Source organism: Elephas maximus, chromosome 26 (assembly GCF_024166365.1).
Source record: "Elephas maximus indicus isolate mEleMax1 chromosome 26, mEleMax1 primary haplotype, whole genome shotgun sequence".
In the NCBI taxonomy this organism is placed as follows: Eukaryota; Metazoa; Chordata; class Mammalia; order Proboscidea; family Elephantidae; genus Elephas; species Elephas maximus.
In genome coordinates, this window is record NC_064844.1 from 15,394,549 (window position 1) to 15,538,727 (window position 144,179).

Genomic DNA, 144,179 nt, shown 5'->3' on the forward strand with positions numbered 1-144,179 from the left:
GCTGACATTTTGGTTAGCTGCCCAGTGCTTTAACCACTGCACCACCAGCACTCCTTAGAAAAAACATAGCTGCTAAAAATATGTTCAAATATCCTGGCCTGGATTCCTTTTTTCCAGAGAAATAAGAGTCTCCAAATAGGATCTTTGATGGTTATGAGTCATCACCAAAGAACTGAGGAGAATGGAAGGCATGCTAGAAGAGCAGACAGAGGTGATTCCTATCTTTAAAAAAGGAGAGGCAGGTGGTTCTACAAACTGCAGATCAAATGAACTGGACACAATCCCAGACAACATTCTGGGATGGATTACTGAAGGTATGGCTTGTGAGAACTGAGAACATGGTAAACTTCAGGAGCTAGCGTGGGCACCAAGAACAATTCATGTCAAATTAACCACACTTTTTTCATAGAACAAGACCACTAAAAAATGAGATTAGGAAAATACTCAGATTTCAGAAAGACATGCAATAGGTTTTGATATCGTGAGTAAAATGGAGAAATAAATCAAGTGCGTTAGTAATTCATTTAAAAAATCTTAAGTGCCTACTCTGTTAGTCCCTGTGCTGAATAACAAGGATAAAATGGCAAACAAGAGTCACATGGTCTCTGTTGTCAGTTTTTCAAGAGGGAGGGTCAAAACCTCAAAATATTTGCATGTATTTGTAATAAAATCAAGAAATCTAACAAAGGGTAAACCAAAACAAAAAAACTCAAAACGCCATCAAGTCAATTCCAATAAAGAGAGACCCTATAGAACAGGGTAAAACTACCCCATAGGGTTTCCAAGGTGGATTTGAACTGCCGACCTTTTGATTAGCAGCCACTCTCTTAGTCACTATGCCACCAGGACTCCAACAAAGAGTGGAAGTAGAGAATAAAATGGGAGAATCTTTAAATTGCATGATCAGGTCTCTATGAAGAGGTGACATTTAAGCTTAGATCTAAAGAATGAAAAGGATCCACCTTGCTACATGCAAGAGTGGGAAGAATTTGGGTGAGAGAGAAAGCAGCATGGGCAAAGGCCCTGAAGTGGGAAAGATCGTCACGGACTGTTGGAGGACCTGAAAGTAGGCCCACGTGAAAGAATAGCAAGCTGAGGGAGAGTATGTTAGATAAGCCCAAGCCAAGCCCATTGCCGTTGAATCAATTCTGACTCACAGCAACCCTATAGGACAGAATAGAACTGCTCCATAGGGTTTCCAAGGTATGCCTGGTGGATTCGAACTGCCGACCTTTTGGTTAACAGCCAAATCTAAACCACTATGTCAACAGGGTTAGATGAAGTTGGAGAAATATGCAGGGGCACTCACGAAATAATAAACAGGATAATATAAATTAAGAAGATTCTAGAGGACTCTTCTTTCAAATTTTAAATAACGGTTTAGAATCTATTTTAATGAATGGTTTAGAATCTATTGCATCTTTAGTGACAATAAAGGAGGACAAAGAGTTGGAATATTAATTTGGCAGACAAAACTGAAAATCCAAACAAGTATAGCGGATGGGAACTCAGGCTCTGGCCTCCAACCCATGTTTGAAATCTAGCTTGGAGTCACTCTGTGACCTTGGACAAGTTACTTAACCCCTCTAAGCCAGGTAGCAAAGACAAGGATTAGACACAGGCCAACTCAGGTAAATCTGACATCTTTCATAATAATCTGCCTGCTGCATCAGGATGTATATGGTTTGTTTGCTGGGCCAGGAAGCTATTCTGGTGACTCTCTCTTCAGGATTATTTTCGGGTCATCACCTAGCCTTGGAAAGAATGGTTTATTTATAGGCCAAACGTAGGCCCTTACATTCTTTTGTTCACATCACCATTAAAGTATATTGCTCCTTTGATTAGGTGACTGTCTTAAGGATGAGACATCTTACACAGCACAGACCTTTTGAGTTCTAGTTCCACTGCCATCATTAGAAAAGAACTTGCTAAAAGTGAAGACATTATTTTAAAGCTAAAATTTACAGATTCATATCAGTCACAGTGTTGGAACTACTATCCCCAAATACTTCTCTATGCCTGTTAATGTCATTACTATTCACCCTGTTTCAATTAAACCCTCAGTGCACCTACAAAGTATTTATAAAATGAGGTGACAGAGCTTTACTTTATTCCAGTTCAATTCTTTAAAATTTCTTAAAGGGTTTAAGCACTATAAATTTAAAACAGTTCATTCTCCTAAAAATAGAAGTAGCGAGTTAAATTGGATTGGATGCATAATTGTATGTACTTTAAGACAGATTTATGTTATGTTTTAAAAGTTACCCTAAAATCTTGGGTTTCTAGTTAGAAAGACATGGTTTAGTAAATACCTACAGAAAGCAAGGTAGTAATATTATGAAGTATTGACTTCTAAACAATGGAAATTCAATAGTTTCACACTAAAATTCAGAGATGAGAAACACAACACCAATCATAATAGTGTTTTTGAGGTTAAATTCAATAGCTCCCCTTTCAATCTTGTTTTGCCAACTTCTTGGCCTTTTTTGTTTTCCATGTAAAATTGTTTTGCGAGCATCGTGATTTGCCCTGACTTTCCTATTTTCTCTAAGTATGGCCAGGAATGGTGAAGAGATCTTAGCCCTTATTCAATGAAATATTTTTTTTTTTTGCAATAAAAACATGCCTTTTAAAAAATATACTACCATTTTTAGCTTTATTTAAAAAACTGGATACATACTCATATTAAAAGGAGATACTAGGTTTGCTTTCTTAGGATTTGCTTACAGCTGGAAGACACCTAGTATGACATATTTAACTAGAAATCTCTAGACAAGCAAATTTCCTCACCCAGAGCTGTTAGTTTTTTTTGTAACTTCTCCCAGATATCTCCTCAGTTTAGTTCGTCTTATCAACCTGATCTAGGAGCTCATGCCGTTTTCTCCGGTTTTCCTGACTCCATGCCCTCCCGGTTATAGTCCCTCATACTGCTGCTGAAACGATTGCTAATTTTTCCTTCAGTCTAGCATACTCAAGCACTACAATTAAGGGGTTCCTCCACCTCAATCCTCTCCCTCTTCAGTTGCTACTTGCCACTTCCACCTGGCCTTCCCACCTTCCCACCGTCTTATGCCAAATCACATTCTTAGACACTTCTGTAGTGAAACAAATCCAGGACACCTTCCCAAGTCACCCCGACTCCACCTGGGTCACTTTTGTTTTCCCTTATCACTCACTGAGTTGCCACGAGGCTGGTGGATTCTAACTGCCGACCTTTTGGTTAGCAGCTCTTAACCACTGTGCCACCAGGGCTCCTGTCACTCATGCAACCAGTTTTTATTTTGATTACTTTTTACTTGCTCTACATTCACATATTATCATCATAAACTTACATATTTGCCTGTTTCCTCACATTAGTTAAGTTCCATGAGGTGAGGGTCCTCACCTCCGACAATTCCATCTCATGAAGCCCTCAGTGACTGAGCCTTTTTATTCTCACTCTAACCATTGATCAATCTGCCTCAAAGGATTGATGTGGTAAGAAACCTGGGTCCATGCTGACTCAGGTGAAGAGTGTAACTTGGGGCATATTTGAGTATAAACCCTCTAAAAGTGATTTGAGACCTACAACTCTATACTTCATAAGCTTTGATCTTTAAATTGTTAAAAATGCACAGAATGGAAGGAAATATAACCAACGTTAGCCACAGTTGTCGCTGGAAGATTGCAGTATGGGTGTTGGGAAGGGCTGGGTGAGGCTGGTGACGGCGGAGAAATTGGTACTGACTCTAATCTTGGGTACTTCCTAAACACTCTAGAATAAACTTGTATTATTTTCATATAAAATACTAAAAAAAGATACACAAGCAAAACTGACATGGAAACTCAGTGATGAAAGTTTTAAAAAATTCAGTGGAAGGTTTATAATTCCATTATGTTAAAATTTTTTGAAAGGCAAGTCCACTCTACTGGAAAAAAAAAAAATCTATTGACACACAATCTTGATGATTACATGTCTCCTTTACTTCCCTCAATACTTAATCCTATGTAAAGTCCTTAGGTGTTGCCAGCCAGTCCTGCGGTTTTAAATACAATGCATATAGTGACTCCCAGGCTTATTCTTTTCCCCTGGTGGTTCAATGGTTACCCAGTTGCTAACTGAAAGGTTGGCAGTTCGAATCCCCCCAGCAGCTCCGCGGGTCAAAGACCTGGTGATCTGCTCCTGCAAAAATGGGGCAGTTCTACTCTGTCACGGGAGTCGCTGTAAGTCAAAATTGACTTGACAGCATCCGACAGCAACACCCTTGAACTCTAATCTATACGCATCTTCCAATTTTATCCTTTACTAGTGTTTCGAAATCTCAGTTAACAGCATCATTATTCTCGCTCAGGCCAAAAACTGGAGCCACCTTTGATTTCTTTCTTCTTCACATTTAATCCATCACTCAGTCCTGTCAGCTTTACCTTGAAGATTGCATTCTGAATTTTGACTTCTCCCTACAACCACCACCTGAGCCAGGTCCCCACAGTCTTTCACCTGGATGACTACAACAGCCTCCTTTATTTTGCCCCACTAATGGTTAAGAACTCAGCTGCTAACCAAAAGGTTGGCAGTTCGAATCTGCCAGCTCCTCCTTGGAAACCCTGTGAGGCAGTTCTACTCTGTCCTATAGGGTGCTGAGTTGGAACCGACTAATGCAATGAGTTTTTTGTCTACTATGTAAAGCAGACCTTGTCACTGTCTTGCTTAGAATCCTCCAATGGTTTTCCACTGGACTCAGTAAAATCTAAACTCTTCACTGTGTTTATAGCCCTAAATAGTCAGGCCTTTGCCACTCTCTACAACCTCATCACTGACCATTCCCACTACTCACTGGACCTCGGTTCTGACTGACATTCTTCCTCAGCATCTATGCTCATCTCTGCTTTGGAGACTCTACTCTCATTAAGAGCATCTAGAAAGCTCTTTTCTTTGATGTTGGGGTTATTTCCTTATCATTCAAGGTCACTGTTCCCCAGTGACTCTATAAAATAATGCCTCCATTATTCTGTCATCATATACTATCTTATTCTTTCTTTTGTTCGTATTTCATTGCTGTCTCACCTACAAGAATGTAATAAACTCTAGAAGGCAGTGACTGTCTTGTATCCCAATGTATATCCATCACTTAAGACGCTGACTGGCACAAAGGTCTTCAGTTAGTATTTGTTGAGTGGCTGGAGTCTATCCAATCAAGTTTCCCTGACATAAACAGTTCCTCCAACTCATCTATACTTTGAAATAGCAACTTATCCCCCCCCCCAAAAAAAAAAACAAAAAACAAAACTCACCGTCTCCCACAAAAACTTCTACCCCAAATCCCTCAGAACATATTACTAGAAGTCTATGTTCTGTATCAGCTATTATAAAAATATGAAACAGAACCCGAACCTCATACATGTATAGTTTTATGTATCAAACAGTATGTCTCCCTTTGAAGACTTTCCTTATCTACTGTCAGCCCTGTTCATTTCACCAAGGTAAAATTGTATGTGTTGGAGTACAGGATAAGTGAACGAACTGGTGTGACTTGCCCTGTATTGACACACTCCCAGAGATGGATGTAGGCCCTGTATCTTCCTTTGGATCCTGACTCCTCATAGCCTCTTTGCCTCTGCCAAAAAAAAAAATTTATAGCTTTTTTGTGCTACAAAAAAATTAGAGATCTAAGACCAATCTCAATAAAACTTACAATATTAGTGTTTAGTGCCAGGGAGCAAAGGAAGCTTCAGGATGAAAATTAAAAGCAACCAGATAAAAATGTCAAATACAAACGCTGTTCACGATGAGTTTTGTCAAACGAAGCTTAGGATTCATGTGCCAGTTTTTGTTTTTACGGTTCCAGCTGTTATAAACCTTCTTAGAGACCAGAAGAACACGGAGAGTTTGAGGACCATCATTATTTGGGTTCAATTTTTGCTACAAAATGTAAATGTAAATACGATTCTTAATAATTGTTTTAAATCTAGCCATTTCTTCTTCAAAAGTTTTGTACTGTTTAGCATGGAGGAAAAAACCTGATGGATGCTTTCTCTGTAAGGTGACTGTATTACAAACAAGACTCTAATAGCAAGACTAAAATTTAGTGCAGACCATCAAATGTGAATGGTACAGGATTCTCCTCAGGTGGACCTCAGAAGAAGGCCTCTAATTTTTCTGATTTTAAATCAGAAGCGATGCTAACGGTATCACTTTAAGGAGTACTAACACTTTATCACTGAGAGAGGGAGAATTACGAATGAAATAATGAGAATGGATACGAATCAGAGGGAACTTTCCTTGGGTTAATTACTTCACTATAAAAATATATCAAAACTTCAAAAGAATTTCCTGATTTATATTAAAATACACTTCAAAAAGACCAAAGAAACACAAATTTAGTTGACAGGCTACAAAGGGATTGAGAAAAAGACGCAGTGAATATAGACTTAGGTGCAATTTCATGCTGGTGATTTTTCTTCCGTAAAATGTAAGCCACTGATATTTTAAGAAATTTTTTAGCCAAAAGTTGCATATTAATATTACACACAAACTAAAACATAAGTGACTTTTAGCAGTGTATACGTGCTTAAATAAACCCAAATATTTACATTTAAAACAATTTCCACTTGATGTACAAAAGTTTTGAAAACATAAATGCATTAATACTTTCTACAAAACTACAGTTAGAACATCAATTTGTTACAAGCATATAAAATATCAAGTGCTTTCTTGGAGTTTCAAGTTACCTCTTTATAATACAATCTTCTTGCATACAGAGCCCTTCTCCAATAATCATTATGGACTGTTTTGTTTTTTCAAGAGGTTTATTTTCCAGGTACATTAGAAGCTCAAGAAAATGAACCCAACAATTATGCAATATAATTTTATGTGGTAACAACTTAATTGCACATAATGCTTTAAAGCAGGTTTGGATGAAGTTCTCAAACACTTTGGTATATGCTCCTCAGGGACTCCTATCAGATTTAACAGGAATCCTAAGTCCCTTCAATCCCCATTCTGCTGTAAAATGGACAAGTCTTTGGTTCAAGTTCTACATTTTGGGCATTTATTAACAATTAAAATGGTCCCCAAACCAACAAACGGTGCTGATGTATTGTTAGTTCGCAAATGTCACTTTACCTGTCTCTGATGCAGTGGGCGGCTACGCACATTCGTCTACTACAACACATCATTGCTAGTTTCAATCTCACTTATAAGCAGAGAAGTCAATAGGTTTAGTCACTGTAACTGTTAATTTTCTCTGTTAAGATCTAAACTGTACAGTAATTTGCAGTAAGTATAGATACTGTTCCACAGTCTATGTGATTAGGATTGGAAAGATGGAGAGGCGTTAAATTTAGAGTTAGCTTTCTCTGGTAAGTCAGTATTAGACTGCATGAACTCTAAGAGGTTATCTGGTGAGCTTATTCAAAAACCCCAAACCATTCCATTTACAGGAGAAATTGTTGCAAATGGATAAAACAGCAGATCTACAAGGAGAACACCAAACATACTTTATTAGCACAGCAAAGCAGCCATAACAAGGCCCAGCAAGCAGAAACATACACCAGCAGTCAAGGGGTTAGTGTTGCATACAAATATAGCTTCTCTTTTTGTAGCCTTGGCGATAGCCACAGGGATGTAAAATAACATTCTGTAGCAGCAGGTAAGGAAACTAGGGAGCACTCACCAGTGGTATGGAGCACTCACCAGTGGTACGGAGCACATCAACAAAAGGACACAGGAACGGGGTCCACCACTTTAGTGCAAAATGTCTAGGACAGAACTGTAAATTCAGTTCAATACTAAGAAGCAAACACTAGAACTTCAACTTGGTATTACTTCCAAAAGAGCTCACTCAAGTAGTATTGCCTACTATTCTAAGTGACAAAAAGGTGCTAAGTAGAGTTATTTACAGATATGATGGTTGTACAGTACCTTTTACATCTGCAATTTAGTTTTCAGATTTTCCATTAAAAATTAACTGCACTGAAATTCTATAAATTATATTTAAGCAGTTCAACTATGAGCGTTTACAACAAAGGGATAAATACTGCCATCCGAATAACTAATTACAGTTTAACGAGAATCTCAACATCACAAACCACTGCAGTTATTATCATCTGACTCATCTGGGCATCTTCCAGTCTCATTTTCCTCCCGGTTCGCAAACACATCAGGGGCATAGGGAAAGATCTACCTTTAAGGAATCAACGACTCAACTGCACATGTCACCTTAAAAACACACACAGGACCAGGTTGCAGCAGCTATTCGAAACGCCTGTTGAAGTCAAAGCACTCACAAAAATCATTAATGCTTCCGATCTTTAAATAAAATTCTACCACTAACTTTTTAAGTCTGAAATGTTAAGAACTACCCTTTAGAAAACCTGGCTTACTGAACAGTACCTTTTGCAGAAGAGAAAAGGAGACTGACTACAAACTCTATCAACACTTAAGTGAACTGCACTATGCCCTTGTGGCCAGAAAATTGCATTTTTTTTTCTTTCTTTTTTTCTCTAAAAGGAAGGCAGTCTTTATTCTTTTGGACTTCTGAAGCTTGATATACAATAACTACAAATATCACTACTTTTGGAAGGTTATAGAAAAATTCTTAGAAAAAATAATTTCAAACATTAGTCACACTGTTGAAATACCATCCAATATTAATAATTTGTTCTTCAGTAAGAAATAGAATTCTTCATAGCAAATGCCCCAGAGTTGCTTCGCTCAATTACGCTGGCCATTAAAAAACAAACCCTTAAGCTAATAGGTAAAACATCTGTGTAGGCCTTACTGAATCCCAGTAGCTCTATCTCGGTTGTTTCAATAGGCACCACGTTTCTCTGAGGCACAGCAGATGGCACCTGACAGACACTAACACTAAGCTTACTACTGTACTAAACCCTAACACTGACACGTGTGCTTGCTCCAGGTGTGCTGCTGGAGGCACCCAGAAGCAGGTCTACTTAACGCCCTCTGGGGACAGGAGAGTTTACTTCGCCTTGACTGGCTCTCGTTCTAACCAGCGAACCCTAACTTTTTGTTTATAATGATACTCTTTTAAAAAATCCTGTAACATGGATGGTAAAGGGAGCCCATCGATTCCATCATACGTAGTGCACCTGCAGATGACGGCACGACAGATATACTGCAGGCTAAAAGGGAAAGTCCTATTCAGTGAGATAGTAAGCAAGGGTTCAAAAAACATGCAAGAACTGGGGTCTTTGTAATGTTCCAGGAGTCCTGTGACAGTGGAGGAGTGAAACACACACGGGTCGTGGGCATCAAAACTAAAGTTGTGATTCCACTGCTCAATTCGGGCGTGCAGGGATCGGTTGTAGCGCCGGAAGCTCACAGAGAAGAGGTAGTCCTCTTGCGCGGAGTCCCTGAGCAAAAATGTGCCTTCGGGTTTCCCTTCGAGAAGGGCTTCTGCTTCGTAGCGGTCCATCACTCCCCAGTAACAGGGATTCCCTGTAATTTGAAGCAAATCGGGCACGAGGCAGTGTATGTAATCAATCTGCGTGTGCACCTTCCAAGCTCCCTGCCTGCTAATGTGGGTGTGGCTGTCACCAGACACCTGCCGTTGCTTTTGCCTACGGGACTGCAAACAGAGCGTGGTTGTGTCCTCTTCAGAGTCACAATTAGCTTGTGGAACTGAAGAACTGTCCCCACTTATTTCAGTCATTCCAGGAGCTAACTTTGGTCCCAGTTTATATAATGGATTAACCTGTGCAGTAGCTTCAAATGTGTGTATTTGTGCATTGGGAGGGGGGTCAACCCCTTCTTCAATACTAAGCCGTCTTCTCTCTCTAAGTCTATCTTCTTCATCTTCTGTAGAAACCAAAGATGGGTCAAATGTATCAAAAAATGTTGAATGCGGGCTTACAGGAGCCGTATGCTGTTTAATTAAATGCCATTTTTGGGCTAAATCTGAGCCAGCGGGAAAAGGGCATTTCTCAAGCATTAATTCAGAAAGATGTATTTTTCTTTTATTTGAAAAGGGTTTTGACTGCTTGTTGTAAGTTCTCATGGGAAAACACAACCCAACAGTATCCTGCAGCCTTTGTCTCAGAGAGCGACTTCCCCCCGTTCTGCTGGCAACGCTGTCCATGTCATGGACAGAGCTTACGCCATATCGCCTCTCTCTCCTTTGAAGTCCACTTCGAGTTCTACCAAACTTTTTATCAGAATCCAAGGAACTCTGGGTCTTTGTAGAACAGGAATGTTTTTTCTTCCCGCCCCACGGAGCATGCCGAGAGTAGGAGTCTCGTCGTGCGAGTCTTGTGCCCGGGGTGGTGACACACGGGTCATTCTCCTTTTCGATGCTTATTTCAACAATCTGAGGGATTTCAGCAGCACAGTTTTGGCTTCTCCTTGAAGGATTCTTTGAAGGGCTTACTGCCAGGTGTAAGGCAACGTTTTCTCTTAAGGGACTGCTCTGCTGCTGAGGAGCTGAGTCTTCTCCACTGGTGTTTTTCTCTTTGACAGACGAACATCTGTTGGAGTTCACGGCCATATTTTCACTACGGCTTCCTCCCTCATGACTGAAGAGATTCTGGCACCTGTATTTGAAGTTATTCCACATTTTCCCCACTTTATCCATTGATTACAAGATCTAAAGACAAAGTGAAAAAAGGAGAAAAAGAAATTAATCAAAGTGGTATATGAAAATAGGACAGTACCCATCCTCTTCTCATGGGGAATCTCAGTGACATTGGTCAAGAGCTCATTTTACGTTGTCCTGCTAAAGTGACGAGGCAAACGTTCTGTCTGGTAACAGGAAAGAGTGGCCCTGCACCATCACTCCAGCTGGTCCTCGCTCTCCACTTCCTTTCAGACAGCATACTCAGAACTCAGGTGAAAGAAACAAACCCTCTCAATTAAATTCTACACTCTTTTCCTCATGCATCAACCTAATTTCATTATCACAGTGATTTCCGTCTTCCTACTTCAGGTAGCTGCAGTATTGCTTCAAGAAGTATAAAGGGAAAATACGATCTGTATTACTGAAATGATCTGTTTCAACTTTTCAAGTTATAATCAGAAAACCACATTCGTGTAACCCATTAAAATTAGTTAAAAAATAATTAAGTTGTAATTTCTCCAATTTCACTTATCTATCCCTCCACCCCCAAATCTAGTAATCTAAAGTTTACAGGTCACTTGTGAAAACTCTGTACCTTCCCTCCCCACCCTACAATGTATCAAATTTCATCTATGGTTTTGAAAAGGCAGAGTAGAAAGGAAGAAGGAGGGAAAAAAAATAATAATAATAAGCTATTTAGGTTTAAGCGGAAAGGTGTCTTTAACCTTCCAAATTCTTAATCCTGGTAGAGTTTAGAAATAATAAAGTACTAGAATAAAAAACCATGATAAAGTAGTAATTGACAAAATACATGCAATCTGGCATCTCTCCTTACTCCTTTTTTAAAATATTAAAGCAGCTTGTGGCACTTTACAAGTAAATTATTGTAAGACTACGTCAACAGGCACACTGTCTCATCTAAGTAACCTGAGAGTCGACATAAAAAGAAACGGAAAAAACTGAAATTTAAAATTCAAACCAGTTTTTTTCACACTATGACAGCAGAAAACTATTATTTAAAGGGTCTCTTTTCTCCATTTTGCTATTTAATAAATATGGCACTTTAAATTTTTTTCACGTTTATTACGGTGGCACAGTGGTTAAGAGCCTGGCTGCTAACCAAAATGTCAGCAGTTAGAATCCACCAGCCAGTCCTTGGAAACCCTACGGGGCAGTTCTACTCTGTTAATATTCAGTGTTTGTATATTGCATGAAATTCACATATGACCATGTGAATATTGTACAGAGCTGATCATTTTTTTCTTTCTTGTATAATCATTTTTTAAAATTGTGCTTTAGATGAAAATTTACAGAGCAAATTAGTTCCTCATTCAAAAATTCATCCACAAATTGTTTTTGTGACATTGGTTGCCATCCCTGCAATGTGTCAGCACTTGCCCTCCTTCCACCCCGGGTTTCCTGTTTCCATTCCATTCCATTCCTTGCCTTCCCGTCTTTGCTTTTGGGCAGGTGTTACCCATTTGGTCTCCTATACTTGACTGATCTAAGCAGCACGTTCCTCACGTGTGCGCTGTTTTACAGGCCTGTCTAAACTGTGGCTGAAAGGTGGACTTAGGAGTGGCTTCCGTTCTGAGTTAGAAGGGTGTCTGGGATCAGTCTCGGGGTTCCTCCAGACTCTGTCAGCCCAGCAACCATTTGTTTTTCCTGAAATAACTGCCTCTTTTTTTGTTTGGTTTTCTCTGTATCCATTGCATTCCTCTCAAATTCTTTAACATAACTGTAGAAGAACTCTCAGTAAGGTCGAACACCGCCTATGCAGTGTTGCCCCACAGCTTCCCTTCACCATTATTCTGGCAATTCTCTTCACCTCTCCTGAAAATGTTCTGTTTTTATCCTCATGTTTTTGATTCTTTGAGAGTAAAGTTCTAGACTGAAAATAATTCACCCTCAGCATTTTGAGGGCATTACTCCAACTGTTTTCTACTTTTCAGGGTGGCTGTTGAGAAGGTCAATACCATTCTAATCCTGAGTTTTCTGTACGTGACCTGCTTTTATTTTATGAAAAGAATCGCAGCAGCTTCTCTTTATCCTTAGTGTGGGCCTCTGTCAATCGCTGAGTTGAGCCCTTCTTCCCTCCTGACAGTCCTTTTCATTAGACATGACGCCTCTTAGATTGAGCTTTTGACTATCTTATCATTTTCTTTCCTAGTTTGCATTTCTTTTCCTTTTCCACTTTCTGGTTGTCTTCTTCAGCTTCACTTTCTATCTTTCTACCGCAGTTACAATTTCTCCTGTCACCATTTTAATTTCTAAGAGTGTTTCCTTGTTCTCTAAATGTTCCTTTTAATAGCATCTTACTCCAGTTTCTTGGATGTAATATCTCATTTCTTCAAGGATACAAATCGTTAAAATGTTTAAAAAGTTGTTTTATCTGCTAATATAAATATTTTTGTCTGATGATCCCTGGCTGTCCATTAGCACTAAAATGCCGATGAGAAGTTCTGTCTGTGTGGGTGAGGCGTGTTAACTGCTTGTGCTGACCCCATGTTACGCCATGTGACAGAACTGCCCCATAGTGTTTCTTAGGCTGAAATCTCTACAGGAGCAGATCACCAGGTCTTTTGTCCCACAGAGAGACTGGTGGGTTAGAACTGCTGACCTTTCAGCCAGCAACCAAGTGCTTTAACCATTGAGCCACCAGGGCTCCTTTTAGCTTTACTAGAACGGCAGAAACTTTGTTTAGCATCATGGCAACATGCAAGTCTCAATGAACAGATGGCTGGTGGCTACAGTTCAGGTGCACTTGGCAGGAGTGTTACGGGGTCTCCCACATGGAAGGTGAGAATCCTACCTCTGAACCATCGCTGTTCTGAGAATAGGGGAAGGGAAATGGTGGGGTCTTAACCTCAACATCCTGATTTTCACGTAGTCCTAGTTTTTTAAAAAGATGTTCCTGTTTCCAAAAGATATCCCAGCTTCAGCTATGACTCGACCTATTAAATTTCTCCAAGCTCTGATCTGTAGTTTTATCCAAATAAAGGCACGACTCTCTTGGTTGACGGAGAGAACATGGGAGTCTGATATCAAAGAGACTTTCAACCAGTACTGTTTTCAGTTCCATACTTTCCCCTTACCTTCTGAGGCAACTGGCTCCTCCAATTTCTGAGCCAGCAGTACTAATTAATTAGCCTGCTTCCTTTCAACATCCCCCTTTGCAGGTACTCTGATCGGCTCTCCCAGTTCTGTTCATTTCTCTATCTGCTTCTACCAAAAAACTGTTAGTCAGTCTGGCCTGCTTCTGTCTCCTATTTGCTTTCTACTTGTGGGTTTGTGTCTTATGCCTTTTTTACTCCTTTTCTTTCAATTTAGTGGGGTTTCAGGAGGGAACAGAGGTAAAACGCTTTTATGTTCAATCTGAAACCTTGAACTGGAAAGTACCGTTTTCATTGTTAAAGAGGGTGTAATAACGGGAAGGAAAAAATGCCAATGGTGATTCACAGAGGAGCCCATGAAAAAACCAGGAAGGCATTTTAACTATCTTCCTACTTACCATGTCAAAGTTTGTGGTTCTTCTGTTCTAAAGTTTATTAGAAATTTGTTCAGGCTAGAGCTGAAATCCTCTGAGATCTAAATTACAACTATTATTTTATGGTTTTATGTAAAGTTACACAGGGCTAAAAAAAATGTTTTTTTTTTCAATTGCATTGATTTTAGAATGAAAGCTCATTATCCATTATAATCTTTCACATTTCTATACATGCATAATTAATTATCCTTAAAACTATCCAAAGCTAACTTCTAAAAAGTCATTCTTTCCCCCAAGGACAATCACAATTTCAAACTGGTTTTATAATGCTATTGTAAGTGAAGTGACTTTTTGTTGAAAAATGATATTTAACAGGATAGGCTATAAATCAGAATTATGGAAAATTAGAGGTCAAATTCCATTACTATGAAAATTTACATACATAAAGAATTAATATAGTCAATGGCCCTCTCAATGCCAAGCAGTATTGATTACAAATTCTTACCAAACAAAATAATTGGAATAGTTCCCAGGAGTTCATTTTAATGGGATTTAACCCATACTTTATTAGAAATAAGTTAAATTCAACAAGTTTTAAGACTATATTGCATGCCATACCAAAAAACCAAACTCACTGCTGTTGAGTCGATTCCGACTCATAGCAACGCCATAGGACAAAGCAGAGCTGCCCCATAAGGTTTCCAAGGAACGGCTGGTGGATTTGAACTGCTGACCTTTTGGTTGGCAGCTGGAGCTCGCTGCAGCTCTTAATCACTGTGCCACCAGGGGGGTTGCCACGGTGCGTAAAAACAGGACAAATTTGACCCAACTCAAATCCCTCCTCTACTGTTCAGGCTATCTTATTTAGCCAGGAGAATACCTTTCCAACACAAAGTCATTCTGCGACAGTAACAAATGCTGGGATACATGCACTGATTAAAGTTTCTGTAACAAACTCAAGCACAGGCAATTTAGGAGATCCAAGTTTTGACGGATATTTTCGTGGCATTTCAGTAATTTTTTGAAAAAGATAATAGAGTGTTTAAGAGTGTTTAATAGTAAGACTGAGCCACAAATCTAGGAACGTATGGTTATCACAGCTATAGCTCTTAAAAGAGTCAACCATTTGGGTTTTTTTTAGATTCTTTTAAAATTATTTATATACTTTACTATGACATAGTCTCTATTATCCAGTGGATGGCTATTTAGCCTTCATACTTTTATTTAATGTTAAGTTGAACCATATAAAACTGTTTTATGGGTAAAAAAAATGGTCGATATTGACTTCATATAATTCAGCCCCAGAATTACACTATGAAAACATAATTAGTGCAGTAATCGATGTACCTGTGCACGCAAAGAAATGTAGAGCCCACTTATCTAACACTCAGATTCTTCTGTTCCTACAGGCTGAGTTATATTTTACTGAGTCACAGTTACGTTTGTTTCCAAATCTGTGTGTGCCATTTTTATTTGTTACTGTATTTATGTGATTTAATTAAATGTTACTTAACCTAATGAAATGCGGGGCAGTGGGGAAGACTAAGGTGAATGAAATATTCAATAAACGTACGATATCTGACAAGAAAATGGTTCAAAACTTTGGAAAAAGCATTGGAAGCATCTACAGGGATTCAGAATACATCAAAAGAGTCTAAATTCTTATTGTACTTAAAAAACTCACTGGAAATCTCAGGTGATACATTATAGGAATGGTTTCTCTAAGACACACAATATGGAACTGCAACCAGTAGACCCATCTCATAGAAAAGGTTTTGGTTCCTTGCAAAAATGGTGCAGTGGGGGAGTCTGATCTCCTCTAACTTCACAAGGGGGCAGGAGAATCAAGATCAACAGCCCTAGGTTGATTCCTATGAGGCAGAGGTCAGACATACTGTCTCTCTCCAATCTTTTTACCATTTCTGACAACAGCCGTCTGTCTCTCCCACGGCACTCTCTACTTCTCTGCTGGGTTCCATAAGTTGTTGCAATGGCCACACAGAACTCACAGACCATAAGCACAGTTATGTTTATTAGGGAAGTAACAGGTTACAATTCAGGATCAGGGACAACTCAGGACACAGTTCTTTAGCCAGGACAGCTTCTTGTGAGTGCCCACAGACAGGCCTCTCCCTGGCCCACGGCCTCTCGGTCCCTTGGGCTTCTTGGGCTGGCCCTGCCTCTGCCCTCTTGGGAAAGTGTTACAAAGCTCTTTAGCTCCGCCAGTAAGTGCCCAGAGGCACCCCACTTCACCAATAAGCCTCAACCTGAAGGCACTCAGCTCTCTCATTCTGTGGGCCAGAAGGCCCAACACACTGTCTTCTGTTAGTCTCCTGCTTCTGCTGCTACCTGTTCTATGCCATGCTTGCCGCTGCTTCTCACTGTCTCGCACCATCTCCGGTGTTACAACTCTCTGTCTCTAGGGTCTAGGAGGTTCTCAGCACAGGGACTCGGGCTCCAGATGACACACTTCACTACCATCTCTTCTTCTTGGTAGTAGTGAGGTCCCCTCTTTTGGCCTCTGGGATGGCTCATTTTAAGGCTAGCAGGATTGAAAACTGATCAATCCCCTAGTTACGGTTCCATACCCCTTATTTGCATAGTTTCACCTCCCACAAGGATGTCACGCACCTTATCTGCATTATTAGCAAGCTGTTCAATCCCCTTGGTGGGCCAGGAGCACCTTATTTGCATAGTCCCACCCAATCATTTGGTAGGAATTACGAGACTGCAGCAAGAAAGGCCATATAAAAGTGATCTACTGTACTGCACTCCATCAAAAGATTGACAAATGAACACAGTTATATGCTTAAAGTTAGGGTAAAATATTTAAGGTATAAAAAAAACTTTTTTTTTTTAATCTCTTGTTACGGCTTCTTGCTTTATTCAACTTTATAAACTACTGCTCCTGACTCAATCAAATGAAAAGCATCTATCGATAACTATTTAATTACAGTTTGTAGTAGTGCCGGGGGGAAACTGCACATAGTCCTAATGATAACAGGAAGACGTGAGATAGTTTGGGAGCTGGTGATCAAAGAAGTCTTCTCTAAAAAGGTGATATTTTTTGGAAAAACTGCCCTGAAGGATGAGTAGGAATGAATCAGAATACTGTTCTACAGGCAGAGGGAAGAGACCTGCACAGGTCCTGAAGCAGGAACGAACATGGCATGAACGGTGGCTGCAGTTAACATAGCGTAAGTGAGTAAGTGAAGAGTGGCCAAGATCAAACTGGAGAGGCAGGGCTCGTAAACCAGGTAAGAGAACAAGAACGGATTTTGGTACTACACTGAAGACTACTGCATGACTCCAACAGCTCAGCTAGGGTAGTGATAGTGGAGATGGATATGAGGTGTTTAAAAGTCAACATCTACAGGGCTGATGACTGATTGGAAACAGGGAATGAGGAAGAGGGAGGTGTAAAAAACGTCTGGCTTGGACTTATGGTGGATGAAGACGCTATTTCAGAGATAGGAAATACAAGAGAAAGAGCACTTCTGGCAAGTGGAGAGTTGAAGAGAGTTAATAAATTTAGAAGATGCTGTGGTTGTATCTGTCATTAAGATAACTAAGGGAAGGTTCATCAGTCTACTAGTGTATGTTCATATAATGGAATGCTATAAATGAACTATAGCTATTTGCATCAATACACATAAATCTCAAAAAATTTAATGCTTAGAGAAAAAATGATACAGATGAATACATAGATTATGAATCAATTTATCTTTGAAAAAGGCAAACCTAAAAATATATTGTTTAGGTACACACACATATATAATTTAAAAAACCAAGGAAAGTCAGGATAATGGTTACCTTAGGGAAGGGGTGGGACGATAATGAATCAAGGAGAGACACTCAGAAGGCTTCTAAAACACTGGTAATTTGCTATTTCTTAGCCTGGGTAAAGGGAATGTGACTATTTGTTCATTAACTATTCTTTAGACTGTACTGAAATTCTATACACATTTTCCTGTACATGATACATTGGATAATAAAAATTTTAAAATTATACAGGCCACATTTTCATCTCAAAAGGAATTAATAACCGAAGACTCAACAAACAAAAAAAATACTAAAAAATAGAAAACTCTTTTAACTGTTAGGTGAAAGACGATTTCAAAACTGCAAGTTATAGATTACTTAGGAAATAATTTATCAGTAATATTTTGCGGATATTTTTCTGCATGGTAATTTGGCAGTAATTTATCAAAATGTTCTTATTCTCTATCTGGGAAGTTACATATTCAAGTCCAGGCATTTAACCTAAAGCAGGCAATGTCTAAACAAAACAAAACAAAACCCCAAAGTTCCATGCCCAAATGAATTTGGAAAAACCTGAACTAAACAGGTTTTTTTAATGTAGTGCAAGAGTTAGCAAACTTTTTCTATAAACAGCGAGGTACTACATAAATATTTCAGGCTTTGTGGGCCACATTGTCTCCGTCACAACTACTCAGTTATGCCACTAGAGCCTGACAGGAACCAGAGACAATACGTAAATGGATGAGAGTGGTTGGGTGTCAATAAAACTTCACTACAGCCAGTTAAATTTAAATTTCATATAATTTTCATGTGTCACCAAATAGTCTTCTTCTGACTTTTTTCAACCATTTAAATATGTAAATACCATTCTTAGCTTGGCGGCTGTACAAGAGATAGTAGGCCAGATCTGGGCTGTAGTTTGCCAACCCCTGCTAGAGTACATCACTAAGCCTTTAATATTCACCAACGGTGCAGGCAACACTATTCTAAGAAGATAATCTCAAGGACGTAAAGATAAAGGCATATGGATGGTAGCTGGACTATTACTTTATAAAAGTGAAAAAAGTAGATGCTTTTTTGGTAAAAATGAAACATATACATATTATAGAATTAAAACACTACATAAACATACACAGACAAATCTAAACCTGACTTGAAACCCGTCACTCAGAGATATACACTGTTGATATTCTGATGGAAGTGACATGACGGCAACTAACAACATGCTGATAAACACCTTTCCATACTTTTTCTTTTATGCAATAAGGTGTACACAATCTTCTCTTATAATTAAAAGAAAAAATCGCCTTTGTGTCCGTGGCTTTATTTCTCGCTTCTTGTAAAGTGTATTTTTCTCTTTTTTTTAGTTAGCTGTGTCAGAGACAGGATCAGACTACTAAAAGAGAACCACCTCTGGCAGCCATATTTTAAAAAATTGATAATAAAACAGACAAAGCTCTGGAAAGCTTAATCATGAAAAAAGAGACTACCTACTACTGACGGGGTGGTGGCTGTGATGAGTTTCTGTTAGTGAGAGCTAGCCACATGCCAGACACCCACAGGTAGGTATCCTTCTTCCCCAGCAATCCTCTGAGTAATAATTATCTCCATTCTATTGATGTAGAAACTAATATGACCGAGAGATTAACGACCTGGCCTGAAGTTTCTTCTATTGTTACTAACCTTCTCAGACTGTCACCCTTGAACCCATTTGGGATGTGTTTATTAGCCACTCTTAAGTTTGAGGAGTTTCATTAACAAGTTCTTTAAAACCTAAAAGAGTGCACCATTTTTTTCTTTTTTCAACTACTGCAGATCAGGTGAAGGACAAAACACTTCTCAAATTATTGTGTAAAGCCAGCATAACTCTGATGGTAAAAGTGGACAAAGGCAGCACAAACACTCAAAACTACTGGCCTGTTCGATTTGAATTGTAACTGAACAGAACTCTGACCAAAAGAATGCAGAGTTAGGGAACAATCACAGGCCTACTGTGAAAGTTTTGGTGTCTCTACTCCATGTCTATCGACTATGAAAGTCCTAAGGGTGTTATGGTACTGTGGTAAATAATGGATCTATGTGACTAAGTTCTGCTTTTCTAGAGAACTACTTTTAACCATACGGTCAGTCACGAATGTGTTTGTAACCATATGCATAATCAAAGAGTGAAGTTCAGGAAGTTCTTATATTCCTCTCTACAGATTGAGAAAAACATAGTAGCTCTTTAAAAAAAGGAAGAAAGAGGACATAAAATCAAACTGAAAAGTCCCAGTATGATATAATACACTACTCCCCAACACTTCAATGAATGGTCTGTTTAAGAGCAATTTCTTCTTCTAATAAAGAACAAGTATCTCAATTTTGCATCTCCCTTTCTTAAAATTCACCCACACAATTCTAACTCACAGTACCACATAGCAGGGCTCCAGGACCAGTCAAAATCCCGCCCTCAGGCTCAAACCCCAAGGAGAGACACCATACGTGCTTTGCTTAGGGCAGAATGAAAAGGGCAAAGCAGATGGTCAAAGGCTCTAGGGTTTGAATTCCAGCTTTACCACTGGCGACTGTCACTACCTTATGTATAGAATCTGCTGAATCACAAACTTCTATGCTATTTCCTAGGAAACACTGTGGGAATTTCAGTGTCCCTAAGCACTGGGAGCTACACAGCTCATCTACGGCACAAACTAAGCATAGCTAATCCGTGCAGTACTGGCCAAGGCCCAAGAACTTAGCCCTTATTTTTTTCTTCTTCAAAATTCCTTCTTCATCTGTCGAACACTGCCTCAATTTAGAATTTACCCTACAGATACTACATACTAGGAAAGCATAAAATCCTAATAAGTTCTGCTTCATTTTCTACGAAGAAAGTGTCTTATGTAACGTACTAACAAACACACCATTCACTGAGACGTTTCTCATCCGGCCAGCGTTCCTGGCTGATGGTAGCGTATCACAGAGGACAGACGCTTGAGATTCAAAGGAACCTAAAGCCAAATTCAAGCACTGTCACTCACTAGCGGTGTGAAATCTAAGTCTCCGGTCTTTCCCTCTAAAAATAGGAACAACTCTTTCTCTTTTGCAAGTGTTTTTCAGAGGAATACAGGACACGAGGTAAGTACAGCGGAGCATGTGACAACCAGGTGCTGCTGAGTCAACCCGTACCTGGTGACCCCATGTGTGACAGCAGAAGTGCACTCCACAGGGTTTTCAATCGCTGATTTTTCAGATTTAGACTGCCAGGCCTTTCTTCTGCGGCATCTCTGGGTGGGCCTGAACGTCGAACCTTTTGGTTAGCAGTCAAGCGCGTTAACTGCACCACCCAGCGAGCCTGAGCACATAATAAAAAAAAACAAACCCATTGCCGTCGAGCTGATTACAACTCATAACTACCCTACAGGGCAGAGCAGAACTGCTCCACAGGATTTCCAGAGAGTGGCCGGTGGATTTGAACTGCCAACCTCTGGTGAGCAGCTGCAGATCTTAACCACTGTGCCACCAGGGCTCCTGAGAATATAACAGGGGCTCAAAAACAGTGGTTTCTATTATACAACCAACCCAAGACAAGAAAAGATACATGTTGGTGACAGAGCAAGAACCAAGGTTATTTTACGTGTAGGAAGGGATTATCGGTGAGCCGTTGTTAGTTGCCACCGAGTCAGCTCCAACTCATGGCGGTCCCACGTACAATATAACAAAACATTGCCTGGTCTGTGCCATCTCCATGATTGCTGGTATGCTCAAGCCTGCTGTCGTAGCCATGGTGTATTTTGAGTGCCTTCTAATCTAGGGAGTGCATTCATCTTCCAGCACTACACTGGACAACAGTCTGTTGTGATCTGTAGGGTTTTCATTGGCTAGCCTGTCTTAGTCTGGAAGCTCCACTGAAACCCATCCATCACAAGGGACCCTACTGGTATTTGAAATACCGGTGGCATGCCTTCCAGCATCACAGCAACACGCAAGCCACTACAGTACAACAGATTGATAGATGGGTGGTGGACTGCTGAGTTTGTCTTGCCTCTATCTCCCACCTCCAGGAAGGTTACTTCAGTTAGGCAAACCAAACAATCTTACTAAGCAGAGTGGAAACCCTGGTGGCATAGTGGTTAAGTGCTATGGCTGCTAACCAGAGGGTCAGCAGTTCGAATCTGCCAGGGGCCCCTTGGAAACTCTATGGGGCAGTTCTACTGTCCTATAGGGTCGCTATGAGTCGGGATCGACTTGAGGGAACTGGGATTTTTTTTTTTTTGCGGGGGGGGGGGGACTAGTATTGCTGGGACAAAGCCTTTTGGGTCAATTCAGCACTGCCCCCTACAGATCATGCTTCCTAGAGCACAGGGCATCAAAATCACCCACAAATTTCCCTTTATACCAAAAGGCAGTTAAAAAATAAAAGAGTGAATGAACAACAACAAAAAAAAAACAACCAAGCAAAAGAGCTCTGGGTTGAGGAACCTGGTGGATCAGTCACTACATTGCCCAGCCTTAACCCAGAAAGAGAGTCTCTGATGTGGGCAAGTGCTTCACAGTGAGCTGACCATGATCCTGCTAGTAATTTACAAAGAATACTCTGTTACCAACGGTAAGGAGACACTTGTGATCTGGACCATTTCCTTCTCTAGGAAGGACACCATTTATAACCCCAGCAGATTAAACACCATTTATAACCCCAGCAGATTAAACAAAGTATCATAAGAAATACAAAGACTCTAAGGACTAAAACTGTAGAATTTTTTTATAACAACGCTTTCCTTTCGCTCTTCCTGTAAGAGTAACGCTTAGAATACATTTATCATCCTTTTACACACTTACTGATACCACTCTTCTATGCCAAATTTTAGGCCTGAAGAAAACTAACGGGCTTCAAATAATTTTGATAGCTCATAATGAAACCAACCAAAACTAAAAAAAAAAAAAATCAAACCCCATCGCAGTTGGGTTGATTCCAATTCATAACTCATTGCTGTAGAGTCGGTTCCAACTCACAGCGACCCTACAGGACAGAGAAGAAGAACTGCCCTACCATAGGGCTCCCAAGGAGCAGCTGGTGCTAACCTTTTGGTTAGCAGCTAAACTCTTCAACTACTGTGCCACCAGGGCTCCTCCGACTCATAGCGACCCTACAGGACAGAGAACTGCCCCGTAGCATTTCCAAGGCTGTAAATCTTTACAGAAGCAGACTGCCACTTCTTTCTCCCACAGAGCAGCTGGTGGGTTTGAACCATCAACCTTTTATATAGCAGCTGAGTGCTTAGTCACTGCACCACTGGGGCTCCTTTAAAGAAACCAAGAAATAAAGAAATCAGGACAAATAGTTTCCCTTTTTTGGATCCAGCCTCTCCATCACTGTAACAAAAAAAGAAAATGTACCCATCTCAAAATTATTCTTTAGAAAGGTATCTGGGAAGGGCACTGGGAGAGGTAAACAGCGAGGAAGAACACACTTTCACCATTTAAGAAAAGCAATGTCAAGGGAGGCATGCTGCCCCAAATTGTAGACTAAGAATTCTGAGTAACACACCCTGGGATTGTGTGTTACATATTATCATATAATACATAATTTTATTTTAAAAATAGGACAATCATGTAAACATCTTTAGCTTAAGAGACCTGCAATAAAATCTCACCTACCAAAAGCTGGGAAACCAGTACACTGAACAATAAAAATACGTTCATTTTAATATTGAGCACCCACGTGTGGAAGGCATTACGACAAAGTCCAAGCTTTCAGAAGAGAATGCTTTAAGTCCTTGCGCTACTCCTATTTACTCTAAGTTGACCCACAATTTGAGCCAACTTTATTCTCTGGACACCAAGTGCACAGCTGCCTGCTGTGGCTGTGTGCCATCAGGTCCGTTCCGACGCACAGCAACCTGACAGGGCAGAGCAGAACGGCCCCAAAGGGTTTTCTAGGCTGTAGTCTTCATGGGAGTAGATCATCAGGTCTTTTCTCCCATGGAGTGGCTAGTGGGTTTGAACCACCAACCTTTCAGTGAGCAGCCAAGCTCTTAACCATGGCAGCACCAGGGCTCCTTGCACAGCAGCTCAGATACTGCAAATCAGAAAGCGGGTGGGGCTGAGGAGAGAAGAGCAGTCCTGTGTTCAAGTCCACTGACCAGAGCAAGAGAGAAGACCAAAAAAAGCCCTAAAGATCATAATTTCTGGGGTCATAAATTACATGGATATATATTTTAAGACAGAAAAAAAGGCAAACAAATAGAGATAAAAACAGATTTAAAGGATAAGAGACCATTATGAACAACTTCAAGCCAACAAACTAAAACAACTTAGAAGAAACGGCTTCAATTTTTAGAAAAATATAAATTACCAAAACTGACTCAAGAAGAGATTAAAAAATCAATAGCTTGTAATCTTTAAAGACTTTGCATCAGTAATTACACAAACTTTGCACAAGGAAAACAGCAATCTAAGCATGTGTCCTAGGCAGGAGGAGCTATTCTAACAACTTTGATGTCCAATCACTCGTGGCCAGAGCAAGAAGTTAGGGTCAAAAGAGAAGCGACCACCAGTAAAATAAGTCAAGAAAAAGAAATAAAGGCATATGAATTGGAAAGGAAGAAATAAAACCGCTCATTTGCAGCTTATATGACTGTCCACATAGAGATCCTAAGGAATCTGCAAAAAAACCCAACTCCTAGAATTAATAAGCAAGTTTAGCCAAGTCACAGGATACAAGACCAGCACAAAAAGCAATCCCATGTCCAGATACTAACAGCAAATGTGTGGAAACCACAATTACAGAAGATAAAACACAGACCATGACTTTAAAAGGCAAGGAAACAGCTGTCGGGGTATTTCTTTCAAACTATTCCTTTAGCCAGAGTCCTAAGTTCTTCTACCCGCTCCAGAAGGATGAAGCTCGGAGGTGACTTCCAACAGCCTAGAGTTACAACAGCCTTCGTCCTGGCCCGAGGGCCTGGTGAGGTGCAGCGCGTGAGCAGCCCACAGACCACTTCCGCAGCCTGCCAGGTCCGTCCCCGCCTCTCCATCCCCACGGCCCCTCCCCCAGGCTCGGTGTTCAGCACCTTTTGCCCAGATTAATTGTGACAGCAGCCGAACAGTCTGCCGTCCTCCACGCACTGTCCTCTCTGTAAGACCTGTAATATCGATTCCAGGGTTTCGAGCTTCAAAGAAAAAGTCAAGGAGCTCTGTATGCCAGGGCCAGAGGTCCCCACTTCAAGGACTGCACACAAAGGCAGCAACCAAAACAACAATTACAGTGAGGAATATAAAAAAACAAGTTATAAGTAAGGTATATAAAGACAATATAGCTGAAATTGTATCATCTGAAGATGATGGTGACCAACTGGTTGTTTTTATGTGTACAAAGAATCTTTCTCTAAAAAGAAGAATTCAGACTGGTCAGGTCACTCTTTAATCCTTCTTAAGACTAAAACAAAGAAACTCTCAGGAAAAAAAAATTAAGTGGTTAAAAACGTAAATAAACAACCAAAAGAGATTTGTGAGGAATCTTTCAGGGGAGATGTTAAGGAGGGTAAGCAACCTTCTGTCTCTAGCCAGGCCAGGTACTCCGTCCTCTGCAAGAAGTGAATTAGCTAACCTCAAAGACCTGCCATTTCTTTATATTAGAATTTAAAACACAAGCCTAGCGCTCCACAGACAGACTCAAGTTATTTAAGGTCTAGCAGCAGCACAGAAGCTACAACTCTGTTTCCGATCGTACTTCTCTCCAACTACCTGAACAGCCTCGTGTTTTCTAAATAGTCATGTTTCTGATCCGGTGCAACTTTAATGCTGAATTCAAACACGACAGGTTTAGTGCCTGCTGCAGAAATACTTAATATAAGCAACGTTGTTCTGTCAACTTAAGCTTTCTGCTCCCTGCCCTCCCCTCAGAAACTTCCTACCCAGTTTTAAGGTATAGTTATCTCCCACAAACACAGCTTAAAACCGACTTCCCTTACAGGGAAGACAAGGAAGTTCAAATAATTCTCAATATACTGTGATAATGAAGGAGGTGGTGCTTCATAAAAACCAAAAAATTCTTAGACATTCTGCCAGATCTGACATGAGGTTAAACCCAAAACCCAGTGCCGTCGGGTCGATTTCGACTCACAGCGACCCTACAGACAGAGCAGAACTGCCCCATAGAGTTTCCGAGGAGCGTCTGGGTTAAGATTTATTATTTACTAAAATGGCTTATGTTACAACTGTTTGAAGTGTAGCAAGTAAAAAGGGTTTGTCACTGCTTGCAGGTAACCCACTTACATGGAGTAATTCTCCATCTTGTCAAAAAACAAATACGACTTTAATTTTCACAATAAAAATACCAAATTTTCAGTTAAACACTTGGACTCAATAATTGCCATTTTTCAGGTACTAACTAGAAACCACAAATACACATAAATCAAAATCCAGTAAAAAAAACCTTAATTATTGTCTTGAAAGGGCTGAAGTTTAAGGAACATCTAACTACCCACCAAGACTCTCTACGTCTACCCTTTACCAAATCAGTTCATCAGAAAGATACAAAGTTGGTCTGTATTGTTTTGAATCCCTATGGAAATACTTTATCAGAATGACAACTTAATATTATGCCATCAACTTTTATTAAGAGTTCGTTAAAAAAACGGTCTTGGGTTATTCCACGTTCTATAAAAATGCTATGAATGATCTCATCCCTCACATAAAGATTTACACAGAAAATTCATCTTTGACTTTCCTGCCAACTCCTCTCTTAAAAAACTGATGGCATTCCTTTAAGCAGGCAATGAGAAAAACAACCCATTGTGTTCCTTCTCTCTCTGCCATTGCTAACAGGAACCCAAATGGGAAGGCCTTAATTTAAATTTCTGATATACTCTGAGATGCGTCCCCCCGCTCCCAGTTTTACAGCTCTTGATCAATTGTCATTAAGCTGAATGTCCCAGTATAGGTTTATTGTCAATCATCACAATGTTTTTTTCTTTTTGGAAGTAGACAGAAATAAAAATAAAGTTAAGGTCAACTTTTCCGAAACTAGAAAACTCCACACTTCCACGTCTAAAATTCAGTGATCTCAAATGGTCCTCTAAGAGGAAAATAGGTAAGAATTTCAGTGGAGTATAAAATCAGATAAAACTACCACAAAAGGTTGGCGGTTTGAATGCACCCAGAGGGGCCTTGAAAGTAAGGCCCGGTGATCTGCTTCCCAAAGGTGACAGCCTTGAAAATCCTATCGAGCAGTTTCTACTCCGCACACATGGAGTTGCCGAGAGCAGGAATCGGCTCGACGGCAACTAACACCGACATGACTTCTCAAAGAAAAGGTGGGCAGGTCTATTTAAGCAAATCATAGAGGGGAAAAAACACACACACAAAAGGAAATGTTCAAAAGACTTAATGACATAAAACTGGGAACTTCTGAAGGTCCACAAATATAAACAAAGGGCCAGTGACAAGTGGGGTAAAACGTATCAACACACGACTAAGTGTGAATATACTGAACAACTCTAACAGAAAATGGGCAAAGGAGATGTCCAGGAAAAATAAAAATCAGACGTATACTTGGCCAATAAAGAGATGAAAAATGGTCATTCTTGGAATTCATCAAAAACATACTAATTAAAATGTGATAAAATTTTCACTTATCAACTTGGCAAAGCTTGCTTTTCTTTCTTTTACACTTTAATGGTACTATCTAGCATGGATATTGAGAAATTAGTATTTTCACAGACCATAAATCAGCATGCCATCTCAAGAAGAAAATTTTACAACATGTATGAAAGCTTTAAAAATATGCATACCTGTTGACCCAGGGTTTCACAACTAGAAATTTACTCCAAGAAAACAATCTGATAACAACACAAGATTTATATACAAAAGATATTCATCATAGCATTAGTTACATTCGTGAAAAACTGGCAACAACCACGTTGTTGAGTTATGTCATAGACAACTGGTAAACTGTGGTATGTTCATGTCATGAAATACTAGAAGGATATTAACAACACGTTTCTGGCTAAAAATGTTCATGATACTAAATGAAAAATGGTTATAAAATCGTTGCCCAAGTGTGCCTCAAGGAAATTGGACCTGGGAGCCTGGTTTGACTCCAAGGCTGCCCCAGGGAACAGAGCAGCAGGAACCTGTGGGCCCTCATCCTACCGCTCCACCGTTAATGCCACGCAGCAACTCCCTGAGTATCGGCTCTCGGGGACGGCCTCCAGCCACCAGCTGGTCTCTCTGCCCCAGGGAACAGAGCAGCAGGAACCTGTGGGCCCTCATCCTGCCGCTCCACCATTAATGCCACGCAGCAACTCCCTGAGTTTCAGCTTATGGGGATGGCCTCCAGCCACCAGCTGGTCTCTCTGCTCCAGTACTCTGTAGCCTTTTTCTGCATCATAGCTTCGACTTTCTCACACCTTCAGCTAACCCCTGATGTGTATCACAGGTACCGCTTACCTCTTTCTCTCGGCCTTTCAAATTCTGCTTCCACTGCTTAACCGTCACATTTCTGTCTTTATGAGTTTTCTCCCTCATCATGCGTATCTTTATAGTAACCACCATGCCGTCATACTTGTCTATCCTAGTTGCTGATTCAGACCCACGGTGACCACATGTATGTCAGGGTAGATGTGTGCTCCCAAGAGTTTTCAAAGGATGATTTTTTGGAAGTTAGACTGCCAGGCCTTTCTTCCAAGGCATCTCTGGGTGGACTTGAGCATCCAGACGTAAAATGAAAAGCAAGAATACTAGCCAATTAAGTCTTGGGACAACCTGATTTAACTCGATCCCACCTGGACAGAATTTCTTGTTGGAGGGGGCTGGCCAGTAGCTGGGCGAGGACTAGTTTCTTTGATTTGGGTACCCATTCCAGTTCACTCACCTATGGTCAAGATACGATCACCCATAATACAGAGCACAGCTGCCATAGTTCACTCCTTTGACAAATGTTTCCCTCAGGCATGGAAATAACAGGAGCTCAAACTGGTGTGACAATATATAATAAAGAGATTTAAATACTTTAAATCTCTTATTGCTGGAATAAGACTAAAGAGATATTATTAAATCCTTTAGTCTTATTACAGCATTTTATAAATTGTGTTCCCCGGAATTCTAGTACGCTACAAGATATTAAGAGGTATTCTACAAATAGTGATTTCATGTTGAAATAAGTTAATGCTTTACATAAGATTTTTATGAGTGCTGGGTATTGTCAAAAATAAAATTTCCACAAGATTAAATTCGTGTACAAACTCATAAGCTTTATTCGCAATTTATGAATTGGCGGGGCATCTGGTCTGGAAGTCAGACAAGAGCTCCAAAGGACATGTGAAGAGGCCACAGTTATACAGGCAAAGTGGTGTGAGAATGAGGAAGTTAACAACAGTCAAAAAGTGATTGGTTAGTTCAAAGTTCCTTTCCTTATACAGCACACCAGGAACTTTCTTAGCCAGGTCCTATCACAGCAGAGCTAAGGCGGCAAGCGAGGACTGGTTGACTTAGGTTTTGGCTCCTGGGAAGGTCAGGCATTAATGGGAAACGGTAACTAGCTGGGTTTTGGTTTGCTGATGTGGGGTTTAGCACAAGTGACCCTATCTTGGGCCTAGAATAGTCAGATTAACAGTATATTAATGAGCACTGTGAGTCTCTGAGAGAGGATATCCTCCTGGGCAGTTATTTTCCAAACTTATTTGATCCTGGCAACCTTGTTAAGACTCACAGGACATGAATGCTCTGTGGATCAGTTTGGAAAATGCTGTCAGATAGTGTTGCAACTTTCCCCACATCCAGAATCCACCATGATATTAGTTTCTAGAAGCAGAGACTTGTTCTGTGCCATGTTTGGTATATATTAGATGCTGAGAATATGAATATTTGAGGAACTAAGTCATTAACATGGAGCCTGAGGGAAAAACAGGAAACAGACAACTGAGTGGGAAAAATAAAACCAAGAGGTATACCATTTCTGGTAATAAGAGATTAGGATTTCCAGACAAACCCTCCTGCTGAAAACAACTATTCCCAATTTAAACAACAAAAACAAAAAACACCCTGAAGATAAATGCCTGACAAGTGGCTAGACAACTGCTAAAGGAAATTTTAGGGGCAAGTGGGAACCCAGAGAGGTAATGGCAACCCCCCAAAGACACACTGGGCCTGGTAGCAGTTGCAGATAGATCTCAGCCAATTAGGTCTTAGGTTTCACAGTGGCCTCAGAGCATGAGGGGGACAAATGCCAGGGCACAGGCCCCTCAAAAGGTGGAGAGTCCAAGGGAACTCCTTCCCCACATTAAAGTGGGACCCCAAAGGGCTACAACTTCAAGGTAATGAAACCTAAACCCCAATCCACCCCCCCAGGAAACTGTAGGAGAGGTTGTTTTAGCTCATGGGGGAAAACGGCAGGGAGTGCTTCCAGGAAATGTGTCCCTAAGAGGCCTGACTAGCCTGTGTAGAGATCTGCAGTGTTGGTTTGCACGGATTTGATAAGCCAGGGAACGTGAAACAGCAAAATTCTTTCAAAATATTCCTGGGCTAGTGATACCTGAAGACAACAAGCAGAAGAAAACCTAAACCTTCTCTGAAAGAAGACCCCTTCATTCTAGGCCTCGAAGAATATGCACAAGTAATTTTAAGGACAATAAGCAGTATACACAGTCACATATCGCGTTGTGTAAATCTGCTGCAAAGAGCCTTCTTAAAACATTGAGAAGCAAAGACTTGGCGCACCTGACCCAAGCTATGGTATTTTCAATGGTATCATATGCATGTGAAAGCTGGACAATGAATCAGGAAGACCGAAGAAGAACTGACGCCTTTGAATTGTGGTTTTGGCGAAGAATATTGAATACTCCATGGACTGCCAAAAGAACAAATCTGTCTTGGAAAAAGTACGGCCAGAATGCTCCTTAGAAGCAAGGATGGTGAGACTGTGCCTTACATACTTTGGGCATGTTGTCAGGAGGGATCAGTCCCTGGAGAAGGACATCATGCTTGGCAGAGTACAGGGTCAGCAGAAAAGAGGGAGACCCTCAACGAGGTGGAGAGACACAGTGGTTGCAACAATGAGCTCAAGCATAACAGCAATTGTAAGGACGGCGCAGGACCGGGCAATGTTGTTCTGTTGTACACAGGGTCGCTTAGAGTTGGAACTGACTCGACGGCACCTAACAACAACAGTCATACATAGCTAAGCACACAGGAGATAAGTCATCATGAGTGAAAACAAGAGTCCACATGAACACTTCCACAAGGTTCCTGATACTGGAATTACTAGACGCAGATCGTAACACATGGAAGCAGCAGTCAAGAAATCAAACGAGTATCACATTGGGCAAACCTGCTGCAAAAGATCTCTTTAAAGTGTTGAAAAACAATGATATCACTTTGAGGATTAAGGTGTGCCCGGCCTAAGCCATATTTTCAATCACGTCACATGTGTGCAAAAGCCAGACAATGAACAAGTTAGACTGAAGAATTGATGCCTCTGAATTATGGTGCTGGGAAGGAACACTGGATGTACCACAGACTGCCCGAAGAACAGACAAGTCTGTTTCGGAAGAAGTACAGCCGGAGTGCTCCCTGGAAGCAAGGATGGTCAGACTTTGTCTCATGTACTTTGGACATGTTATCAGGAAGGACCAGTCCCTGGAGAAGGGCATCATGCTTGGCAAGGCAGAGGGTCAGCGAAAACGAGGCAGACCCTCGATGAGATGGGCTGACACGGCGGCTGCAATAATGGGCTCAAATATAGCAACGATTGTGAGAATGGTGCAGGACTGGGTGGTATTTCGTTTTGTTATACACAGGGTCGCTATGAGTCGGAACCAATCGGGGGCACCTAACAACAACATGTTTTCTATGTGTATTTAAAGAAATGAAAGTAAAACTTGACCATGTTTGCAAGGAACAGGGATCTATAAAAAGTGATGCTGACAATTTGCAAAAGAACCAAATGGAAGTATCAGAGGTCACATTCTTTCCAAAATGAAAACCCTAGGCCTAGATGGCTTCATTGCTGAATTCCATCATTAGCAAAGGGCAGAAAATTCTCGTCTCACACAAGCCCTTTCAGATCAGATGAGAAACATTCTGCAACTTGTTTTATTAGACTAACACAACCTTGATAGGAAAACCTACCAAGGACACTACGAAAAAGAAAAAACACAATCTCAGTCATGAATGCAGATACAAGTATTTTTTTAAGTGAATTCAACAATATATGAAAAGGACAATATGTTATAATCAAGTTAGATATAGCCTTAGGTATGTAAAGCTGGATTAGCATTAGAAAAATCAATGTAATTTATCACACTGATAGTTAGAGAACAAAAAAAATACGAGTCTCATTAGATGTAAAAAAAAAAAAGCCTTCAGTAAAATTCAATATCCATTCATGACGAAAGCTTCTAACAAACTAGGGTTGAAAAATAAACCTTACTTAACCTGATAAAGAGTATTTACAAAAGAGAAAAGAAAAAAAAGCAAATATTACCCTTGATGAAACACTGAGATCGGGACTAAGACAAGGGTGTCCGTTATCCTCAGTCTATTTCACACTGTAAAAGAGGCCCGATCCAGCAGAATGAGGCAAATTAAGAAACAAAAGACACTGATTAACTTTATACAGGAAAGAAGAAACAAAACTATCATTATTCCCAGATGACATAATTGTTTATTCTGAAAATCCAAAATGACCTACAAATAAATTAAAAAATTGGAAAGACTGGTAGATATAAATCAATATATAAAACATCTATGTACTGCTGTACGTCAGCAACAGAAAACGAGATGTGGAAAACACACACCATTTACAGTAGCATCGATGACATAAAGTACCCAGGATAAAACTAAGAAAAGATCTTCAAATTTCTATTGGGGGGCAGGGGGCGTACCATGATCTTTAAGGGAAAAGAATGATAAACTATGCTTATGTGTTTAATGTAAATAATGGTTACATTAAAATTAAGAACTTCTCCTCATCAAAAAACACTGGAGACAACAATATTTCCAACACATAAAAATCAATAAAAGACTAGTGTCTGGCAAATACAAAATACTCCTAAAAATCAGTAAGAAGAGACAGATAACCGAATAGAAAAATGAGCAAAAGACTTTAATAGGCACAAGACAAAACAAAAAAAAACAAAAACAAACCCAGTGCCATCAAGTCGATTCTGACTCATAGCGACCCTATAGGACAGAGTAGAACTGTCCCAAAGAGCTTCCAAGGAGCGCCTGGCGGATGTGAACTGCTGACCCTTTGGTTAGCGGCCACAGCACTTAACCACTACACCACCAGGGTTTCCCATAGGTACAAGAGAAAATCAAATATGAAAATGTGCTCCTATGCTTTAATAAAATCATAACGAGATATCTTCCCATTGCTCAAAATATTTAAGTTTGTCAATATGAAGTATCAGTGTGAATATGTAACAACAGGAATGCTCATATCCTGCTGGAATGAGTAAAAATTGATGGAGCCACTATGGAAAGCAGCTTGGTATTATCAGTGAATCTTAAGATATGAACTTCCTATGACCCAGCAATTACATTCCTAAGTATAAACTCTTGACATACTGGTGCCCAAGAAAAATATACAAGAATGTTGATAGCAGATTTTTTCATTATTATGAAATAGGGCAGAATAAATACATTGTATATGTGCAACAGGAGCCCTGGTGGCCCAGTGGTTAAGAGTTCAGCTGCTAAGCAAAAGGTCAGCAGTTCGAATCCACAAGCCACTCCTTGGAAACTCTATGGGATAGTTCTACTCTGTCCTATACTGTTCGCTATGAGCTGGAATCTAGGACTAGACATCAATGGGTTTGATTTTTTGGTTTGTTTATACAGGCAATGGAAATGAACACATACAACAACATAGTAGATGGACTGCACAAAAGTAAATCAGACACGAAGAATACATAGTGACGTATGTTGTTGTCGTTGTTGGGTGCTGTCGAGTGGATTCTGACTCACGTGACAGAGCAGAACTGCCCCACAGGGTTTTCTTGGCTGTAACCTTTACAAAAGCAGATTTCCAGGTCTTTCTCCTGAGTGCTTAACCTTTGCACCACCAGGGCTCCCTGTGTGTGTGTATATACATTATAAAAAAGGTAAAACTATACATTACTAAGGTGGCAAAACTTTAAAGAGACGGGAAAAAATGATTATACCCAATAATACGGTTACTTCAGGGGGCGGGCAGGGACAGGTGGGGTTTGACTGAGAAGGGGAACGTGGCAGGCTTCTGGTATACTGGTAACGTTCTAGGTCTTAATCTGGGTAGTGAATATGCTCTATAATTAGCCTTTATAATGTATACCCGGTAATGTACACTGAAGCAGCCTTGGTGGCACAATGGTTAAGTGCTGGGCTGCTAACTGAAAAGTAAGCGGTTTGAACCCACCCAGTGGCTTGCAGGAGAAAGACCTGGCACTCTGCTTCAGAAGGTTACAACCTAGAAAATTTCATCACATGGGGTTGACTCAGTGGTACCCAACAATGTATATTTATATGTTATTCACTATTCTGTATACACTGAAACCTATGGGACTACCTTGTTTTTCTGGGTCTCACAAGCTTTCCACCTTTGACAGGGTGCAGTCTTACCACTTTTCTATCTTTCCTTTTAGTGGAAAATATTTGAGTTTTCCTTCTCTGACAAGTTTCCACCTTACACAGGGTCTGGCTTTCGCAGAGTTTACTGTGTATGTTACTTCACCATAAGAAGAAAAAATGAAAAGAGCAAAAGAGAAGCGTACACAAGAGAGAACAGAGAAAGCTGAAAGCAGTATTTGCTGTAGGCACTGGCACAGGGCTACCCACAACCACCTCAGGCAAAACCCAAATGCTGCAACAGCTCATCCCTAGACTAGACTATTATTTGTTTTCACTAATCATTTTCCCTTAATCTTTACTGGAAGATCTTATACCTTAAGACAATTTTCTAATCCAATTATAATGGAAATACTCCTTTGCCAAGCTTTTTTCTACTTGATTATGTATTTTTACCATCTACCAAAAGAGTCATTTCAAGAAAAAAAGCCACAAAGATTTGGCACAGCAGAATTAACTAAAAATCCTACTAAAGGAAGACATGAAACAATTACATACAGGTAGATTACTTTAAATGTCATGAAATTAAACTGCACGTTAAACAGTTAATTCAGTAACTCAACATTCAATATTTAAGGATATAATTTTTCTTGATATGACATGATTCTGCCAGTTATCTATTCCACGATGCTGCTATTTATTAAAGACTCTGAGCTCTTGCCCCTGTTCTACATCTTACTAGTCAGGAGGGCAATTTAAATTTCCAACTTGTTACCTAACTGTGAGAACTTCAGTTTCCTGGATGTGATTCATGAATTTCATCTATTTAACTAATTGTGTTCCTTCAGGTACAAAGAACTCCACTTAGCCTTTTGTCTCTAGGTTCTGAAAATGGCCCTTGGGATTCCTCAACAAGCCAAGGTGTCTTTGTTTTTCTAAATAGCCAGGCAACACTTAATGTGTACAAATGAGGTGGGATTCCAAGTACCACACCTGGCAACTCACTTCGGGAATGGCAGAGGTGGTGGGGATGATGAAAGACAGTCATGGGCACATTCACTGATTCAACCAACCACTGACTATGCAATAAGGCCCTGGGCATGCACATACAATGAGGCCCCCATAACTATTATAAAGGATCCGGGACCTTGGAGCTACCTTTTGAGTTTCCCATTGCTGTGGAAGAACTGGCCGTGCCTCTGGGGTCATGAAGCTCCATGCTGAAAACTCTGCCCTGACCTCGTCTGTGCATTTCTTCGTGTATATTCTTCGTGATTGCATTAAAAAGGTTACAGTGAGTATACTCCTTTCCATGAATTCTGAGAGTCATTCTAGCAAATGATCAAACCAACTGGGGGCTGTGAGGGCCAGCAGGGCCTGGCATCTCCCTATTTGGCAGTTGATTAGAAGAAGGGCAGAGCCCTAACTTGTGAAGACAACAAGCTGAGGATGAAGAGAGCTAGACAAGCAGTTTTATAAAGACCTAACTCTAGATGATGTTATCCCTGGCCAGAAAGATTAGAAAACTAGCATATATCTTGAAAGCAAGAATGCGACGGACTGAATTCCATTAGCTACATGAAGGTTAAGTTTAAGCTTCCTTTCTGTCTCTGCAATCTCTTTAGCAGACTGCCTGTGATGCATCACATTCCGGTTTACTGCTTATTCAATAATAAAACTTTTCTTTCTCTTCTATTTTTGTGGAGAGGTTTTCTGGGTTGAGAATACATTTTGTTTTAGTAACTTCCCCAACAGTGGTTAGGGTCAGAGAGAGAGAAAATGCCACATAGGTGGCTGGTATCAAAGACAGAGAAGTGGGAAAGCAGGAACGAATTACCTTCACATTTTGGGGATCAGTCTTTTGCGGATTATTATTAATGCAAAAAGCTAACGGGGAAAAAATTAAATTTTTTTTTTAAGGGTCTTCACATGTACATTGAAACGCTGGTGGTGTCGTGGTTAAGTGCTACAGCTGCTGACCAAAGGGTCACCAGTTCAAATCCACCAGGCGCTCCTTGGAAACTCTATGCGGCAGTTCCACCCTGACCTATAAGCTCACTATGAGTTGGAACTGACCCGACAGCAACGGGTTTTGGTCCACGTATACAGAGATGCTATGGGAATCTACCTGTTGTCTTCACAGTAATAAACAGGTATTTTCTAGGACTAATTCTTGTCTCCTGAGCAGATGGATGTGTACGGGAAGAACACTTCTCGTCTACAGATTCCTCCCCCTAACAGCACGGAAGTCAGTTTCGATTTGGTTATTCTCCGTTGTACCTCAAATTCACCGTATCTAAAATTAACTTAGTGTTTCTCCCCAAACTAGGATGTATCACTTTTCTACTCAATTTCCTAAATAAAAAAATCTAGAGGATTTTACTCTTCCTTCTACTTAACATTTATTAACTTAGTTCAATAGTTCTCTTCTTTGTGATCTCAAGTTTTCCCTTTCCATTTTCACTACCAGTAACCTTGTCCAAATTTCTACTCTTATATTCTAGATTTCTACAACACCGAAGTCTCTCCTGTCTTCCCAGTGTAACACTGCCAGACCCGTTTTCCTTCAGAAATCTTCACTGTCACACCCAGCATCTTGTGTCTGACTTCCATTCAAGACTATCCATAATTAGGCCCCACTTCATCCATACCTACTTCTCACTCTGAAGAACCTCTGCCATTTCCCGTCCACCACTCTCAGTTCTATTCTCAACGTCTACATCAAGTTCTAATCTCTCCACGCTGACTTCTCTGAAAGGCTTTACAGGTACCACCATTTCAGGTATGTCAGTTTTATCTTTATCAGTGTGCTGTGATCCCGGCCGCCATTCAATGCGATTTTTAATGTCTGCATCAAGTTCTAATTTCTCCACGTTGATTTCTCTGAAAGGGTTTACAGTTAACACCACATTTGTTCTTTTTTTCTTCTCAGATCGTTTCAGGGACGTCAATTTTATCTCTACAAATGTGCTCTAAGCTTCAAGAGACAGCGGTGTTATGCTACTTCTTATAACCCAAAGCACCTAGGAGAGAGGTGGAAATTTACATCCAGAGTTTTTGGGTTTTTTGTTTTTGTTTTTAAGAAAAACACAAAAGGAATCAAAGCCAAGTAGCTCTATTCTATTCTGGTGCCCCAGCCTTGGCTCAGGTAACTGAGTAAATCAGCAGCTGGTGTCTGAGTTGGTTAGTGAAGCCTGACTCACCACTTTGCCAAACTGACCCAACAATCAACTTCAGCGGAAAAGCTTCAACGAGATTCTGTTTGAACCACTGAACAGGTATTCCACTTACACAGATAATACTTGACGATCTGACCAGAGAGTTTTAATAAAAGAATTTGATTGCTAAATTGGACTATATGTCTACTGGGATAGAAGCCAAAACCCAGAAATTTCTAGACATCGGGCACACTATTAGCATTCAAATATCCAAACATAATTATTGCCAGCAAACTAACTTCCATCTGACAACAAAGGGGATTAAGGGGTAGGAAGAAATTTGTCTTACTCCACCCACTGAAAATCCACTCTCTCCACTGCTAGAGATGTTCTGTAAAAGCAAACCCACCAAGCGACAGCTGTAATATTTTCCGCTATTTCAAAAGAACAGGAATTCACAGGCCGTATTTGCCTAATCTTTCAGCAATAATCAAGAGACTATGAATTAAAACAAAATCTAGTCTTTTCTTGTGAAAAGTCACTACCTTTCCCTCTAATTCAAATCTTCTACCTACTTTCCAAATTTGACACGAGAGCCATGTTCTTCATAATTTATTTATCATTACTATTTTTTAAAAGTAAGTTTAGGCTGCAAAAACTGACTGGAAGAGGGGTAGGTTATTGCCTAGAAAAAGAAGTACCTAATATGGGTGACTGCACTTACCTTCTTTGCACGTTTCTTAAGTGTCCTTTTAGAAAGATATATAGGTGTGTGGTTTGTGTCCGAAGTCTCTCCTGTTTTCCCAGTGTAACACTGCCAGACCCATTTTCCTTCAGAAATCTTCACTGTCACACCCAGCATCTTGTGTCTGACTTCCATTCAAGACTATCCATAGTAACCAAACTCACTGCGGTCAAGTTGATTAGTGACCCTGTAGGACAGAGTGGAACTGCCCCATAGGGTTTCAAGGTGGTATGGAAATCTCTCCAGAAGCAGACTGCCATATCTTTCTCCTGCGGAGCAGGTGGTGGGTTCAAACTGCAGACCTCTCAATTAGCGGCCAAGCGCTTAACCACTGTGCCACCAGGGCTCCGGTGTGTTTGGGTAGTAGCGGTGAAATCAGGAGTCTTGGGTGGCGCAAACAGTTAAGTGCCTGACTGCTAACAGAAACAGCCCAGGGCGAACCCACCCAGAGGTGCCTCAGAAGCCCTAGTGATCGGCTTCTGACAGGTCACAGCTTTGAAAACTGTATGAAGTGCAGTTCTACTCTGTACATATGGGGTCACCATGAGTCGGGATCAACCTGCCGGCAAATGGTTTTGTTTCGTTTTTTTAATCTGGTTTGGTTGTGAAATCACAATAGAATGAGACATTACCTGTGCTAAGAATACTTGTGGAAAACTAAAGCCTTAAAAAACCGTGTAACACAGAAGAATTCTATGACATTTTAAATAACCTCGTTTGTGTTCTATCAATGTGGTCAATCAATTCCAAGGCATTACAGAGGAAGGGGAACCCATGCCTTTCCTAATGCCACTTCTCTCCATGTAGCAGAAAGAAAAAATAGAAAAAAAAATTAATATAAAAAACAGAAATCAATGTCTACACAGGAAATAGCCCTAGTTCATATGGATATTTATTACTGCCTTCAGCTTAAGACTGATATTTTGCTATCATCTTCCTAATGTCTTTATTCGTTCATTCAAAGATTTATGAGCACGTGCTATGTGTTAAACTTTATGTAAGGTGTTGGAGATAAAGAGATAAAAAACCTAGTCTCTGAGAATTCCGTAACCCAGTAGAGAAGGCGAACAAAGTACAACCTAAGTGCTTAGTTAGAGCGCTATGAGGACACAAAGCAGCTACCCCTAGCTAGGGAGTGGACAGACTACTGGTTTTACTGAGACCTGTTCTCTTGTTTTCCATAAAAGAATTAGCAGGTACAGACCCACCCAGAATAAAAACTACATTTCTCAGCCTTCCTGTGGCCATGGAATAAATTCTAGCCACTAAGATGCTGGCAAAAATGTAGTGTGGTAGGTTTGGGAAACTTCTTAAGAGACGGCTGGCAAATGCCCTTTGCACTTTTTTGTCCTTTCCTTCCTATTCAAACTTCATTTTAATTCTGAAGAGCTCAAAAGATAGTACATGTTTAAACACACACACACAAATGCATCAGCTGGTAATAATTTCAATTTTTTAGTTCCAAGTAGAATTTAAAATTCGAAACACATAAATTGTCTTCTTAATAGCTATATCACCCTGTACCATATGCATACTGCTGTAGATGCCATGGGGTAACAGACTTAAAATTTAATACAAACAATGACGACTATAAAGCATAATATTTCTACAATGGTTAGTTAATACCTGCTTCCTCCAACTCCTTCCCACCATTAGTAACAGCATAGCTGGGATCCGAACACAAGTGTTTCTAACCCGCAAAACTTACCACAGTGGGAAAACCCCGCTCCATAACTAACCTACTTATCCACAGATCACTAATAATCTAACCTACTAACCTACACATACCTTAAAGTACATGGAATTTAAAAAACAAAACATAACGAAGTCAGGGTCTGGAGATGTGATTGATTTTTGTCCTGACTGGTAAATTTATATAAAACATCATACAATGTACACAAATTAAATCACATTTAGTTATACGTTAAACCTTTTGTGAAAAAGCTAAAATTACACAAGATAGGGCCCATCTTTCAGGCCATTTTATCCAATCCAATTTTAACCTAAGCCAATCTCTCAAGTTACTCTGACATCTAGGCCAAATAACATTAATATCCTAAAATTTAAAATACAAGGCATTAAGTAACATCGTAAGGAGCCTGGTGGTGCACTGGTTAAGTGCTCATCTGTTAACCAAAAGATTGGAGGTTTGAACCCATCAGCCACTCTGAGGGAAAAAGATGTGGCAATCTGCTTCCATAAAAATTACAGTCTTGGAAACCCTATAAAGCAGTTCTACTCTGTCCTACAGGGTTGCTATGAGTCTAAATCAACTCAACGGCAACGAGTTTTTTTAAGTAACATCGTCATTAGGAGAGGTTAAGTGATTCATTAGCAGAAAACTATATTTCAGTTTGATTTTTACATACACGCACTTAGATTAAAAATTTTAAGTCATGAAATACTACATAAGTGTATAGCTTTACTGACATCTTGAGTAATGCAGACAAGTATGATGTTAAAGATTTATGCTAAGTGACTTCAGTAAAAAAAATTAGTTCTTGTTCAGCATACCAGCATATGTTACTTTAGCTTCTTATATGTTGGGAAGGGGAGAGGGAGAGGTTAACGGTGATGCCAAAATCACACCGATTAATGGTAGGGCTGCACAGCCGATTATTACGGATGGATATATTTATGACCACGAACAAAAAAAAAAAAAAGGGAAGCTGCCGAGGCTGCTTAAGTACAACCAAAAACCTCATGGGATTTGGTTCCTTGGTTGGAGGTTTAGGGTCACGGTTTCATGAGACATCCCAGTGAACTGGCCTAATAACACGTTTAGTGCTTCTGTTCTACCTCCTAGTTCGTTGTGCAACGCCTGAGGTCTTAAAAGCTTGCAAGAGGCCATCCAAAGCACAACTAGTCTCTATTTACCTGGAGCAACAGGAAGGAGGAGAGTCAGCAATAGGAGGAGGAAATGGAAGGTGTGGCTAATTGCCAACATGAAAAACTGCCTCCTGTGTGCCATGACACCGGAAGAACTGGATGGTGCCTGACTACCATTACTGAACATTTTGACCAAAGATTCCATAGAAGAATCTTTGATCAAAATAGGGAAAATGTAAAACAGAATTTCAAAGTCACATAAACTCCAGACTTTCTGGAGCCACGGAGAATGCATGAACCCCTGAAGCTATTGCCCTGATAGAATTTTTAAACTTTAAACAAAAAATATTCTCTGACGACATGTTAAAACTGAACAATAGTTTAGCTTAACTAGTACAGCGTGCCTGCCTTGAACGTGTGCTTTCTTTAAGAACTACCTACAGGCAATCAAATTGACAACAGCAACTCAAAAGATTAGATAGGAATCTTAGAGGGCAGTGAAGATCTACAGAAATGTTTAAAATTAAGGTAAATATTAAAGACACTTTTCTCACTTTCCATTGCTCTAGAAGATAACTGCCTGGCAAAAGCAAAAGGAACAACAGTGTATTTCGAGTTTAGAGCCCCAGCTAAAAACAAAATGACAACAGAAACACCAAAGACAGGAAGGAGGACCTGGAGTGCACTATCTTAAGATTCAAAGGAGACCTGGTGGTGCAGTGGTTAAATACTCAGTTGTGAACAGAAATATCAGCTGTTTGAACCCACGAGCCGCTCCATGGGAGAAAGATGTGGCAGTCTGCTTCTGTAAGGATTACTGCCTTGGAAACCCTAAGGGGCAGTTCTACTCTGCCCTGTACGGTTGGTATGAGTCAGAATTGACTTGACGGTAATGGGTTAATTAGAAGACTCCTGCATTACACACGAAGTGGCAGAGTATTATTTGATGGCAGACTGTGATTAATTAGTTTATAATTAGGGCCACCACCAAAAAAAAACTTAAAGAAAGGCATAAATAATAAGGCAGTAGAATAAAGAAAATATAATTATAAAAAATAATCATGCCAAAAGCAGACAGAAAAACAGGGAACAAAGACCAGATGGAACAAATAGAAAACAAACAGTAAGATGGTCCATTTTAATCCAACCATATCAAAAATTACATTAAGTATAAGTGGTCTAAACCAGGGATTGGCAACCTTCTTCTGTGAAGAGCCAGAAAATACTTTAGACTTTGAGAACCATATGGTCTCTGGCACAACCACTCAACCCTGCCACAGCAGTGCAAAAACAGCCACCAAGTAATACGTAAATGAATGGGTATTGCTGTATTGGAATACAACTTTATTTATGAAAACAAGGAGCAGGGCAGATTTGGTGTATGGGCCACAGTCTGCCAAACCGTGGTCTAAATACGCCAATTAAAAGTTATAAATTGTCAGACTGAAGAAAAAAGCAAGACCCAACAGCATGCTGTCTACAAGAAATACACTTTAAATATAAATATATTGATATAAATAGGTTTGAGTAAAAGAATGGTAAAACACATACTGTGCAAATACTAAGCAAAATGAAATTTTAGTATCAGACACAGAGGCTCCAGAAAAAAAGAAATTACCAAGGATAAAAAGGGAGATTTCATGATGACAGAGTGGTCAACTCATCAACCCGCTGAACCAAACCAAACCTGCTGCCGTCAAGTCGATTCCCACTCATAGTGACCCTACAGGACAAAGTAGAACTGTCCCATAGGGTTTCCAAAGAGCAGCTGGTGGATTCAAACTGCCAACTTTTTAGTTAGCAGCTGAATTCTTAACCACTATGCCACCAGGGCTTAACAATCCTAAACATGCTACAGCATTGCTTCAAAAGCACTGTTATACAAAGCAAAATCTGATAGAATTGAAAGGAAAAACAGAGAAATTCAAAATTATGGTTAGAGACTTCAACTCTCCTCCCTCAGTAACCTATCCAAAAAACAAAAAAACATCGCAAAGGAGGAATTCCACAACACTTACTTGTGATCATGCAGAATCTGTACAGAGACCCAAAGGCAATCATTCGACCAGAACAAGGGGAAACTGTGCAGTTTAAAATGCGGCAAGCTGTGTGTCAGGGTTGTATTCTTTCACCACACTTATTCAATCTGTATGCGGGGCAAACAACCCGATAAACTGGACTAATGAAGACAAATGCAGCATTAGGATTGGAGGAAGACTCATTAACAACCTGTGATATGCAGATGATACAATTTTGTGCTTGCTGAAACAGAGAAGGACTTGAAGCACTTACTGATGAAGATCAAAGACTACAGCCTTTGGTATGGATTACGCCTCAACATAAAGAAAACAAAAGTGCTCACAACTGGATCAATAAGCAACATCATGATAAATGGAGAGAAGACTTAAGTTGTCAAGAGTTTCATTTTACTTGAATCCACTATCAACGCCCATGGAAGCAGCAGTCAAGAAATCAAACAACTCATTGCATTGAGCAAATCTGCTGCAGAGGACCTCTTTACAGTGTTAAAAGGCAAAGATATCACCTTGAGGACTAAAATGCGCCTGACCCCAATCATAGTATTTTCAGCCACCTCATACCCATGTGAAAGCTGGACAATGAATAAGGGAGACCAAAGGAGAACTGACACCTTTGAATTATGGTACTGGCAAAGAATATTAAATATACTATGGACTGCCAGAAGAAGGAACAAATCTGTCTTGGAAGAAGTACAGTCAGAATGCTTCTTCGAAGCAAGGATGGCGAGACTTCATCTTACGAACTTTGGACATGTTATCAGGGGGGACCAGTCCCTGGAGAAGGACATAATGCTTGGTAAAGCCGAGGGTCAGTGAAAAAAGAGGAAGACCTTCAACGAGATGAACTGACACAGTAGCTGCAATGATGGGCTCCAACACAGCAACAACTATGAGGATGGCACAGGACCAGGTAATGTTTCGTCCTGTTGTACACAGGGTCACTATGAGTTGGAACTGACTTAATGACACCTAACAGTAACAGCAACCATAAAATCATTTCAGTAAATGCAGAAAAAGCACTTGACAAAGTTAAACACCCATTTATGAAAAATACTCTAAGCAAACTTGAAATAGAAGAGAATTCGCTCAATGATAAAGGGCATCTACAAAAAATCTACAGCTAAAATATTTGAAAGTGAAAGGCTGCATGCCTTCTCCCTAAGATCAGGATCAAGGTGAGGATGTCCACTCTCACCACTCTTATTTAATATTGTCCTAGAGGTCATGGTCAGTGCAACAAGGCAAGAAAAAAAGGTCACTAAGATTCTAAAAAGAGAAGTAAAACAATATTCAGAGACTATATAATCATGTCTGTAGAAACTTCTTTGGTAGAAAAACTACTGACGACAAACTAAAACAAACCTTCTAGAATTCACAAATTAGCAAGATTGCAGGATATAAGATCAATACACAAAAACTAACTATTTCTACATAATAGCAATACACCACTGAAAAACAAAATTTTAAAAATACCATGTACATTAAAAATAAAAAACAAGGGATTAAGTTTAACAAATACGTGTAAAACCTTTACAATGAAAAGTACAAAATACTACAGAGAAAAACTGAAGAAGCTCTAAATAAAGTTAGACCATCTTCATGGATTCAAAGATTCTACTGTTACAATGTCAATTCTCTCCAATTCATCCATAGATTCGACACAACCTAACAAAAATTCCCGCAGGCTTTCTTGTAGAAATTGAGAAGCTAATTCTAAAACTTATACAGAAATGCAGAATACCTAGAAAAGCCAAAACAATCTTGAAATTTAAAAAAAGGAATCAAATTGGAGGACTTACACTACTTAATTCAAGATTTAATAAAGCTATGGTAATCAAGGAAACTCTGGTGGCATAGTGGTTAAGAGCTTCGGCTGCTAACCAAAAGGTCAGCAGTTCGAATCCACCAGATGCTCCTTGGAAACCCTATGTATGGGGCAGTTCTACTCTGTCCTATAGGGTCACTACGAGTTGGAACCAAGTCGACGGCAACGTGTACTGTAATCAAAAAAGCGTAACATTAGCAAAAAAGATAGGCAAACAGATCAACAAAATACAAACGGACCCACATTTATTCAAGTAAACTGTTCTTTGAACAAAGTCCAAGAGCAATTACACCTACTCCTCACGTATCAACTACCCACCCGCTTATCCGATATTTCGCATTTACAACAAGAGTAAAAAATCTACTATCTATTCTGTGCATTGCTGATGTATGTCCGGCAGTAACAAAACCAAGGCACAACACGAGAGTAACGCTGGCTGTGATGGTTAAGGTTATATGTCAGCTTGGCTGGGACATGATTCGCAGTGGCTTGGAAGTTATGTAACGACATAATTTGGCAGTTATGTAATGATACCATCATCCTCCATCTTGTGTTCTGATGTGGTCATCTTCCATTTTTGCATAATGTCAATTTTCACATAACGACTTGGTCTTTGGAACCTGACCATGTCAATAAGTCCAGGGTGGATATATGGGGAAAGGGAAATCTTTTTAACAAATTGTGCTAGAACAACTGACTACCTACATGGGAAAAAATTAACCTGAATCCATGTTATTGTTGCTGCTGTGTGCCATCGATTTCAACTCATAGCGACCCTAAATGACAGAGTAGAACTGTCCCATAGGGTTTCCTAAGCTGTTATCTTTACAAGAGCAGATCACCAGGTCTTTTCTCCCCTAGAGTGGCTGTTGGGCTCAAACGGCCAACTTTTTGGTTAGCAGCCAAGAGCTTAACCATACTTCACCTCAATACACAGATCTAGACATAAAAGCTGTAACTATGAAGGTTTTAGACAGAAACATAAAAGAATACCTTCACATTCATGCGGTGGCGAAGATTTCTTAGGACATAGAAAACATCAGCAATAAAAGAAAAAACTGGTAAGTCAGGCTTTATCCAGTTAAAACTTGTGCTTATTGAAAGACACCATTAAAACAGTCAAGCTACAGACTGGGAGAAAATGTACGTAATACATATATTTGACAAAGAACTCGTATCCAAATGCAACAACAAAAAAAGACAAATACCCAGTAAAAAATGGCTAACCATCTTGAACAGGCATTTCACAAAGGAAGATGTAAGAATGACCTAAAACGTACGCACATGATAAAATGCTCAGTATCAATGCTCATCAGGAAAACGCAAACTCAGACCACAACGAGATGCCGCGGCAACCCCAGTAGAATGACTAAACGAAATATTGGTGAAGATGTGAAGCAACTCTCATGCATTGCTGGTGGGTGTGCAAAAGGGTAAAACCACCTTGGCAATTGTTCTGGCACTTTCTTATAATATTAAACATACACCTATCCTTTAACTCAGCAATCTGACTTCTAGTTATTCACCTAAAATGAAAGAAAATATTCCCCCCTCCCAAAATAAAATAACACTTGTACAGCAATGTTCATAGCAGCTTTACTTATGACAGCCAAAAACTGCAAACACCCCAAATCCACAGACGGTTAAGGGCTCCACCACTAGCTGAAAGGTTGGCAGTTTGAACCCACCCAGAGGTGCCTCGGAAGACAAGCCTTACAATCTGCTTCTGAAAGGTCACGGCCTTGAAACCCTACGGAACAGTTCTACTCTGCACACATGGAATCATCATGGGTGTGAATGGCTGGACAGGAACTAGTAAGGCCAACATGCCCATACAATGGAATACTAGTCAGCAACTGAAAGTAACAACATGGATGAACCTCAAAACACTATGCCGAACAAAAGATGGCAGAAACAAAAGGTACACACTGATTCCATTTACCCAAAGTTTTAGGACAGACAAAACTGATAGTGACAGAAATCAGACCAGTAGTTGTAGGGGGAGAGGGCTTGTAAGGATTGCATGGTAAGCGGCGAAAGGGATCTTTCTGGGGTGATGGAAATTTTGATAGCGGTGTGAGTTACAAGAATGTATTAAATGTCAAACAATATATTAATATCATATACTTACTATATGTGCATTTCTCCCTGTCTATACACATTTTTTTTTTATACACATTATACATAACAACAAAAACATTACAACAAAAAGAAGTTCTACCTTCTTACTTTCTCCTCACCCTCTGAAACAGTATTTCCCAAAGTATGGTCTGTGGGCCACTTCTGTCAGAATTACTTGAAGTCCTTATTAAAATGGTAATTCCTGGGTCCTATTCCTAACCTACTAAGCCAGAATTCTTGGGGGAGGGAGGAGGGTTGGAAACCTGTATTTTAAACCAATTGTTCTTGCTCTTGTTGTTAGGAGCTGTCAAGTCGGTTCCAACTCATAGCGACCCTATGTACAACTGAACGAAACACTGCCCAGTCCTGCACCATCCTCACAGTTCTTGCTATGCTTGAGCCCACTGTTACAGCCCCGGTGTCAGTTCATCTCATCAAGGGTCTTCCTCTCTTTGGCTGACCATCTACTTTACAAAGCATTATGTCCTTCTCCAGGAACTGGTCCCTCCTGATAACACGTCAAAAGTGTGTGAGACAAAGACTTGCCGTCCTCACTTCGAAGGAGCATTCTGGCTGTACTTCTTCCCAGATTTGTTCATTCCTCTGGCAGTCTGCGGTATATTCAACCTTCTTCACCAGCACCATAAATCCAAGAGATCAATTCTTCTGTCTTCCTTATTCATTGTCCAGCTTTCACATGCACTTGAGGTGACTGAAAATACCACGGCTTGGGTCACGCACACCTTAGCCCTCACCTTTGCTTTTCAATATTTTATAAAGTTCTTTCGCAGCAGACTTGCCCAAGGCAATATGTCAGTTTGATTTCTTGACTGCTACTTCCATGGGTGTTGACTGTGGATCCAAGGATAATGACAACTTTAATCTTTTCTCCATTTATCATGGCGTTGCTTGCTAGTCCAGTTGTGAGCATTTTTGTTTTATGTTGAGGTGTAATCCACGCTGAAGGCTGTAGTCTTTGATCCTAATCAGTAAGTGCTTCGAGTTCTCTTCTCTTTCAGCAAGCACAAAGTTGTGTCATGTGCATATCACAGGCTGCTAATGAGCCTTCTTCCAATCCTGATGCCCCACCCTTCTTCATATAGTCCATCTTCTTGGATTACTTGCTCAGTATACAGATGGAGTAAGTAAAAGGTAAAAGGATATGACTCTGACACATGCCTCTCCTGACTTTAAACCACGCAGTATCCCCTTGTTCTGTCCAAACGACTGCCTCTTGGTCTATGTACATACAGGCTCCTCACAAGCACAATTAAGGGTTCTGGAATTCCCATTCTTCCCAACGTTACTCATGATTTGTTTTGATCCACACATTCAAATGCCTTTGCACAGTCAATAAAACACAGGTACACATCTTTCTAGTATTCTCTTCTTTCAACCAAGATCCATCTGACACCAGCAATTGTATCCCTTGTTCCACATCCTCTTCGGAATCGGGCTTGCATTTCTGGCAGTTCCCTGTTGATGTACTGCTGCCACCACTTTTGAATTATCTTCAGGATTTGAGTTATTTTTACTTGCATGCAGTATCAGTGATATTGTTTGATAATTTCCGCATTCTGTTGGATCTCCTTTCTTTGGAATGGGCATGTACATGGATTTCTCCCGGTCAGTTGGCCAGGTAGCTGTCTTCCAAATATCTTGGCACAGACAAGTGAGCGTTTCCAGTGTTAGATCCATTCCCTGAAACATCTCATTTGGTATTCCATCAATTCCTTGAGCCTTGTTTTTCGCCAATGCCTTCAGTGCAGCTCGGACTTCCTCCTTCAATACCACCAGATCTTGATCACATGCTGCCTCCTAAAATGGCTGAACATTCACCAATTCCTTTTGGTACAGTAACTCTGTGTATTCCACCTTCTTTTGATGCTTCCTGCATCATCTAATTTCTTGCTCATAAAAGCCTTCAACATTGTAACTCGAGGCTTGAATTTTTTCTTTAGTTTTTTCAGCTTGACAAATGCTGAACACGTTCTTCCCTTTTAGTTTTCTAACTCTACGTCTTTGCACATTTTTTTAAATTTTTATTGTGCTTTAAGTGAAAGTTTACAAATCAAGTCAGTCTCTCATATAAAAATTTACCTTGCTATATACTCCTAATTGCTCTCCTCCCTAATGAGACAGCCCACTCCTTCCCTCCACTCTCTCTTTTCATGTCCATTCCACCAGCTTCTAAGCCCCTCTTCCCTCTCCTCTCCCCTCCAGGTAGGAGATGCCAACATAGTCTCAAGTGTCTACTTGATCTAAGAAGCTCATTCTTCACCAGCATCTTTTTCTATCCCATTATCCAGTCCAATCCCTGTCTGAAGAGCTGGCTTTGGGAATGGTTCCTTGTCCTAGTTTAACACAAGGTCTGGGGGCCATGACCACCGGGATCCTTCCAGTCTCAGTCAGACCATTAAGTCTGGTCCTTTTATGAGAATTTGGGGTCTGCATTCCACTGCTATCCTGCTCCCTCAGGGGTTCTCTGCTGTGTTCCCTGTCAGGGCCTTCATCGGTTGTAGCCGGGCACCATCTAGTTCCTCTGGTCTCAGGCCGATGCAGTCTCTGGTTTATGTGGCCCTTTCTGTCTCTTGGGCTCGTAATTACCTTGTGTCCTTGCTGTTCTTTCTCCTTTGCTCCAGGGGGGTTGAGAGCAATTGATGCATCTTAGGTGGCCACTTGCTTAGCATTTAAGACCCCAGACGCCACTCTTCAAAGTGAGATGCAGAATATTTTCTTAATAGATGTCATTATGCCAACTGACTTAGATGTTGCCTGAAACCATGGCCCCCAAACCCCTGCCCCTGATACACTGGCCTTCGAAGCATTCAGTTTATTCAGGAAACTTCTTTGCTTTTGGTTTAGTCCAGTTGTGCTGACCTAGCCTGTATTGTGTGTTGTCTTTCCATTCACCTAAAGTAGTTCTTATCTACTATCTAATTAGTGAAAACCCCCTCCCCTTCCTCCCCCCCCATAACCATCAAAGAATATTTTCTTCTCTGTTTAAACTATTTCTCCAGTTCTTATAATAGTGGTCTTATACAATATTTGTCCTTTTGCAACTGACTCATTTCACTCAGCATAATGCCTTCTAGATTCCTCCACGTTATGAAATGTTTCACAGATTCATCACTGTTCTTTATCGATGTGTAGTATTCCATTGTGTGAACATACCATGATTTATCTATTCATCTATTGATGGGCACCTTGGTTGCTTCCATCTTTTTGCTATTGTGAACAGTGCTGCAATGAACATGGGTGTGCATATCTCTGTTCATGTAAAGGCTCTTATTTCTCTAGGATATATTCCAAGGAGTGGGATTGCTGGATCCTATAGTGGTTCTATTTCTAGCTCTTTAAGGAAGCGCCAAATCGATTTCCAAAGTGGTTGTACCATTTGACATTCCCACCAGCAGTGTGTAAGTGTTCCAGTCTCTCCACAAATTCTCCAACATTTATTATTTTGTGTTTTTTGGATTAATGCCAGCCTTGCTGGAGTGAGATGGAACCTCATTGTAGTTTTGATTTGCATTTCTCTAATGGCTAATGATTGTGAGCATTTCCTTATGTATCTGTTAGCTGTCTGAATGTCTTTTTTAGTGAAGTGTCTGTTCATATCTTCTGCCCATTTTTTAGTTGGGTTATTTGTCTTTTTGTAGTTGAGTTTTTGCAGTATCATGTAGATTTCAGAGATCAGGTGCTGTTCAGAAACGTCATAGCTAAAAACTTTTTCCCAGTCTGCAGGTAATCTTTTCACTCTTTTGGTGAAGTCTTTGGATGAGCATAGGTGTTTGATTTTTAGGAGCTCCCAGTTATCTAGGTTTTCTTCTGCATTGTTAGTAATGTCTCATATACTGTTTATACCATGTATTAGAGCTCCAAACATTATCCCTATTTTTTCTTCCACGATCTTTATCATTTTAGATTTTATATTTAGGTCTTTGATTCATTTTGAGTTCATTTTCGTGCATGGTGTGAGGTATGAGTCTTGTTTCAGTTTTTTGCAGATGCATATCCAGTTATGCCAGCACCATTTGTTAAAAAGACTCTTTTCCCCATTTAACTGATTTGGGGCCTCTGTCATATATCAGCTGCTCATATGTGGATGGATTTATGTCTGGATTCTCAAATCTGTTCCATTGATCTATGTATCTGTTGTTGTACCAGTACCAGGTTGTTTTGACTACTGTGGTGGTATAATAGGTTCTAAAATCAGGTAGAGTGAGGCCTCTGACTTTGTTCTTCTCTTTCAATAATGTTTTATTTATCCAGGGCCTCTTTCCCTTCCATATGAAGTTGGTGGTTTGTTTTTCCATCTCATTAAAAAATGTCGTTGACACGGGAGAATGTGTTGGCAACACTTGACTGGAGGGGGGATGGGAAGATAAAGAGAGAGGGAAGATGGCAAAATTGGCACGAAACGAGAGACTGTAAGGGCTGACTCAATAGGGGGAGAGCAAGTGGGAGAAGGGAGTAAGATGTATGTAAACCTACATGTGACAGACTGGAATGGTAAATGTTCACTTGAAGCTTAATAAAAATTAAAAAAAAAAAAATGTCGTTGGAATTTGGATTGGAATTGCATTAAATTTATAGATCACTTTTGGTAGAACACACATTTACAATGTTCAGTCTTCCTATCCATGAGCAAGGTATGTTTTTCCACTTATGTAGGTCTCTTTTGGTTTCTTGCAGAAGTGTTTTGTAGTTTTCTTTGTATAAGTCTTTTGCATCTCTGGTAAGATTTAATTCCTAAGTATTTTATCTTCTTGGGGGCTACTGTAAATGGTATTGTTTTGGTGATTTCCTCTTCGATGTTCTTTTTGTTATAGAGGAATCCAACTGATTTTTTATGTTTATCTTGTATCCCTATACTCTGCTGAGCTCTTCTGTTAGTTTCAGTAGTTTTCTTGAGGATTCCTTAGGGTTTTCTGTGTATAAAATCATGTCATCTGCAAAGAGAAATACTTCTTCCTTGCCAATCTGGATGCCGTTTACATGCACATTTCTTATAACATTTTACTTTGTCTTCTTGATCCACCCTTTGAAATCTGTTGTTCAGCTTTCACTTCATCATTTCTTCCATTCGTTTTAGCTACTCTACAGAATCTCTTCTAACATCCATTTTGGTCTTTTCTTTCTTTTTTTTTTTTTTTAATGATGTCTTACTTTCTTCATGTATTAAGTCCTTGATGTCATCCCGTAAGTCATCTGGTCATTAGTGTTGAGTATGTCAAATCTGTTCTTGAAATGGTCTTTAAGTTCAGGTGGGATATACTCAAGGTGTTGTACTTTGGCACTCATGGACTTGTTTTAATTTTCTTCAGCTTCACCTTGAATCTGCACATGAGCAATTGATGGTCTCTTCCGCAGTCAGCCCCTGGTCTTATTCTGACTGATGATATTGAGCTTCTCCATCTGATGCCTGTGTATTCCATCTGGTGAGGTCCATGTATATAGTCACTGTTTATGTTGTAGAAATAAGTATTTGCAATGAATAAGTCATTGGTCTTGCAAAATTCTATCATGTGATATCCAGCACTATTTCTATCACTAAGCACATATTTTCCCACTACTCATCCTTCTTTGTTTCCATCTCTTGCATTCCAATCACCAGTAATTATCAATGCATCTTGACTGCAAGTTTAATCAGTTTCAGACTGCAGAAGTTGGTAAAAATCTTCAATTTCTTCACCTTTGACTTTAATGGTTGACATGTAAATTTGAATAATAGTCATATTAACTGGTGTTCCTGTAGGCATATGGATATTAGCCTATCACTGACAGCACTGTACTTGAGGATATATCTTGAAATGTTCTTTCTGAAAATGACTGCAACGCCATTCCTCTTCAGTTTGTCATTCCCGCCATAGTAGATCACATGACTGTCTGATTCAAAATGGCCAATACCAGTCTACTGCAACTTACTAATGCTTAGGATATCAATGTATATGTGTTCCATTTCATTTTTGACAACTTCCAATTTTCCTAGATTCATGCTTTGTACATTCCACATTCTGATTATTAACGGTTGTTTGCAGCTGTTTCTTCTCATTTTGAGTCAGGCCATATCAGCAAATGAAGGTCCTGAAAGCTTTCCTTCATTCATGGCATAAAAGTCGACTGCACTTTTAGTTGGCAGCTCTTCCCCAGTCATACCATGAGTGCCTTCCAACCTGGGGGGCTCATCTTCCGGCACTGTATCAGACAATGTTCCGCTGCTATTCTTAAAGTTTTCACTGGCCAATTTTAGACCACCAGGTCCTTCTTCTTAGTCTGGAAGCTCTGCTGAAACATGCCCACCATGGATGACCCTGCTAGTATTTGAAATATCAGTGGCATAGTTTCCAGCAACAGAGCAACGTGCAAGCCACCACAGTACGACCAAGTGACAGCCGAGGGGGCTAAGTCCAATATAATTCTTATGCCCAGGAAAGTTTGAGAACCACTGCTACAGAAGTACATATAAAGAAAATTAAAAAAGAGACTTAGATAGTATATAAACTGAGTAATCAGTGCTATACACCTCATTAACTGTAAGAGTTGTCATCTATAGTAAATGCTACTTAAGTCAGTCACAATACTCGGTTAAAGTTCAATTTTCTCCTTATGTGCTTCCAGGTGTTCCAATTTCAAATCTTAGTCTTCTATCATCTAACTACCCTAATTTCTCATTAATCCCAACTCAAACTATGCATTTTAGATAAGGAATCCTGTTTGCCAGTTCCTTTGCTTTTTCTTCTTTAAATTTCTACTTCCTTGGTACTGTTTCCCTCACCTCTTAAAAGTGTTATTACCATGGTTCTCTGCACAGCCTTGTCTTTCTACCTCCTTTAAAACCAAACCCAAAACTCATCTTTTCCACTAAGTGCTAAACCACCTAACAGTTTCTTCCCAAATCCCCCTCAGAACTTGAAGATCTTGCTCTTAATAGACATATTTATTTTACTGAATTAGGGCATCTCATCTCAATGACTCACCAACTCCATCCCCCGGCTTATAGAACTTCTTGGGTAGAAATGAAAATATTACAGTCCTCTTCATGGTTCTTTCTCTTGAGGTTTTCTCACTTCGCCCTCTTAGAGTGCACTCTGTTTGGCAGGTCTTAGGCTCTACAGAAGGAGCCCTGGTGACACAGTGGTTAAAGCACTCAGCTGCTAACTGAAAAGTCAGCGGTTCGAACCCACCAGCGGCTCTGCGGGAGAAAGATGTACAGTCTGCTTTTGTAAAGATTACAGCCTTGGAAATGTTATGGGGCAGCTCTACTCTGTCCTACAGGGTTGCTATGAGTTGGAATCACCTCAACAGCAGTGGGTGTGGTTTCTGATAAATCCTACAGAGCTGGAGGAGTCGGAGGGGAAGAGACACAAAGATCTGGTTGTTTAGGGCTGCTCCAGACATGATTTAAAGTCTTGAGACTTCTGCATCTGTTCAGACTACCTTACTGGCCTAAGAAAGGAAATGGGCATTCCAAAAAGGAACTCTAGGTGAAGAATAAGGAAGTGCATTTACCTAAGAATTCTCCGTGTTGTCTGGATGGCTGAATAGACAGGACGCAGACTCAGTTACGAAGGCAGATACCAATTGGCACAACGTTTCAAGGACACTAATATATTTCTGGCAGCAATTATTTTAATGTATTCTTTGCAGGGCTATGTACTGGGGGGGGGCTGGGTACAGGAGGACAACAGGTGAATATTAAAAAACGACCACACTCCTGAACTAAGTGTCAATACTGGCAGTCACTTTTTGTTCTGCATGCATTATTATTTAGAAATTATGGTCACTGCTCATCTAACTATATGTCTTCCAAATCTGTATCTATAACCCTGACCACTCTCCTGATCTAGACGCCTATTTCCAACTACACCTTGGTTATATGCGTCATTACTTATCTGAAAATCCTAACTACTTACCTAAAAGCAAACTCAGTATTTCCCCTCTCCCAAACTTGCACATATTACAGCAAAACGTGTGAAAGCCAGAACCTGCATAAGGCGGAAACCTGTCAGAGAAGGAAAACACAAGTATTTTCCACTAAAACGAGTGCTAAAAAAGTGGTAAGACTGTACCCCTGTCGAAGGTGGAAAACTGGCAAGACCCAGAAAACCTGGCAGTCCCATCAAGTTCCGGCTCTCACAGGTTTCACGGTATTCTACTGCCATCAGAAACCTTAGACTTGCTCTCAACATCTCTCTTTCCCTCACCTCCAAACACTAACCCAAGTCTGGATAACTTAACTCCTAAATATCTCTGACATCAGTACTCTTTTTTCCATCCCCACTGTAACTTCCTTAATTCAGACATTCATAGCCTCCTCCCCGAACTATGGCAGAGCCTTAACTGTGATTATTAGAGAGGCCAAAGAGAATGCCTCATTCCCTCATCCTGCCATACCTATTACTTGCTCGATAATTATTTGGTGAACACAGTAAACGTCTCCAATCACTATTCTTCAAGATTATTCTCTTTATTACTGCTGTGATTAGTTTTCTAAAACACAAAATCTGTTTGTGTCACCCACCCACCGATAAAACAAAATAAAAATCCATTCTACCTCGGTCGCCATCTGATTTCTTACCACTCTTTCGCAGTCACTTAGATCAGACTTCACCCTTCTCCTTGAACACACTATGCCCTTTCATTTGTAATAATCTAGAATAAACAGTAACCAGGCTAGCTTATTTTATTTTTTATGAGCACCCTTATACTATTTAAAGCCATTAACTATACATGTACAGAGGTAATGAGTGAAAAAACAATCAGACGATAGAGCCCACTCTCAATTAGCCCATTTTCAGAGCCTTATTAACATGACCAAGCGTAGGCTAAATGGAAAAGGGAATAAAATGTTTTGACTACCTGCTGAGCTTCTTCCTTACAGTAAATTAATGTTTAAATGTTTCAGTTACAGGACTATTTTGATGGCAGGTACACAGAGAACTTTAATTCAATTTTCTTCATATCTGTCCATTTCCTCATCCGACGCTTCCGCCCTTCTTCATTTCTGCCATCTCTCCTCTCCCACCTTCTCTTCCCCTCCTGTCACGTGGGTCTTCACTGCATCCCCTGCCGTCCTGCCCAAGAACAGCCTAGCCCTCTATTGCTCTTAGATGCACACCACTTAAAAACGTACAAAGCATTTTCACATGTACTTACTCACTTGGTCCTCAAGACCTAATTTTTTAGATTTGAAAATCAACTATCACATACTGAACAGTTTATATATAGCAGATGCTGCCCTTGATACTTCTTCATATTTCATCTCATTTTTAAGGAAAGCCCCGTTCAAAGAGGCTCAATGACGCATTTAATACACGGCTCTTCCCTCTGCTATTCCACGGCCCTTCTTCCCTGGCTTATCTCTCAAGCAATGTCCAAGTCTTCCTCTACTCCCAGACCAAGAATGTCATACCCATTTCAATGCTGTCCCAATGTTTTTCACACCACTATTTCACACATGGAGCCCTAGTGGCACAGTGGTTAAGCATTTGGTTGCTAACCAAAAGGTTGGCAGTTCAAGTCCACCAGCTGCTCCCAGGAAACCCTAGCAGGCAGTGGTATACTGTTCTACAGGGTCGCTATGAGTCGGAATCAACTCAAAGGCAACGAGTTTGCTTTTGGTTTATTTCATACATGCCACTAGATGAAACTAGGTCTCTGGACTCCTACTCTAGCATCTTTTCTATCAAATATTATCATCTTCATCAATGACGATTAACAATCCAGCACTTTATAAAGGAAACATAAGAATTTTATGGGTGGCCAGAGCTGATTTACTGATCTGAAAGGGTAAACTGCACACCAAAACATCCCTAGAGCTCCTTAAAAATCAAGAATTTAAGAATTCCTTAAATCCTCTCAAAGTACCTAGACACCATCTCTTGTGGCAATGATATCCAAAGCAGATCACAGCAAGAAAAAGAGCATTTCATAAACCCTGAATTAAATTAAACTATTGCAAGTTTCAAGAAATGTGTCCTCATATCCTGGGAAACTTTCAGGATTAGCTATGAAAAGACCAGGGCCAAGACCAGGGCCTAAGTCCCAGCTCTGCAACATCTTTGCTGATTGGGAAAGTCACTGGATCTCTCTCAGTTAGATTTCCTCTTTGTAGAACTGGTTACCACCACTTACCTTTCACAATTGTTAAGAGGATTAAGTAAAAAATAACAATAACAAAAAAAGATTGTAAATCACTTACTCTGGTAACCCCTTATAAAATTATTTTTACGTACAATATCTTTTTTGTTTTCAGAACCCTTCCCAACAACCCCCAACCTTCTTGGACTTTCTGGCCCAGCAGCCACTGCAGTAATGCCTTCAGGGAAGTCACCGGCATGACTACTGGATCCCCTTTCTAGGTCACAACTCAGGTCCTATAAATATAACTTAGAATTTCTCCTCCTCAATGCATTATCTTGTACTGTCACACAGAAACGCATCAAAGCTTCTCCTTGTTGGACTGGCTTTTAACTAACTGGAACAGCACATAGTCAGCTACAAATCTGGCGATTTTCACTGCCAGTTTGTGTTTTAAATCAGTTATAAAAATGTTAAATAAAACTGGCCCCAGCTCTCATCATCTGAAAGGCAATGAGACTGGACTGCTCTCTCATCTTAATAGCCAGTCGAAGACTAAATAATTAAGATGTACTAAATCCCCTTTGGCTACACGCATATTTTAACCCTTAAGCAAGTTTCTGGATGTCTCTCAACAGATTGCATTTACATGTTGAGTGAGCATATCCTTTAGATTTAGAATATATTTGCAGTTGTGCTAATACAAAAGTGAAACGTGCCAACATGCAGGACCTGGAGTCAGAACTGACTACAGGGCAAGGGTTTTTGGGATCTAAGCTGGGGCTAACCTCCTAGAATTCTGGTTTTCTCAACATTTTTCTCTATCCAAGTTCCAATCCTATTCTTCTCCAACTACCTACCACATACGCAGATCCAGAGTTAAGGAGCCCTGGTGGCGCAGTGGCTAAAGCACTCAGCTGCCAAGTGAAAGGTCTGCAGTTTGAATCCACCAGCCGCTCTACTGGAGCAAGATGGGGCGGTCTGCTTCTGTAAAAATTTACAGCCTTGGAAACCCTATGGGGCAGTTCCAGTCTATCGCATAGGCTTGCTATGAGTTGGAATCAACATAATACCAATGGGTTTTGGTTGTGGGAGTTCAGTTATTGTGTCATTTCCCATTCCACCAATCTGTTTCTCACTGTCCCGTTTTATCTGTTATTTAAATAAGCTTCTATCATCTCAAACTCAAGAATCTGCTAACTCAAGAGTTCTGTTCAGAATAAGACTGGACGTTATTCCTGTTATAGTACAGTCTTCAAATAAAACAAGGAAGTCATAATTTGAAGACAATTCCGAGAGCAGATAAGTCCATTTCAAAACACAAATTTTTAAAAAACATTACCTTCATTAGTTTCCTCTTTTAGCTGACATCTCATTAAAGATAAGTTTAATACTAGTGTTAGCATACAAGTGCCTATGGGCTATTAGAGAACCTGTGTAAATATATTCTTGCTATACTGAATTTAGGAAACCCTGGTGGCGTAGTGGTTAAGTGCTACGGCTGCTAACCAAAGGGTCGGCAGTTTGAATCCGCCAGGCGCTCCTTGGAAACTCCGTGGGGCAGTTCTACTCTGTCCTGTAGGGTCGCTATGAGTCGGAATCGACTCGACGGCAGTGGTTTTATACTGAATTTGGGAAACTCTGGTGGCATAGTGGTTAAGTGCTACAGCTGTTAACCAAAGGGTCGGCAGTTCGAATCCACCAGGTGCTCCTTGGAAACTCTGTGGGGCAGTTCTATACTGTCCTGTAGGGTCGCTATGAGTCGGAATCAACTCGACGGCAGTGGTTTTATACTGAATTTGGGAAACTCTGGTGGCATAGTGGTTAAGTGCTACAGCTGTTAACCAAAGGGTCGGCAGTTCGAATCCACCAGGTGCTCCTTGGAAACTCTGTGGGGCAGTTCTATACTGTCCTGTAGGGTCGCTATGAGTCGGAATCGACTCGACGGCAGTGGTTTTATACTGAATTTGGGAAACTCTGGTGGCATAGTGGTTAAGTGCTACAGCTGTTAACCAAAGGGTCGGCAGTTCGAATCCACCAGGTGCTCCTTGGAAACTATGGGGCAGTTCTACTCTGTCCTATAGGGTCGCTATGAGTCGGAATCGACTCAACAGCACTGGGTTTATACTGAATTTGGTAACAGTGCCATGATGGTCTCTCTCAAATCATTCCTTAGAGATTTTACACCTGGAGGCAGGATAAAACCAGGCAATTACTTTTCAGTTAAAGTAATCAGATGTAAATTTACCCAAAATTAACAAGAGTCAACAGTGCAGCCTAACTACCCTTCGAGATTACAGTCCTGCATCACTCATCATCCGTGACGCATTCTCTGAAATAGGGCGTTACGTGATTTGGGTGTTGTGCAAACATCATGTCACATATTTGGCAGAGCTATATGGGATATATGGGATACCTTTTTGTTTCATTTCCAAATCAATACTCCTTTGCCTTTTGCTACTGCTCTCACTAGCACTGGTTTTGTGGCATTTGGGAACTACGATGCACTGCACAGTAATGTTTTCAAAAGAAAATTAAACAGAGATACCACTACAACACTCAACAGACACGCAATACACGTGACTGGATGCTGCTACCCAAGAGTCAACGCATGCGCTGTTACACAGTAAACTTTCTATTTGTATGTCAGGAAAATTCATATTAAATAATAATAGAAAGCACAGTACCTACATAAGCCAGTAACACAGGCATTTCCTGTTGACTACCAAAACATATCTATCATACGTCATACATGTACCACACCATCAGCATCCGGTAGTGCACTTTGTACACAAGAGACACGAGGTGAACACGTGTGCGGGAAGCTGGTGCATTCGCTGTGTCTGGTTGTGTCTGCTACGTCCTGCTCACCAGCTGGGACTTCTGAACTCTGTTATAACCTCACGGGACCACTGACCTATGTGTGGTTGGACACTGCCTGAATAGATGTTATGCTGCACAAGACTGTACTTCCGCTCTAAGCGGATTTGGAAGCTCTTTCCCCCCTTAAAAGGCAGACAGTTGTCTAAATTAGATAAAGAATTCATCAAGTGGGGCAAGGCAGGTAATTCATATTTCCTCTCTGTCGTTCTCTAACATCTACTAGATAGCCTACATCTACCTAGTCAGTCCACGTTCCCATGAATTTTAAATACGAGTAACAGGCAATCCACAATGCCATAATCATTTTTAAATACATGAAAAAAGCTATGGCTCAAAAAAAAAAGCAGTGGCTAGTTGTACTTTAACATGGCATTTCTGATGTCTTCTGAAACCATATTTAACTAAATATTTTCAGTCACGGAGATTATATAATAGTCCTGAGGAAAGAGTCTGCATGTCTGGATTCCACAAAATTCCTAGAGTCTTCACATAAATACAAAAAATGTCCAATACACTGTGATAATTTTATAATCCTTATCATAACTGTTAATCAAAAGGAGATTGAGTTGATCACTTTCAAATATTAAAATTCTGTATTACCTTGAAAATATCCTGCTTAGTGCAATAAGTCAGTCACAAAAGGGCAAATATTTTATGACTCCATGTATATAAATGCTCCAGAAGGAGACCGCCAGGTCCTTCTTCCTAGTCTGTTTTAGTCTGGAAGCTTCACTGAACTCTACCACGGGTGACCCCGCTGGCACCTGAAACACCAGTGGCCCAGCTCCCAGCATCACGCAAGCCACTACTGCGCGACAAACTGACAGACCTGGAGGGACCAGCTCCTGGAGAAGGATATCACACTTGGTAAAGCGGAGGGTCAGTGAAGAAGAGGAAGACCTCCCATGAGATGGTCTGACACGACACGGCGGCTGCAACAATGGGCTGCAGCGTAACAACGATTGTGAGGATGGCGCAGAACCAGGCAGTGTTTTGTTGTTATACACAGGGTTGCTGTGAGTCAGAACTGACTAGATGGCACCTAACAACAACTTATATAAAGTATCTAGAAATATCTAGAATAGACAATTGGTTATCAGGGTGGGCAGGAGGGAGGGGGAAATGGAGACTCACTGCTTAGGTGACACTGAGCTCTGACAAGCGTGACAGAAAAATCTGGAAACGGATAATGGTGATGGTTGCACACGATAGGAGCCCTGGCATGGCAGTTGACAGCTACGGCTGCTAACCAAAAGGATGGTAGTTCAAATCCACCAGCCACTCCTTGGAAACCCTACGGGGCAGTTCTACTCTGTCCTATAGGGTCGCTATGGGTCAGAATTTACTCGATGGCAACGAGTTTGTTTGTTTGTTTGTTTGTTTTTGCACAACATGATAAACACAACATCAATGAATTGTACGTGTGAAGAATGTTGAAATGGCTTTTTTTTTTTTTTTGCTACATATACATGATTAACGGTAAAAACACCACAAAAAAATTTCTATATAAGCGAAAGAAAAACACAACCCCGGAAATTTCTAATGGATCCACGTAACTCTCTCAGCCCTGGTAGCATCAATTTGGAGTAAGGAGTTGATCCATGCATTTCTCATTTGAAGTACCACCGAATGAATGTCTACCAGAGATCTAAAACAGAAAAGCAAGAACCTACTCCTGACATAATAAGGATGCTTTTATGCTATAATTTGCTTCTGATTTGAATCCCTCATCTATAAAATGGGCTCACTTTAACGAAGACAAGGGCAATTAAAACATATTAAGTGTAATATATTTTTAACATAATTAAAATTAATGTTAGTAAAAAAGTAGCAACAGACACAGCAAACGCTTACCGTGTACTCCAGGATACAATCAGAGCAAGAAATAAAAGTAACAGATGATGAGTAGTTACACGTTGTTGCAGGGGGTAGCAATGCCAGAAAGAAGGATCACAAAGGTCCATGAGAATCAAACTTAAGAGGGCTATAACCGGGAAGAAAAAGCTATAAAAGCAGTAGATGTGCCTGAGGAAGCAGAAGCAAATACCAAGAGAAGAAATCCACAATCCCTTAGGGGATACATCATTAACAAAGACTCTGAGATAGCTAATGACTCAAACTGTCACCATCGAGAACATTTACTAGACCACATGTTCATGACACTAATTGGACCTGGGTTAACAGTGAACTGAAGAGAACTATCCGCCAGGCGCTCCTTGGAAACTCTATGGGGCAGTTCTACTCTGTCCTATAGGGTCGCGGCACTGGGCTGGGATACGTAACAATATAGAATTGCTGTGAGCTGGAATCCACTTGATGGCAGGGTGTGGGATATGTAACAAAATTGGAGCTGTGTAAACTTTATCACTTACTAAAACCTAACAGTTTAATGAACAAAGACATCAAAATATTCACTCAATAGAAAACAAGGTTCAGTAATTTCCTCATGGTTCCATTAGCAGGAAAGGGTTGCAGTTAATTAAAAAAAAATGTTGCTACAGCGGTGATTCTGACTCATAGCAACCCTGCAGGATACAGGAGAACTATCCTACAGGGCTTCCAAGGCTGTAAATCTTCATGGAAGGAGACTGCCACATCTTTCTCCCAAGGAGCAGCTGGTGGGTTTGAACCACCAATCTTTTGGCTAGCGGCCGAGCGCTTTAATCACTGTGACACAAGCGTTCCTGTCTTAAAGAAGCCAAAAAAAAAAAACTGTTGCCGTCGAGTTGATTCTGACTCACAGTGACCCTACAGGACAGAGTTTAACTGCCCCATAGGGTTTCCAAGGAGCGGGGGGTAGATTTGAACTGCCGATCTTTTTTTGTTTAGCAGCTGTGCTCTCAGACCTTATAAATTCCTGATTTCCTCACCTAAGCTTAGTCCACAGGCCTCTAGAACTTGCTGCATTTCACCAGAATACCCACACAACCAATTAACAGCCATGTGATTCTAGCACAGTGAAGCTACAATATGGATCTCGAAACGACATCCAGAAAAACTGACACAATCACTCTAACTTGACATGCAGACCTAATTTAAAGTACAATGTAAGAAGAGAAAGGAGGGAAAAAAAATCCTGAAAGCTTCATTTGTATAACGTGTCCTTTACACAGACTATTATTTGATCATCATCATCTAGGAATTTTTTGTAGCCTAAAAGTGACTGCTCTCAGTCCTGAGTGCCTACGTACACTTAAGGGATCACAGAGAATAATGTCAAATATTTATTGCACCCATACTGTGTGCTAGATGTGTTTAATCCTCACCCCTACCTTATAAGGGAAGCCCCTGGTGGTGCAAACGGTTAAGCGCTCCACTACTAGCTGAAAGGCTGACAGTTCGAACCCACTCAGAGGCACCTCAGACGACAGGCCTGGCAATCTGCTTCTGAAAAGTCAGTCTTGAAAACCCTTTGAAGCAGTGCTACTCTGCACATATGGGGTCACCGTGAGTCAGAGTCAACTCAACTGCAACTAACAACCACCCTATAATGTAGGTACTTTACAGATGAGGAAACCTAGGTACACCGTGGTTAAATCATAACATTATTAAGTGGCTGAGACACAAATCCAGTCTTTTTTTTATTACAACTATGACAGGAATTATTTTCATAATTACCATATAATTCTATTACTGCTTTTTTAAACCTACTAAAATCCATTTTATCAATATAAAACCCTCAAATTTTCTAAAAATAATATTTTTCATGAAATTTACTTCAAAAACATGAGCCTCTTTAAATTCTGAATCTTTTAAGCAATTAACTAAAAAGTAATAAAACAGAATTCGTATTTTAATCTAGATGATAGTTTGTCTCTTTATTCCAATGAGAAGGAAATAGCAGCACTTCCACTAACAATGCCGCATACTGTTTTAAACCTTCCAATAAAAGCTCACCCAGCTTTGCATCATTTCATGTAAAACAGTAACTCAACTCAAACTCCCCCATCTTTGGAGGGGAACAATATCACTAGTAATCCAAAACCCATTTATAGTTGGCACCAAAATGCATTAGAAATAAACAGTGTGTATGTGATAAAGTGGAAAAAACTCTGGACTAAAGTCCAGAGACCTGCACATCAATCCTGGCTCTGCCACTAACTAGTAATTTAGTCCCTTCAACTGCTCTTGGCCTTCGTTTCCTGATCTTAAAAAGAATCATCTCATTCTCTACCCTTTCAGCTTTAAAAGAAAAGTGACTCATACATATACATCTTTTTTCCTAGCTTCCCATTCTAATTCTGTTTAGTTATTACCAAGGCTACGAACTGGTTCAGTCATGGCTGAGGAAGCAAAACCGGAACAGAACCAAATTTTTACAATTTGGGTGATACAGAATGGGAAAAGCCCTGGAATGGAAGACTCATAAGAGGTGCAATGAGCCCCTTCTGGAGCCTGATGCACGAGATTGGGTTACTGGTAGGACTGTGGAGAGCGACACACATTCAAAGTGGCACAGCTGGTCGCCATCTTTGAGCGGGGCACTGCTGTTTCTAACTCTGCTCAAAATTTAATCAGATGGGCAAGAGATCTGGTTGCTATGCTACCCTGCCCTTGTTTTCTAAGGAGATTAGGTTTCTAGCAGGGCTGTGAGCTGTAATTTTTCCCATTCTGGTCATCGTTCTGGTTCACCCAAATTCTAAAAATTCAGGTCTGTTCTGGTTTTGCTTCCTTGGCCATGACTAAACCAGGAGGAACCCGCTGGAAGCCCTGGTTCTCACCACTACTACACAGCCATTAAGTGTATATTTCCTTAGTTCTGCCAAAGGAGAAAACAGCCCAAAGCTAAACAAAGGTGATGGAGGGAAGACTTCCTGATCACCAGTTTGCTATAGATGGTTCTCAAGGTGAATAATGCAAAGGCTATCATAATGTTAAAAGGTGTTAGGTTTCAATATTTTAGGCTGCTGTTTTGTGTGCCAGTACGTTTTCCCTAAGGACGAATAGTAAAATTCAAGGACAACAGGGAGAAAAGATATAATTATCCATTAGTTATTCAAGAACTAAAAAGGTGCCAACTGAAAATATTAACTCCTTTTTGCAGAAATGTTTTCTGATTGCTGAATTACAGAGAAAAATAAGATACACAAATTTTTCTAAGACACATTCCCTAATAAAACAAGCTTTCATTTTGTAAACCGTGAAGACTTATAAAGAATTAGTAAGATACCACGTACGTGATTAAAAAATATTAAGAGGACTAAAGGCTAGCTGTGCAATTCTTAGCTTACTCTTATGAGTGAAATGAAGAACCTCTGTGGACTGCCAGTAATCCTGGTGTGCTTTCTCTAGGTTCCCAATCCATTCTCAAAAGAGTATTATGTAAATGCTAGATTATTAAAACGAAGTGTCTGACATTAAGATTCTCAACTGTCAGGCAATTCAATCTGATTTTAGTACTGCTTTCAAGAGCTGCTGGCTTACGAATACCTCCTTCCGAGTTCAAAACTTGAACCTGAAAAATATTTTAAAATTTCCATGGGATTTACACTTCAATTCTGCATGACCTTGTAAAGACACAAGGGAAAGAAAGCATGTGAATTACTTATTAATCTCCTAGAATGAAAACTGAACAGTCCAGTCCAGTCTAAACGTTAAATTGGGAAGTAAGCCACCACTACAGATGGAGAGGCTGCTACAAGGATTTCAAGGTATAGTAATGAGAATTTCCAGCAAAACTAATCATTGGTAAAATACCATCAAACACACACACACATTTAGAAAGAGTAACTGAAAGGGTCCAGCAGCGAGCCACCTCTCTGTCGGAACTGCAAAAGGAAATGTCAAAAATCACCTCATGACTCCGATCCCCAGCCCTTTTTAAAAGTTCAGTACAAGACGTGTACTTAAACTGCTTTTTAGCATCCCTTTTTAAATGCAACTCCCTCTCCAGAAAGCCACTTCCCTTCAGCTACTTAGGACCCCAAATACTTGCAGGGGGGTCTTCCCTGCGCCCGCCTCCGCATCCTTTTTGGCTTCAGGTTAAACCCTCGTAGGTGCTCCAGGCGCCTCCCCCATTCATGCTCCCCAGTTCCCTCCCTCATTCCCCAGCGTTCTTCTCCTCGACCTTGAGGACCCCCAGATGGAGCCCCGAAGAACTTGCGCGGCGTCCCCTTCCCTGCAGCTCTCGTTACTGCCCACGAGGACTCCGGCCGTTTCCCCTCGACCCACCGCGACCCCGATCACTACCGCCCTCCCACTACCCCGGGGCGACCCCTTTCCCCTTAGGTGTCCCCCGTCCCTCCAGCCAGAAAGCCGCTCGACAGGAAGACACCGAGAACCTACTAAGCGCAGGGTCCCACTAGGCGCGGCGCGGTGGGCGCGGTGGGCGCGGGGCTCGCGGCCCGGGCTCGCCGCCCCCGGCCCGCCGTCCTCTGCCCGACCGGCCCATCCCGGCCCGGGAGCCGGCGCTGCCTCCCCCGGGGTGTGGAGGCGCCGGCCGGAGGCGGACCGCGCCGGGCGTGGACTCCCGGGGGCCAGAAAGTCGGCCGCTCCGGGCGGCGCGGGGCCGCGAAGGGGGCGCCGGAGCAGGCGCGAGCGGCAGGGACACTCACCGTCGGCGCGCGCGGGGCGGCCTCACCCAGGGCACCTGCGGCCAGGCAGGATGGGCCCGGACGGCGCAGTCACCGAGAGGGCGAGCCCGCCCGCCGCCCGCCGACCCCGTCCCGGCCCCTCCGGCTGCCGAGCCAGCGCACTCTCGCCTCCTCCGCACGGAGCCCGGGGACCCCAGCGCCGCCGGATGCCCCCGCCAGGCCCCCGCCCCTCGCGCCGCCGCCTCCCCCTCTTCACCCTTCTCCCCTCCCCCCTCCCCCCAACCCCCACCGGAATGGAAAACACCTCCCGGGGCGGGGGGCGGGAGGGAGCACGCCTCTCTGAAGGGCAGCCTACCGTGGCCAATAGCAGGCGGGGCTCTGGAGGGGCGGGATTCCTAGCGGCCAATCCGGAGGCGTGTAGGTGAGGGCCGGAGGAGGGGGGTGGGGAGCGAGAGGGGGGCGGCCCGGGAGTCAGGGAGGTCCGGCCGCTCGGGTGCTCGCCGAACGCGGCTGCCATTTTGGAGTCGGGCAGTTGCGCCGGGAGCCGGGTCCGGCCGGGGGGAAAGGGAGGAGCCAGTCAGGTGGGAGAGAGGCGGTCACGTGGGGCGGGGAGGCGGAGAGGAAAGCGGGCTGCGGAGCCGAGGGGAGGGGTCAGCGGCGGGAGTCACGCGGGCCGAGGAGGGTCACGTGGCCGGGGAAGGGGGCCCTCGGTGGGCTTGCGGGTGGGAGGTCAACCTGAGGTGGGAGAGGAGAGAAAGCGTTGTCCTTGCTTTCAACCCTGTCATGGAAAAGGAGGGGAAAACGTTAAATAGCGGGCGAGAATGCCGAGTAGGAAAATGTGAATGAGTCTCCCCAGCTCCCCCAGCAGGGAGCCACCCAGTTACCAAATTCCAAGATCCACCAGGAGCTCAGCACCACATTGAAGTCAAGCATTCCCATCCCCACGCACAGCTGTCACAAGAGTAACTAACCCATCGGATGGGTAGGGTGCCCTGTATCCCTCTTTTTGCCCGCACCCTACGTGGAAGAGCCCTCGCCCTAGAAGTGGCTGAAAGGGTAGAAAAGAGAAGCGTGGTGGAGGGATTGTGACCCCTGCGGGACTCTTCCCGTCAGGCCCTTTAGAAAGATTGTCGTCATTCACAAACTTAAGGGCCACTTTCTATGTGTTAGACATACCCATGATCGTGTTTGAACGCCTCTAAACATACAACGACAACAACAAAAGCTTGCCTGAGACCCTGTCTAAACCCAAACCAAACCTATTACCGCAGAGCCGATTCCGACTCTTAAGAGACCCTGTCTAGTTCTCCTTACTTCAATTGATACTTCAAGTACCGGCTAAATAGTTCTCCCCATAGTCCACTGAAAGTGTGGCCCTTAAGGCTACCAGTGACCTCCCTTTGGCCAAGTTCATGGGTCACATTTGAGTCCTATTCCTTGATCTTAACTGCAATCAATTCTGAGCATGATGGCCTTCTCCAAGGGTTGTCTCCTCCCTTACCCCTCCACCACCGTGATTTCCCTGACACCATGAACTCTCTGATCATCTTTCTCTTCAGTTAACTTTCCTGAACCTACTTTCTGTTGACCCGTATTGAGGTTTCCCAGGGTCTGATCCTCAGTCCTCTTCTCAGTAAACATATAGTTATTCTTCACACTAGGGGATGTACCCCATTTTGATAGCTTTAACTTAGGTGTACATTTAACAAGGTCCATCCCTGCGTATGTAACTGCCTGTTGGACCAGTGGCATCACTAGGGGTGAGTGTGAGGGAGGGGTATGGACCACACCGGGTGATGCTGTCAGAGGAGGAGACACCAAAATGACTGTCTATAAAATTTTGGTGCAGTGTTTCAACAGACATTTATTATTTTTAGTAAAAATATCCCTGTAGTTGGGGTCTGGGGACCATGGATTCAGGGGACATCTAAGTCAATTGGCATAATAAAATCTATTAAGAAAACATTCTGCATCCCACTTTGAAGAGTGGCACCTGGGGTCTTAAACGCTAGCAAGCAGCCATCCAAGATGCATCAATTGGTCTCAACCCACCTGGATCAAAGGAGAATGAAGAACACCAAGGACACAAGGTGATTACGAGCCCAAGAGAAAGGGCCACGTGAACCAGCAACTACATCATCCTGAGACCAGAAGAACTAGATGGTGCCCGGCTACAACCGATAACTGCCCTTACAGGGAACACAACAGAGAACCCCTGAGGGAGCAGGAGAGCAGTGGGATGCAGACCCCAAATTCTCAGAAGACCAGACTTAATGGTCTGACTGAGACTAGAAAAACCCTGGTGGTCATGGCCCCCAGACCTTGTGTTGCCCCAGGACAGGAATCATTCCTGAAGCCAACTCTTCAGACATGGATTGGACTGGACAGTGGGTTGGAGAGGGATGCTGGTGAGGAGCGAGCTTCTTGGATCAGGTGGACACTTGAGACTATGTTGGCATCTCCTGCCTGGAGGGGAGATGAGAGGGAGGAGGGGGTTAGAAGCTGGCAAAATGGACAAGAAAAGACAGAGTGGAGGGAAAGAGCAGGCTGTCTCATTAGGGGGAGAGTAATTGGGGGCATGTAGCAAGGCGTATATGGGTTTTTGTGTGAGAGACTGACTTGATTTGTAAACTTTCACTTAAAGCACAAAATTATTTTTAAAAAAATCTCTGTAGTTATAATACAAAAGAAAAAATTTTTTTTTCGTTAAGCCCAGCTTGAATATATCAATATACCTACAAGGCTAAAACTCTATGCTAGGCTACTTTTTGAACCTTCTAATGTCCTCCTGTCAGAGCTGTCATTATTACCCAATTAAGATGATGTTTCAAATCACGTGGCTTCATCTGCACAGGCTACAGGCACTGACTTTCGTTTTTGTTGCTGCTGGTGTTCTTATAGTAGCTGATTTTGTCAGTTTTCTGGTGTTTTAGCTACAGTATTGTGGTAACTAGAATGGGGGGGAGTGACACCATGAGTTACCACACTGGGTGACACCAACCCTAGTGACGCCACTGTGTTGGACATCTCTCCTGAACCTCAATATGACAGATCCAAATCAGAATTCGTTTATCCTCAAAACCAAAAAACTCATTGCTCTGTCATACCGCTTTTGACTCATAGTGGCCCTACGGGACAGAGTAGAACTGCTCCGTAGGCTTTCCAAGGCAGTTAATCTTTATGGAAGCAGACTGCCACATTTTTCTCCCAAAGAGCTGCTGGTGAGTCCAAGCTGCCGACCTTTTGGTTAGCAGCCGAGCGCTTAACCACTGTGCCACCAGGGCTCCTTCCATATACTCTCAGAGGTCCACAGAGCCTCCTCCTTCTCCTATGTCCTTTATCGCCTTTGGTAACACCAACATCCACTCACATACCCAAGCCAGAAACTTAGAACCTAGGATTAACCCACCATGCCGCTCCCCCACTGCTGTAACACACCTCTACCCCCCTAACTGAATCTTGCATATTAATTATATTTACTAAATACCCTTTCCTCGCCATCTCCACTGCTGCCGCCTCACCCCAGTCATTTATTCATTCGACTAGTGTTTGCTGAATACTTATTATGTGCCAGGCATTATTTGAGATGCTGAGGATATAGGAGTGAACAAAATGGACGAGGTTACTGAATGAAGTGAAACAAACAGTAAATAAACAAGACAATTCAGGGGGTGCTATGAACACAACAAAATAGGGAAGCCTATAAGAACCTCTCGAAGTTGCCCAGCTCTTCACATCAGTCTCTTCCTTCACATCTTTTCTTCTTGTTCTTGAAGAGGAGACGGTCCTGATCCTCTCACCTGGAATCTTGATTTCATTCCCTTTCATCTTCCAGGATCTTTCTCTCTCTTCATATAAAGGAACCTTGATAGTGCATTGGTTACAGCACTTGGCTGCTGATCAAAAGGTTGGAGGTTCAAACCCACCAGGCGCTCCATGGAAGAAACATGTGGCAATCTGCTTCATATAACAGCTGCCTAAATACAAACCCCCCAACTAGACTATAAGCTACTTTGAGGGCAGGGGTCATATCTTATACACACAGTGCCTTGAATCAGAGAGTAAGTGCTCAGAAAATGATTGTCAGATGAACCGGTAAATCCTCTGACATCTGAAACAGGCAACCACAACAACATCTCTAGCCCAGGTCAGAATGGGAAAGTCACTGAACTCCCCCATTTGAGTTAGTGGCCGCGATGCCTCAAGGCAGGAGTCAGAGTTACGAAGGAGATCACCCATTTTGGTCCCTTGCAGGCCTGGGACACCATGCTCCTCTGCCCCTCGTGTGGCTGTAGTTGCTTCGTAAATACTACTTTACTTGACAGTGCCAGGTACATGTGGGCAATGTAAAAGTACACTTTGTTTCTGATGGTGAGCTTCAAACCCAGAGAACTCAGAGGAGTTGCCAGGACCGGCCCCGCAGAAGGTTGCAGTTGCCACTTCATTTTTGTATTTCCAGGCCCTCGAGTATCGCACCCCAACAGGGAGGAAGATGTTGCCAGTTCCGTCATAGTCATTGTAATTAAATCCAAGTTCTGGCAAAGGACAGTACGTAATTATGAAGTATTATTATGGTTTTTATCATTATTAGGCACCCAGCTGCCCAGCCCAGGAAACCACAGTGGTAAAACACTGAGAAGCCAAGCTCCTCTCCCAGCTGGCGTGAATCAATACCAGGTGTATTGGCACATCATTTTCACCACCCTGCTCTCAGCAGGAGACCTTATGTCCCTTCTTTTTGACAAGATAAATTTTTAAATGTGTGGAAAGAGGAAGTGTAAAGAAAGGCCTTTACCACCACCCCTTCTTTCCCGTTTTCCCAGAATGTTCTTTTCTCATCTATGTACTTACTGCATAAATCTTTCTCAAATCTATCCTCGACCTGCCAGCTTCCTGCACATTATTTCACAGTGTCTTCTAAGGATGGATGGCCTTATATTAGTTAGAGTGGGAGTACGGAGCACACAAAAAAAATAATTTTTCTGTCAAGAAACTTCCAGTATAGACTACATAACTCAGCATAGTCAGAGTTGACAAGAATTCTGCCATTTCTTGAGCCATACTTGGCATTTTCACATTGCTATTTGACTTTTTTTTTTTTTTTTCTGACTTAATCCTCATGGCCCTGCAAGGTGAGTCTTATTATCTCCATTTTCTTCAAGGTCATACTTAATGAATGACAGAAATGAGATTCCAGCATAAACATACAAATTCAGTTATTGTATGCTAATGGGGAATATGTCCACCCTGGTGGCAGAACACAGGTATCAGACTTCATTCACCTCTTCCTAGCAAATTAGAAATGGATTCTTGTACCAAGTAAATTTTAAGCTGAGCACTGAAAGGACAATTCAGAACTGATGCTGAGGGAATGGTGCCAAACGGAAGTCCAAATTGGCCATAAGCCTAAGATCAATCAATAAGGAAAGATTTCTTGTCCAGCAATGAGTCATATCATATTCTTCAAGTACCTTTATTGTCTGAGCTAACTCCAAATGGGGGATTCAACCCATGTGATACAACGGCAGGTTGGAAAGGGAGGTGGGTAGGTTGGGGAGTGAGTAAGTCTTTGAATGGCGGACAACTCTTAAATAACTAACATACTGGCACGTCTAACGTTGGCTTCTGAAACAAGCTGAAACCACGGCACCTTTTCCCACTGCCAATCACTTGTTTTTAACTGATGTGTGCCAAACAATTTCCATTCTCTAAAAAAAAAAAGTTCATTAACAATTTTTAAACAATTTATTTACCACTTTCTATGTCGTGGAGCCCTGGTGGCACAGTGGTTAAGAGCTTGGCTGCTAACCAAAAGGCTGGCAGTTCGAATCCACCAGCTGCTCCTTGGAAACCCTATAAGGCAGTTATACTCTGTCCTATAAGGTTGCTATGAGTCGGAATCAGCTTGATGACAATGGGTTTGGTTTTTGGGTTTTCTGTGTTGTACAAAGGAGCCCTGGTAGTACAGTGGTTAAAGTGCTCACCTGACAACCAAATGGGTCAGTGATTTGAACCTACCAGCCTGCTCCATGGGAGAAAGATGTGGCAGTCTGCTTCTGTAAAGATTTACAGCCTTGGAAATCCTGTGGAGCAGTTCGACTCTGTCCTATAGGGTCGCTGTGAGTTGGAATCAACAGCAATGGGTTAGTTGGTTGGTATATTGGACAAGGCAGTTCACTTCTAGTAATTTTAGTAGGTTTTCAAAGGTATTTTTAAAAATTTAAGTCAACTTTATTGAGGTATAACTAAAAGGATACAATAAAATGCATCCATTTGAAGTGTACTATTTAATCTGTTTTGAGGTATGTATTTCCTTATAACCACTACTATTATCATGAAATAGATCACGCCCATCATCCCGAAAAGTTCCCTTGTGCCCCTTTGCAATGGGAATTTAATATTAACTTGTATTCTGATGATCACCAGCTTCAACCTATCTCTTGAAGTCGAGACCCATGCCTGATTGATGTGTCTACCTGAACGTCACAGACAGACACTTCAAACCACACATGACCAAAGGGAAATGCTTCATTTTACCTCTGAGAAAACCCTCATCTCCAACCTCCCACTCTTTTCCCAAACTACTTTTTCTGTATTCTCCAATTTGGTTGTGGTAGTCATCCCATGGAGCCCTGTTGGCACAGTGGTTAAAAGCTACAGTTGCTAACCAAAAGGTCAGCAGTTCGAATCCACCAGCCGTTCCTTGGAAACCCTATGAGGCAGTTCTGCTCTGTTATTATGAGTCAGAATTGACTCCACGGCAACAGGTTTGAGCTGTTCTGTTTGTAATCATCAGCTACCAAGTCATATATGACCGTATTAAAAAAACAAAAAAAAACACTTTACTCCTTCCCTCTCTTCTACCTTCCAAAGTCAGCAGGTGATTCTACCTCACAAACAATTGTTAATTGGGTCTTTCCATTTCCACTATCCTCATTTAGACACTTGCCTCGCTGGCATGATTGCAATAAGCTCCTACTTTCTTTCTCCATGCTTCGAACCATCTGCCACACTAATTTTCTTTTGAGAATTCAGACCTGACCATTTCAGCCCCCTGCTTTCAGGAGCTGCCCACCTGCATACAAAATGGCTCTAAAAATCTTACACAGTATGGATTAACCTACCCTTCCAGGCTCCAGGCTCCTCTGCTTCCGGCAAGCAGAGCATGCTATGGATTTTCACGTTTCCGCGCCTTTCATCCATGTCCTAGCACTGTCGAAAGTGTGTCTTCCCCCCACACCTGAAAATCCCTACGCATCTTTCACAGTCTGGTCTATAGGACATTTCCTAGGTAAAATCTTCTGGAGTTCTCCAGATGAAAAAAGACTTTCTCTCTGTGACACCTAACCTCCAATAGCACGTTGCACATATATTTATCCTGCTAAAAAGACATGGCAATAATGGAGAACAGGAGAGCTGAAACAGAAAATCTGAATTTAAGTTAAAATGCTCATCCCTTACTTGCTGTGCCATCCAAGGCAAATCACATAGCCTCCCTGAGCCTCAGTTATTTAATCTATACAAAAAAACAAAAGCAAAAACAAACCCATTGCTGTCAGTTTCCAGTCATAGGGATTCTGTAGGACAGAGTAGAACTGCTCCGTAGGGTTTCCAAGCATTGGCTGGTATATTCAAACTGCCGACCATTTGGTTAGCAGCTGAGCTCTTAACCACTGTGCCACTAATGATAACAATTACAGTAATACCCTATCTCATGGGACTGTTGTGGTGATCGAATAAAGTAACTATAAATGTCAACGTAAAAAAACAAACCCATTGCCATAGAGTCAATTCTGACTCACAACCACCCTATAGGACAGGGTAGAACTGCCCTATAGGGTTTCAAGGCTGTAAACCTTCCTGGAAGCAGACTGCCACATCTTTCTCGTGCAGAGCGGGCTGGTGGATTCCAACTGCTGATCTTTCGGTTAGCAGCCAAGTGCTTAACCACTGTGACACCAGGGCTCCTCTTGCACTGTACAGATATGAGATATTATTATGATTGTGTAGCTGTATCTCCTGGTAGATTTTGAACTCCTGGAGTGCAAAATCAATGTCTGGTCATCTTTACCTCCCTCCCACCTAACAGTGCCTGGGCCTGCCTATTGGCTAGATAGGCTTATGACACAAATTACCTTTTTCTTTTTTTGTAGAATTATATTCTCTCAACTCTCTTAGCTTACTTTCTGCAATGTTTCTTCAAGGCCAGTCACAATATCCTCATTTCTTTTTGTAATTGTTTATTGCCTTCATAACTAGTTACATAACAAGTCTCTAAGAAGTGGAAAAAAATATTCTATCCCATGATTAATTTTAAATGCCTAAGATAAATGAGTTCACCCCCACGATTCATTCTTTCCTCTTACTCAACAAATATTTTTTCAACCCACTGTGTTCCCAGCCCTGTTCTAGGCACTGGGCATGCTGAGATGAATAAGAACCCTCACAGAATTTACATTACATAGGACTTACATTATAAGCACAAACCAACAAGTAAAGATTTTAATCTGTATAGTCAAAAGTACTGCAAATGACATAGAACAATGTTGAGGGCCAAACCCATTGCTGTCAAGTCGATTCCAAGTCATAGCGACCGTATAGGACGGAGTAGAACTACCCCATAGAGTTTCCAAGGAGCACCTGGTGGATTCGAACTGCCAACCTCTTGATAGCAGCTGTAGCAGTTAACCGCTACGCCACCAGGGTCAGCAGTGTCGAGGGCAGGGCTAAGTAACTGAGGAAAGCGGCATTTGAGCATCTATAATGAGAAGGAAGCGAAGAGATAATGAGAAGGGGGAAGAGCTCCAGGCAAAGAGAAGAGCACAGACAGAGGCCTTGAGACAGTATCAGTTAAAGTGGATGTAAGGAATTGAAAGCAGGTTTTCGTGGAGGGGAGGAAGTGAGCAACAGTGGTAGGAGTTGAGGCTAAAGAAGCAGAGGGGTAAGGCTTTGAAGGTCAAGGGAAAGAGTTTAAATTTTATTCTGTTACAGGAAACTATTGAAAGGTTTTAAGCAGGAGTGTGATGGAATCCGATTTGTTTCTTTTAAAAGATTGTCCTAATGAAGAAAGCATTCTGGGAACAGCAGGAGAGAAACTAGAAGCAGGCCAACCAAGTCGGTCCAGATGAGAGATGTTGGCGATCTGGATTAGGGTGATAGGGCTGAAAACGGCAGAGTCGTAGGTTTAGGAATATGTTTTGCAGGTAGAACTAAATGGTCTTACTGATGGATTTAATGGGATGAGTGAGGGAAAGTCATTAAGCGTGGCTCCTAAGATTTTGACCTAAGCAATTGGGTAGATGAAGGTTCAGTTTATTGACAGCCAATTTTATGGCAGGCACTGTGCTACTAAAAAGTGCTAGGCTCTGAGAATTCAAAGCTCAGTGAGTAAGACACAGTCCTTACTCTCAAAGAAAAAAATAAAAGCACTCAGTCTACTGGGGTAATACTGCCTCGTGCCCAGGTTACCACGACAGCGTCAAGGAGGAGCCCGTAGCTCCATCAAGCTGATTGAACCAGGAGTCCCAACCTCTCAGGAAGATCACCAGGGAACTTTCTTGCTATTCATGACATACGTGCAGTAACCCACATTCTAAGTAAAGCTTTAACCTAACTCTTTATGAATAAAGGATAATAGTTGCCAGCAGCATCTTCCAGAATCTCTGGTTTGTTATTTCTTTTTAAGAAAAGAGGAAAAAAAATAGAACAACCAAAATGAAAATAACGAGAATGTTCACACATTGTGAAGAATGTAACCAAGGTCACCGAACAACTTGTGTAGAAATTGTTGAATGGGAGCCTAAACTGTTGTGTAAACACTCACCAAATACACAATAAGTATTATTAAAAATAAATAAATAAAAAGTATAGTAATAAAAAAAAAGAGAGAGAGAGAATGGCAAGAAGGATATGGGAAATATCCAGGGCACTAATGATATTGGAAAGAGGCAAGTTGCTCAGCTAACGAGAATGGAAGTCCGTGTGGTCCAGGCTTCTACTGCAATCCCTATGCAAGCCCTCCCAATAGTAGGCTTGTGGTTAAGAATGGGTCCAGTTTTTTCATTTTAGTCACAACTAAAACTTTTACGAAATCTCTATATGGCTCTAGAAGGCCTTCTCTCAATCTTTTCTTTCTTTCTGGTGTTTATTTGTTTACATTTGACCAGATGATACATTTACATGTTTCAAAAATCAAAACAAAATAAAAAGGTACTTAATGAAAAGTCTCTCTCCCACCCTGCCCCATCCACCCAATTTTCCACCCCACCTCCAGGTAAAGATAATGATTTGTATTGGTTTCTATGTGTATTCTTTCAGTATTTCTTCATGCAAATACAAGCAATTCTTACATTATTTATCTTTCCCCCTTCTTACCCAAGAGTTGGCATGTTGTATCCCTGATCTGCATCTTGCTTTTGCCTTTAATAACATATCTCAGAACTCTTTCATACCAGCAATAAGAGAGCTTCCTCATTCTTTTTAACAGCTGCCTAGCGCTACACTGTAGAATCTGCCATAGTTTATTTAACCGTTCCCTTTTGAGTGAACATTTAGGTTGTTTCTAATCCTTGCTGTTTATTATAAGAAATGCTGTATTGAATAACCTAGTACATATGTATTCAGGTATATCCTTAGAATAAATTCCCAGAAGTCTCCCAAACACTTTAATAAAAGCTTCCAAGCAAATGTTCTAAAATGGCATAACTAGATTTCTGAATGAGAGCCTCAGCTTTTCAAGGATTGACGTCCACATTTCATTAAGAATAGCTCCTCATTCTTTGGCCTGTAAATTCTATTTTTGCTTTTCTTTTCCAATAAGGAAAATCTTCTATATTTAATCTGCTTCTCTTGCTACCAGTGTTGGGTTGGTGCTTAAAAGAAGAAGAGAAGAAAAAAGAAAAAACAGAGGAAATACAGTTCAGTTTGAGTATGTCCCAGTTAATTGCAAGCTCTACTTAGTTTAACATACAGAAGCATCTCTGGAATGAAGCCTCAGATGGGAATAATAAGATTAGAGTTGAGAACTTGTAAGGTGCACCTTGCCGCAAACAGCTCTAGCCCCAGGGTTCTTTCCAACACCAAAAACCCATGTTGTGGAGTTGATTCCAACTCATAGAAGCCCTGTAGGACAGAGTAGAAATGTCACATGGGTTTCCAAGGCTGTAAATCATTACAGAAGCAGACTGCCACATCTTTCTCCTGAGGAGCAGCTTGTGGGTTCAAACCGCCAACCTAGGTTGGCAGCCAAGGGGTTTAACCACTGTGCCACCAGGGCTCCACCAGGGGCTCTTAACCATTATTTATTAGCATTCCTCCTTTTTGTTTCCCTTAATAATTCTTCATTTTTCCATCGTTGCTTTTGAAAAATAGGTTTAGGGCTTGGTGATATAGGTAGACTTTCGCAAATGTGCCTTATAACTGGGCCGACAGCATAAGTTTTCTATCTTTACACTAGTTCCCCCTTCCCTGTAAGACCTTTTTTCATTTATTAGATTCCAGGTATACGAGACCAGGATGGAAGAATCTTGGGGCACTTTATTTACATGAGGTTTGGGAGGACATATACAGAGGTGGACTTATGGACGGGTGATGATGCAATGAGGGGCACCGTTTTTAAAATATGCACATCTTATTTTTTTTTAAGAAGCTAGTCCAGTAATATTATTATCAATGTAGAAAATAAAATTATCCTTCCACATAGCACTTCTCTTTGGTTCTGTTCCATGTTTGCAGAAGATTTGTTGTTGATTTGTTCAGTTATAGCATGAAAGAAAGCATCTAAAAGGAAAACACAAGGTTAACAATTACAGCAAATAGCCACCCAGAATGCCTTTCTATGCTCCCAAACTCTCTTCCTCAGGGATCATAAAATCTGAAAATTACAGAACGGTCAAAAATCTCTGAAGAATATCTATTCTACTCTCCTAGCTTTGATTGAAATGATCTTCCATTTTTAAAATGTCTCACGTAAAGATTTCAATCTCCCTTTTGGCCATCACCTTTTTAAAAATTTTTTTCCCTATAGCTGGTAAGACTTAGACTCTATGCTCAGGGTATATCCAGAATTCCTTTTTAAGTGAGAAATAATACTCAATGACATTATTTGTGCATTTGGTCCCTGAGTATCTGTAGATGACACAGGCCCAGTGAGCACAGTCTCATTTTCTTCTGGGAACTATGGTTCTCCCTCATTCTGAGTCCATGGGCTTAAGGTGAGGAGTGATATCCCCCACCCCCTGCCTCAGAGGTGAAGCATGTGACATTGGTCTAGGCCAATGAGTATATCATATCCCCCTGGCTACAGTGATCAGTTCTGAATCTACTAGAAAAGTCCACTCTGGATTTGAACCTAGATACGAATATTCCCAGGAGCTGCTTGCATCCGTATTGGGCACATGAAGAAAGAGTTTGCCTAAGAATGGAGCCAATACTGAAGATGTTGAATTGAGAAATGGGGAGAGAGAAATTAGGTCCTGAGTCACACTGTTTGAGCCCTGGATCAAGCCTTACCTAAACCAGATACTCTAAATTATTCAGTTACTTGAGTCAATAAATTCATCATTTTTTGTTTATTGTGAAAGTTTACAGGTCAAGTTAATTTCTCATACAAAATTTATACACGTATTGCTATGCGACATTAGTTGCAATCCCTATAATGTGACAACACACTCCCCCTTTCTACTCCAGGTTTCTTGTGTCCATTCAACCAGTTCCTGACCCTTCCTGCCTTCTCATCCTGCCTCTGGACAGGAGCCACCCATTTGACCTCGTGTATCTGATTGAACTAAGAAGAATGCTCCTCACAATTTCTTATTTTTTGTTTTATAGTCCTGGCTAATCTTTGTCTAAAGAGTGGGCTTCGAGAGTGGTTTTAGTTCTGGGTTAACAGAGCATCTGGGGGCCATAGCTTCGGGAGGTTCCTTCAGTTTCTGTCAGACAATTAAGTCTGGTCTTTTTACATGAACTTGAGTTCTGCTCCACACTTTTCTCCCTCTCCATCTGGGACTCTCTGTTGTGCTCCTTGTCAGGGCAGCCGGATACTGTCTAACCAAAACCAAACCCACTGCCATCGAGTCATTTCCAACTCACAGTGACCCTATAGGACAGAGTAGAACTGCCCGTAGGGTTTCCAAGAAGCGCCTGGCAGGTTTGAACTGCTGACCTTTTGGTTAGCAGCCGTAGCACTTACCCCTATGCCACCAGGGTTTCCGGGTTCTTCTAAATTCATCTTTTTGATTAGCTAGCTTAGATTACTTTTTCATCTGTGGCAATTAAGGGATTTTTAGTCGATGTACTATCTTCACATGAAACGGGCAAATTAAACTTGTGCTATTCCCATGATTTGATAAATTTTACATGATTTCCCCAGTTAATTCCCACATTCCTCTATTCTTACACTCTGAGTGACTCTCCCATTTGCAGCATACCCCAGGACCGAACACCAAGCCAGAGGTCTCCTTCCCTTACCCTCCAGACTCCTCCAGCTCTTGTTTAACTCCAGCCTACTGATGAATTTAAAGAAGGAAGGAAGCAGATGGCAACCTGATTCATAGACCTCTCATAGAGAACGAAGCCAATTTATTTTGGGGGTCAGTTCTCGTTTCATTTCAGCAGTGAATGAAGTTGTTTGAATCCATTTCTGATTCACGCCTATAATCATCTGGACTGACACAAAGTTATTCACATGGGAAAAATATTTTGGGGGTTAAAGTTTTCTTCCAGTTTGAGAAGGATGATGTAAGATGGAATCAAGTTGTGCCTGTCTTCTTAACCTTTTTGTGCTAAAATAGGCAGCATATGAATAGGATAATAACCAATCTGGACTGTATTCATAATGATCACTGTCATGAAGACTACTTTTGGGGATTTACTTTTAATATTTCTACTCCATGTGGGAGTACACTTTGAAATATCATATGGTACCCACTATATTATTAAAATAGAGGTTGAAATATCTTTGGAAATTATTGCCTGCTTTAGTTTTTTTTAGAGTAACAAGCGTTTTGTAGGTGTAACATTTATGGCTTCTATTTGAAAATTCTTTTTAATTAGAGCGATATTCTGTCCATGTCTCAAAGCCACTAAGGCTTCATGAAAAGTCTTGAGATGGGGTTATTCGCTGGAAAGTGTTTTGAAAAATCTGGGCTCAGAATATCAAATGGACCATTTTTAAACAGCTTGTGTAATCTGCTGGATATGCTTAGATATGAAGTATGCTTTGTTCTGTTAAGCAAGCAAACAAACCCGTTGCCGTTGAGCCGATTCCAACTCATATCGACCCTATAGGACAGAGTAGAGCTGCCCCACAGAGTTTCCAAGGAATGCCTGGTGGATTTGAACTGCCAGTCTTTTGGTTAGCAGTAGCTCTTAACCACTACGCCACCAGGGTTTCCTTTGTTTCATTGCTTCCATCATATATATACATATTTCAAGACACAAAATGCTCGGCTTGCTCCAGGATAGGTTTTGTGAGTGAGTGGTATGCAAACAAATGATAAAATGATAGACGTCATCTACATATTTTACAAAAACACCTCTTGCTTATCCATGTGTAAGCAGGAAGCCTGATTTAACAAGATGCAAAGAAAAGTCTTATAAATGGCCCATGTAAGCAGGACAGGTCTCCCCAAACTGGTGGGGCCCTAAAAGCAGTTGTCATAAGTATGTGGGTATTTGTTACATCTGTTCCTCTGCTTAGATATTCCCATTTGTAAATATGGCCAGGTCTTCAGGGTCAGAGCCAAGATCAGCTGAGCTTAGTTCTTCTATCAGTTCAAGAGAACCTGTGACCACCAAAATGGATTGCACATATTTTGTGACTCACCTGAGATATCCGTGTTTCCCTAGCTCTATGTCATTTAAAGTTTAAGATCTAAATCCTTTTACTTGGTCCTCGGAGAAATAACCGTAATTAATCCTATAGCATTAAATTCATGGGCGACGTGCTTTGGAAGGAATAAACTCTGGTTCTCCAAAAGGACTTGGATATACAGAATTTCAATGCTTCAAATGATGTAATTTTCTATAATATTTAGCCTGCTAATTTGGGTTTGGTATTCGTATAATAGGAGATTTCGAAGAAAAAGCAAAAGAGAGGCTAATTTGCTGGGTATTGCTTCAGTTCTTTTGTTCTTTTTGAATCTAAAATTAACCAACATCTGCAGTGTCAACAAGGACTCCATATGGCGTTCAAGTTTGTACTTTTCCTAAATAATGCATTTGAGGCAATGTAATCTGAGAGGAATTTTGAGGTAACAATGATTAGAATGCTCTGTATTGTGTAGCACTTCATAGTTTCAAAGTGGCTTAACCTCTAGGCTCTTATTTGTTCCTCACAACAATGTTAAGAGGTAAGGAGGTCAGGTATTTATTATTGCTGCTTAACAAATGAGAAAAGGGAAACCCAAAGTGCTGAAGAGCTATGACCATAGTCACTACATCGGTAGGTTGCAGAGTTAGAATGAAACTCAGGCCATCTGGCTCCTAATCCACTGCTTTTTCTACCATATTACCAGCATCAACTTATTGACAAACAGTGTTAAAATAGAATGTTTTCAAAATAGATCCCACAAACAACTCTGTAGGAAAAGAAAAAGAACTCAGCACCAGAAACTAAATAATAAACGTGCCATGTTTGCTTTCAATGGAAAAGCAGGTTATCTGGAGTTTCATGGAATTCATTTTTGCTCAATTACGTTAGCAGATGCTTTCTACAGAAGTTCCTCTAGTTACTCTCGTGATCTCCAATTTTACTGACACAGGAAATAGCTTCACCAAAATATTTTTTCTTCTCATGAAGTCACACCTCATAAATCTTTGTCATCTCTAGAAAATTCAAAAACTTTACCGTAAGTGAGGTTGCAACTAAGAGGGTTTTCCTCACAGTAATAAGTCGTAGTTTATGTCCACCTGAGTTTTTAAACATTTCGTTTTCCACTCAACTCCTGTAAATATCTGCATCATACCTCTGAGAATTTCTGGGACAGAAAAAAGGTCTTTTGAAGTTAAAGAATGTATTAGAAGCATAGCTGTGACTGGTATGCAGCTATGAATTTAGAAGAACTGCCTTTTTGAAAGCATAAATTATGTTATTGCTAATCCATAGTTTAGAGAAATTCCTAGCCATGCACTCTTCCCCTTTCTACTTTCAAATGGAGAGAAATTCAATTACTTCCAGTTCTTGAATGTTTGAGGCTTAAAATATTATGAAAGCTGGCATCCTTGAAGAGGAGTATTAAGAGCTTGTAATATCAAAAAGGTACTGGCACTCCGAAGCACTGACAGGCAGATATATTTCTAACAAGTGGAAACAGAGGCACATACTGGCAAAAGCAGCAGCCAGTGAGGACTGTAATCATGGCTTGGCTCAGTCTAAGCTGGTCCTGAAGATACTTCACGAAAGTGCATTATTCTTTAGGAAGCATCTTCTACTGAGTGGGAAGCTGGCAAGAAGCAGCATTAGAGGTTGCTGACACCAAAGCTTCCTTAGAACTTTAATTTTTTTTCCATTAGTTGTTTGGATAGGTCTCGAGGGACCACAAACAGAAAAGCAATATTTAAATTTGATCCTGTCCAAAACATTCTCACAACACAAATACCCTACCTACTCTGTCCAATATTAGTGCAAATACACTAAACATTTTTGAAGCAGTCACCTAACCGAAGTAGAAGAATGTTTTATTTCCTTGCATGAGCAAACCTGGACTTGGAGGCAGTTAAAAAAAAGAGACATGGAGAGGAGACAAGGGGTCATGATGTGGAATGTATGTGATGGTTAATTTTTACATGTCAACTTGGCTTGGCTCTTGTGCCCAGTTGTTTGGTAAAACGTTAATCTAGTTGCTGTTATAAAGTATTTATGTGTGATTAAATCAGTTAGCAGATTACCTTCTATAATGTGGGTGGGCTTCAGTCAATTAGCTGAAGGTCTTAAGAGCAAAAGAGGAGTTTCCTTGGCGCGTGTTCTGGCTCTGGGCTATAAATAGACATTTTCTACAACACCTCCACTCTTCACTCTTCCTGTCACCTGAACAACAGATTTTGGGACACAAGCCTGCAGGAGTCTCCAGTCTGCCACCTGACTTACAATTGCCTGAGCCAATTCTTTGAAGTAAATCCCCCTCTCTCTCTCTCTTTGTGTATATATTATCACTGATCTTTTTCTTTAGATTAAGAAGCAACTAAGTGGGAGGAACTGAGGGGAGTTGGAGAATTGGGGTTGGAAAGCTTTGAGGGAGGAGAGGCTTAAAGCATGAGTCTGGCTAGGCATGGGGATCCGTGAAGAAGAAGCCAAGAGTGGTGGAAGAGGGTGAAGTTGGTGGTAGCATTCAGAAGTAGTCTGACTGGAGAGAGAAGCAAATGCATGAGGCAGGGAAGTCCCAAGGCACCATGAGAACCCACACCGTGCTTGCTTTCTCTTAGCTTATCCAGTCTGATCTAGTTTTTCTCCTCCTTCCCCGCCATCTCTATATCTCTGCCCCATTGCAAGAAAAATCTGAGTTCCGCAGCCCAAGTTTCTTTAACTAAGTCCTTATTCATCCATTGAGTGATTTGTGGGGGCTGGGACTAGTAATCATTATTTAGCAATAACTTCAGCATTCATCAGTCAGAATTGGAATGCTATACCTTTGTTTCCAGTCAGTCCACTTACAACCACAAATCTCTTTGAGCTAAAGCAGAGTAACCTGGTCCCTTGGCTCTTCTACTGCTGATTAATAGACTTGACAGGAAAGCATTGGAATGGCCAATGCAACTCCCACAACAGTCCTGTGATTTTCAGCCAGTTTGGCTAAAAAAAGGAAGCTGATTGGGTCAAACCATGTTAGCCAATACCTGTCCTCTCTGCCTGAATTATAAAGCAAAATGGTACATCCTGTTCTCTTGCAGTTCATTATTAAAAGAAAGTATAAGGAAGTATTAGATCATGCCTATAATATATGAGATAACTAGACATTCCAGGATGCTCCTGCATTACCCATTGGAATAAGTCATTTGCACACTGATACAGTAATCACTTGAAAAGTTAGACACAATATAAAAAAAAAACAAAGTTGGACACAATATCACTCCTACTTCCCCTCCCTACATGGATGCATATGAACAGTGGCTCGGAGGTAGTGGGAGAAGGACATGGCCTTGCCAGCTGGTGCTGAGAAAGACCAAACAGTTAAATACATACAACCAGCTCGTTCACCTGACTCCCCTGTCAACACGCACTCAACGTGCATCGTTGCCACGGAAGGAATTCAGAAATCAACTAGAGTGTGAAGGCCAGTAAATTTCCTCCTAAAGGTGCCTGTGGAGTATGGCTAGGCCGTAAGACTTTGCCTTCCTCCCTCCACTGACACCTTTAGGATGGCCTTTTGTGGCCAGTGTACTCTAAGGAACCTGACTTGTCCCGTAGGAAAACATTGAGAGTAAGGAAAAATGGAACACAATGTGATTTACCCTGAGTCCCTCACCCTGCTGGCTACGCCCCAGGGTGGAGTTATTCCTGCTATCACAAATAATTCACCCTGATTGGATCAACATGTTTAAAAGATGTTTCCAAATATGACTGAAACTCCAGGTGCGGACTTAAGCTCCAGTTACCAAGGGCAGATTTAGAAGAGGAGAGAGGTTGGAAGTTAGAAAAGTGAAGAGGTGCTGTGATCTGGTAGAAAAAGCCAACTGTCAGCAACTAGGTGTATGTCTTTGTTCAGTCAGTTTCCTTGATTCTGAAATGAAAGGAATTTGGTGTAACAAACTTTTGAGATATTGATTTATGTTCTCTACTTCCCCTGTTTCCTTTTCCCTTTCCTGTTCTGTATATCTTTGCCCCACGGGAGGTTTGGGGCCAGACTTTCAGACTTTTGAATAAACCCATTGAGGAGAACAAGTTTTTAGGAGAGCTGGAAACCCTGGTGGCAGAATGGTTAAGTGCTATGGCTGCTGACCAAAAGGTTGGCAGTTTGAATCCACCAGGTGCTCCTTGGAAACTCTATGGGGCAGTTCTACCCTGTCCTATAGGGTCGCTATGAGTTGGAATCGACTCGATGGCAATGGGTTTGGTTGGTTTTTTGGTATTTCCCCAAGAGGAGCCTTGGTAGCGCAGTGATTAAGAGCTTGCCTGTTAACCGAAAGGTCAGAGGTTCAAACCCACCAGCTGCTCCACAGGAGAAAGATATGGCAGTCTTCTGTAAAGATGACAGCCTTGTAAACCCTGTGGAGCAGTTCTATTGTGTCCCATTTGGTCCTATGAGTCCGAATTGACTGGATGGGTACGGATATTTCTCCAGGCTAAAAAGATCTTGGTCCCAGAAAACAGCAAGATGTCATCCTGCCTCCTGGCAGAGCCCCTTGGCTATGTATATGACTCAGGGAGGCTGGGTCTTTGGCTAAGAGTTCCTTTTTTTAAGAAAGAGCAGAGGAACAGCCCCAAAGGACCATGCAGATCAGGACATTCTTTTGTGGATTAATAATTGGAGGGAACCACGAATGTTTTGGTGTTTCTTAAGATGCCTGGGGAATCCATGAGTGGTGTAAAATAGTAACATACTCATCTGCTTACAGGAAGATTGGAGGTTCAAGTCCACCCAGAGATATCTAGGAAAAATAAAAAAATTCCAAAACTTCAGCCATTGAAAACCCTACAGAGCACAGTTCTACTCTGAAACACACGGGTCACCGTGAATCAGGGTGGACTTGACAACAACTGATTTTTAAGGTGCCTGGTCCCCGCCATAAACCCTAAGCAAGTGTATGGAAGATGTTCCAGGAATGACCAAGTTAAATTCCTGCCAGCCCTGCAGGATGAGGGCTCAAAGTTAAAACTGAGTCACTGTGTTCTACTAACTCTAAAGAGCCATCAGTGGTAAGATGACCACTAGTTTGTTTAATTTGTATATCTTTATTAAAACCCCCCCCAAAACAAACCCATTGCCATAGGGTCAATTCCGACTCATAGCAACTCATAGAACTGCCCCATAGGGTTTCCAAGGAGAGGCTGGTGGATTTGAACTGTCAACATTTTGGTTACCAGGCAAGCTCTTAACCACTGCACCAGCAGGGCTCTGATTATTTATTAAAGCTAAGCCTTAACAAATCTTGCACAGTGTAATCAATCTGCTTTCTTAGGATTGAATTCATCAAGGATTTGCCAGCCATGCTTGTAGTATTTTTTTCTTGGTCCAGCCATTTCTGGGCTCTATGTTTTCCCATTTGGGATGTTTTATTGAGAAAGTCCAGAGGTACCTTGAAAAACATCGCGTGCCCTCCCACAAATCCCTAAATGCTTTCTTCAGAGTTTAAAAGGAGTATCTCTCATCCCCGGGCACACACGTTAGTTGACGTGAGGAGCTACTCAGAGTAACTCCACCTAGCTAGAGGATCAGGTCTTTGGTTAGTTTCTCTCAGGCCATGTGCATTTTGGGAGGTGCTAATAAAACAAACAAAACAAAGCTTTTAAAAACATACTATGCACATGAAGGAATCTGGAAGGCATTATGCTGAGTGAAATTAGTCAGATCCAAAAGGACAAATATTGTATGAGACCACTATTATAAGAACTTGAGAAATAGTTTAAACAGAGAAGAAAATATTCTCTGATGGTTACAAGGGTGGGGAAGGAGGAAGGGAGAAGGGTATTCACTAATTAGATAGTAGACAAGAACTATTTTAGGTGAAGGGAAAGACAACACACAATACAGGAGAGGTCAGCACAACTGGACTAAACAAAAAGCAAAGAAGTTTCCTGAATAAACGGAATGCTTCAAAGGCCAGTGTAGCAGGGGCGGGGGTTTGGGGACCATGGTTTCAGAGGACATCTAGGTTAATTGGAATAATAAAATCTATTAAGAAAACATTCTGCATTCTACTTTGGAGAGTGGCATCTGGGGTCTTAAGCGCTAGCAAATGTCCATCTAAGATGCATCAATTGCTCTCAACCCACCTGGAGCAAAGGAGAATGAAGAACACCAAAGATACAAGGTAATTTTGAGCCCAAGAGACAGAAAGGGCTATACAAACCGGAGACTACATCAGCCTAAGACCAGAAGAACTAGATGGTGCCCAGCTACACCCAATGACAGCCCTGACAGGGAACACAACGAAGAACCCCTGAGGCAGCACGAGGGCAGTGGGATGCAGACCTCACATTCTCATAAAAAGACTAGACTTAATGGCCTGACTGAGACTAGAAGGACCCCGGAGGTCATGGTCCTCAGGCCTTCTGTTAGCCCAAGACAGGAACCATTCCCAAAGCCAATTCTTCACACAGGGATTGGACTGGACTATGGGGAAGAAAATGATACTGGTGATGAGCGTGCTTCTTGGATCAAATAGACACGTGAGACTATGTGAGCAACTCCCGTCTGGAGGGGAGATGAGAAGGCAGAGGAGGTCAGAAGCTGGCTGAATGGACACAAAAATAGAGAGCGGAGAGAAGGAGTGTCCTGTCTCATTACGGGGAGAGCAACTGGGAGTATGTAGCAAGGTATATATAAATTTTTGTATGAGTGACTCATACCAAAAAAAACATATTATGGGGTTGTTGTTATTGTTGTTGCCTCTGACACATGATTGGTGAGGAGCACTTAGGCTGTTTTAAAACTATGCTGCAGTTGGAAAGGGGTGAAACACTTTGTGCACGTGGAAACCTTCCAGAAATGGGGCTGCCAGCTATTTAGATCTCTGAAAGCACTTGACATTATCTTGTGTGTATTTTTCTTGGTAGAAGATAGAAACTGCCATGATCTTTTAAGGTCATTTGCTTGCTATGGCTTGCTTCTCCCTTTAAAAATTTTTAGGAGGAAAAGGAATGTGTTTTTCATTTGTTTGTTTTGTTACTGTACTTCGGAGAGCCTATATTCTCGATTCAGTCAAAATAACCACTGGGTCACTTTGTATTTCATGCCAAATACGCTTTCTCAGCTTTGAAAATAAAGTAAAATGGTACTTGATTTCTCTTCCCTTTTGTCTTATCCTTCTTAACTCTCCCATATATCTAGGGTGGGGATGAGGGGAGACTTTCTCTAATTCAAGGCCTTCTAAATCTGGTTACTTATGTTGTTCAAAGAACCAAGTATCCTGAAGATTCTACAAAATAATAATAGAAATATTCTACCAATAGAAGCTATTAAAAACAATCACCTGGTACACCACTTAAAGTGGATTTTTTTTTCTTCTTTCTTAGTAAAATGAGGAATAAAATGAAGTCATGGACGAGCTTTCAGAACAATGATTTCATGTAAAAAACCATAGTTCTGGCCAAAAAGAAAAGAAAAAAATGTTGAAATATGGAAACAATATGAGGTCTTACTCAAGTAGCTCCTTACGCTCCAATCAAAAGCTGAAGGAATTAAGAAAAGCCCTTGTCACAATCACAGCTGTGTCCCTCTCCCTAAAAGTAACCACCGTACTGACCTCTACCAATCAAAACAAGAAACCTGTTGCCGTTGAGTGGATTCCAACTCATAGAGATCCTGTAGGACAGAGTAGAACTGCCCCATAGAGTTTCCAAGGAGCACCTGGTGGATTGGAACTGCCAATCTTTTGGTTAGCAGCCATAGTACTTCGCCACTATACCACCGGAGTTTCCTTACATAATTTGTATGCTGAAGGACTTGGAGCCTTTGATCTGCAGAGTTTCCTGCAGTCTGGATATTGCTGATTGCATACTCCTGGTGCAGTTCAACGTCTTCCTCTGTTCCCTGTCTTTCCTGCAGATGGGAGACTTGAGACTCAGGTTCAATCCCTTTGGCAAGACTATGGGTGGTACATCCAGAGACACATAGTGTCTGGTTCTTTCTCTTTGTGGCCTTAACAAATGTTGATGCTCAACACCTAGGTCCATTAATTTATCGTGGATTGCAGAATATCCTATTTTTGTTATTTCTTTTTCATTAACTAGTTGGAATATTTCTATAAAGAGACACTTGTCCTCATCTGTTATGGGTTTCATCACTGACACAATTCAGACAGGAAAGGTAGACTGCTTATCTCCCTTCATTGACCAGATGATAGTTTCCTAACATCCTCCAAAGGTGATCAATTACTTTTTTTAATTTTGGTTATTATGAACTGGTGTATGCATGCATGAGTTTCAAGCCATTGCAATCATTGTCTTTATTGTAGCTCGATCTGTCCCATCCTTGACCAGCGAAAGCCTCCTCCACTAACACTTGAATCCTTTTGACATGACCCTAGCAGTCTTTGATAACTCCCTTGCCATCTGATACGGCAAGTTATTCTAGGCTTATCTTGTTATTTCCTGCTCCAGCCCTAGAATCTGCCATGTCTCCAAGAAACCCTTGTTTCTTTTCGTGGGAAGTGGTATTTCAGAACCACAATCTGGGTACTAGGTATGTTCATTATTACTGTTTTTGTCATTGTTTCTATGGCTTTGCAGTAGACAGAGCTAGGAAATGTATATTTTTAAAAATAAAATGCCTCATGAATTAGTTTTGATACTTTCGATTCGAATTTAGTACTACAGACTTTACAAATACAACACGATCAGAATAACAATATTAGTACTACCACGGCCAATTTTTGTTGTTGTTGTTACTGCCAATATAGTTACCAAGAGTTACTCTTTTTTTCATTTGCTCTCTGCTTTCACCCATATTTTTAAAAAAATAAGTTTGCAGTATATACATTGTCAGAGTATATACCCATTACATCAAATACTCCTGTTTATCCCTCATCCAATTTTAATTCTATAAATAAATACATATTAAATGTTCAGCACTAGACTTCCTGTTGCTATGTCTCTGGTCATTTTGAAGCTCGTTGTCTAGCAGATGGCCGGAAGGGCCTATAGAAACATTCCCTGAGTTCTTACATCTTGATAATAGTTCGTGTCCTTTGTACCTTAAGGTCAGTTTTCTGGATATAAAACCCTACAGCTCACATTTTCTTAACTTAAGAGTCTTAAACATGTTATTCCATTTTCTTCAGACCCAAGTGTTGTTGTTGAAACATTTGATCTTAACCTAATTTTCTTTCCCTTATAAGTCATTGTATTTTTTGCCTGGGTGCCCAAAGGGCTTTTTCTGTAAAACCCACTAATTTCATTAGACTATAAGGTTATATTCTAATAAAATTATATTCTAGAATATATACTATATTGGGTTCATCATTCTAGATCAATATTTTCAGGTATATGGTGCGCTCTTTCTATATATGGTTTCAAATCTTTTTTTATTCCAGGAAAGTTTCTTGAATGTTTTAAATACATGTATTTGCCCTGTTTCCTTGCTTTGGGTGTTTTCTTCAAGGACTCATTATTGTATGTTAGATCTTCTTTGTTTACCTTCAAAATTTGTCATTTTATCTTGAACCCTTTTAATCTCCTTCTTCATTTCATACAGGTTTAAAATTTTTTACCTTGTATTTATTTTAAGGTATTATTTGTTGTACTTATTTGCTCTTGTGTTCCTTGTAATTTAGTTTTTATTTCTGAAATGATGTTTTCTTTTACTTCTAATTCTTTCCAGAGTCCTGTCTTCTCTTTTCTGAGTTTTTCCAATTCTGACTTAAGTTTCCCTTTCACATGTTATATAGCTTTTCCAATGTCTTTCAGTTCATTTCAAAATGGTAGATGACAGTTTTGATCTTGTGTGAGGACATCCCTTTCTGGAGTGATATCATTGTCTGTAAGAATGTTATTCAGCTCCTTATTCTCTTTTTTCTAATAATGTTTGTATGGGATTTTTTACCTTGATCCTTTTCTGTTGTTTATTTTTAAGTAAAACTATTTTCCTGAACTTCCAGAAGGAGGTGTGGTTCAGTTAAAAGCCATGAATCTGAAGTTAGAAAAGCTGACGACACAGAATTCTGTCTCTTGGTGTTTTTGTGATGTGTTCAAAAAGAAGGTGGCTGGCTTTCTGTGATTCCCTGGCCCTATTCTTCTCCCCATTATTTATCTGAAGCTTCTTCTTTGTCTCTATTGTCTCCAGCCCAGTTCAGTTTTGGTTTCTCCTCAGTGTGGGGCCCAGTCCTGGAAGGATGCCCTGGCTGGTCAGTCTCAAGAGTGCAGAGAGGGATTAGACTGTTCCAGCCCCTTCGGTCCTTATAGTAGACTCCATGGACTTAGTCTCTGTTAAAAAGGGCAAAATCACTCCCAGATTCAGCTGCTGTTCTCATACTGGCCCACTACACTCTCCAGTGAATACTTGTTGGCTATTTGGGGACTTTCATGTTCCCAAGTCTATTTAATATGCTGTTCCTTCCCTTTGCTTGTCCTGCATAAGCACTGATAACGTTGCAGGACTTATCGCTGTCCCTACCTTGTGTGTCTTGAAGTTCATGGGCAGAGTTTGTCACCAAGGGTTTTGGCTTTGCTATTTAGTTACTCTGTTTTTGTGACAGGATCTGAGAAGATTCAAAACTATGCTGCCACCTCTGCCATCTTCCCACAATCCTCTCCTCATTTTAAAATTCCATAAATATTACCCAATTGCCTGGAGGACCAAGTGGGTATCAAAGAGCTTTGTAAACAGGGGCTGGTGAGATTTTAAATTCTGTAGAATTGCTACATAATCTCTACCTAATCCGGGATGCTTAATGCAGCTGGAGAACAGGGGAACATGCTGACTTTCAGAGGCCCAGTCAGGAGGAAGATGCATAAGAATGCTTCCTTAAGCCATAGCAGCTTTGAAGCAGAAACTGAAGATTCCTGTGGGGTCAAGCTGGGATCTAAACATGTTGGGGTAGTTTGTCTGGGCATCTCTCAAACCACAGGTCACATGTCTGTGTTTTTGTTTTTTTTTTTCAGCTTTCTTCAAAAATCAAGTCAGCTTGGAAGAACAGTTGGTTTTTATTATATTTCTCTATTTCAACAGGATTCTTGTTAACAATAGGCAACTTCTTCTGACAGGGACTTTTAGTTATGTGCTTAAAAAAAAAAAAAAGCTTTTCCGGACATCATATTTAGCTTATGTCTATACTATAAAAGTGAACCCAAGGCTCCTAAAACTAGCAGCTGACACTAGTATTGGCTACTCAACTAGTGGTAGGGTAGTTTTCTACCTTGACATTTAAGGTAGAAAAAGAAAACATTCTGTGTTGGTCTTATCTTCTTCCAGACCAATGTGTGCTTGGGTTCCTAGTCATTGGTTAATCATATATTTTAGAATATTGGACTCAGCAGTCTTCTTTCTTGTGCTGGGGTCAATAGTTGTCCCTGTGAATTCTGTGTTCGCTCCCAATTCACTGCCATCGGATGCCATCTACTCAGTGGCCTGACCTGTGAAGGTGAAGTGCTCACCACCATTTCTGTGCAGCCCTGCTGGCATTGAGCCTGTCACTGATCAAACTCAGGATGTTTCAGCAGAGGCATTTTTTATGGAGTTTGAGGGCAATCACGATTCTCTAGACTAGAGCAAATGTCAAAGTAGGACAATGCAATAGAAGATTGAAGGTCTTCCAGGGTACCCATACCATGAATTTTCTTCTGCTTAAAAAAAAAAGCTTGGCCTGAGTGAATGCTGCCGTTTTTGAAGATACATTAATGAGACATTAAAAAGCATCAGTTTCTAGAGCTCATTAAGTTATTATATATTGTTGTCATAATAAATCTATACTGTCATATTTATAAGAATACTACAGAACACTAGCCCACAGACCACCTACAAGACCCCAAAGGAACTATTACCTCAGAAAAACTTGAAACCCATACACTCCATCCCACTCCACATCAGTCCACCACATGGTTTCCATCCATCCATCAAAAACCCTCATACAGCTAACTGAACTTCTACCAGGCATCTGTACTAAGTAGTACAACCTACAGGATAGTGAACCGTTTCTCTTGTAGTTCTCACAGTAAAGCCCCATCAAGTATTTACTATACAGTTTCTATACACAAGGCACCAAGCTAAATTACAACCAACGTTGTAGAGTCCAGTTTTAAAGTGGTTAATTATCACCTAAACAAAAGTTTTGCAAGTGGCACGCGTGAAGTATGAAATGTCAAAGCTATTTTTAGAGTTCCGTCCACAGAAGAAACTATTAATTGTTGAAATGTATTTGTCTTGAGAGACCTACTCACATCCCACTGCATTAGCTACGTACTAGCTGGGGAATGGAAAGTCTTTTCTTTTTGTTGTATTTTTAACACATGCCCAATGAGGAAGAAGCCCTACAGGCCAAGGGAAATTGGAGTTTAGTAAGGGAGTAGAAATGGATTAAAAGAAACAATGGGGGATGCTAGGCAATAAGCAGACAGTTTGCTGTTTTGCAGGAGGAAAGAAGTCTGTTGTTTTTTGTTTTGGTTTGCTTGCTTGCTTGTTTTGAACATATAGGTGAGTGTTTAAGTGTATATAGAAAACCCACACCAGAGACGAGGATGCAGCAGCAGACAATGGTTTCTAATGGAATGTGTTAGACAGGCGTTTGCTGCAGTTGAGCTGTTATGGCTGTTGGTTTTGGCAGTAGGGAAGTTTATACAGCAAGGAAGACTTGACAGGCCAAGGTGACTTTTGAAAATGTCTGAATACAAAACATAGGTTAGTGACAAATATTGTTGTTGTTGTTAGGTGCCGTGGAGTCGGTTTCGACCCATAGCGACCCTATGCACAAAAGAACAAAACACTGCCCAGTCCTGCGCTATTCTTACAATTGTTGTTATGCTTGAGCTCACTGTTGCAGCCGTTGTGTCAATCCACCTCGTTGAGGGTCTTCGTCTTTTCTGCTGACCCTGTACTCTGCCAAGCATGATGTCCTTCTCCAGGAACTGACCCCTCCTGACAACATGTCCAAAGTATGTAAGACGTAGTCTCGCCATCCTTGCCTCTAAGGAGTATTCTGGTTGCACTTCTTCCAAGACAGGTTTGTTCATTCTTTTGGCAGTCCGTGGTATATTCAATATTCTTTGCCAACACCACAATTCAAAGGCATCGATTCTTTGGTCTTCTTTACTCATTGTCCAGCTTTCACATGCATATGATGTGATAGAAAATACCATGGCTTGGGTCAGGAGCACCTTAGTCTTCAATGCGTCGTTTGATTTCATGACTGCTGCTTCCATGGCTGTTGATTGTGGATCCAAGTAAAATGAAATCCTTGACAACTTCAATCTTTTCTCTGTTTATCATGATGTTGCTTACTGGTTCAGTTGTGAGGATTTTTGTTTTTTTTATGTTGAGGTGTAATTCATACTGAAGGCCATGATTTCTGATCTTCATTAGTAAGTGCTTCAAGTCCTCTTCTCTTTCAGCAAGCAATGTTGATAAACAGTTGTTTGGAATATTGACCTATTTATTGTTAAAGAATGATACCGACACCAACCTGGATATATACAGAACCATGGTAATCTATATCTCATGTGCTTATTACCTATTCTTCCGGAAACCACACACATCAATAAAAACATGATAGAGCTAGAAAAGTTCTAGAAAGGCCTCTGAAAAGACCTGGAAACTGGAGATTTACTGTGTGGGGTAAAGTACTTTGGAAGAAAGAAGACCTAACAGGAATATGATGACGTTTTATGAAAATAAGAAGTTTATATACCATGTGATCAGTAATGGTTCACTGTAGCAGTTAAGAGCTCGGCTGCTAACCAAAAGGTTGGCAGCTCATACCCACCAGCCACTCCTTGGAAACCCTATGGGGCAGTTCTACTCTGTCCTATAGGGTTGCTGTGAGCCAGAACTGATTCGACAGCACTTGACAACAACAAAAACAAAAGTAAAAGGGAGAAGGAGCCCTTGAACTTTGAAAGAAGTCATTTTAAAGCATGTAAAAGGAAAGTCTGCTTTACTCTTTGAGTTATAAATTGAATATACCAAGAGGTACCAGAGGCGTGAGCAAAATAAGGGCTGAAGGAATTCAGATAACCACATGGATAAAGTAGTCACAATGAGTTGTTAAGGGGAATTAGAGCTGTTTTTCGAAATGTCCATAATTTTGGGAAGATGATGCACCGAAGAATATTTTTATTTTTTCATTTCTGTCAGAGCAGTCTTCTGAATGAACTATACTAGGCCTTACACAGTACAATACCCTATACCTGGCACAGTACGTGGTAGGAAGCAGGCTATCGGTCTTTGTTTGATTTGTTGACTCCCTTTTGTTCTTTAGAGAGGTATTATTGCCTTCAGAAAACTGATGCTGTTGACCTAACATCTTAATATTTAATTTGGATGAGGAAGTCATTTGAACAATGTTGATAATTGTCATCAAGAAACAAATGGGATGAATTGCTATTATTAGTTTTCTTGTTAATGAGTAGGACACAAGATTGGCTTGACTCGTAGATTCCATTGTGGCTTCTGCTATCATCCCAGGACTGGCCCATTCCCTATGGTAAATAAATTGACCCTGATAAACAAGACTGGACCAAGATATACAGCTGCCTTAATAGGCTACTTTGGTATTGCTTCAAACTCATACCATTTAAATACGTGTTTAATGTTCATGGAAAAATAGCCTGACAAGCACTGAGAGGAGAGGAGAGGAGAGCCTCTTCTCGACTGGCTTGATTAATTTAGCTCTGCCCCAGACTTGCACCCTGTGCTTAGCAGAACAAGAGCCCTGCAGTTAACCATACTCTTGCCCCTGCTGGAAGGCACATGAGTGAACTTCTGTCATTTCTTCAGCAGATCTTGAGAATCTCAGCTTTCCACTTACAACCAAGCAATTCCCTAAGAGCCTTCTAGAGAGCATAATTTTCTCTGGTTTATTGCACTCCAGTGATTGTTTTTAACCCTCTTTCCAGATTGATACCTGGAGGGCCACCCTCAACTCAGCTCTTCAGATAAAGCTAGAGAAGAACAAGAAAAATTATCCAGCAATTTTGAGATTTTTCATAAATTACTTGTAGCGGCTGTACACGGTTACTAGATTGGAGCTTCGTGTGGGTAGAGATTTGTTTGTTTCTGTGTTTTACGCCATCTAGCCCAGCATGGGGCAGACAGTTTGTGCTTATGGAATAAGTGAATGGCTGATAGAAAGAAAATAACACTGGGTCACTTCCTCATTCTCCTCTTCGTTTGGTCCATGATGATGCTTCAGTGACTTACATACTTTATTATCACACTGACTCATGGTGGCATCTTTGGGAAAAGGTGATTTATTTCACGCTAGCCAACTGGACAGGAAGCTCAGTGTTTCAAGCCCAACCATTTAAACTCTTCCATTCTTTCTGAATAGCTCAATATGCATTGCACTTAATTGAGCCACATAAAGTAGCCTACTTTGGACCATTTTTGACCTACAAAGAGGCTAGTCATAGAGGAAATCGCAGTGCTTTCACATGACTTGTGGCAAGAGCATGGGGATCAGATGCCGGAGTTCTGAATTCAAGTCTCAACACTGTGGAACTTTGGAGGGGCCACTTACCCTCTCTATGTCTCATTGGCTCATCAGTAAATATTGAGCTTATATTGCATGTGAGACTCTGGGCAACACTAAGATGTGTGAAACCCAGTCTACCTTCTTCAGGCTCACAGTTTACTTGGGGAGATAAAATTCACCCATAAAAAATTATGATCCAAGGCAGTGTATGATAGTATCAAAGTTGCCTTTAAACAAACAAACAAGCAAAATCCCACATTCCAAGCAAGAGAAATTACTTCTTCCTAGAATATTAATTGGGGCCCTGGTGGTGCAGTGGTTAAGTATTTGGCTGCTAACCCAAATGTCGGCAGCTTGAATCTACCAGTCACTCCTCGGAAACCCTATGGGGCAGTTCTACTCTGTTCTACAGGGTTGCTATGAGTCAGAATTGATCTGATGGCAACGAGTTTGGTTTGGTTTTAGAGAATAATAATCAGAAAGGCAGTATACAGGAGAGGACAGCTAGGTTGGAAAGACTCTAAGTTTCAGTAAGGGAGCTGCAGAGGTTTGGTGGTAGAATTTTCGCCTTCCGTTCCTGAGACCCAGGCTCAATTCCCAGCCAGTGCATCTCAAGGGCAGCCACCACTCATCTGTCAGTGGAGGCTTGCATGTTGCTATGGTGTTGAACAGGTTTCAGCAGCGATTCCAGACTAAGACAGACTAGGAATAAAGACTGGGTGATCTACTTCCAAAAATCATCCAATGAAAACTCTATGAATCACAACAGTCTGGAGTTGCTATGAGTTGGGGGCTGACTAGACAGCACTGCCACCAAGAAGGAGTTTCAGTAAGCAGAAAGTTGGGGGAGGGCAGGAAATTGGGGGAGGGCAGTTCAAGCAAGTGGCATGGCAAGAGCAAAGGTGCAGAGGCTGGAAAGCACAGTGCTATTTTGGTTTGGTTGGAACAGATGGTCCGTGTGGGCGGGGTGTGAGCGTTAAGACTAGGAACCTGTTTCCTCCTTGGCAGGTAGTAGGCATTTTTCATTTCAGTTGCTACTCCGAATAAATGAAATCAGGAAGATGCATGGAGTAGTGGAAAGAGCCCCAAAATGGAAACCAGAAGACCAGACATCAGCTTTGCCATCAATTCTCTGCATTCCCTCAGACAAGTCACTACAGGGCTGCTTTGTCCTCGGTGGCCAAGTGGCAGTAATTTGACCGGTCCATATATGATGCCGAGTTACAAGGATAAAATCAACACTCAGAAGACAGCACTTGGAAAGGGAACACTGCTATGCTTTTTCCCCAACACTAACTGCTATGGATTAAATTTCATTTAAATGCTCTTGATAACGATAAATGTGTGTGCCTTCTTCCTAGAGTAGTTATTCCATAGCGATCAAACTTCTAGGAGTCCCTGGATGGCGCAATCTGTCAGGTGCTCAGCTACTAACCAAAAGGTTAATGGTTCTAGACACCTTGGAAGAAAGGCCTGGCAATCTACTTCCAAAAATCAGCCATTGAAAACCCTGTGGAGCACAGTTCTACTTTGAAACATGTGGGGTTGCCATGAGTCAGGATCGACTCAGCGGCAAGTGGTTAGCCTAACTCCTGAGTTGCAAGGGAGAGAAGCTGAAGGAAAGGGCCAGTTGTGATGACCTCGGTCAACCCAGAATACAACAAAATCTCTTAGATGAAAGCATGAACTGAAACAGTGTAGATATAGCTACTCAGTCTCAAATGAAAAGCCCATGCTGCACCTGGAGATAAGCTAGAGAAGGAAGCCTCCTGGAAGTAGGAGATCAGATAGAATTCGGTAAGCCACAGGAGTACTATCAGATAACAGAAGGCCCTGGTCTCCTTCCAGTCCTACCCAGTGCCCTTGCTCAATCAGCTCCTGACCCAGGCACAGGTTGCTGTTGGAGAGCAGGAGGAAACACTCTTTTCTTGGGTGGTGACTTACCTGTAGCCAATCTACTTTGGCAGCCAGCCACCAAGGCAGGGTGGGTGCGCGCCTCCATCAGAGTTTCTTGGATAAGTTTTGATCTTTTCAGCCAACTTTTCCTCATCTGTTAGGTTCTAGGATAAACTCTACCAGCTCAGCATCTAAGAACAGCCCCACATTCCCAAAGGAGACGTGGGATTCTCCTCTGCTGGCTCAAATCAGGGGCCCACCGAGACATCCACTGTGCAGATCCCGGGGACCATGGCTTCTGTTGTAGACTCTATGGGTATGAGAAGGCTACCGGGTGAATAGACCATCCATGTGGCACTGCTACCAAAGCCACAGGCAGGAGGAGCAGTCTTCTGGGAAGTTTCCTTGGCACTCCTGATCTGAATTACCGCCATCTGTCAGGTCGGGGGCCAGATGAGCTCATTTCCTCCAGTGCAGTCAGGTGTCCTAGAAAATCTAGATCAAGCCCCTACGGGACAGAGCCTCAAGGATTCCAGTTTTAGTCATGGAGTAGCTCCCTAGGCATCTACTTTCCAAACAAACACTGGAGCCTCCATCTCGAGTGGAGCTCACGAGCAGTTCCAGGAAAGGAGTGGTCATGGAATTCAGGGCTGGGCAGACACCCAGGACATCTCTCCACTCAGTGGGCATCTAAAGCTATTGCTCCTGCTCCCTCAGCAAACCAATCTGAGGTCCGTGTCAGGTGTCTGTGATTGGGAGGATCCTGGGCTCATGTGTCCCACCCGGACCACGCTGTGGAGAGGCAGGAGTCACAACGAGGCAAGTCCAACCATATCGGGAAGGTACCTAACACCACGCAGAAAAGTGGTGCTGCTAGTTACCAGGTATGGACAAGACGAGGAAAATTAACATTCCTTTGCAATTGTTCCATGGAAAGAATTACAGAAAAATAACATTCGTCTGGTCCTTCCGAGAAAGTTTCTCTTAAGCTTCAAGTGAGCGAGAAACAGCCCCAGAAAGTTCTCTACTGTGTAAGTCTCCTGGTCTGGAATGCAATACCAAAACACCGCCACTTAAACCTGGAAGGAAAAAAATACCTATCATTTCCTTGTGTGCCTGTCACTTACAACAATATTATTTCAGAACGGTTGGCTGGTGCTCGTGACGTATTTCAGCTACCACAAGGTGGATGAGTTTCAGGAAGTTGTTATTTATGGCATTTGAGAGTCTGGCAGTGTTCTTTCGTAATAAAAGGAGGTAAAATTTAGGCTTGAGGTCAGACTCCAAGAAGGCAAGCCCAGAACCCAACGTGGGGCTATTAACAGGACTGGCATTTCACAGCCGTGCCGCCATAAACGAGACCAACATTAATTAATAACACCCTGGCATTCAGCAGGGAGTTATCTGGCATTCCAGAAAAGCCCTTGTCAAGACAGGCGAGGGTCTGAGCCTCCAGGATGGAGGTTTGCTTACTGAGGCTCCCAGGAGGACCAGAGCCAAATTGGGTCCCTGAGTAACAGGGATAACTGCTCTCTCCTGACTCCTGAGGATGTAAACAGGAGTGCGTGACTGTGCAGCGTGGGGGCAGGGGCCGGTTAACCAATAAGGAAGGTACGCACGGGTTTCTGGTAAGCCAGTAGCTCCCTCAGCCCTGGCACCTACAGCTGCCTTAGCTAGAATTTCCTCAGGGCGGAGACTATTTGGGGAGATTGGTGGTTCAGTGGTAGAATTCTGGCCTTCCATGGAGGAGACCCAGCTTCAATTCCCAGCCAAAGAGCCATAAGCTCGGCCACTACTCATCCGTCAGTGGAGGCTTGTGTGTTGCTACCATGCTGAACAGATTTCAATGGAGCTTCCAGACTAAGATGGGACTAGGAAGAAAGGTCTGGTGATCTACACCTGAAAATCAGCCAGTGAAAACCCAATGGACCACATGGTCTGATCTGCAACCAGTCATGGGGATGGCGCAGGACAGGGCAGCATTTTATTCCATTATGCATGGGGACACCAGGAGCTGGCACCAACTCCATGGCAGCTATCCACAACGGCATCCAGTCATGGATACTCCTGGGACAGAGGCATGCTCTTCACCTCCTGTCTCCCCCTGGGCCCAAGAAGAGGGGACCAGCTGAGCTAACTGACCTCGGGCTTCCACCCAAACACATGGTTGCAACAGGGCTGCAGACAAACAGGCCTCCTCTTCCCATGGCTATCCTCTCCTACTCAGAGCGAACTCGCAGACCGCGGAGTCCACCAGAAACTTTCAGGTGGCTCACTGGTCTGCTCCACCCTGTCTGGACCCTTCTTTTTATCTTGCGCTTATTTTCTGTGACCTAGTCTGAAAGCCTTAGATGTGGAAGAGAACCTTCCCCACTGTCTTGTCCATTTTGCACGGGCTGAAACAAAATAAGTGAAATGTATTGCGAAGCCCTGGCATCGCCCTTGAGTCTGTGCAGCCAGGCAGTGTCATTGCTGGTGAGCTGGTGAGGTTGGGAGGTGGCGGGGGCGGGGGGGGGTGGGGGGAGATTCTCGCCGGATGCCTGTTTGAGAACTCTGGAGCCCCTTCTCCGAGCTTCAATGTATCATACAGCTCAAGTTATTTGGATCTGTTTTGGGGGCAACTACATGGGCTGGAATTGTCTAGCTAGTTTTTCTTCTTCTTCTTCTTTTTAAAAAATACTATTTAAACAAATTGGCTGCATTTAGCAGAGTAGAGTTAGTGTTTTTAATAGCCTGAAAAACCGTACCCAGATGTTCAACACAAAAAGAGGGGGCTCTTCCCTCTGACTAGCAGCCTGCCACAGTGGTCTTAGCCTGGCCCTGCCCATCTGGACAGCTGCCCCGGGCTCTCTTGGGGGCTACCTTGGGAGACCGCCCGGGAGCTCCAACTGGCCCCAGACCCAAGGAAGGAAGGCAAACCATCTGGAATACATCGTGCAGATCGGCTCCGCGCTGCCCAGGCACCCTGACAGCTTTGGGGGCTGTGCGAGGCTTGGATTTAATCCACCAGGCTCTCTGCAGTTGGAGGCCTCCAGACCTCACTCAGTCTCCTTCCAGAATTTGGATTCCACAGAGGCACAATTAGACCTGCTGATCGCTTCCAAGTTTGGCTCACTCAGGAAGAGGACCAAAGTGTGCTCAGAGAGACACTTTGCAGCAGCTGTTGGACTAGGAACAAATAAAGGATGGGGAATAGTTTCAGCTAGAACCTTCTCTTCACCTCTTTTTATTCCCGCTGCATTAGCCTGACCATTCACTCCAGCCCTGATGTTCGACACTTATTTGGAGAGGGGAAAGAAAATTCATCCCATTCCAGGATGCTGTGGGGAGCCTTTAAAATAATGGCAAGCTGGCTCTCCATATCATCTCCCTACCATTCAAGGTCGGCTTGGGAGAAATAAAGGGATAAAAATCTCTGAGTGAGGGAGGGGTCAGGAAGAGGTTTGGAACTATCCTCAAAACCAATTGCAAAAAAAAAAAAAAAAAAGGATAGAAGGTTTTAAAAAGTTTTCTCTAAAACCATAAATCCCTGCCAACAATCAATGTGTTTCTTGCAAATTAGTTTTGCATACTTTGTTAGTGTCATGGATTGAATTAGGTCTCCCCCTCCACCCCTCCGCCCCTCCGCCAAATGTGCGTATCGACTTGGTTAGGCCATGATTCCCAGGATTCTCTGGTTGTCTTCCATTTTGTAATTATAATTTTCCGTTAGAGGGGATTAGGGTGGGCTTGTAACACCCTTACCACGTCACCACCCTGATCCAGTGTAAAGGGAGTTTCCCTGGAGTGTGGCCTGCACTACCTTTTATCTCTCAAGAGAAGCAAGTAGAGAGCTGGGGACCTCATACCACCAAGAAAGCCGTGCCGAGAGCACAGCAAGCAAAGCCCGTTCTTTAGACCTGGGGTCTCTGTGCTGAGAAGCTCCTAGTCCCGGGGAAGACTGACGAGAAGCCCAATAGAGAGAGAAAGCCTTCCCCTGGAGCTGACACGCTGAATTTGGACTTTTAGCCTGCTTTACTGTGAGAAAATTAACTTCTCTTTGTCAAAGCCATCCACTTGTGGTATTTCTGTTATAGCAGCACCAGATGACTACGATAGTACGCAGAAAGTATTAAATGGATCCCTTACGAGGGCTAAACATTCTTCCTACCTTCTTGTCTCTCTGCTTCTGGTTTGGTTCTTCACAGATGAGAAAAAGATAATTTCACCCAAGCATCTGACCAAGGGAGCCCTAACTCCTAACTAATGGAATCCAAATTAAAGAGATCTGCTGTGTCCCTGGGTGACACAAATAGTTAAGCCCAGGACCACTAGCCAAAAAGTTGGTGGTTTGCACTCATCCAGAGGCACCTCGGAAGACAGACCTGGTGACCTGGTTCAGAAAAATCACAGCCTTGAAAACCCTAGGGAGCAGTTCTACTCTGCACACTTGGGGTCACCATGAGTCAGAATTTACAGCAACTAACAAGAGCTATGCCTCATATCAGGCTAGTTCACTCCAATGGTTAGGCTGTAATGATAATGAATTCAAGTATAATCCAAGCACCATCACCTAAGAGTTGCCTTCGAAGCCTCCAGTATGTTTGGAAAATAAAGTGTATGTATCATGTTCTTGTCTGAGTTGTCCACCAGGTAGTTGTTCCTCTGTTGAGTGCCTCTCCCTTGTACTCTCAGTCCCACTTTTAGCCATTGCCCACCTCTCTGATGAGCATTGAAACTAGTGCCTGGAACTAGAAGACTATAACCTAGGACCCAGACACAATGCCGTTAGGTGAGCATGGGTCCTAGCAGAGAGGTTGGTGGGGCAGCCACACTTCTATACACTACCTTGCTCTCTCACTCTCCATGTCATCAACACAAAAGCTATACAGGTGTATCAGGATTTGGGGCAAAGAGGATGTCATACTACCCCACAGCAGATGAGTTCAAATTAAATACCAAAAATTTTCTGGCCACTCCACATAGGGAATCCTTTACTGTCTACTTTCCCCTTGGTTCCAGCCTCCTGCCATGTTACTTAACCAACTCCAACCTTCTCTAGGGTCCTCTCTGATATTTTCTCCCTTACCTCCAATACCTACCAATTCTTTATGCAGAATAGTTCAGCCAACTCATCGTCTCCTTCCAGACCAGGCTTTTGGAGCACGAACTTCCATACCTAAAGAGACCTTCAAGGTACTATTGTGAAGGGATCAGTGTATCCCATCCCTGTGCTGGGGAAAACACTTGAAGCACTTGCCCCCTTTTAGGGCATCTTTGTGCTGGATCTCACTGGGCAAATGAAGGAATGTGGCTAGGGTGGGATGGGGGTAGGGAGCTGATCCGATGCAGAAGCTGGCACTAGAAGTGCCATTGGCAGGCAGACATGCATCTCAAGGCCATGAAAATCTCAGCTTTGGTTTCATACCATGTCAAACCTGGGGTGTTCAATCTGGTAGGCAGAGCCCAGCCCCAGGGAATTCAAGGGGCAGTCAGTCCTCAGAAGACCTCCAGGTGGGCAGACACCAGGAGGAAGTTTTGCTGATGTGCCGCAGGGGTCAGCCACCAGCGCCGGGTGTAGGCCTACACTGCAGCCCAGGAATGAGGACTGATAGAAGTGTGGCCCTGTTTTAGTCATCTAGTGCTGCTATAACAGAAATAACACAAGTGATCGGCACCAACAAAGAGAAATTTATTCTCTCACAGCCTAAGAGGCAAGAAGTCTGAATCCAGGGTATCAGCTCTTTCTCTCTGTGTCGGCTCTAGAGGAAGATATTTGTCATCAATCTTCCCCAATTGAGGGGCTTCTCAGCACGGGGACCCTGAGTCCAAATGATGCACTATTCTCCTGGCTCTTGTTTCTTGGTAGTATGAGGTCCCCATGTCTCTCTGCTTGCATCTCTCTTTTGTATCTCAAAAGAGATTGACTTAAGACACAACTTAATCTTATAGATTGAGTCCTGCCTCACTAACAAAACTGCCACTAATCCTACCTCATTAACATCATAGAGGTAGGATTTACAACACATAGAAAATCACATCAGATGACAAAATGGTGGACAATCACACAATGTTGTTGACACATATTTTGGGGGATACAATTCAGTTCAATCCATGACAGCCCCTTACCACTGGATGGTCATTCAGAGCATAGCAGCAGCCTGAAGAGGAGGTTTAGGTGTTTGGCAGGATAAAGAAGTTAAATGTCAGACTCCAAGGTCAAAGCCTCTGGAGAACATGGAGGATACAGGAAAAGCCATAACTAAGGCCCAATACACATGCCCAGCGGCCACTCCAGAGCCCCAGATATCTGGTTCATTTACCAGCACAGACACTAAAAAAAAAAAAACCCGTTGCCGTCGAGTCGATTCCGACTCATAGCGACCGTATAGGACAAAGTAGAACTGCCCCCTAGAGCTTCCAAGGACACTAGCGGAGTAAAACGGACACTGGGCCATTATCAATGAGCCCCTGGATGTAGAAACATGACCTAATCCTCAGGCCCACTGGATCGTGGCGTGAGTGGGATGGGCTGCAGCTATTTATGAACTAAGCCGGCAGAGCCAGTTATGTGGGAATGGGGAAGGCAGAGGAAGAGGAAACAGCATGGAGACGACAGTCTTCAACCACAAAGAATAACGTTTTTATTATTAGAACAACACCTCCGTAGCGCCCTGGCAATGCACCAGCCTGAAGTGGTGGGAAAAACACCAGGCCAGGAGTCAGGAGTTGCCGTTCTAGCCTGGGCTTAGCCAACAGCAGGTTGTGGGTCCCTGGGCACCTATTTTCATTAACTTGGTGGGGCCTCAGTTTCCTCATCTGTGACATCAAGAGGGTGGGTTAAAATGGCATTTCTGCAAGTGTGGCACAGACTGGCAGCAGCAGCATCACCTGGGAGCTTCTGGGAAACGCAGATTCTCAGCTCTACCCCAGATCTACTGAACCAGAAATTCGGAGAGTGGGGACCAGCAGTCTGGGCTTTGACAAGCCCTCCTGATGCATAACAAAGTTTGAGAAGCATCAGAATAAATGATTTCTAAGTGCTTTTATGCTCAAATACCTTTGTATCTGTTAGGAGAAATCCCTCTGTCTCTGCCTCTCTCTGACTGACACACACACACACACACACACACACACACACACAGAGTACCAGCCTCATATAACTTGGCCAGTACACCACCAGTCGTCTGAGCTCGTAGCTGAAAGCCCCGTGAGCAGGTCTTCGCTGCATCTCCCAGGGATGCAACCCACATCCTTTTTCTCCTCAGTCTGTCATGAAAACCAGAGCCTGCCTTTGAAAGGGATACATTAGTGTTCTGGTCAGCAGGTGGCAAATTGTATAATAAATTCTTGCCTCTTCTCCCTCCTGCCCAATTAGCCAGAGGTAAGATAGGAAGATTTACTCTTTGCCATGACCAAGGTCACAACCTGAATCTGAAATAGAAGCCAGTTTCCATCCTGGCTCTCTGGAGGCTGCCGCAGCCGATTGGCTAACAGGCAGATGGGTCTGCCTGGTAGCAAGGATTTCATAGGCAAAGCAAGGCGGGGAAGAGAACCAAAACAGAAAGACTGCTGTGCCTTCTAGTTAAAAAAAAAAAAAATTATAGCTCTATTTATAACCCGTCTCGCTCCACAAAGGATTTGAGGAGGCCGCCTTCTTGTTGGAAAATCTTTTATGCCAATACTTGGCATCTGATACCGTGGACTTCCTGGCCTGGAGAAAGGGGTCAAGCTTTACTTGCGTACACAATCTCTGTAGAGGCTACAGTGGCCACTCCGGGGAATCTGTTCCAACATATCCATTCTTCCTGCTCTTCCCTCCCTCCTTCCTGCCTTCACAGAGAAAATGTGGACGTCGTGATCCTGTTGCTCTTTGTTATTAAGCTGCATAACCCGGCTCCTGGCTTTACATTCTTCCTGTGAGGTTAAATAAGCAAGACCCACTAGGGAAACGCTCAAAAGCCCAGTCTGAGGAGTGGTTGTCAAAGGTCTGTAAACAAAGGGCATTCTTCCACTTTCTTCGATGGGATCGTATCCTACGGGAACATGTCGACTGATCGATCATTGGTTGGATACATACTCTGAGTTGATTTGGGGGGTTTAAATGACTTAAGGGCTTAGAAGATAGCCTGATCAATAAGTGCTACCTTAAAAAAACAGCCTGATCTATAAGTGCTACCTTAGGTGGGGAAAGAAACAACAGTAATGGACATGAATTTGTACTCCGTGTACACTCTCTTTGGGAGAAAATGGACCGGTGCTGTGGGCTCAGCTAATTTGTCTCCTTGTGATACTTATTGATCCTTGTGAGTCTAAACCTGCAACTCTGGCTTCCTTTTTCATTTTCACTTATCTCCTTGGCCTAGGATAGTGTTCAACTATTAAGTCATTCTTAGTCTTTTTTTTTTCCCCCAGAGTAAATAGCTCCAGTTCCTTGATAAACCTCTCCAAAGGAGGTTTATGATAAAAGTTTAGTATTTTATGGTGTCCTTGGACCCAAACAAACAAACAAACAAAAACCCAAACCCACCACCATCAAGTAGATTCCAAATCATGGTGACCTCAGGTGTTGCAGAGTAGAACCGCTACATAGGGTTTTCTTGGCTGTAATCTTAAAGGAAACAGATCCCCAGGCCTTTCTTCCATGGTACTATTGGGTGAGTTCAAACTGCCATCCTTTAGGTTAGCAGCCAATTGCAAACCACTTGTGCCACCCAGTGACTGTCCTTGGAAAACAAGCATAAAAATGCCCTCAAAAACCCAAAACCTAAACCTTTTGCCATAGAGTCCATCCTGAAAAACCTGGCAATCTGCTTCCATAAAGATTACAGCCAAGAAAACCTTACGGAGCAGTTCTACTATTTAACACATGGGGTCACCATGAAAACAAGCAGAAACAGCCGCAAATCATATTTGACATTGGCTGAGCTTCCCCATGCCTGGTGGTCTTATTCTGGTTCCCAGAGGGCCTTGGCTCCTGGACTTCAGACATGCTCTGGTCTCTGACACCACCTTTCGTGGTTCTGATCCTACTTTGCCTGGAGCAGCTCTCGTTGCCCTACATGTGGATTCTTGTCCCTGCCCTTGCTATTTACCCAGGACACTGCCTGCTAGGATTGTTTTTGGAACTTGACAAACCACTTAAAAATTTACAAGGAAGAATCAAGAGTGGGGAACAGATAAAATACTCCCAAAAAAGAGATGAGACTTGCCCTATCAGGTACCAAGACTTATTATTAAGCTATAGAAATTAGAACTGTGTTATTGATGCAAGGATATACTAATAGATCAGTGGTTTGGAAGAGCAAACCCAGAAACAGAACCACATATATATAAATATATAACAGAGACGGCACTGAAGGTGGGGAGGGGGGTGATAGTCTATTCAATAAGTGATCCAGGAAAATTGGTTTTCATTTAAGTGGAAAAAAATGAAAATGGATCCCTATCATATGCAAAATTAACCTCAAACGGAACAAAAACTTATTAAATGTAAAAGGCACAATTTTTTAAATCACTTAAAGTAGGCTACAGAATAATTTTTTGAGCTCAGAATAGGAAAGAATGTCTCAACCAAGTCACGAAAGGTACAAATTCATTGTAAAGGGAGTGAAAAGACAAGCCACAGTCTGGGAAAAAATATTTGTAACTTATGTAACTGGCAAAGGATTAGTATCCAAAATGTACAAAGGACATGGATGAATCGGTAAGAAAAAAAGAAATCATCCAGTAGGAAAATGGACGAGAGATATAAACAGGCATTCAAAGAAAAGGAAATATAAATAGCCAATGAACAAATGAAGAGATGCTCAACTTATCAGTAACCAGCAAAATGCAAATCAAATGTACACTGAGATACCTGTTTCACACCTGCCAGCTTGGCAAGGATTAAAAAGCTCAAGAATAGCAAACGTTGAGAAGAATGTGGAGCAACTGAAAGTCTCATACCCTACCAAAAAAAATAAATTGGCTTGTTGTTGTTGTTAGCAGCCATTGAGTCGATTTTCAACTCACAGTGACCCCACGTGACAGAGCAGAACTGCCCCACACGGTTTTCTGGGCTGTAATCTCTACAGGAGTGGATCTCCAGGTCTGCCTCCCATGGAGCTGCTAAGGGTGGGTTCAAGAAAATAATTTGGCATTTCCTGGTAAAGAGAAAAATAGACACACCCTAAACCAAAAATCCTGTTACCGTCGAGTCAATCCTGACTCATAGCAACCTTGTAGGACAGGATAGAACTGCCCCATACAGTTTCCAAGGCTGTAATCTTTATGGAAGCAGACTGCCACATCTTTTTCCCTGGAGCAGATGATGGATTCAAACAGTCAACCTTTTAGTTAGCAGCTGAGCACTTAACCACTGTGCTGCCTGGGCTCCTTAGGCACACCCTACAATCCAGCTATTCCACTCCTAATATACCCCTCTCTTCATTTTCTAGCACTGTTGTAACAAAATATCACAAAGTAGATGGCTTTAAAGAATAGAAATTAATTTTCTCACAGGAGGCTAGAAGTTCAAATCAGGATATCGGTCATGTTGATTTCTTCTAGGGACTTTGAGGAAGGGTCTGTTCTGTGCCTCTTTCCTAGTTGCTTGTGACTGCTGGCAATCCCTGGCATTCCATTGCTGGTTGTAGAGGTATCTGCCTGCATTGTCACATGATGTCTGTTGTCCCCCAGTGTGTGGCCCTGTCTCTACCTCTATTCTCCCCTTTTATAAACCACCACTTAGAAGGGCTTAGGGTTAGGTCCCACCCTACTCTGGTATGACTTTGTTAATTTAACTGGTAACGCCTGCAAAGAAAAATCTTATTTCCAAATAAGGCCATGTTCACTGGTCATGTTACTGGTCCTCCAGGTTTCCCTCAGCAGGACACTGAGATACGAGTGGGGTGAAAGCGAAAGATGAAAAATTTATTTGGTTGGCCAAGCAAAGGCGCACACTGGGACCTGTGTCGCCAAGATGGCTCCCCCATTGGCAGGCAGGTACAGGGGTTTATATATGGGGAGGAAACAGAGTAGGAGTGGGCTCTTCTTCAGGGTGTGTTCAAGGGTGTGGTCTTTCAGGATTGGTGGACAGCTCCTGTGATGACGCCAATGTCATGGGGTTGGTGCAGTTGCCCTGGGGCCTCGAGGGAGGGAAAATGGTGGCTTAGCTCCTCCCAGCAGCCATCCAGCAGCTGCCTGCCTCAAACATATCTTCTTGGGGGACACAATTCAATCCATAACAACCTGTAGGGAGAGTGCTGCCTGACAAGACCCATGGCCTGTGCCAGAGAAACACAGCCAATTTACCACGAGTGACCCACTGGGAGGGAGCAGGGGAACAAACACCCTGGCCTCCCTCTCCTCATCCTCAGATCTCCTGTCACTGCTTCTCTGGCCAAGACCATTAGGAAGCCAGGGGTCCAGGCAACTCACTGCTGTGTCCACGCAGCTCAGCTTCATGGGCACAGACCAAGATGGAAAGGGCTGGAGAAGGAATCTGGAAGGGTGAATGAAGATTGCCCAGGAAATAGACGTGGTAATGTTTATAATGGGAAAAGGAATCATTAGCACATGTTTCTGGATTGTGGTTACCCGTGGGGACAGAAAGGAGGGGACTGTAATCAGGGAGGGGCACTCGGGGGCTTCTACAGTGCTGGTAATATTCTAGTACTTCAGTTGGTCATTGGCTTCACGAACGGTTTCATTCATCTTCACCAACAATTAAAAAAAAAAAAAAAAAAACCTGTTGCCGTCTAGTCAATTCTGTTACAAGAGTTGAACTTCTCCATAGGGTTTTCTTGGCTGTCATCTTTATGGAAGCAAATCACCAGGCCTTTCTTTCATAGCACCGCTGGGTGGGTTCTTTAACAATATGTATATATTATTTATATTCATCTGCAGTTATAATCCATTGCATATAATATTTTTGAATATTAACATGGTGGTGACTAGGTAGTTGAGGTAAAATGAAAAAAGCACCCACAGGCTCTGCAGACAGAACAACTGACTGGAATCCAGGATTTACCACTAACTAGTTGTTTAAGATTTGTTAGTTGTTTGACATTACGCAGATAAATTCACTTTGATGAACTCTGTCAGAGGCTGCGGAACTAATGTTCCCAGCCCCTCAGTTTGAATGTTCCTGCGTAAGCGGCCCTTTTAGACCTTGTCTTCATCTGCAAAATGCAGATAATACCGTTGTTAGGATTAAGTAAAATTATATACAGTATAGGAAATAATGGGATTCAGTAACAGCTCTTAGTAAATACGTGTCCCTATTCTATCTCCAAGGAGCCCTGGTGGCACAGTGGTTAAGCGCCGGGCTGTGAACCAGAAGGTCAGCGGTTAGAATCTACCAGCTGCTCCATGGAAGAAAGACGTGGCAGTCTGCTTCAGTAAAGATTTACAGCCTTGGAAACCCTGTGGGGCAGTCCTACTCTGTCCTATAGTGTTCCTGTGAGCTGGAATCAAATTGGCAACAACAGGTTTTGGGGGGTTATTCTACTTCTAATGAGCCTGGTAGTGGAGCCCGGGTGGTACTGGTTAAGAACTCGGCTGCTACTCAAAAGGTCGGCAGTTTGAATCCACCAGGCGCTCTTTGGAAACCCTATGGGGCAGTTCTACTCTGTCCTATAGGGTCACTATGAGTCAGAATTGACTCATGGGCAACGTTTTTTTTTTTTTTTTATGGAGCCCTGGTAGCGCAACAGTTAAACGCTCAGCTGCTAGCCAAAAGGTTGGTGATTCGAATCCAGTGGCTCTTTAGGAGAAAGATCTGACAATCTGCTCCCTTAAAGTTTACAGCCAAGAAAACCCTATGGGGCAGTTGTACTCTGTCACACGGGGTCAGTGTGAGTCAGAAGGGACTCCATGGCACCTGACAATAACAATATTCTCCTTATCTAATTTAACGTACTGTTGTTTACTCTTTTGCAAATTCCTGTGTTCCGACCAACCTGATCTCCTTCTTGACCCCTGACCCCCAGCCCTACCCCACTCCATCCCGCATCCAGACCTGGGTCCACGTCCTGTCTCCTTCCCCAGCCTGGTCCTGCCACACGTCAGTCTACCCACCCCAAATTCCACCCCTCCAAGAGCCACTGTGTGCCCGCTTCAGCCCACTGTGTCTCCAATGTCCCTTACAATGTATAGGCATTAATAAAACTAGGAATCACCGTACTATCCCAGAAGCTCTCATTGGATGCAACTGCACTATTGTTGATCAGTTAATTGAAAAAATAGCTAAGGCAGATAATTTCTAAGAAAAGGAAACACACCAGGCTGAACATCTTATTTTAACTTAAAACATCCAAACGTACACTCACTTATTTGGTGAAAGGCCTAGACTTTTTCTTCGAGCAGAGCTCCACCCCATCTTTCTGGCATCGCCCCAGTTTCTCTGAGACGGAGCAAGAACGCAGCCACCTGAGACCTGCTACCAGAACGACTTTGTGTCCTCCGCACGGTGCCGAGCTGCGTGCTGCCCTATAAATTTAGTTGAACTGCACAGGGCTGCTGGGATTGGTGCCTAAAGAGGGCTGGGATGGGAACAAAGAGGGTAAGCTGTGAGACGCACGAGGGCGCCGGAGAACGCTTGACTCAATCATGACCCTGCCTCTTGTTGAAGTACAGAAAATACATTTCCCCTAGTGTTTTAATATTAAAGTAGAGGGAATATATTTTCTGGCTTGCTTTAATATAGCTGTATAAGCTGTGATTAATCTCTAGTCTTTGGAAAATGGTGCAGGTCTCTTGAAGACACGGCTGAGCAGCCTGTTCCACTCTTAACAAAACAAACACCCTAATACCTTACAACATGTTTCCTCTCATTCAAAATGGGTGATTGAGAGCTTGACATAACTAACGCCATAATGATGGTCTAGGTAATCTATAAAAACATTTTTTTATTGCACCGGTCCTTTCCAAAGGGGTGGGGAGCTCTCTCAGCCCCTGTGGCCTTGGTCTCTCTCCTCTTCTTTGTTCTCTTGAGAAATGGCCTTCAGCCTGCAAGACGGCAGTTGAAAGGCTGTCTGAGATTTTTAATCTGCAACTTTCTTTCTTGCTCCTTATCTCAGTCAGAGTGGACTTGGTAGAGCAGTTCCACTAACCGAGAGATTTTTACGTAAGTTTTTTTTCCAGCCTCTTACAAACATACAGATTAGAGTCCAGATGTATGACATGCATATTTTTAGTTTAATAAAGAGTTTCTTATAGCTGTTTTGTGGTGTATAAGACCATCTGTGGGCTACGTGCTTAAAAACATTAGGTAACCCCGACCTTCCCCTATAAAACCCTCCCGCTAGCTCTTTAGAATTTGACAGAATTTAGGAGAGACTTAATCCCTTCTCTCTCGGTTATCTCTTGGATACCGGTATCTCTTGGATACCTTCTTGCTGCTTACCTCCTCCCGTCTCGGTATTGGCTTTGTGGTGGACCGCTCGGGTCCACAATTTGCAGTAATATTGTGGTCACCCCGGGTGAAGAATCAGGTGCAATTTCATACACACTTGAACACACATACACACATGTACACGTATATACAAATACCCATACACACACACACACACACTCACATACACATACACACACACACACACAGCTTCGACCAGTGTCCTGTCTCTCTCATATCCAACTGTTCAATCTGGGACTTAATCATTTTGCGGGGAGAGGAGAAGGGAAGGTTATGGCAGCCTGGGAAGTGGAAGAGAACATGGATGGTGAGAGGGCCAGGCTTTGGCATCCCTCCTAAACCCAGCTCCCCCGGCACCTCTGTGCCTGGCTTTGTCCAGTCAGTGCTCTGAGGCCAGAACTTAGTCCACAGCTACATAAAAGTCTTGACGGGAATGCTGGCCGGCTCCATGGGAGTTCATAAGTATGCTTTCCTAGGGCTGTTGATTCTTCATGTGATAACCCACTGCCATCGAGTCGATTCCGACTCATAGCGACCCTGTAGGACAGAGTAGAACTGCCCCATAGAGTTTCCAAGGAGCGCCTGGTGGATTCAAACTGCCGACCCTTTGGTTAGCAGCCGTAGCACTTAACCACTACCCCACCAGGTTTGTTAAGCCTGTCTTCACGTGATAGGCTTACCAAATTCCAAGGAGACCTTTAATACATAGGGAAAACCACTGTCATGTCGATTCTGACTCATAGCGACACTATAGGACAGAGTAGAACTGCCCCCATAGGATTTCCAAGGCTGTAAATCTTTAGGGAAGCAGGCTGCCACATCTTTCTTCTGGGGGAGTGGCTGGTGGGTTTGAACTGTGGACCTTTTGGTTAGCAGATGAGCACTTTAACCACTGTGCCATCAGGGCTGCTTATACAGGTGGTTCGCATTTACAACGTATTTGAGTTACCACTAACCTCACTTATGACCATCTTTTTTTTTTTTTTTGGTACATCCCATCATCGGTAGTATGTACTACATACAGTGTTGCGGTATATAATTGGCTGATGTTTTCATTCTCAGATGTTCCCTCGGAGATGTTCGATGTTATGATTTATAAAGATACGGATAATAAAAGGCTATAACAATGTAAACTAAAAAACAATGAAGTATTTGACCTACATCAGAACCCGCTTACAACGGAGTTATCAGAACAGAACCCCGTTGTAAGTCGGGGATTACCTGGATGTACTTACATCTGTGTGTGTATATATACATATATATATCTGCTTGGGCATGTACGTACATGCACGTTTGTGTGCACGCATGTGTGTAAGATCCTTCTTGCCCCTAGGCCAAAACCAAAACCAAACCTGTCGCCATGGAGTTGATTCCAACTCAGCGACCCTATGAGAGTAGAACTGCCCCACAGAGTTTCCAAGGAGCTCCTGGTGGATTCGAACCGCTGACCTTTTGGTGAGCAGCTGTAGCTCTTAATCACTACGCTACCAGGGGTTCCCCCCCAAAAAAAAAAATTTTTTTTTCCCCCAGGCCAGGCAAATAGAAATTGTTCGGGGAGTAAGGAATTCCTTTCTAGTGTATGATTCCTAGAACTGCACTGTGTGCACATGCTGCTGTAGATTTTCTTGTTTCCCATGAATATATCTTATTTTCCTCAAGTGGACAGCACTGCTCCAAGGTACAGGGGAGGTCATGCATGTCTGGCCTCTTTGTCTTAGCTAGGACTGCCCAGGGATAAAGCAAGGTGGGCACCTGCCCTTTCCATGGTGCTGGGCAGCTGGTTGTGGGGAGCCCATGGGTAGCCTCGAGTCACTCGGCCGCACTGGCCAGGGCAGGGGAGGGAGGGGTGGTGATGCATAAACCCAGGACCTAATAGCACCAGGTTTTCTTATCCTTCTGCCTACCTAGGGGTCCTGATTTAGGAGAGCTGGATCGCCTTTAAAACTGTTGCTCAGCAGGAGAAAGGATGGGAATTCTTGATGTTGTACTTACAATTAAAAAAAAAGAACCAAACTCGTTGCCATCTAGGTGATTTGGTTACAGGGTAGAGCTGATCCATAGTGTTTTCTTGGCTGTCATCTTTTGGAAGCAGATTATCAGGCCTTTCTTCAATGGCCACATTGGATAGGTTCAAACAGCCAACATTTAGATTAGTAGTTGAGAGCAAACCCTTCGTGCTACCCAGCGACCTCTGATTGGTACTCATTTATTTTTTATTAGTATTATTTAGATTCCTGATGGATTGGAGTTGGATAGGAGGAAGCTTTTCTTTGAGAACACAGGCAATTAAAGTCTGAGTCAGAGACTCTTAGGAATTAGAGCCTTCTAGAACAGCCTCGTGATTTCCTAGATGTTCCTACTACGGCCCAGAGAGGTTTGTTGACTTGCCTCTAGTCATACAGCTCATCTGATGGGATGTTTCAGGGATTTTTTTTTTTTTTAAGAACTGAAATATTCTAAAATTTTTCATTGATTTGAGCACTAAATAAAAGCAAATTAGCAACTGGCTTCCCTGTTTACTAGCTCTTGGTCTTTGTGCAGGTTATTTAACCCCAGTTTCCTCTATAAAATGGGGTAAATAACACCTCCCAAGATCATTGTGAGAGTGAATTCATGTGCACAAGGCATGTGTCTCAGCAGCTCTAAAGGCTCAATAAATGTTAGTTTCTTCCTCCTTCCTTCAATATCCATTTCTTCTCCCTGCCCTTCAAAACCACAATAAACAAAAATAAATGACTCTCACACCTTATTTCATAAACAGGCTCACCTCAAATCCATATTACAATGAAAGAGACGTCCTGGCCAGCCCAGGTAAGTCAGCGGCATTGGGAAAGGCATGGTTGGAAGGAGACCAGGAGAAAGAGTTGAAGTCGGGTGGGTGTGGATTGACTGAAGACAAAAGGCCTCCAAATGGAAGGTTCAGGAGACTCTTCCCAGTTGGAAAAAAAAAAAAAAAGGAGAGGCCTCTGAGACAAAAGGGGAGGTGATGGCGGCAACCAGAGAAGGGAAATGCTGCTCATTCCCTAGTGAGCACTCTGAATGCCACCCATGGGTGTCTGTGGAACAAGGAGGCCAGTGACCACTGAGCAGCCCAAACGTCCCAGGAGTGCAACAAGCAGGGCCCTCACTTCAGTCTCCCCGGGCAGAGGTGTGAGCATGGGAAGGGCGTGTGGGCAGTACCGGGGATAAGTCCATCAGAACACTCCTGTCTTCTGCAGCCTTCAGTTGAAGGAAAGCCATTCCTGACAGCAATTGCCTTTGGCCACATGGGGAGGGAGGGGCTTGCCAGCTGTGAATTGTTGTTGGGTGCCTTCAGTGGATTCGGACTCATAAGGACCCTGTAAGACAGAGTAGAACTGCCCCATAGGGTTTCTTGGTAGTTAAGCGCTAGGCTGCTAACTGAAAGAAAGGTGGGCCATTCCAAAATACCCTCCTCCACGGGAAAAAGATGTGGCAGTCTGCTTTCATAAAGATTACAGCCTTGAAAACCCTATGAGGCAATACTACTCTGACCTATAGGGTCTCCATGACTCATAATCGCCTGGACAAGAGGTTTGCTTTGGTTTCTTAATCTTTATGGGAGCAGATGGCTAGGTCTTTCTCCTGTAGAGCAGCTGATGGGTTCGGACCACCCACCTTTTGGTTAGCAGCCGAGGGCTTAACCATTGTGCCACCAGGGCTCCTTTTCAGCTGCGGTTAGCAGCTACCAAATGAGTGATTCTAAAACCCATTTTACATGCATTATGGATTTTATTACTGTTCCTGTGCCAAAGATGTTTGGCAATGGAAAGCAGACTACTTGATTTTCACAGACAGCATCAATAAAAAACACAAGTGTCATAAAAATTTAATCGGATCTTTTTGAAGCAGTAATGGGAAGCAGAGGGCTTTCATTAACATGACTATCTCCTATAGGATCTATGGAACAGAACAGAACATTAGTGGGAAAGAGTGCGTTACTATTATGTTGCATGCAAAAGTGGATGGTGGGGCCACATGACGCAGAGATGCAGACCTGATTGCAGAATGTGGGTGGGCAAATTGGTCTTGGAGGACCCAACTGAAGTCTGGGCTGTTCTTGGAAGCTTTCCTAGCAGATCCCTCGAGACACAAGATGAATGACTGTAGCTGTGCCTCCCCAGAGTACATCAGCCTTGAGGGGTGATTCAGCTTGCAGAGGACAATTTAATTGCCTTTGACCACCCGCATTCCCATGCACTCATTTCTAGGGCTCAAGACTCCGCCCAGAGAACCCTCCCCTCTTTCCATTGTAGGTACGTGGACTGGGGGTGAAGTTCCTGTTGTTGAGCTCCACTCTGTCACGTGGTGGAGCCACCACGCCACATCCAGGTTACAACCCCAAGACCCAAGAAAACAGGGTTGACGTGCCATTGCCTAAATCCTCCACACAAACAAGGGGCCTTGGAGGCACTGGCCTAGACGAGGGTGTAGCATCCAGACAAGGGAGAGGAATGGAATTTGCCAAATACATGGTGCTAATGATCTGAAGGTAATGAAAGTGAAGGAACTTGAAGCACTCGCTGAGGAAGATCAAAGACTACAGGCAGGTTATACCTCAACATAAAGAAAACAAAAATCCTCACAAACGGGACCAAAAGCGACGTCATGATACATGGAGAAAAGATTGACGTTAAGGATTTCATTTTACTTGGATCCACACACAATCAACACCCATGGAAGCAGCAGTCAAGAAATCAAAAGATGCATTGTATTGGGCAAATCTGCTGCTTAAGATCTCTTTAAAGTGTTAAAAAGCAAAGATGTCACTTTGAGGACTAAGGTGCGCCTGACCCAAGCCATGGTGGTGTCAATCGACTCATATGCACGTGAAAAGCTGGACAATGAATAAGAAAGACCGAAGAAGAATTGATGCTTTAAATTATGGCGTTGGCAAAGAATATTGAACACACTATGGACTGCCGGAAGAACGCGCAAATCTGTCCTGGAAGCGGTACAGCCGGAATGCTCCTTGGAAGCGAGGATGGCAAGACTTCATCTTGTGTACTTAGGACATGTTATCAGGAGGAACCAGTCCCTGGAGAAAGACATAATTTTTGGTAAAGAAGAGGATCAGCGAAAAAGAGGAAGAGTCTCAATGAGATGGATTGACAGGGTGGCAGCAACAATGGGCTCAAATACACCGGTGATTGTGAGGATGGCACAGGACTGGGCAGTGTTTTTTTCTGCTGTACATAGAGTCACTATGAGTCAGAACCAACTCAATGGCACCTAAGAACAACAACAACGACATCCTCACAACAAGCCTATCATAATTTACTATCCATATTTTACTAGGGGAAACTAGGGAAACAGAGATGTCAAGAAACTTGCCCAAGGTTCTGGCTCCTTGCATGAGTTAATGAAGTTTTAACTTCTTCATGCCTCAGTTTTCTCATTTGTAAAATGGGATGAATAAAAGCACCTACTTCATTGGACTGCTATGAGAAGCAAATGAGTTAATATGTATAAAGCGCTTAGAACAGGGCCTGGCCCATAAGTGTTTGTTAAATAAATGAAAAATCGAGTAAATGGCAGAACTGGATTTAATCTGGGCAGTTCGACTCCAGAGCACACATTCCGAACCAGGGATTTTGATTTCCATTTTCAAGATGGGAATATTGAGCTATAGAAGTAATCGGGCTGCAATGTCACTATATTCACGAGTTCTTAGCGAAGGATCGTTTGGAGCAGAGCACAGACCAGACCCTTCTAATGGTGTGATCGGCAGTCATTTGTTACAGAATGAACAGGACAAGGACGAGTAGAACAGCACACATCACCATTGGCACGGATTTCATGGCATCCAGGCACACCCCAGTTTACGTCTTTGGAGGAGAACACCTAAATTCCGTCTCCCGGGATTAAATGCTAATCACACAGTCATGTCTGCCTGACAAATGGCATGTACAGAGACTAGGTAGGGGAAAGGTAATAAAGGGAGGCAATAAAAGGTAAAAGGGGATAATAGAAATGAAAAGCCCACTGCAGGCAATGGACATCATTTATTGCCTCTGTTCAGGCTATTCTAGATTTACTGGCACCAGAGAACAGCCCTTCCTCTTTTACCCCACTAAAACAGAGTGCCAGCTTTCTTCAGAGGGCGCTCATCTACAGAGTGCCAGGTTTCTTCAGAGGGCACTCATCTCTCCCGAAAGCACATAGTTTGTTTTACGTCCATTAGTAGCTATCATGTCCATAGCAGCTGGGGACACAGGGAGGGGGCAATTATAATATAGCACACCTGTGCAGGCAGCACGAGTCAAGGCCATACATGAGGTCATCTTCCTGAAGCTTCCATGATGACACTTTCTGTCTTCTTATGGATCAGGCACTGGTCTCAGCACTTTACACATATTAATTCATATAACTCTCACACAGTTTTAAGTGTGCGTGGTTATTCACCGCATTTTACAGATGAGGAAACTGAGATACAAACCAGCCTGACTCTGCTGTCATATCCATCCTCTACCTGAGACCACCCTCAGGCCTGGGACCAACCAGTTCCGCCCTCAGGCTTATAGCAGAAGCTCTAGGTTGCTAATTCAGATACTTTTCTGCCTTGGTCTCTGACTAAGTACTCAAGTGGACCCCAGGTTTCAGTAACAGTCCCAGCCTAAGTTCCAGGTGTGTCTCAGAACTTTCTAGTCTGGCCCATTGATTCGGTGACCAACCATCCCACTTTGCCTGGGACTTGCCCAGTTTTAAAACTTCAAGCCCTGTGCTACAGGTAACCTGCCAGTACTAGGCAAACTGGAACAGTTGGTCAACCTGCCACCCATCACACAAGCCTATAGCCATTTTCTGGCCCAGTTGTTGTTTTACTCCTTGGTGCTTGATATTCCTTGGATTTTTCTTATAGACTTCCAGAGAGTAACTTCTCTTCTCCACATGATCCTCCAAATCATTTTAATTTAACAATAGCTGCATCACGTTTTAAATCACAAAAGCACAAGGAAAATTATAGTGAGACTTTCTTTCCTAGTGGAAAAGATCTCTTGGGTTTACTTTTCTAAAATTAAGCCAAAGAAGCCTAATTAGCCAAATCAACAGTTTCCTCTACAATTCACACTTCACCTACGAGGTTATTAATTTCACTTTCCCTCCTTCCCTGTGCATTTTCATTCTCCCCAAATACTTCTCCTAATGGTTTTTCCTTTGAGCCAAAGGCAAGCAGCATAATGCAGAATAAAGAGATCCAGGCTTGGCATTAGGGAGACGATGTGAATAAAGAGCATGGACTTTGGGGGCGGAAAGAATGGGATTTGAACCCTGTCTCTGATACATCATTTTATGTCTCTGTGGAAATTACTTAACCTATCCAAACCTCATCTGTAACACAGTGATATGAGGTCAGTGATAATTACATAGAATGGGTTTTATATAATGGGATGTGGAAAATGCTAAGTGATTGATGGCAGAAGCCACAAACTCAAAGGTGGAGCTCCAGATGGACGAGCAGGACCAGGGCCAGATTAAGGCAGGTGAGGGTCCTAAACATTGATAATCTGTGGTGCCCTCTTCTCTGCTTACTCACACATTCGAATGGGATATGTGAGTTATATAGATATGTGTAGCTATGTATGTGTGTGTCTTAGCTATTCATGATGCAACTTCTTTTTAAATGCAACTATGATATTAGCAATTGAACTCAAAAGCGGCACATGCTATTTTAGTGGAATGAGATGAACCGGGTTATAAAATTTTTGGTAGATGTAGAATACTAAGATTTTTGCTGTATACCACACTTGCTACAAAAAGAATATTCCACATATTCTATAACAAAGAAAATGAGTCAGTTATCTTAGTTGCCTTAACAATCATTGTAAAATTCTATTGATCTCCCACAATGAGAAACTTTCACCATTCTGCTTTAAACAGCTCATACTTCAATTTTTGATGCTCATTTCATAAAAAATGCTATAATTATAAACAAATGAAAAGATGTCATTAAAGAAAACAAATATTACAACAAACTACTATATTTTATTTTTAGATAGATATTTCATCTCTAACATGTTATAATTAAAAACTTTTCTTTCTATTCTTTGTTCTTACAAATTCTTCAGTGATTTCATCACAATTAAGCCACTGAACAATATTATCTCTACATAATAAGGATAATGAATCGAGTCTTTCTTGAATCACTGTTGCACACTGAGGGTTTCTGAGACCCTTTAGGGATGAAAACGAGCATTCTGTTGCACAGTTTGTGGTCACTAAAGTTAGGAATATGTGCCAAGCAATTTCAACATTGTGAAATACACATTGTATTTTATCTTCTATTATGGAATCATACATGCCTACAGGAGTAAAATTTGTCTTTCCTGGGTCTGTAAACTTTGCTCTATGTAAGAATGAAATTGTTTTGTATTTAAGCCACTCTGAATGCCTTCATACATTCTTCATTGGGTATATTCACATTATTTAAGAAGAAAAATATATCTGAAAGAACTTCATACACTTTGGTCCTTTTTATGCAAGATTCAAGTATGTCAACGATGGCGTAGTATGAGGTTAAGTGAAATTGACCTCTGGCACCCAAAGATACTTCCAGAGCACTTCTGTCATTTATTTGTTTCTTTCTAATGCTTCTGCAGTGGTGAAACACTTGATAATCAGTATTTGGCAGTATTTTTTTTGTTGTTGTGTTTTCCAAATTTTCAAAATCTTCTTTTAAATTATGTAAATGCTCTGTTAATGACTGGGAGAGAGCTGTGCATGTCTTTAAATTAACTTCTGATTCTTAAAGAGCTTGACTCATCCAATGAACATGCTGCAATATATTATTCCGCATAACCAAAAACAAATACGTACTCTAGTGTTTGCGTTTTGTTGGCGATGTTTTCAGCTTCCCTTTTGGTATCTCCTTTTTGTGTCAGTCTTCAGCAATATTTCCTAAGGCATCTAGAGGATTGCCCTCATTGCTACAGCATGTGCTTCCCAACATGTATTAGAAAGGCATCTTACTCCATCATTGCCTAAATATGCTTTAAGAAATCATTGCCTAAATACTCATTGGTGAGTAGAGGTGACAAGAAATGTGTAGAGTAATTGAACAGTAGAAAAAAAATCAGCTGCTTCCAGACAACAATCTACTGTGCTAAGTCCTACAACATGAAGTGAATGAACAGCACATGGTATGAAAATGGCAAATTCATTACATTCTAAAATTTTCTGTTGCATACCTTTATAACACCCTGACATATTGGCAGCATTGTCACAGGACTGGCCTCTGCACTTAGAAAAATCAGTTTTGCAAACTTCACATAAATAGCAAAGTACTCGATTTGCAGTCTTCACTGGTATAACTTTTTAAGCTAATGAATATGATAAATCAAGTTTTCTGCTGTTGAAGTACGTACCTTAAAACAATACTTAGCTAATCTGTATGAGAAAAATCAGGAGTGGAATCTACAGAAAAACTGAAATATCAAGCTATACTTATTCCACTGAAAATAGTTCATTGAACTTTATCACTTATTAAGTTTATTAATTCTTCATACATTGTTTTAGACAGGGAAATCCTGGTAGTGTAGTGGTTGAGAGCTATGGCTGCAAATGAAAAGGCTGGTAGTTTGAATCCACCAGTCACCACCTGGAAATTGTATAAGGTAGTTCTACTCTGTCCTATAGGGTTGCTATGAGTTGGAATCAACTTGACGGCAATGGGTTTTTTTTTTTTTCCTTCTAGACATATACGATGGGTTGCCCTTTCCTGTGTTACCATTTTTTGAGATGTGACCTGATAAAAATGGATTAAACTGAGCAACAAGTTTCAGTGAGCCCCCAAAATTTCCATTTTGTGGGGACCCAAGTTCTTCATTTCTTCCTCAAAAATTTATAGTCCACATTTAATGATTTAATGACAGCAACAACACATCGCAAAATGGCTTTCCAATACTGACATTCTTCATTAATTTGCATGTCCAGTTCATGAGTTAAGCCAAAACCATGTCTTTGATTTAAATATGACAACATACAATCTCTGTGAATTGAACTGTTTTCACATTTAATCAATCATATTTGAGTTTCACCAATCGCTAAATATATCATAGCAAATGGAGAATTAAATGATTTAGGACTGAATAATTTGGAAACAAAACAATATACAGAGCTGACTGATGGAGAATACAGTAGCCACTCCATCTTATAATTTTCACCATTAGCTTTGCACCTTAGAAATATATTCTGGCTACAGAACCTTGTTTGTTTACCATCCAGAAATTTTTGACATGAACTTTCGAATGGTCCACCATGATGTTGATCCAGTAATTTTACCTCTTTAGAAGAAATATTACTCTGCAAAACAGGATCTGTATTTCTGTTATGTATGGGGTCTGCAAATGCAACAATATCAGATTCTAAAATAGTTTCACTTTCTACACCATTATTAATTTTTTTACTACAGCAAGGAACAGATGCAGAATTTAGAACAAATTCTGTTATATTATTAGTATTATTTCAGCATAGCAGTACTAGTACAATGATTTGCACCCATTAAACTCAAGCATTCAACAGAAGAAGTCTCTTCTGATTCATTACGTTTTAAAAAGGAAGTTAATTTTGGAATTGTCTTTAATGATTCATAAATCTTTTTCCTTTTATCTTCTGCAAACTTTGATTTTTTGTGCTCCACTTAGTTGTTGCCATTTCATTTTACATGGATATAAAATTATGTCAGTTTTTAAATCTGGTTCTACTGTAGCAAATAAATTTGAGTAATTGAAAATAAATAACATTTATAAAACAAGTAAAATTTGTAAAATAAAATTTACATTCAAATTTGGATGTTAACACAAAAATTCACACTTCAAAATTAGTAAGAAAAAAATCACTTTGGAACATATGATTTTGTTCTTCAGATCTGAGATAGTCAAAAGAAAAAGTACTTTCAAGGCAGTTGGAAATAATTTCATTTGTTTGTTGTACGATTTTGTCGGTGGGTCCTCTGCAGGTCTCCACGAGTGTTTTTTCTCTTGAAATAATACTTAAAAACTTGCGTGCTCACTTTCTGTCCTTTGATGTTGCCTCTTCACAGTTCATTGCATCTGCGTGTATGCCAAACATTTTAAAGTTAAAGTTATAAATATTATTGTTTACAAAACTTAGGAGATAACTCTGTATGTAAATGCTATACAGTTAGAAAGTAACTTGATTGAATTCCTTGCAGTGGTTGACTCATTCAAGTTCCCCCACTTTTGTGTTTTATCTGGGTATGGAGCTCCCATTGGTTGTTTACCAGGATGTGTGCAAGAGGATACCCTTGTGTTTGTATCATGGTAAAGAGAATTACTGTCCTCCGGTTGGAGTTACTGGATCAGCAGATGTGTATGTACAACACAGTTCTCTCAAAATGGATCAAAGACTTGTTATCTACTAATATAATCTGTTCTTGGCCAGTAACCACTCACGTTTGATTCAGTTGCATATTGGGTGACTGTAGCAAGAGTTAGACTCCACAGCCCACCCCCACTTCTTGTTTATTAGAAAGAATTAGTATATTCCCAAGAGACCCGCCAAGATAAGGAGTTTCAATTACAGGGGCCTGAATATAAACTTTATTTTTTTTGTAGGAGACAGATGTCAACGAAGGTGTTGAAGTGGTAGGGGCCTTATAACTTAAACACCCTTGAACGTGGGTGCCTTCATGACCATGTGTGAACTTTGTTTCCAGCCAGCACATTCTGTCACACTGGAGCTGATATAAATTTCATTTAGTGCTCTGCCAGTTCCCTTCCACTGGGGCTCGCTTTTCCTTATAGCCTGTCTGCTTGGCATCTGTGGGTCTTTGCTTTGGGCGGCTGGTGGCCCTATTTTGTTGATGCCCTAAGCAGATGCTTACCTTGCTTACTGGGTAATCCATCCCTTGGTAGGACCCTCATCCTAAAGGAATTGGGTGTCCAGAAATATGCTGCTGGGGGTGGGGGTGCAGGGGACAGGCAGACTGATACATGCCTGATGTGGTCTCTTGGCCAATTTCTACTCTTCTTTTCTTCAATGTCACTTCTCCATGGAAGCCTTATTACAAACATACAAGTTCCTGTATTCCTTCTCCACAGTACTTATCACAATTTGAGTATGATATTTATTTATTGGGGGCCATTAATGAATTTCTATCTTCCTCCCCCGATTATAAACTAACTCCCTTAAGGGTAGGGACCATGTCTATCTTGTTCCTTGTCGTGGCTTCAGCACCCAAATCATTGCCTGGCAAGGAGCAGGCATTCAGTAAAAGCTTTCTGAATGAAATGAGTGCATGAATCAAATAACCGTTCAAGGGTATTAGACAAAGATCAAAGACAGTTACGTAAAGCTTGCTTGGGCAGCAGTACACCACCAGGTGGCGCAAATGCCCTGCGCGTAAATTATCCAGCGGGTTTTCTCAAACCAAAGTGGTGGGTGTCAAAGACTCACTTTCCAATTTAACCTGGAAGTGATTCTGCTGAGATCATATTATAGCCACTTTTTATTGAGCACCGTACTAGGCAATTTACAATGCATTTTTATCTATAGTTCTTATATGTATCTTATATATAGTTCTTATTGACTATGCAAAGGCATTCAACTGTGTGGATCGTAACAAACTATGGATAACACTGTGAAGAATGGGGATTCCAGAACACTTAATTGTGCTCATGAGGAACCTGTACATAGATCAAGAGGCAGTTGTTCAGACAGAACAAGGGGATATTGATTGGTTTAAAGTCAGGAAAGGTGTGTGTCAGGGTTGTATTTAATCTCTATGCTGAACAAATAATCCGAGAAGCTGGACTATATGAAGAAGAACGGGGTATCAGGATTGGAGGAAGACTCATTAACAACCTGCGTTATGCGGAGGACACAACCTTGCTTGCTGAAAGTGAAGAGGATTTGAAGCACTTACTAATGAAGATCAAAGACCACAGCCTTCAGTATGGATTACACCTCAACATAAAGAAAACAAAAATCCTCACAACTGGACCAATGAGCAACATCATGATAAACGGAGAAAAGATTGAAGTTGTCAAGGATTTCATTTTGCTTGGATCCACAATTAACAGCTATGGAAGCAGCCGTCAAGAAATCAAAAGATGCATTGCATCGGGTAAACCTGCTGCAAAGGACCTCTTCCAAGTGTTGAAGAGCAAAGACGTCACCCTGAAGACCAAGGTGCGCCTGACCTAAGCCATGGTATTTTCAATCGCATCATATGCATGTGAAAACTGGACAATGAATAAGGAAGACCGAAGAAGAGTTGACGCCTTTGAATTGTGGTGTTGGCGAAGAACATTGAATATACCACGGACTGCCAAAAGAACGAACAAATCTGTCTTGGAAGAAGTGCGGCCAGAATGCTCCTTAGAAGCAAGGATGGCGAGACTGCGTCTTACATAGTTCGGACATGTTGTCAGGAGGAATCAGTCCCTGGAGAAGGACATCATGCTTGGCAGAGTACAGGGTCAGTGGAAAAGAGGAAGACCCTCAACAAGGTGGATTGACACAGTGGCTGCAACAATGAGCTCAAGCATAACAACGAATGTAAGGATGGCGCAGAACTGGGCAGTGTTTCATTCTGTTGTGCATAGGGTCGCTATGAGTCGGAACTGACTCAACGGCACCTGACAACAACATAGTTCTTATAACAACCATAAGAGAAATTACCCCCATTTTATAGCCGAGGAAATAAATTCCCAGTAATTTTAAATGACTTGCCTAAAGATGGAGCCATGTTGGTGCAGTGGTTAAATGTCAGGCTGCTAACCAAAAGATCAACAGTTGGAATCCACCAGCTGCTCCTTGGAAACCATATGGGGCAGTTCTACTCTGGCCTATAAGGTCGCTATGAGCCGGAATTGACTCAATGGCAATAGGTTTTGCCTAAAGATACCCAATTTGTAGAGGTAAAGTAGTGGAGCACCCTGGTGGCACAACGGTTATGAGCTCAGTTGCTGACCAAAACGTTGATGATTCAAATCCACCCAGACTCTCTGTGGGAGAAAGACCTGGTATTCTGCTTCTTTAAAAAATTATAGCCTAGAAGCCCTACGGGGCAGTTCTACTCTGTCACATGGGGTCACTATGCATCAGAATTGACTTGTCCGTGCCCAGCAATGACAACAAAGGTACTACGAAGCTCTGAACCCAGGCCTGCTTGTCTCCAAGCCTGTGTTCTTCCCAGACAACACCAGTGCCTCCACTTCAGCATTCTAATGCAGCCAATAATCGTGACAACTACAGTGACAGGTACTTTTCATTCTCCCCCTTACAGCTAGTTGTTATTTCGTCGTGTAACCAAATCAGAGCTCTCCACTCAGCCACCGATTTCTAAAAAGTCAACTACAGGGGAGTGGAAATGAGAGGCAGAAAAGGCCCGCTGTTTTTTAGACCAGATGTTTGTTTTCTTTGAAGTCTTGAGCTCATTGATGAGCTGAGCTTAGCCTTCTGAGGAAGGAGGAAATGATCTTATCAATCATCAGTAGTTCTTTATTCAGCATCTATGTTGCACACACAGGTGAGCAAACACAGATGGGCTTACAATCTGTTTGAAGACAGAAGACGTGGACATATGGGAACTTTAAAATACACATTCTGGTAAGTACCTACTTGCCGCATGGGTGACATGTATCATAAGAACACTAGGAATTCAGCAACTGGGGTGGTCACAGGACTTACCTTCACAGGATACTCATTTAGGGAGAAACAAGTAAACTAGTTCCTTTCTACTCAAGATGTGTACCAAGGACCAGCGGCATCAGTACCTTCTGAGAGCTTGTTAGAAATGCCGGCTCTCAGGCCACATTCCAGACCTACTGAACCAGAATCTGCATTTTAACAAGATCCCCAGGTGATTTACACACGTTAAAATCTTCTGGGAACCAAGCATTTGTATTCATGTATCCCTTTACAACCAAATACCACTCTAACTAAAACACTCTTTACTTTCGTGTTTATTTTTAACTTTGGACTGTGATTTACTTTTAAAAGATTGGTACTAGCTACTCTAATCTTCTACCATTCTTCTCTACAAGACACTATAAACCAAAAAAACTAAATCTATTGCTGTTGGGTAAATTCTGACTCATAGTGTCCCTATAGGACAGAGTAGAACTGCCCCATAGGGTTTCCAAGGAGCAGCTGGTAGATTTGAACTGACCACCTTTTGGTTAGCAACTGAACTCTTAACCACTGCACCATTAGGGATCCCTATAGAAAGCCTATATAGCTACACTGTCTGTGGCTTGATGACTGGTTAACTAGAAAGAAAGGTCTCATACAAAGCACCTTTGCACATATTTATGCAACAAGAATTGTTCAAGAAACTAGACCTTGAAAGATCCTAAAGGGTATTTAGTTATCTATTTTTTAATGTTTACCTTATACTCAGTATAATTTTGGTATATTCTAATTCTTGGCAAATTGCTCATCTCTGCATGGTATGTGATAGAACCATAATGCTGGATTAAGGCTCTCCAGGTAACCCCCTGCCTCCCTACGCTGTCCTCCCCTCGACCATCCTGGATAAGCAACCGTTGCTACAATATGGGCTCCACGATGACTCTGATGGAGAAAGCTCAACACTTAGACACCAGCATATTACTAGGGCTTTGATTTCACATCTCAATAAAAAGTGATGGTGGCCCTATGTCTAATTGTGGTCACATTTCTCTTATCCACTCAAGGAGCTTGCAGAAGTCCATTCAGAAAGGCAGCATAAGAAAAGAGTACTAGAAAACTAAGTGAGGAACCATGGGCTTAAGTCTGACACGGCACATGCTGGCTGTGCAGCACCACTTCTCTGAGCCCCAGTTCCCATCTATAAACCAGGAAGCTGGAACTAGATAATTGCTAACGTCCTTTCCTGGTCTAGCATTACACGAGCCTAGTTAACTAGGAGTTAGAGCGTAGGTAGTTATTCATTAAGCCTAGATTATATACCCCTAAATAGCAATGGCCCACACTACAGTATTCTTAACTTACGGATGAAAAATTTGAGGAGGTTTGTTACCATAGCAATTCACCTTCATGGAGACATTTATAAATTCAATTCTGTAAAATGACAATATTATGTCCTGGCACCTGCAAAACTCCATAATGTTTCCTTTGCTTCCATTCTTGCCCTAGGTAATGGTGCCAAGAATTGTCATAATCTGGAGAAGCAATCAGTTCCCAAGCTGCCTTTCTGTCTGCTAGAACAGAAGGTGCTGACAGGGGTGGGAGTGAAGGCAGGCCTCCCTGCAGTTTACTAATTCGGCAGCCGCCCTTCACTAACTCCAGCAAATATTTTGCGATGTTGCAAGGTGTTACGAGAAGTGAAAAGCAAGCTGTGATTCAGCTGGTATGAAGACTTTGCAAACAAAAAAAGAGTGATCTGTTTTGCAGCAATCTATTATTTCTGCCAGAGCCCACAGACTGGAACAATATAAAAGAGATTTTTGTAAGACATTGCCATCATCCATATTGGATTTTCAAAAAAGACCGATTTTAATTTTTTGGCCCAGTAGGTTCCAACTTGTGAACCTCAGACTCGGGAGCTGTGCATATTTGCAAGGATCTGCAAGCCCTTTATGCGTGTTCTGTCTGTAGACTGGATGAAAACTGTGCCCTCCCATATGGGCTACTTTTCAAATATGCCTAAATGCTGTGATGAATAAAAAAATAAATTAAATTACGTTACTGAATACATCTTAGCTTTTTGGTATGTATGTTCTCGATCAACTGATACTAAAAGTAGAGTTAATATTATGCTGAAGTTTAAGGAAACAAATTTTTTTATGTTGAGGCGGGATCTTTACACTCATCAGATCGTTTGTCTTGATTCTTGGGGAGGAGAATATGGACACCTTACCATTAGGGGGTGAAGCTTTCTCCTGAATTTTGGCTCCATTTTCATGCCGTTTGCCGTTTGGTTGCTAGAACCTCAAAACTCATTGTTAGCTGCAGTCGAGTCAATTTCAACTCATGGCGACTCCACGTGTGCAGAGCAGAACTGCTCCATAGGGCTTCCGAGGCTGTGATCCTTCAGAAGCAAATTGTCAGGCCTTTCTTCTGAGGTGCCTCTGGGTGGGTTCCAACTGCCAACCTTTCAGCTGGTAGTCGAGTGCTTAACCGTTTGTCACACCCAGAAACTTCCAAAACCTGTTTGGAAGACATTTAAGTGATGAATTGAGCACCGTCCCTCCATGAGAAGCAGCCTCTGTGAATATACGTAAACACTGAGCAGTGGATACAATTCTTAGTCCATACACTGATATGAGAAATATAAATTTTATTTCAAGCCTCCATTGCTTTGCATTGTCAAAACTTAATCTCAATGAACTTGTGGTTTTCAACCTCCTTTTTCCCTTGGGTTGTGTCTACTTCCTGGGAGGGGTGTGTGGAATGCCAAGGCTCTGCAGTAGGTGATGGGGAGGGGAGGGGGTAGGGGATCTGGTCTTCAAGGTCATCTGTCCACACTGGCATTTACTGAGACATCCTTCACCCGGTTTGCACGACTCCTTCAGATCCAGGAGTACTCTCCATTTCTCTGGCATCCTCTTGGGCAAAAGGAGACATGTTCTCAGGCCTCACTGGGACACAGAAGATGTTGTAAGCCTGTCTAAAACCCCTTCAGATGTAATCCTTGGCTTTCAGGATTTTACAGTGTTGTTGCAGGAGGGGAGAGTCCATGGAAAGGCAGGCAAAGGAGAAATCCCATTTCTTCTCTGAGGTCCTTTTGCCTTCCTGGGGCCCTACTGAGAATGCAAGGCTCAGGTCTTCTCAGCTCCCAGATCCCACAGAAACATCTGGGATTTTGCTACTTTCCAGTGTGAGCCTGAGGAGGAGGGCCAGGACCCACAACACCTCTGCCTTCAGAATTTCCTTATGAATTTGCCTTCTCCCCTCAAGAATAAAAAACCAAACCCATTGCCAGGGAGTTGATTCTGACTCATAATGACCCAATAGGACAGAGGAGAACTACCCCACAGGGTTTCTAAGGCTGTAAAACTTTTGTTTACAGAAAGAGACTACCACATCTTTCTCCCATGGAACACTAGTGGGTTTGAACCACCGACCTTCAGGTTAGCAGTCTAGCACTTTAACCACTGCACCATCAGAGTTCCTCTCTCAAGAATAGGGAAATTTTTGACTCATCTTTTCTCTCAAACATTTTTGTCTATGCCCCTTTTTTCTCTCCCTTCTCCTAAAATTAATAAAATCCCTTCATTAACTCACTCATTAAAAAAAATACTGAATTCCTAGGCCAGGCTATGTACTTGGGAAGAGTTTGGGTCTAGATGAACTTATCTAAGAGTCTTGTTAAACAAAAAAGACATGATCCCTGCCTTTTAGGATTGTCTTAGTTATCTAGTGCTGTTACAACAGAAATACCACAAGTGGATAGCTTTAACGGCAGAAGTTTATTTTCTCACAGATCGGGAGGCTAGAAGTCCAAATTCAGGGCACCAGCACCAGAGGAAGGTCCTTGTCTCCTTTCAACATCCATAGGTCCAGCATTCCTTGGAGATCTCCATGTGTCTTGGCATCAATCTTCTTCTGGGTCTAGGAGGTTTTCAGCACAGGGACCTTGGGTTCAAAGAATGCACTCCACTCCTGGCTCTTCTTTCTTGGTAGTAGTGAGGTCCTTCTCCTATCTGCTCGCTTATCTTTCCTTTCATCTGTTGTAAGATAAATGGTGTGACTCACGAAGAGCTGTGACTTGAGTAAGGGTGTGACATCAGTAAGGCTGTATACTCCACATTAATCTTGCCTCATTAATGTTAGAGGTTTAAGATTTACAACACATAATTGCACAAAACCACAATATGGAGGACAATTACATCAGATCACAAAATCAAGGACAATTACACAATAGTGGGAATCATGGCCTAACCAAGTTGACACATATTTTTGGGAGACCAATTTAATCCATGACAAAGATCTTACAGTGTAGTTGTGGGATGGGAGAGCCCATGAAAAATAAGCAAATGTGCAATCTCAATGTTACGGTGGGGAAAACGCGAGTTGCAGTGGGATGCTGAACTGAGCCTGGAGGTGTCAGAGAAGGCTCCCTGGGTAGAAGAAGGAACAAGGGAAACAAGAGAGGGGGCCCCAGGGTTTTGAAAGGTGGCAAGCTCTGACAGGACAGGCCTCAGGCCAGACAGTGTCTTTGGTAGACAGGGCTTAGGCAACAGCTGGTCTGACTCTAAACCAACCCCAAATTTCCAGTAGCAGTGATGGCTATACATTTCAAAATTTTTTCATTTGGAAGAGCTAGTTGCTATATGTCTAGGCAAGAAGGTTCCACTTCCCTGTTTTCCAACTGGTGCTGTCTGACTCAGCAGCCTGAGGGTAGAGGGCCCTTTCCAATGCAATAAGCCATGCACTCTCTGCCCCCTCACCTCTGGGAGGGACAGTGGCAGCTTGCCTTTAAAGATTCCATATTTCAGGCAAAGAAGGGTTTGCTGGCGCAGCCATGTAGGAGATGACAGAATGTCAAATTAGAGATTTTGCAAGGGATGTATTTTATTACTAAAGTCTTGGTTACGGTTCATTTGTTCCAAACTAGCTGCCTTTCCTGGGAGGACCCTGAGTATGGGGTGAGCTCTGTAAACACACAGCTTTGCTGCAAATGATTCACAGGGAAACCAAGTTAACATTTACTCTGTAAAAGTAGTATGAGAAGGTAGGAGGCTCTTTGGCCCTCTAACTCAGGGGGTAGGATTCTGTTTCTCCAGCTGTGGAAAGTGAAAGTTAACATCCGGTTTGGGGACGTCAACCACATCACCTAAAGGCCAACTTCATGTCATGGAAACAAATCAGACGGCTGCATTTGGAGAAGGGTCCTAACATGCCAGATCACGCAGGAAATGATTACATACTATTTTTCTTATTTGCATCAAACTGTAAACAACCATCTAGATCAAATTATTTAATATTTTAATTCGTGCTTGTAGAATAAGATGCGCTTCAGCTTATGCCAATAAGATAATCTTTGGAGACGTCTGAGTGACTGACTTCTGGCCCTAAATTTAATCCATAAAATGATTAAGGAATTAGGGAACAATGAGAACAGCCTGGGAAACCACTGTACCACGACCGGACAGTCATTAGTGCTTTTCCTCAATTCAAGACTTTTCTAAACGTGCTGGTCATTTCTAGAGTTATCTAGAACAGGGGTCGGCAAACATTTTCTTAAAGGACCAGGTAGCAAATATTCTAGGCTTTGCAACTCTGTCATTGTACGAAAGTAGACAATATGCTAATGAATGGGCATGGCTGTGTGCCAACAAAACTTTATATAAAAAAAAAGGCAACTTGCCTGTGAGCCGTACTTTGCTGACCCTTGTGCATGAACAACTGCATACATGTAGGAAAATTATAAGTTCCTTTGGGATATAAGTGGCTTGGCGCTCCACAGCGGACCAGTCGCTGTGAGGTTGTATGGTAAGGGTATATTAGAACACTGATCATCAAATTATGCCCTTTATTTGTAAACATTATATATGGTGGCCTGGATGAGGACTGCCCGGTGCTGTCAAAGAGGCCAAATGACTCAGCAGGCAGAAGACCTGATGCTGGATTCAGCGAGAGTTGTTGGTTTGAGATGAAAACTGCTTAAATAAAAGGAATAGCCACACTAAGCCAATACCTTAGTCTGTTCGCACTCTCCTCTCTGATAGTCGCTTTGTGAGGTAGCTTGAAATTTGGGCACCTAAAACAACTTCAAAAAGTTGAGGTTGCACCCCCAAAAGGTCCAGCTTCCTTCCAACTCAGATTCATTAAAATAAATGCTTCATTCTGGGCTGGGCAAGTCAATTTTTCTGCCGGATTAATAGTTCCTGCTGAATGGCCATCGCTGTGTGGCCACCTACCACCCTCTGCACAATTGGCTGCTCAGCGATGTGTGATTTATACCCTGACTTGAAAGGTAGAGCTAAACCAATCAAATTCAGGAATTTGAACTGAAAGGCAAAAGGGAAGTTGCTGTTGGTGGCAGTCTGGAGCCAGCAAAGTCATGTGGCCTCCAGGGCTGGAACAGTCACTTGTGGACCTTGCACAAGATTTGGTCACTGGAAAAGCAGAAGGAAGATAGAGAAAATGTTTCTATTTCTTCGCAGCTCCGTGACAAGAAGTTTGGTTGTTCTTCAGGGATCCTTGTCTTCCAACGAGACCACTGTATGGATTTATAGGAGCCTCTCTCACCTTTTCTTTGAGTTGTCTTGAGTGGATCTCTGTTCTCAATAACTAAGTCATGTGCTGCCCTACTAGACACATTTCTTGCCACAACCCAATGTCTTATTTAACGTGTTTTAGGTCTGTCATCCATGAACATAAGGTTCTATAGGTTCTATGTGGTCTATTAACTTCTCTACCTGCGTGAGGTAGCAAATCCAATAAAATTGTCCTTGGCAATGACTTTTGGATCTATCGTTTCCATTCCCATACCTCCCACTATGGCTTCATACCTTATCAGTCTTACCTGAATTTCAGCCACAGTCTCCTAGAAAATTCCTTTGCCTCTACTCATTCCCTACTCTAGTCCATCTGTTGCCAGAGCAATTAGATTAGTCTTTATAAGATCTACTTTCATAAAATCACTTTTTAGGTTAAGAGTCCATAATGCTTTCATTTTGTTTCCTGGGTTAAATCTGAGCTCTTTAATATTTTAGGCTTCAAAATATGGTCTCACTTTCTCTACTTATTGTATTCATATCTCCGATGACTCTTCAATATGAACTTCAGCTTCAAACACATCAATCTCCTCTATCCTCCATTAACCTGTTACTCTTCATTCCCACCTCCTTTTTGTCCCTGCCACTTCTCCTGGTAATTAGAATATCCCCACTCTGTATCAAAATTAAATTGTAATCATGGGTATAGGAAAAGCGTAAGGATAAGTGGGAAGGGAATGAGGGCTAACTCAGTCCCCTTGCACATAATAACTTCCTAAAGTAAGAGCCAATGTCTGGAAACCATTAGAAACATGATAAAACTGTTAAAAGTACATGAAATGGGAGCTTCTGGATAAAGATAGCAGATTGAAAGACACATAGAATTTTGATTCTTCTTAAATTACATTAAAGGAATTTTTTTGGGGGGGAGGAGGCAGTGGGTGGGAGCATAAACCCTGAGGATAAAGAGATTGAAAGAGGATTCCAGAGGAACCAATTTTAGAAGCTGGAAAGCAGAAAGACAAGTGGAAATGGAGTTTGCAAACATGAAAAGCCAAATTCTAAACTGATATTAAATAAAGGAACAAATTGAATATGTACCCCAAAACCCTCAAAAGGCTCAGTAACTGATGATACTTCTGGAAGTGGGGTGAATTGGGCTATTGAATTAAGGGGTAGAATGAAGGCTGCATGAGGATCAGATGGATTCCTAGATTTCTTCCCTTCCCTCACTCTACAGCACTGGGTGACTGTCACTCTTACACTATGGCCAAAGTCTAGAGTTTTAGGCTCCAAGGAAGGGAGAATAAATAGTTTCTGGATGTAGGAACATCAGGCACAGTTGAAGATGGGCATGAAGTACTTAAAAACACAGAATAAGAGAATACATATTGAATGCTAAGGCTCCCTGTTCTCTTCCTTTACTTTATCTTTCAAGCAAGAGACACTGGAGGACTATTAACATGAGAATATGACTGTGATAGAGAAAACACTTAAAAATATTGACTTTGAAAGTTCCCTTACAAGCAGCCCAGACAGATCATCCTACATTAGTGATTTTCGACTAGGGAGCAATTTTGTTCCCAGGGAATATTCGGCAACAAATGCCTGGAGACATTTTTGATTGTCAAGAATTGAGGGGAGGAGGTGTTAGTACCTGCAGTGGGTAGAGGCCAGAGATGCTGCTAATCATCCTACACAGCATAGAAAAGCCTCCCACAACAAATTATTAACAGGTCCAAAATGTCATTAGTGTCACTATTGTGAAACCCTACTTTACGTGAAGTTCATGGCCAACAGGCCTGACTACTCAAGCAGAGTTTCCAAAAAACCTGATAGTCTCCTCACTCACAATCATAAGAAGGCAATAAAAAATGACCAGAAATCTGAGGAAATCTCCTAACAAGTAAGATGGAAATATAAACAAACAGAAAAGCAAATTGGAGGAAACAGATTCTGTAGGAAGATGAAAAGTTCAAAAAATTACATTCTACTTCCACTTGTTGCCATGATGGACTACAAGGACACAGACTTACCTTCGTGCATGAACAACTAGAAAACAACTGTTTTCAGACAACAGGCAACACAGACTGTGATTTTTGAAAGAGGTTAGCTCTGGAGGCACATGCCATACCACAGAGAAGAGAAGGGAATCCAAGTAGAGCCTATTAATCTTGCTGAGTACAGGAGACAGAGTTTGAAATTCAGGCACTGGGGCAGCTAGATGTAGCAAGACAGAGTTCTGGAAAGAGTGGAACTACACAGAAAACTCCAGAAATCTGCATAGCAGTCCTCTTTTGTCTTTGCTGAATACTAAGATGTATATGTGTAGGGTAAAAATTCACAAGATTGGGAAAAGAGCAACTGGGGAACTGTAAGCTGAACAGCTCTTAGAGCTCACAGACAGAGTGGAGAATCCTTGTTGATCACTAGAGTCATTCAGTAGGGACCCACCAGAAGAAGCATGCCTTAATAGTAGGGCTAAACTATTCTTAAAGTAAAGGCTACTCCATATTTGCCTTAAAAGCTCAAGACTTGCCTCAAAAAGAACAAACTAAACTGAATATAACTTTACTTTCCATAATTAAAAAAAAAAAACCAATAATCTTTAAGGGATTACAACAAAATATAGGTACTCAACAATATAATAATCAAATGTCCAGCATCTAATCAAGAATTACTAGATACATCAAGAAGCAGGAAAAAGTGATCCATAACCCGAAGAAGAATCAGTCAATAGAAACAGATCCAAAAATGATAGAAGTTACAGAATAATTAGACAAGGATGTTTAAACAACTATTTTAACTATGTTCATGAATTTAAAATGCACATTAGTGAAGAAAAAATCATAACATATAATAAAGAAACAAAGGGAATATCTAGAGATAAAAAGCATAATATCAGAGATAAAATTTCCTGGAAAGTTCACTGGATGGTTATTAACAACAGGTTAGACATAGAAAAAGAAAATATTAGGAGATTTGAAGATACAGCCATAAAAATTATCCAAAAAGAAACACAGGGATAAAAATGACTGATAAAAACTAAACAGAGTCTCAATGACATGAATAACAATATAAAAGGCTCTAATTTTTTTTTAATGTACATTTAATTCAAGTCTCAAAAGGAGAGGATGGTACAGAAAAGGTATTTAAAGAAATAATGACCTTAGTTTTTTCATAACTGGATGAAAACAAAAGCTGAATTTGTACACAGCAATTCTGCACTACAAGAAACGTTACGCACAGTTTTTTTCACAGAAGGTCGGTGACACCAGAGGGAAATTTGTATTGACACACAGGAATAAACACCACCACCAATGGCAAATATAAAATAAATATAAAAGACTTTTTTCTCATTTCAAAATTCTTTTTTTGAAAAAATTGACCTTTAAAGCAAACACAATGGAAGTGTGTTATGGGCTTTATGTGTGAAGGAAAATCTATGACACCAACAGCACAAAGGATGGTGCTATATTGTTATAAAGTTCTTACATTATACTTGAAATAGTATGATATCATTTGAAGGTAGGCTGGACAAGTTAAAGATGTATATTTCAAACTCCTAAAAACATTAAAAAAAAAAAAAAAGCATATCTAAAAGCCAATAAACCAAAATAAAAAAAAAAAACCATTGCTGTCAAGTCGATTCCGACTCATAGCAACCCTATAGGACAGAGTAGAAGTGCCCCGTAAGGTTTCCAAGGAGCAGCTGGTGGATCCAAACTGCTGACCTTTTTGGTTAGCAGCTGAGTTCTTAACCACTGCCACCAGGGCTCCAAATAAGCCAATGTTGTTGTTGTTAGGTGCCGTCGAGTCAGTTCCGACTCATAGCAACCCTATGCACAACACAACGAAACACTGCCCGGTCCTGAGCCATCCTTACAATTGTTGCTATGCTTGAGCTCATTGTTGCAGCCACTGTATCAATCCACCTCGTTGAGGGTCTTCCTCTTTTCCGATGACCCTGTACTCTGCTAAGCGTGATGTCCTTCTCCAGGGACTGATCCCTGCTGACAACATGTCCAAAGTATGTAAGATGCAGTCTCGCCATCCTTGCTTCTAAGGAGCATTCTGGTTGGACTTCTTCTAAGACACGTTTGTTTGTTCTTTTGGCAGTCTGTGGTATATTCAATATTCTTCACCAAACACAATTCAAAGGCATCAACTCTTCTTCGGTCTTCCTTATTCATTGTCCAGCTTTCACATGCATATGATGCGACTGAAAATACCATGGCTTGGGTCAGGCACACCTTAGTCTTCAAGGTGAAATCTTTGCTTTTCAACACTTTAAAGAGGTCTTTTGCAGCAGATTTACCCAATGCAATGCGTCGTTTGATTTCTTGACTACTGCTTCCGTAGCTGTTGATTGTGGATCCAAGTAAAAATGAAATCCTTGGCAACTTCAGTCTTTTCTTCGTTTATGATGATGTTGCTCATTGGTCCAGTTGTGAGGATTTTTGTTTTCCTTATGTTGAGGTGTAATCCATACTGAAGGCTGTGATCTTTGATCTTCATTAGTAAGTGCTTCAAATCCTCTTCACTTTCAGCAAGCAAGCTTGTATCATCTGCATAACGCAGGTTGTTAATGAGTCTTCCTCCAATCCTGATGCCCCGTTCTTCTTCATGTAGTCCAGCTTCTTGGATTATTTGCTCAGCATACAGATTGAATAGGTATGGTGAAAGATTACAACCCTGACGCACACCTTTCCTGACTTTAAACCACGCAGTATCCCCTTGTTCTGTCTGAACAATTGCCCCTTGTTCTATGTAAAGTCTCCTCATGAGCACAATTAAGTGTTCTGGAATTCCCATTCTTCACAATGTTATCCATAGTTTGTTATGATCTACACAGTCGAATGCCGTTGCATAATCAATAAAGCACAGGTAAACATCCTTCTGGTGTTCTCTGCTTTCAGCCAGGATCCATCTGACATCAGCAATGATATCCCCGGTTCCACATCCTCTTCTGAAACCAGCCTGAATTTCTGGCAGTTTCCTGTCGATATACTGCTGCATCCGTTTTTGAATGATCTTCAGCAAAATTTTGCTTGCGTCTGATATTAATGAAATTGTTCTATAATTTCCACATTCGGTTGGATCACCTTCCTTGGGAGTAGGCATAAATATGGATCTCTTCAAGTCAGTTGGCCAGGAAGCTGTCTTCCATGTTTCTTGGCATAGACGAGTGAGCACCTCCAGCGCTGCATCTGTTTATTGAAACATCTCAGTTGATATTCCATCAATTCCTGGAGCCTTGCTTTTCTCCAATGCCTTCAGAGCAGCTTGGACTTCTTCCTTCAGTACCATCGGTTCCTGATCATATGCCACCTCTTGAAATGGTTGAATATCGACTCATTCTTTTTGGTATAATGACTCTGTGTATTCCCTCCATCTTCTTTGGATGCTTCCTGCGTCATTTAATATTTTCCCCATGGAATCCTTCACTATTGCAACTTGGGGCTTGAATTTTTTCTTCAGTTCTTTCAGCTTGACAAATGCCGAGCGTGTTCTTCCCTTTTGGTTTTCCATCACCAGCTCTTTGCACATGTCATTGTAATACTTTATTTTGTCTTCTCGAGAGGCCCTTTGAAATCTTCAGTTCTTTTACTTCATCAATTCTTCCTTTGCTTTAGCTGCTAGACGCTCAAGAGCAAGTTTCAGAGTCTCCTCTGACATCCACCTTGGTCTTTTCTTTCTTTCCTGTCTTTTCAATGACCTCTTGCTTTCTTCATGGATGATGTCCTTGATGTCATTCCACAACTCGTCTGGTCCCCGGTCACTAGTGTTCAATGCGTCAAATCTGTTCTTCAGATGGTCTCTAAATTCAGGTGGGATATACTCAACGTCATATTTTGGCTCTCGTGGACTTGCTGTGATTTTCTTCAGTTTCAGTTTGAACTTGCATATGAGCAATTGATGGTCTGTTCCACAGTCGGCCCCTGGCCTTGTTCTGACTGATGTTATTGAGCTTTTCCATCGCCTCTTTCCACAGATGTAGTCAATTTGATTTCTGTGTGTCCCATCTGGTGAGGCCCATGTGTATAGTCGCCGTTTATGTTGGTGAAAGAAGGTATTTGCAATGAAGAAGTCATTGGTCTTGCAAAATTCTATCATTCCATCTCCGGCATTGTTTCTATCACCAAGGCCATGTTTTCCAGCTACTGATCCTTCTTCTTTGTTTCCAGCTTTCACATTCCAATCGCCAGTAATTATCAATGCATCTTGATTGCATGTTTGATCAATTTCAGACTGCAGCAGCTGATAAATGTCTTCTATTTCATCATCTTTGGCTCTAGTGGTTGGTGTATAAATTTGAATAATAGTTGTATCAACTGGTCTTCCTTGTAGCCGTATGGAAATTATCCTATCACTGACAGTGTTGTACTTCAGGATACATCTTGAAACATTCTTTTTGACGATAAATGCAACACCACTCCTCTTCAAGTTGTCATTCCCAGCATAATAGACTGTTTGATTGTCCAATTCAAAATGGCCAATACCAGTCCATTTCAGCTCACTAATGCCTAGGATATCGATTTTTATGCATTCAATTTCATTTTTGACAATTTCCAATTTTCCTAGATTCATACTTCATACATTCCAGGTTCCGATTATTAATGGATGTTTGCAGCTGTTTCTTCTCATTTTGAGTCATGCCACATCAGCAAGTGAAGTTCCCGAAACCTTGGCTCCATCCACGTCATTAAGGTCACCTCTACTTTGAGGAGGCAGCTCTTCCCCAGTCATCTTTTGAGTGCCTTCCAACCTGGGGGGACTCATCTTCCAGCACTATATCAGATAGTGTTCCGCTGCTATTTATAAGGTTTTCACTGGCTAATGCTTTTCAGAAGCAGACTGCCGGGTCCTTCTTTCTAGTCTGTCTTAGTCTGGAAGCTCAGCTGAAACCTGTCCTCCATGGGTGACCTTGCTGGTATCTGAATACCGGTGGCATAGCTTCCAGCTTCACAGCTACACGTGAGCCCCCACAGTATGACAAACTAACAGACACATGGGGGAATAAGCCAACAGTGAACATAAAATAAAATTCTAAAAAATACTCAGTCCAGGAGCCAGGAAAAGAGGAAAACATGAAAAAAGAACAGATGAGACAAATAAAAACACGTAGCAAAATGGTAAATTTAAACCTAACCATATAAATAATTATATTAAACACAAATGGTCTAAACACTACAGTTAAAAGGCAGAGATTTCAGATTGGATAAAAAAGTAAGACCCAAATAGATGCTGTCTTCAAGAAAGCCACTTTAACAGACAGGTTAAAAGTAAAAGGATGGGAAAGGGTATGCCATACAAGTGCTAACCATAAGAACGCCAGAGTGATTATATTAACACCAGACACAGTAGACTTCAGTACAAGGAATATTGCCATAGATAAAGAGGAATACTTAATAATGATAAAAGGATAAATTTATAAAGCAGGTGTCTTATTTTCCTAGGGCTTCCATAACAAAATCATAAAGTAGGTTGCTTTAAAGAACATAAACTTACTTTCTTACAGTTCTGGAGGCTAGAAGTTCAAATCAGGCTATATCAGCTCTGTCTATTCCTTCTGATGGTTCTGAGACAGCAACTGTTCCATGCCTGTCTCCTAGCTTCTAGTGCTTGCCAGCAATCCTTGGTGTTCCTTTTTTGTTTGTAGATGTCTCTTCATGGAACTCCTTTCCCAAGTATGCGTCTCTGTCTCCACATCTGTCCTCCTCTTTTATAAGATACCAGTCATACGGGATTAGGACCCACCCTATTCTGGTATGACCTCCTTAACTTAATTGGTAATATATTCAAAGAAAGGTTTTATTTCCCCAAGCAAATGCAGAAATTATTGAACAATATCATTAATATCACATGCAAGCAAAATTTTACTAAAGATCATTCAAAAATAGCTGCAGCAGTATATTGACAGGGAACTGCCAGAAATTCAGGCTGGATTCAGGAGAGGACGTGAAACCGAGGATATTGCTGATGTCAGATGGATATTGCTGATGTCAGATGGATCCTAGCTGAAAGCAGAGAATATCAGAAAGATGTTTAGTTGTGTTTTATCGACTATGCAAAGGTATTCAACTGTGTAAATCATAACAAATTATAGATAACATTATGAAGAATGGGAATTCCAGAACACTTAATTATGCTCATAAGGAACCTGTAGTAGATCAAGAGGTAGTCATTCGAACAGAGCAAGGGGATACTGCGTGGTTTAAAGTCAGGAAAGGTGTGCGTCAGGGTTGTATCCTTTCTCCATATGTATTCAATCTGTATGCTGAGCAAATAATCTGAGAAGCTGGACTATATGAAGAACAGGGCATCAGAATTGGAGGAAGAGTCATTAACAACTTGTATTATGCAGATGATACAACCTTGCTTGCTGAAAGTGAAGAGGACTTGGAGCACTTATTGATGAAGATCAAAGACCACAGCCTTCAGTATGCAGTACACCTCAACATAGAGAAAACAAAAAGCCTCACGACTGGACCAATAAACAACATCATGATAAACAGAGAAAGGACTGAAGTTGTAAAGGATTTCATTTTACCTGGACCCACAATCAACAGCCATGGAAGCAGCAGTCAAGAAATCAAAAGACCCATTGCATTGGGCAAATCAGCAACAAAAGACCTCTTGAAAGTGTTGGAAAGCAAAGCAGTCACCTTGAAGACTAAGGTGCGCCTGACCAAGCCATGGTATTTTCGATTCCATCATATGCATGCAAAAGCTAGACAATGAATAAGGAAGACCGAAGAAGAGTTGACGCCTTTGAAATGTGGTGTTGGTGAAGAATGTTGAATATACCACGGGCTGCCAAAAGAACGAACAGATCTGTCTTGGAAGAAGTAAAACCAGAATATTTCTTGGAAGCAAGGATGGGGAGACTATGTCTTACATACTTTGAACATGTTGTCAGGAGGGATTGGTCCCTGGAGAAGGACATCACGCTTGGTCAGCAAAAAAGAGGAAGACCCTCAATGAGATGGATTGACACAATAGCTGCAACAATGGGCTCAAGCACAACAACAATTGTGAGCATGATGCAGGACTGGGCAGTGTTTCCTTCTGTAGTGCACGAGTCAGAAGCGACTCGACAGCAGCTAACAACAACAACAACAAAGGGCATTATCCCTGAGATGAAAAATGTTTATTGTGTGTTCAGTATAATGGATCAAAATAGACTTACCTTAATTCATGTCACTGTGAAAATTTAGGATACTAGGGATGAAGACTAGATACTACACGTTTTCAGGGGGTGAGGTTAACAAATCACATACAAACGATCTGGAATCAAAACACTTCTTAACAGCAACTCTGGAATCTAAGACAATAGAGCAAGTCTTAAAGATTCTGAAGAAAAATAACTTTCAACCTAGAATTTGATTCAAATCAAGCTGTCAATCTAACATGAGAGTAGAATAAAGACAATATTTAGAAATGGGTAATCTAACCCTCCAAAAAAAAAACCAAACCCCCTGGCCGTTGAGTCAATTCCGACTCATACAACCCTATAGGACAGAGTAGACCTGCCCCCATAGAGTTTCCAAGGAGTGGCTAGTGGATTTGAACTGTAGACCCTTTGGTTGGCAACCAAGCTCTTAACCACTGAGCCAACAGGGCTCCATTTCAAAACGGAAGGCCTCATAAATCCTTTCTTGGGAAGTTACTGGAAGATGTAGTCCATCAAAACAGTGGACTAAATTAAGAAAAAGGAAGACATCGGTATGAAGGAAACAAGAAATTCAACATAGAAGAGAGGAGAGGGGAGACCTCAGGATGACAGCTACGCAGTAGATGTAGATACAATCAGTTCATGGTGAAGCAGTGAGTTTCAAGAGATGGACAGGCTGTCATCACCAAAATGCCTACTGACATCTTTTTTTTTTGAATCTTAACTTGACCCACATTATTATCTGTATTTGGCTTGCC

At 41.7% G+C, this 144,179-nt stretch overlaps 1 protein-coding gene across 10 annotated transcripts; it reads right to left on the reverse strand.

The window, feature by feature from the left end:
* Positions 1-5,698: 5,698 nt before the first annotated feature.
* Positions 5,699-112,025, reverse strand: SOCS5 (suppressor of cytokine signaling 5). 10 transcript variants are annotated; one of them, XM_049870240.1, is made up of 2 exons: positions 112,007-112,025; positions 5,699-10,580 (listed from the first exon to the last, which is right to left on the reverse strand). In XM_049870240.1, the coding sequence occupies exon 2, from the start codon at positions 10,566-10,568 to the stop codon at positions 8,958-8,960; it is 1,611 nt and encodes a 536-aa protein (XP_049726197.1). In that variant the 5' UTR covers positions 10,569-10,580; positions 112,007-112,025; the 3' UTR covers positions 5,699-8,957. The 10 variants fall into 10 exon arrangements, 8 of the variants coding, with proteins under 8 accessions (XP_049726197.1, XP_049726192.1, XP_049726193.1 ...); XM_049870235.1 differs by lacking the exon at positions 112,007-112,025 and adding an exon at positions 98,763-99,442; XM_049870236.1 differs by lacking the exon at positions 112,007-112,025 and adding an exon at positions 72,558-72,656.
* Positions 112,026-144,179: the final 32,154 nt, after the last annotated feature.

Bases quoted from the DNA above. Each gene is read 5' to 3' on its own strand.
- SOCS5 (XM_049870240.1), bottom strand. From the start codon at position 10,568: ATGGATAAAGTGGGGAAAATGTGGAATAACTTCAAATACAGGTGCCAG.